We start from the raw sequence: 144179 nt of genomic DNA, 5'->3' as shown, positions 1-144179 counted from the left end.
CTGTACTTCAAAGGACACCTTCAGCCAACCTAAGCAAGCACAGCTATCGAATGAGACAGTCCTGCCCTTCTCTTTGATCATTTATTTCTTCCACACTCCCGCCCTGCACTAGCATAAGCTTTTCTGTGAATACACTGGGGTACTGAGCAGGTTGAAAAATAAACCTCCTTATATTTGTCTTGGCCAGCCTTCCTTTCTGTGGTAATCTAGGCAGAATTTTAAGGCCAGGTAGTCTACAAGAAGTCCTTTGACAGCAACGCTGTTTCTCCAGGTGAGGGCTGCAGTCCCACCTCCAAGCCCTGCGCCACGCTATGGCACAGTCATGCAATCATGTACATTCAGTCTTTGCAAAAGAAATGATCTGACAAAACAAAACGGTGAGAGTCATGGCTATATAACTAGCCTAAATGACAGTTTCTCCTCCCATTAAGATGAGATGGTTTTAAATGCACACATTTTCACAGAGTAGCCCCAATTGCTTTTTCCATAGGCCTGGTGTTTTTGCTCTGGAAGCTTTGCCTCTTATGAGCCGCTGTTCGGAGACAATGGAAAAAAGAAAGAGAAAACTGACTTTCTAGTCGCACCCCTGATCAGCTATTTTGTTCTGTCTTTGATACGTCTTTTCCATTCTTTGGTGTTTGAGCAGCAAGGGAGCAAAACCCAATTACTCTCATACTAAACCTGTGAAATGAAAAAAGCTGAGAAGGCAAAGCAGAGCACAGCAAGCCATCTAGGAAAGCACCTTCAGCTCTGCCTGAGGAACGAGTCCCCTGCCATCTGGCTGTTAGGCTTACGATCAAGACTGGGCAATTGAGCAGCCAAACCAGCTGAAAATGACAGGCTGTGGCTACCATTAAGAGCAGAAAGTGCCTTTCTGCGTGAAATCACTGTATCTTCTCCTGGAGGAGGTGGGCTGATCTGTGCATGGATGCTTCACTCACAGCCTGCGTGTCAGTAAAACCAAGAAATGGGAAGGACATTGATTAGAGGGGGACCCCAGCAGATGGTTTCAGATGGACAACCAGCTCCTATATGTTTCAGGGACCTGGCCTGTGTGGTGTCTTAATATAAATACAAGATGGTACTGCGTAGTACAAAATGTCCAATGAATAAATATAACTGCCATTAGTTGTAACGGTACGAGCTTAAAGTGAATTAAGGGGAAGCAATGTTGTTTTGCTGAGTCTAATGCTCAACTGTTTAAATAAATTAAAGTGCTGAATAAACGACATGCAGGAGTTTCAGGGGCTTTTTCTCCTTTACGATTGGCCTCAGCTACTAAACCTCTGTAATGTTTGGAGACAGATCTTGAGAAAAGTGCCATAGCACAAGACAAGCTGTGATGTGCTGGTGACCTTCACCTGGCTCCCTGGAGCCTCCCTGAGCCTGTGATCATCCATTCACTTAGCACATTCACTCTTCATCATGAGTGATCATCCCACTCACCTTTAGCTGTCAAGGTATCTTACAGAAGCTGTTTTTCTTGGCTTCTTTAATAGGGAGAAAAAAAACAGTCTCCAATTAGTTAGAAAAAACAAGATTGTAAACAGAAATACAGGACAGTGTAGTTGCGAATACTTAAAGCTCTATTTTTCAGCAGATGCTCTTTTGCAGTTTTTTGAAATGTAATACTCCAATAACTGATCAGTCAAACTGTGCATTTGTGTGTGGTATATATTGAATGTTTTCCAGCAAAGCTTTTAAGATTTGCACGTTATGGAATGAAATAGAATTTTGCTTTCTGTTACTTTTTATATTGACTATTGAGTTCACTAACTGCCAATAAAATAATGCAGAACTTTCAAAATTAAGCAGCACATGTACGAATTTTAGTACTACGTAGATTTCCTGAACAGCCGTGGCTCTGCCCTCACTGCTCCATCTATGATTATGTTTTATTTATATAACCAGATTTTGATTCTCCAATATGACTTGTTTGTGCCTTTAGGCAGTGAACAGATGCGTCTCTCTTTCAAGCCAAAATAAATAATATTCTTCACAGATGATGGTTTCTTCTTGGTTCATTCAAGTCTAGAATGAATCTCTTCCAAGAGTGTTCTTCCAAGCATTATGTCTCCAGCATACAGCTGTTTTCTGTTGGAGCCTTGTGCTTATGCAGCTCGTCCAAATGGGTTTCTTTTGTTCTGATTTCCCAAAGCTTGTATGAAACGCTGACTATTATTCTAAGTCGGTCAGCAGTGAGCACACGGAGCATTGCACTGATAGGTGTCCACACGAACTTCAGACGGGTTAAAAGAGATGATTTGCTAACATTACACTTCCAGGAAATCCTTCCAGCTAAATATCAGTAGTCAGATCTGAGTTCACCATATGTGAAGTTTTCTGGGACTCAGATCGATAATTTTTTTAAAATTAAGATTCACTAAGCTGTATTTTTAAAACATGGCGCTATTTGTTAATAAGACTCATCATGCTGACTTTCTAATTGGTGTAATTAATGTGCTTAAATTGAAGTGCAATTAACACGGGGAGCTTTCATAGTACTCTTTATCTTGATAAAACTCCTAGTGAATGCATAAATACATTTTATGCCTATAGTAACTCTTCAACCCTCACAGAGTTTCCCTTCTTTCTCAAAGATAAAAAGATACTTTTGACAAAAATAACCAGGTCACTCAGTTACTGTATTTGAGGTCTTAAGTTTCTTTTCCATTTAGCTGCAATCTCAAGGGTGTTTGCTGGTTTTAGTGGTTCATACAGACTTCCGAAAGCTTGACTCATTTCTTTATTTCACATGCTAATGTACTGGGCTATTTTTTTTTCTTTTTTCCTACTTCTGAACAAATAAAACCCATTCTTTCTGGTGGTCAAAATAACTCACCTATCCTTGTTAAAGACTGAGCATCTTGCAGTCAGATCTTCACAATTCACTTGAGCTCTGTCTCTCTCTGTTTGTGTAGTTTGCCATAATTTGTGATGCATGAGCAAAACTCTATAATTTTTTGTAGCTGACTTTATTTCTTATGTTGTTTTTTATACAGATGAAAAGATCACATAGATGAAAGTAAGGGAATTGTTTGTCCCAACATGAAGCACTGCATCACCAAGTTCTTAAGTGATGATTTGTTTATATATGTATGTCAGCTCACCAGCTCCACTTTTCCCTACATTTTAGGGGAAAACCAGCATTTGGTGACACAGAAGGAATATGGACGAGACCATCTTCAAAGCTGAAAAAAGGAGGAAAAGGATCCTAAGATGGCGAGGACAGGACAGCAAACAGCACCAGGTTTGAGGCCAAGACCATCACCCTCTAGGCCCAAGTTAGTACTTTTAATTATTCTTGGAAAGTTATCATCAGCATTTTAGTGCCATTTCTTAAGAGCTCTCACCTGCCTTGGCTGCAGCCATGGCAGAAGGGGGGACATGTGGGCATGGTTGTGCGGATGGAGACATGCTGGAATTTGTGAGAGGCTGGCTGTTAGCAGTGGCAACAGCGGAGGGGATGGTTTGTCCCTGTGGTGACAGATGGGCAGGCGTTGGTTTAAGAGCTGCTCGCCCTGGCAAGTCACCAGGTTGTGATGTGACATCAGCAAAACCAAGTGCTCCTGGCAGCTTCCTGCCCTGGGAGATGTTCTGCGGCTAAGCCCAGCATGGTGAGCAGTGCCCTTCTCTGAGCACGTTCGATGGTTAAATACTTGGTAATGTCATATATTCCCTTAATTAGCTCCTCCTCTCCCAACGAGCTGTATTCACTGGGTAAATCCATCAAGAGAACCATCATGAGGACTTGCAAATCCTGTTCAGAAAGGTACAAGATTTACTCCTGACACTTGCTCCTCGCTTTAGCTTCCCATCTATTTTCTAAAACATAACCAGACAAAATTGTTACTAAATACAGCAATTTTTCCCGCACGCAGCTTGTCTTAACATTTGCATTGACTATGTAGTTTCTTGGGCTAGTTGAGATGTCACAGCAAAAACACCCACATCTGAGACTTCCTTCAAATCAAAGCTGCTGTTATATTCAGTCGTCTTGAAGTGCCCTGCAACAGACAAAAATCTTCAGTGCTCTCAGGTGAGCTGCTTAGCTTGTGTCTGGGGCCACCTTTCCTCCACCATGAGGAGACTTCAGTGTGTGAATTTACAAAAGGATCAGTCACCTCAGATTGTATTCCCTAAGTATGGAAGGTCTAGCTCTGCAAGACCAATCGGCCCCTTTGAGAAAAAGATGCACGAATTAAAAAAAGATTAACACAGATTGCACCTGTATCTTCTGAGGATTCATTTCATTTTTTGGAGTCTGGCACTGAGCCTACTGTAGCTGTGTTACTAGTGTCCATCCTTTTTATCTACTTACTTCTCAACAACTGTATGCAATTCAGCTTGAACACTCAAGGCTGTGCCTCAGGAGGGAGGTGAGAACAGCTTTTTGTAATACTTAAAAGGAAATATTCTCTAAGTTAATTATGGGCCTTTTTTTTTTTCTTATTCTGTAAGGCAGCATGGCTCTGCAGTACTTTCATAGTAATAAGCTGCCTTCAAAACCACGTGACTGGTGAAATTTCAGCGTCTCAGAATGAAATGTTTTCATTACAGTCATCTCTGTTTTGCTGGACAGAGCTCTGCTTTACCACCAAACTGCAAAGTAAAATTCACAAAAGCTGCACAATTTCTAAAGCTACGCTGAAATGGCTTAATATGGAGCATAGCTCTTTGCAAACATTTTACTTACCATTAGTAAACAGTTGATTGAAAGGGCACGTGCAACTCTTCCTGACCTCTCCTGGCCTCTCAAGACCTGTAATGAGTGCCTTCTAATGGCAAAGAAGAAGAAAAGAAATGAAAAGGGATGAACTGCTCAAACAAAGCAAGTCAGAGAGAATTTCAGGGCCCTCTCAGACAAGGTAACAAGAAAAATGTAGGCAGGTTTATTTTGGCAGGAAGAAGCAGTGACTAATCTTGCACAAAGGAAGCCTCTACAAAGTGGGTGTTTGAGGTGTGGGTGGGGGGAGGAGTAAGAGGACGCCACCAGGAGAAAGAACATTAACATTAGCATGACAGAGAATTTATATTTTCGATACGTGTCTGGGATTCCCTTCATGACACCTCACTGTGTCAGCAGTACTCAATAAATCCAGAAGCTGCCACAATGGGATTTCAGGCAAACTTGTACCTACCTTGAAATCTTCCTGAGTTAGAAGAAGAATGAGCAGAGAGCACTACATTAGATGCTGAGAGTTTACATTCAACTGAAGAGGAGGAGGAGGAGGAGGAGGAGGAGGAGGAGGAGGGAAACAAGCCCATTATCTGCCAAATCTACAAACAGGGCTGTGTTCCCGATTACAGATCTACTTCAGAGTAAGCACAAGCTGTTCTCTAGATAAAAACCAAAGTAAGCAGCAAGAACCCAGGAGTATTCCTGAACTCCTCCTGAAGTCTATTCATGCCAGCATTTGGGGAACCAGCAGGGAAATCCAGTTCCTGGGCACTGACAATGCTGTTCTAGAATTATGATGAAAAAACAGACCACAGCAACCTTTTATGTCCTCAAGTTGTGGCCCTCTATGTAGGTCTTCAAATGAGTTAGCTTCTGATCTAGAAGTGGATTTCTATTTGCCTAATGCACTATGCTGTTATCGGCTATGCAGAGGAGGATGGCAATTCCTAAGTTTATTTTACCTTAAAGAAATGAGTTTCATATGCCTAAACAAAAGGAGTCACCCAAAAAGTTCAAACCTATCGATTAATTTTATTTTTTTTTTTATACCTGCATTGAACAAGCTGTCATTCTTTTAAGAGCAACTGGGGTTAAAACCAAAATGCAGTTATATATTAGCCTGGTGATACAGTGGTATCGAAGTGGCTGGCCTGATGCATGAGCAGCTGGAGGCAGTTTGTCTCTGGATCACCTGTGTAGACCACTATAGTAAGATGTTTCCAGGGCCTGGAAATCCCAGAGGAGGTGAAGAAGGCTTGTTCTGTGAGCCCCATCTGCACCTGATGAGCAGACATCTCATAACCCACTCTCAGTGAGGCCTGAGAACTTACCTCAAATTTTCAGCACTCCCTTGTCTGAAATGTAACAGAAATAGCTAAGCTAGGGCAGGCCTGAATGAAAAAAAGAAAAAAAAAAAAAAAAAAAAGAGAGAGAGAAAATAGAAATTCGCAAGTGGTAAATAACTTGGGAATTAGCTAGAAAAAAAATACTGTTTTTTTAAAAAAAATGAAGTGGACCTGACCTTTTAAGAACCGTCCGGAGGGATTTCAGCTCAAATCAGCAGCTTGAAAAGATAAATAATAAGCTAAAGTGTCCCAGGAGAGAGAAGAAAGTATTTAGTTTTTTCAGAGCAATTGAAAACCATTGACCAGGTAAGTGTTATAAAGATAAAACTAGATACTATGTGATCAGCAGCAGACACACTGAAATGACAGGCTGTATATAAGGAACAGAAAAGGGGTGAAGTCCCCTTCCGCTGTAGATTACTGCTTGGTTTCTTGGGGATGTCTATGCTGTGCTGATAGCTTAGATTTGGTTTTTCTGTACGCTGGGTGCTGAGCTGGGTACACCCCGCCTGCACCAGTACGGTGGTCAGAAGCATAAGCCAGGCTCATGGGGGAAGGTGCACACGGGTGAGTGCATGCATGTAAGCCAGGACTGGATATTCAAGCCCCTGCTTAGACTATGTCAGGCTTACCTGTTTTTCTGCTGGAAGAGTGTTGCCTCATCTGTGCCTGGAACCAAAATTAAAACTACCAGAAGATGAAAACAACAAATACATCCTGAACCTCTGCTATGAAGTAACTTGATTATATGAAAGATATTGATCCAGGTTAAATTAATCTGAAGCAGGCTTGTTAGCTGGCTTACTAACATTCTAGTGAGAAAGAAAAATACATACATTCAAGCATCATCTGAAGAACAGAATACCCAGCAGTGGAGTCAGTACACTGTGGAGTCAGTAAAATTCTTATCCTTAAGACTATGATTTTGCCTTGAAATTTCTGAAACTATATGAATGCCCCCAAAATTATTCAGAACTCAGTCCTATGGCATTTGCAGGACTCTTCTTGACATTAACAGAGATCTTACACTTTTTGTACCTCTTAAGTCTTAGTGTGTAGTGTAAACTCCACTTGGCTCTGTAGCCAAATCCTTAAAACAAATAAAAGGTAAGTTCAGAGACACATGTTTGTATCCTGAGGCTTACAGACATATTCCTCAGCTGTAAAAAAAATATATAGAGAAGCTGAAATGGCATATCTGCTCATATATTTATGATTTTCAATGGAAAATGTGAATGGGCTGGGTTATTTCTAAGAAAGAAAATCTGTGTAATTGTGTGGTTGTTACACTCTGTATTGTATGCATCTAAATTAAAGTAAGAAAGCCTGTAAGTCATAATCCAAGTCAACTATTAGTGTAATCAGTCTATCCTGCTCATTGTAAGTCAGTCATGAGTTGCTGGAAGGAATTCTCTAAGCTTGATGGAAGGGCCTGAAAAAGATCCCGTCACTCTGCACATCTGAGAATGTCACTAGGAAGAGAGGAATTAGATGTACAATGTCATTATAAAAAAAACATTTGGGTCACTCCCCTTTTTTTTTTTTTTTTAATCACCCTCTGCAATACACAAAGGTGAATAATTTGCAGTGGGAACCAGGGACCATGAGTAGTAACGTTTACCTCAGACACTTATATTTTTGAGTATTTTTGTCAGACACCTGCAGCCTAGGCATGGCAAAGGAAAGCCAAAATTAAATCATTCTTCAGAATTCCCTTTAAAATCAAAGTCAACCCTGCTAGGCATGAGTTGGAATTACCCAGAGGAGTGAGCACTACTGCACTGTGTTTGGAGGTAACTGGTTTGTTTTATAAATCTCATTGGAAATAAAAAGCTATGCCTGGTATATCTAAGACTGCATAAACGTTCCCATTTGTGGCATGCATATTCTCTTCTCATCAAAATATTTTAAAATGCTGTGTACAGGAAGCCTACAGCAAGTAATGCAGAACTGTAAGGCAGTCTGACATTGCACTCTTGTCCAGTTACTTACAGATTTTGAGTCTGAGTATTCTACTGGGTTCCTGGGTACTGAATTAACGAATTGAAGGTGCAGAACCTGTGCACACTCTGCTCCAGCCTCTAGAGCAATATCCTGCAAGAGCTGGACATGGGGCTTTTAGAAATGCCAGTGCTCCCAGGAGGCAGCTGGGACGGAGGTGCAGGAAGTTTTGGGCTGCTCTGAAGCAACTTGTACAGCGTGGATACCCAGGGGACAGACACCCTGGGAGCTCCCTCACTGCTCTGCAGACCTCATCGCTGGCAACAAGAATATTATTGTCCTCTGGAGTGGCTGCTGAGCGAGGGAAATACTTTGGTTCAAATATATTGCATTCAGGTGCTTCTGAAATAAAATTTTCTTTGATTTCTGGTTCACAGATTTCTGCTTGAAATTGAAGAAATCAAATTAAAATAATCAAATAATGTCTCATAAACAGTGGACCCTGCCTGTACAGCCATCTCATAGAATAAAAGCTGATTTGAGGATGTTTCCCATTGCTTTTCTGCTGCTGGATAAATCAATAACACGGATGCTTGGTATAGCTGTATTGCAGCTTGCTTTAGTTCCACAAAATAGCATGAGGTAACCACAGCCTTAACACCTGTGCAAGAAGCAGGCAGGCACAATTTTGCCAACATGAATCAATGCAAGAATCCTTAAAACAATGTGTGAATTGGGAGTAGAAAGCACTCTGGCTCTGATACGTCACAACTTTCAGTCGAATAATGTATTCATTTAAAAAACATCACCTGCAGCAATCTCTAGCAGAGCACAGGGGGGACAACAATGAATTTACGTTAAAGGCTGCTAAGTTTTCCCTTACGAAGAGGCCAATTTGGTAAACCTCAACAGGAATGCTACTTCCCATGCCTTTTTCTGACTCCTGTTGCATCCCTATAGAATTTCAGCTTCCTGCTCAGTTGCATCTCAATGAAACTTGGCAGCACAGGAGCAAAGGTGACTGGGGAATTACGTTCCTCGCCACCTTCCCCAAGCAGCGCGCTGCAAACCTGCTCCTGCAGCAGCCCAGCTTGTGGGCACCCTCTCTACCCAGATGATGTCTAAGATAGCTAAATATTATTTTGCTGTTTAAAGCACATTTTCTGTGAATGGGGTCAAGCAGGCGTATGGAGCAGAGTTCCTCCTTTTCCCACCATGCCTGGCACTTGCCAATCTCCTTTTGCTCTTTGGGCAGCTCAGTGCATTAGCCTTCATCCTCTAAACAGCAGCTGTGTCATGGAAATACTTTACCAAAGACTGGCAAAGTAGCCTCTGTTTCAGAGAGGAACCGGAGGCAGTGTGATTTTCTTTTGCTGCCCTCTCCAGCAGCTCAGCAAAACACCTCTTAGCAGCAGGCAGAATCCAGCTGGTCACACAACCGCAGCACCAGGGCTTCGAAAGAGCTGATGTGCTGAGCGGAGGGTACAAACCCACTCCCAGAGGTATGCCTAGACTTTTCCAGAGGTGTTTAAGATATGAGGTACCAGTAGGGCTCTTAGCCAAAGGCAAGCTTTGGTCAGTTCAGCGTGTAGAACAACAACAGATCAGGAAAGTCTCTGAAGGTCCTGGAAGTTGGATTCCGGCCACTTAATCAATTTCCTAGGATGGTGTCAGTCAGTGCAGTCAGCAGAGGCAATGCAATTATGCTCTGAGCCTAAGCAGAGGCCCAGTCTGCACTGCCTCTGAAATCACACAACCAAATTAGAGCCCAAACCAGTGACGTATGGAGAACGACAGCTCTGCTGCATCCAGCTGGATATGACGGTCCCACCTCTTCGTTCATTGAAAAACTGAAACAGTAAGAAAGTAACCCTGAAAACCTGCACCTCAAAGTCTCAAAGTTTAGGCGGACTTAGCAGGTGGTGAGAGTAGGACTGGGAACAGCCCCTACCCATGACATGGCTGAGACTGCACCAATAGACAGGATAGCACACTCTTCCACTAGCCAACAAGGTAAGAGGTTTCCACTGCCTGCACTCAGAAAACAACCCTCCTGGTGGGCACCCTGAGTGCTTGACTTAAGCGCCTAATGGCAGCTTGTTCTCTGAAGACTTTTTTTGACAGTGCAGTGCCCCCAAATGAATGCAAATCCAAGTAGCTAGAGAGGGTGTGCCTTGCAGCAGCCGCATGCATACACCAGTATTGCTCAGAGATACTGGAGTGAGCGAGCGCCGCTGGATGCAGCACCCTGGTGACCAGCAGGGACCTGGACCCCTAAGCAAGAGGTCCAGTGTGAACATCACCCCATTGCTTTCAGTGATTAATTCCTCCATATCTCCTTGGCAATTTGGAGATGTTTTTCTGAGTACTGATACAACAAAATACTAAATAAAAGAGTAATTTCTAATTGCTTTAGAAAATTAGTTCCATACGTGTCTTTTGGCATGATTTACTAGATCCATTAACACTCTAGTAAACATTTGTTAAATTATATGAGTTAGAGGTAAGGACAGAATTTCCAAATTTATTTTTGCTTAGCTTTGCCTCACTGTTGGCAGAGATGTCCATGGACTATGATTCATGAATACTGTTTTCAGGTCAGATTTACTTTTAAGCCCAGAAGTACACTTAAATTAAATGAACAGCTTTGTGATGCATTTACTCCAGATTTTCTAAGAAAAATTAATCCTGCCAGTTCAAGTTACCCTGGCTGTCAGACAGCCTGCAAAATGTTTTTCTCAAAAGCTGTTGCACAGCTTAGAGTGGTCTTTGGGCTTGTTTACTTCATTACAAAAGGCAGAGGGAAACTGGCAATATCACTCTCATATTAGAATATTTCCTAGAAACAGTTAATGTAATTTAAAGAAAATTAATCAAAGGAGACATTGCTTTCATATGTTAATCCTTAAGCAGTAGCTAATAGGCTGGAATTTACAGAACATAAGCATTCTGCATATGTATCAACTTGCTTGCTGAATCTTCTTTACTTACTAACATCATGGGATACAGAAGAGGGTTTAGGGTAGGGTGTTTTTTTTTCATTTCAGGAGAGTAAAAAAAAAATGGTTAAGCATTCTATTAATAGTTTAATTGAACATATGGCTCCAATAGAATTATAATTGTCTTTGCTAAGAAATTTACAATTTGTAACGTTTTGAGATGACTTACTGGTTAAATTCACTAGATAATGTGTGTACGTTATGCTGAAGATGAACCCTTCTCATATTTAATTGCTACATACTATTACAAACAAATTTTTAATAGTTTGGAAGATTAATTTTGGAAGGTATTCTTCAGAAAAGTTTGTTTCAGGCTTGCCCCAGTGTTCTGGACCCAAGCTTACTGCAGAAAAAAAAAAAAACCAACAGCATGGTTTCTGTCTAAGAAGGTCCTTCCTTCAGAAATTTTAACACTGATGACATGGAGAGTTGGCTGGAGGAATGAAACTCGCAGCTATGTTGTGAGCCTTTGCAGCATTCCTCATGCAGAATTCCACCCATGCCAACATCAGCTGAGATGAAACACTCTTTTCAAATGAATGGTTAAATAATTCCCATGTGAATGTACCTGGAAAAATAAAGTGCTGATGAACAGAGCTTTGAGCAACTGGAGATAAGCATTGCAGTTTTTCCTGTTTTACCTCAGGTACTTAGGTTGTATCTGTCAATAGATGGAAAATCACAGTCTTTAGGGCAATGTGTATCTTGCACAGCCCCTTGGAGACACTTCTGTCCAATGGAGATCCTGACGGCAGAAAATACAGTAGAAATGGCATCCCTACAAACTCACTTCAACGAGGCCAGAACTCCTCTACAGTTCTCTCTGTAACTGTACAAGTTACAGTGACTGCTGATCAACACCACCTCTGCCAAATTCATATTTTGGATCACAATTACATCTACAGGACTAGACCAGACGCACTTCAGCTCATGTTATCTTCAGCAAATCAAATTTCTAATCTGTTTTTTTTTTTTTTTTTGAGCTTCGTGGGCCTCTTCCTTTCATGCTCAGCAGCCGAACGCTTGCGTTCTCTCAGGCCCAGCAAACGTACTCTCTTGCCTTCCTGAAGTTGCTCAACAGCTGGGTGGAGAAGTTCACCCTGGCGGGAGGCCGTAGGACATTTGGTGGATGGTCCCCACACACCATCCAGATACGGACCTGCTGGGTCAGCACTGATACCAGGAGCAGTGCTGCTGTGGGCTTCACCGCTGTGGAAGCGGAGCCCTGAGCTCAAGGAGTAATGCAGGGTGAAGCTGACAAATTCTGCTTCTGTCCAGGTTTGTGTGCAGGGCAAAAGCATATTGTTTATTTTCCTGAATAGGCTTTAATTGGCAACCGCACACTAAATACTATCTGCAGTAATCCTTTGTAAGCAGTTCAGATAAAGTGTTCACATCCCTCACTGGAGATCTTTTCACCAAAGAGATCACCTGGCATATTCTTAAGCCCTTGTTACTCTTCAGAATCACAGTCCTACCGTCCATACTCATTTTGGTGCACATACTGTTTCAGAACTGATTTCCATTACATTGATATTCAGCAAAACTCAGGTGAAGTATGTCTTTGTGGAAAATATTGTAGCTACCAAATGAATTCACTAGAAAGTGTGCAGACTGACTTAACATTATGAGAGGGCTTTGAGACCACTGAAGACCTGTGCCTACACGGAGGCTCTAAGCTTGCAAGCAGTATCGGTGCTCTGTAGAGGTCCATCCTCTGTTCTGGGCTGGAAGGTGTTTCTAAAGAACATGCATAAAACGTGACCAGTTTTTAATCCAGTACATCTTGAAGTATAAACAAAGGTGAGAATAAAGCTGAACAGCACCTACCAAACTGTCCTGCTGTAGAATATGTCCTGTGGCCTCTGCTAGCAAAGTGAAACATACAGTATGTTTTTGTTGTTCAAGGGAGTTTATTATTTAACAGCTCATGAACACATTCTGTTTTGCACTTAATAAACTTGCTGCCTTTTATAATTGGTAAAAAGAGCTTGTCTTTCCACTTAAAAATTACTGCTAATCAGTGAGCTCAAATAGAAAGGACTGTATGGTGAACTGAGGCACTGGACTGAAGTCTACCTCAGAAAAAGGGAAGGGAAGGGAGGAATGAAAGAAAATAAATAAATGAAATAAAATAAAATAAAATAAAAGAAAAGAAAAGAAAAGAAAAGAAAAAATGAAAGAAAAAGAAAATAAAAAAAATGAAAGAAAAAGAAAAGAAAAAAGAAAAGGAAAAGAAAAGAAAAAAGAAAAGTAAAAAGAAAAGAGAAGAAAAAAAGAGAAAAGAAAAAAGAAGAGAAAAGAAAACAAAAAAGAAAAGAAAAGAAAAGAAAGAAAAGATAAAAAAGAAAGGAAAAGAAAAGAGAAGAAAAGAAAAAAGGAAAGGAAAAGAAAAAAGAAAAAGAAAAGAAAAGGCAAAAAAAGAAGAAAAGAAAAAAAGAGTAAAAGCAGTTTCAGTAGAACTCTTCTGACCAGTTCAAACTGAAACTGGCCTTTCATTACATTTGTTTTCCAGCGAGTGTATTGTATTATACTTTTGCCTGAGAAGAACCCAGCACTACCAGGAATGCTGGGCACGATACTGGTGCTGCTGGGCTGCAGCACAGTACCCCCTTGGACCTGCTCCTTGTTGCAATGGCTGAAGTGAAAAATGACCGGGGTATTGATAGGATGTCTAATGAAACGCTTAATCCATAAGGAAAAATAAGGAACCTTGGCAAATAGTGCAGCTAGAGAAAATTATGAACTTGAGAATGAAAGCTCTTGGTTGTGAAAAAAAAATTAAGAAATTCAGTTTTAAGGAGAATGAATAACACTGTAAATTGCAGCAGGTTTGTCACTATTCAAAAGTAGATGAGTGTGTTTAATTAAAAATGCTGCTTTTTCATGTAAGAACACACAGTCTGGGCTGTGTGTCAACATGCTGCCTGCCTAATTGGAGTGTAAAAAGAGCTGGTAGCAGTGAGATAAAGTGCAAGCCAAGGAAATGGTTTTTTTGGGGGTTTTTTTTGGTTGGTTTTTTTGTTGTTTTGTTTTGTTGGGGTTCTTTAACTGCCTCTCTACCCCATGGGTTTTTAAATTCTCGGGCGTTAAGTAGCCTCACATTCTTTCTCAGATTTGTAGTAAATTGGATCATTCATTTAGGAATTGTAAAACAACCGGAGATGAATCTAGATGACAGAGGGAGTTTCAGCGAAGACATTCCTATTGAATATTGAGATATGTCAGACCCAAGAAGTTTTGGCACACTGTTGGTCCAAAACCCCATAAACTTTTTCCAATTTATTGCAAACTGAGCCTTTGTAGAATAGAAAGGGGGGTGGGGAGGTGGGGAGCAAGGAGCATGAAAACTCAGTAAGGCTCTCACAGCAGTAGGTGCACTGAATGTTTTCCTGATCTGCAGAGGAATTGAATTTCTACATTGTACATCTGAGACTCTTAGCAACCTTTAAAACACTTTTGAGGGAAGAAGGACATCATCTGAAGGTCTTTTTCAAATGTTGGAATTGACTCTGATGGACTTTGGCTCAGAGTAAAAGCATCCTCACTGTACAGATTACATCCAAACACGGAATCAGTCAGACTAGGGTGAAAAAATAAGGGGAGGGATTAAATTCCAGAACCCAAACGCACACCTCCAGCATATTTTGACATATTTTTCCATCACCTGGGAATTGTCCAAGAAATCTGAAGAGCATAAAAATCAGTCAAGCTCTATTCATATAGTACCTTTTAAATTTCTCTAACTCGTACCTTTGTGTGCCAGTGACGCTGCTAATAGTTCCCAAGCTATAGTTACTGTTAAGAAATAAAGATTTAGATTGTTTGCAAATTACAGCATCCCTTTTTTATAAAAGACTATGCTTTTAGCGCCATGATCTAGGTTTTTTTCTGCATGTACCAGCTTGTTAGGAATAAAAAACTAAAATGAAAAATCATAATGATAAAAACACAAGCAACTTTATTCTCCAATGCAATTACAGCAGCTCAAAGCTGAAAAGCTGGAACAAAACAAATTAAAGGGTTTAATTACTAATACTTTTTCACCATTTATACACAAAAAGAAGAGTTGAGGGAAAAAAGTTTTGAAACCCCTGTTAAGTCTCTAGTGAACCACAGTCTGCTTAGCCCATATTTTTTATATTATACGACCTCAGGTCAGTAGCAGCCCCATGACAGCAGAGATCAGAGATTTCTAGTGACAACAGAATCAATAGGCAGTGCAAAGCTATGTATACATTCACATTATAGGTTCTTAAATATGGGGTTAAAAAAAATAATCTTTTTGGTGACAGAGGAAACTGCTAAAATACATATATTTTCACCTGCAATTCTGCAAAAATAGCTTTTATTTAAAGTGAACAGAATACTTTCTTTCCCCCCTGCAAATTAAGGCCAGCTATTGCTAACGCTACTGTGTCCCTCGTTATCTCCTGCCAATAGTTTCTTCCTGACAACTTCTGTCAAAGAATTACTGAAGAAAGCAGTATGGACATAAAGAAAGTGCCAGAACCAGGTGTTCAGTTGATGATGACTTTGATTTTCTTTTTGCTCCTGAACAGAATAGAGTGAACTTTCTCAAGCAGATGTAGAGTTAAACAAACAGACAAAATATTTATCATTTGATTATCAAGCAATATTGGTTATTTGCACCTGTTTTCAGGAGAAGTGAGAAATCATCTGCTGTCTGAAACACTCACCTGAGCAGCGTAACAAGTTAAACCTGTGGATACCACAGCACAGGACAGAAATTCAAAAGATGTGATATATATTAGTTTTGGCATGCACAGCTAGTGAATTTTCTTATCCCAAAAATCAAAAAGGAAGATGACCCAGAGAAATTAAGTCAACATCAGTCCCAAGTAAAATCACGAGGAAATGAGTATTAGATTCAACTGATAAACAGTGAAGGATGTAATTAACACCATCAACATGTTTTTATGGAAAACACCCTTGAAGATCTATGGTTTGTTTAATGGAGAAAACTGCAGATGTGTAGCATGGTGGACATAACCCTTGCTCAAGTGCTCAGTTTAGCTTTGCAGCATGTTCTGATAAAAACTGCCTCATATAAATGGATTTGACTTGACAGGCTGACAGATCACAAGAACACGATTTTATTAAAGAACTATAATTGAAATCACATTGTTTCTAGCGATTTTTTGCATGGAAGTATATTAGAACCGATACAACTCAATTGTTTTCACCAGTGATCCAGAAGTACTTTCAAAAACTTTGACGATCAAATTTTCAGGTGACAAAGATGGGTAGAATGAAAATACTGAGACAAACAAGGAGTCATACAGAACGACAGAGACAATCTGACACGCTGGGCCGGACAGTGAAAATTTCATTTTAATAGGTTTCAGTGCAAAGCACTGGATCTCAACACACAGAGTACACAACACACAGACTACACAATAGACATACTACACCTTAGAAGATGACAGCCTCCATCCTGGAGTAGCAGCTCAGGGAAGACTGCCACAATGTCCAGAAATCCCATCCTGAGGTCCCAGTGTCAAACTATAACAGAAAAGCAAGTAATGCAACAGAAAAAGGAGCATATCACAGTGACGCTGAGTGAAGTGTTACTAATTCCTTTGCAAAGATTTGAAAAAGTTTCCACAAAGACCTGAGATACAACGAATATACCTTGCACTTGAAAAGCTTAAAAAGGACTGTCTGTTTAGTGAGTATCGAATCAAAGACTGAAAGGTGATGTGCTGACAGTGTACAAGTACTTCCCCGGGTGTGGGGGGGAACACAAAAGTCCTGAAGTGTTATTTAATCTAGCAAGGAGAGCCATAACTTGGATCACCTGTTGGACGCCGAAGGCAGAGAAATGAAAACTGGGAGTAAAGTGCAACTTTTCATTATGAGAGTGTGATTAATCACTAAAGTACATCGTGAATGAAAGCAACCGAGTCACCATCCCTGGATGTCTTCATCAAGACTGGGTGCCCTTCAGGAGCATACATGAATGCCACAGACCATTAAGCTCAGTGGCTGATGTGGTGGCATAGCCTGAGCCATATCCAGGGCAGTACAAGAAAGGCTTTTGCCACTGTTAAGACTCGGAGAAGAGATCCAAGCTCAGCTCTGAGAGTAGGGACCACCCTTATGCCTGCTGGTGGTGGACTGGGAAACAGCTTTGATTTCCCCCTCTCACCTGGAACCTGCCCACAGTTCCCTGCCAGCAGCACTCACTCACAGAGTGCTTTGGAGAGAAGAGTCACGGTCCCACACAGGGCAGGGCTGTGCGTATTCCCCCTGCCTGTCAGGTTTTCCTCCTGGCACCTAAAAGGAGAAAAAAAATGGATGGCTGTTCATGTTACAAGTTCAGCACAGCTCCCCCTGGGACCATCCCTCCTACTCTGGTAGCTCAAGTCCAAGAGTACCTTAGAGCTGCCATTCAACTTCAGGGGTCTGAACACCTTATTATGGTTCCAGGGCTTCATAAACACAGAACAAAAGGCAGCGTCCCTGACACCCAGAAATCAAATAGCACAGGTGCAATAGATGCAAATTTGTTGGACAGTGGAAATAAAAATTCCCGTATTTCTGTAGTATTCACATGGATCTGCTACAGATACCAGTTAAAACAGCACAGCGGCTAACAAATTAAATGTCGGAAGTGTAAAGATAAACATTGCACAGGAGAAGAGGTAGGCATGACAGTGTAAACCCGACTGCATTTCTCAAGGTGAGCAAGAAAAGAGAAACGGTATGGACACAGAGGTCTCTGAAACAAAGCTCTGTGGTCTGAGCCAGCTGAGGCTCTGTGATTCATGGCATTAATGATCCTGGCTTCTGCGAAGGTCTGGCATCTTGTGTGAGAGTTGCAACACCCAGCGGGACAAGGATCAGCTCTTAACAGCAACTGCAGCTCATGCTACAGATGGAAATGATTAATGCTGAGAGGACGTTTGAGGATTAAATGCATTTATATTAACCTGCACCGCACTGTTTCAGGTTTCTGCCCCTCCGTACCTTTGGCTAATACCTCCCTGACAAGGTTTCCTTGCATTGCTCTCCAGGGAGGGTCCAGGGCCTCGATCGGATCCTGAATAGACGGTGTCTTAGCAAATGTATAGCAAGAGTCTCTGGGGTCAGTTTTCAGCCACAGTGGCTCTAATCCCAGCCCTGGCAGTAAGTCAGAGCAATCTAGGTTTGTTCTAACCTATGAAAACCAGTTAGAACTACTAAGGGATGAGTGACCAGCAGGGATTTGGCACCTGTACAGAACACTTCCCCATCCCACTCTTATTCATCCTTCCAACATGCCTTCTCCCTGGAGTCCTACACTGACAGGGGTATGCTGACAGTCATCCAAAGGCCCACCTCACTGAATGTAAAGGACAAACAGATCAGGCATGAATGCATTTTGCTTTTTCAGGAATTCCGCCTGAGGAGCAGAAGGCAGCAATGACCACTTTCCTTTTCCATAGACAGACTGCACTATGGAGATTTGACTGCAGCATAGCAAGAAATCGGGAAAGCTGCCATCTCTGAAACACCTAGCAGAGTTTTGCTTACACAAGTTCGATTTTTGGTCGGCAGTTCTTTGCTAATGCAACAATTCTTACTGTCATGCCATGCATACTAGTGGGAGTTCATAGCCTCTATGTATGAGCTGGAGAACAGGAAAAAGATGCTCTTGCCACCTTATTCTACTGAAAAAGCCACCAAAAGATAAGAGGCCAGCAAACTCTTCACCCTGGCAAGTAAGGATATTTTTAAATTCATGTTTAATACCTCTATTCTGTTTCACAAAGGCCCAAGTTGTTATCTACTTTGGACACAGAAGAAATTCTGCTGACTATGGAAGCAATTTCTACCCCAGCGTTGTCTTGGAGAAACTGGCTACTCATGCTTTGGGTGTACTCTATGCTGGGTAAAAAGCTGGCTGGATGGCCAAGCCCTGTGACTGGTGGTGAATGGAGTTACATCTGGCTGGTGACCGGTCACAAGTGGTGTTCCCCACGGCTCAGTGGTGGGGTTGGTCCTGTTTATAACTTTATTGATGATCTGGGTGAGGGGGTCAAGCACACGCTCAGTAAGCTTGCAGATGACACCAAGTTGCAGGGGAGTGTTAATCTGCTTGAGGACAGGCAGGCTCTGCAGAGGGGTCTGGATGGGTTGGATCAATGGGCTGAGGCCAGTTGCATGAGGTTCAACAAGGCTCAGTGCTGGGTCCTGCACTTGGATCACAACAACCCCACACAACGCTACAGGCTCAGGGAGAGTGGCTGGAAAGCTGCCTGGTGGGAAAGGCCCTGGGGGTGCTGGCTGGTGGCCAGATGAACATGAGCCAGCAGTGTGCCCAGGTGGCCCAGGTGGCCAAGAGCAGCCTGGCTTGTGTCAGAAACAGTGTGGCCAGCATGACAAGGGCAGCGATCATCCCCCTGTAGTCAGCACTGGTGAGGCTGCACCTCAAATCCTGTGTCCAGTTTTGGGTCCCTGACTGCAAGGAAGATGTTGAGGTGCTGGAGTGTGTCAAGAGAAGCGCAACAAAGCTGGTGAAGGGTCTGGAGCTCAAGTCTTAGGAGGAGCATTTGAAGGAACTGGGGCTGTTTAGCCTGGAGAAGAGCAGACTCAGAGGGGACCTTGTTGCTCTCTACAACTATCTGACAGGAGGTTGTAGGCAGGTGGGGGTAGGTCTGTTCTCCCAGATCACAAGTGACAGAACAAGAGGAAGCGGCCTCAAGTTGCACCAGGAGAGATTTAGATTGGATATTAGGAAAAATTTCTTCACTGAAAGGGTGGTCAAGCATTGGAACAGGCTGCCCAGGGTCAAAACAGGTCAAAACAGTGATCAGTGATACAGACACCAGTGACCTATATCTCATAATTTTTGAACTTCTAAGCAGATGACAGATGTAATTAGATTTGTACTGATGTCTGATTTTTTCCCATCCATTGGAATTACCCAGGTTCACCAATGCCGCTCCAAAACCCGATCCAGGCCTATGCCAGAACTGAAGTGTCAGCTGGATTTGAGGGCTTTCCATAAATGTCGTATCAACATATTTTTCACAATCTGAAGTATGAGGAACCTTAACCAGGCAGCACTTACCCAGAGTGCCAGTGCCTGCCGTAGGCAGAAAGCATCAGTGTTTACCAGCAGGTAGGTGACATGCTCTTCCAAGAAAGGCATCACCAAGCTCTTTAACACCTTGCTTTCCTCAGAGACATGCTGAACTCCTGAAGAAAGGCTCTGCGTCTGCGTTTACACATGACAATATATTATATAAAATCCATTGAGCTTCAATAAATGAAACCGCATGGTTCTGTTAAATCATGGATTTGTTAAATATTTTCCTTTACTGGGCACACGGATTGATACAACAGATTCCTTCCTTTTTCCCAGTGTTATGATACAACAGCATTTAGTAACACAGGTTTACCTTCAAGTACCGTGAGAAGTATGCGTCTGCCACTACCCGATTCCTGGTAATAGTGTAGCACCTGGCTCTTCAACAAATCTCTCTGAAATAAGCAAAAGCAATAAGTAAATACAGGCGTCCCTGAATAGTACAATACTGCACAGGAGCTATTAGAAAGCATTTGGGGCATGAAACATGCATTTATGACTGTACAGCACCTAGCACAAGAGAATTCTGATTCCCGATTAGGTTGAAAGTCATATGAACTGCCAGCCTCCGATTAATAACATTATTAACACTAAGAATTAAAACACAAGCTGATCACGTTCTGCTATGGATATTGCTCTGAGCTGCACAGACATGCAGAGACCACCGCTCCATCTCAGCACAGTGAGGCCCGGACCAGACCGCAAGATGCATAAGAAGTCCTTGGTCACCCCATCTCGATGCCAGTCAGCTAGAGACTGGCTTATGTTCTAAAGCCTGAGGTTTAACATCCTTCCCCACTCCTACTGTCACATCCACAGTCACCGCTGGGGTTTTGCCGACTGCTTTACAGGATGCATCACAGCGCAACTGCTTCCCACCTCCCCGGGGGCTCGGGAAAGGCGAGGCCATGCTGCATTTCAAAGCAGGTAATCCAGCAGAAAACATCAGCCCACCGTACCGAAAGGCAGGAGAGGAAACCTTCAAACCGGGTAAGCAGGCAGCACAGTCGGTGCCGAACGGCCCCCGAATTAGACGTGCTCCTTGGATTTTCCCACAGCCAGTTCCTACCTTCCCTGTGGAGCACCTGCATGGATGGGGGGGCTCCTTCATGCCTACAGCCCTGCTGGGCATAGCTGTCCTCAAGCCACGCACATATGTCCTCCTGACAGCAGCCAATAACTGGGAACGGCATAAAGGAAATCAGCCTAAAATTACAAAAATAAATAGGATTTCTTAAAAAATGGAAGGAAGAAAGCCTTGCTTGGTCAGGCATCAGGAAATATAGGCACATTAGTATTTGTGCTGATCCTTACCTCTACTAATAACATTTCCAATGGCATAACTATGAAAAGGATAGGAAGAAGAAAAATGAAGCAAACAGAAGGTGGGTAAATACAGTTATTAATAAAAAATATTTTAAAAGCACAAGCTTGCTGTCTTGAGAGGAACGATGTCCCTTCCATTTCTGGTTTGAAAATGAAAGCTGTAATATCAAGATAAACAATTTAAAGACCAAAAGGCAAAAAAAAAGTGCCGTTCTTAATTAAAATTTATATACAGCCAAGGCAGGGACACATCTGGAAGAGAAAGATGATCTATGGACTTCCTTTCATCACCACATTACCACCTGGTAAGTTCAAATCAGAGTGTGCAGCACCGTGCCCGAGTCTGCCCATGCATCACTGTTACATCTAAGGGAGGGTGGCAGCTTCCACCCGGTGACGAGGCTTTCCAAGCCCTGTGGCTGGCTCCAGCTTACTGAGACACTGGCGGACCCAACACCAGCCAAAGCCAAGGGGAATCCTACCCCTGGTTCCAATGGATTTTGGAGCAAAGCCTGAAATATTTCACAGCAAAGCAGTCTTAATCCTGAAGACTTTTTTTACTTTTTTTTTTTTTTTCTTTGGTGAAAGAATCCAGGCTAACTGAAATGACCACCTCTATTACTTTCAGAAGAAAGTCTCGAGGGACTTGCTTTGAGACACACACGTTATTTGTCGGGCAGTGTGAGAATCCCTTCAAATCACAGTGATTTTTTGTGTGCATTTAACACAAACTACACCATAGCAGCTGAGCGCTTTCAGACCTCAGTTAAGCTTGAGAAAATTAATGGTAGAATAAGGTTAAAGGGAAATACAGTTTTGTGCAGGACAGCACAAAACTCACAGCGGGATTTTGCCCTTGGATATCTGAAACAGAAGGCTGCATGTGAGAGCAAATGTCTTGCCATTATGTTTTCAAGGAATTCCTTAGAAGAAAATCTTGTTGTTTCAATAGGGTGAAAGAAAGCATGATTCATCTTCACAGCACATCATGTCTGAGATTTGGGCTTAGAAGCCCTTAAAGCTTTATTCTGCCTGTTCCCCCCACCTCACCGACAGCCTGGCAGAGAGGGGATCAGCTGAACCATGGCAGAGATGCCTGCAGTCCAGCACCCGGATGGCAGGCAGTCCTCTTCGCTTTTTGTGCCCTGTTTTCTTCTTAGGGCTACTTTTCTCAAGGTACTGTCAGAGCAGGATAAATACCGTACAGAGCTGTAAGGCAGGAGAAGGTGAAGGCTTTGTAGGGACAATCTTTCTGAATGAGATGGAGATCAGGCAGAAGCAAAGATCCCTATTTAATTTAAGCCTGAATTATGCAGTAATACAAAGGGGGCAAAGCAATGCCAAATATTTTCTCATTTTTGAGTATTTGAAATCTTTTTAGACATTTCAGTATATAGTCCTATGTGCTTTGTTAATGGGATTTCTAAATGTTGCTTGTCTCCATATAATTTTCCACCCCTCAGGAACTGCTAGCCATCACCTCCTCAGCAACTCCTGATATTTTAATGGGATTTCTTTATATATTCAACCTTTTGACTAACTGCAGAGTCTTTCGCCTATTGAGTTGACAAGAGTAACTGAAAGTAGCCATAGATCATCTGCCTCCGTGGATCAGAGAAGGAGCAAAATGAAACAATTTGTGGATAAACTTAACAGAATGGAGCTGGAGAGGCCCAGGGGATGACAGTGCTAGTTCAGGAATGCAATGAGCTGAAGGGGACAGAAATCCTTTTGCTTTCCCTCTCCACCAAGCAGTCCCATCTCGTGAGAGGAGGCTTGCTTTCATCTGCTGACAGAAAGCTGCATGGACAATTTTTTTGTGGGATCACCTTCCCTGCAGTCCTTCTGTGCCTGGACCTAAGAGATCTTTGCTGGTTTGTGTTTGTGCTGTTCTGTTCTCACAGCTACTGGAAATTTCCTTGTGCGTACCGGTAGTTATTCCCCAGCAGAGGTGATTGAGTTTTCATACAGAAACCATTCTGGTGTTTTTGAAGACATTTATTTTTGCCTTCAAATAATTTTTTTTTAAAGTAAATGTTTTTAAAATTTTTAAAATTAAAAATTTTATTATTTCTTTTTTTAAAAAAAGCCAACAGCAAAATGCATGTTTTTAAAAGAAAAGAAAGGAAAGGAATGATGCTACTATTCCACCCATTTCAATTGCCTATCTCTCTCATGGGAAACAACACTGGAGAAAAGCAGATCCAGAAAGAAAAAATACCAGCAACCAAGACAGAACACAACATCAGCTAAAGGGAGAAGTAGTATTTATTTTTGGTGCTCACGTGTTCTCGTGTTGATTTTCCCTCAAAATTATGGCTGAGAATATTATTCTGTCATTTTTCCATCCCAATACGTCAGGCCTTCCCACCAGTCACCGCTATGATATCTAAACCCCAGGCAGAACACTGCCTTTCGACATACTGCACCCATCACTGCCTGCAGACACACTTCTGAGGTGGAATCCCATTTCAGCAGGAAGAAGCACTGAAAATATTACTCCACCTTTAAACATGCGCATTTGGGCACAGGCACATACACAGACACACACATCCCCCCGCCCCCAAAGCAGGGGATTCAAACGCTCCACTCTCGTTTCTGGATTGCCCTTGTGAGCACTAGCTGATATAAAACACTTGCAGACTAAAGGTGCAGGCTGGTCATACGGGGATGTAAAGGTAGAGGGCAGGAAAATGACATCTCATCTCTGTAAAGAGCACCTGTACATTGACTCCCAGTCTTGCTCTGGGTAGAAGCCTATAGTCTGCACAGCCAAGAGCTGTGCTGGCCCCCAGGTGAGCAGCTTAATTTTAAAAACAGATGCCTGATGAATTACGTACATCTCCACTCGCATTCCAGTAATGGTTTGTACTTTTCTTTCCCTGTGGACAGTACACAGAAATACATTAATATTAATTTAAACGCTAGAGGTTATGGAAATTTTTCAGTAGACTAAAGCCCTAGTTGTATAGCATAAGAAACAGAGACTTTACAAATGGAAAACATTTCCACAGCAGATAGAGAAAAAAATGGATTATTAAAAGCAACAAGTCATTTTCCATTTAAAAACACCACCATCAATAAAATCAGTTCTTTGCCCTGGCTGCAAGCTCCCCTAGAGGCAGACTCCAGACTCCATCATTTCACGTTGGGCTTGGAGTTGCACCTAAGGTGCTAAAAGAAAACTGAAGAGTTACCTGGAGTAAAAAAAACAAATTACAGTACGAAGCCTGTCGGGTACCTAAATGCTGTAGGCTCCTTTGAAAAATCCCATGCTATGTTAGAAGAGCGGCAGGCAAGTCTGCTTGTCATTTTATTGCTCTGAATTGTCTAAGTATTTAAGGGTCGTTGACGAGGAGTATTTTCCACCCAGGACTTAACAATTAAGTACCCCTCGGTGGCAAATATTCATCACACAGTAAAATATCATTCCTGTTAATACACTGAATCATAAGTTAACAAGCAGTAACCATGAGTGTATTAAAACTAGTCCAAATTAATATGCATGTATTTGCAGATTGCGATATGCAGCTGTTTCTTAGCAGGAGAACTGCAGTGTATTGTATTGCAGCGACTGCTGCATTTTCTTTAAAGTCTGACTCCTAAGGCTATATAGATTTCCCATAGCTTCACATAGTAGTAGATTTGCAGCCTATGGATGCTTGACATTCTATACGTAATGTGTACATTTAAAAAAATAAAGTATTTCCTTAGACTTCTGTTCAATAGACATGGAAGTGTAATTGGTGTATACAGACAGGGAAGGCTGTAATTTAAACCCTCTTTAATTTATCAAATCAGTGTATGAGGACCCTGATATAACATAAAGAGATGCTTAACAATCATAACAGACCTGTTTCCCTAGAAGAACTCAGGCACTTCCAAAATAAATGAAGCTGAGCATTGTGAACAAACTGCTGATAAAGGATTGAATCTTGAAAAAAAATTTTTTTTTTTTTAAAAAGCCAACAGCAAAATGCATGTTTTTAAAAGAAAAGAAAGGAAAGGAATGATGCTACTATTCCACCCATTTCAATTGCCTAAGATCTCTCTCATGGGAAACAACACTGGAGAAAAGCAGATCCAGAAAGAAAAAATACCAGCAACCCAGACAGAAACACAACATCAGCTAAAGGGAGAAGCAGGAACATCATGCCAATGCTCTGAGCAGCGGGCTGCACTCCATAAAGGCTTTGCCTGGAAAACTGATTTACCATTTATATTTGATAGGCAGTGTTCCAGCAGTTGGGCTAATCACATCGTTCTTTGTTTCTAATAATTTTCAGGATGCCAAACAGGTTGGAAATGTAACACAGCAACCAGTAGCTTGTGAAAGGGCTTTAAGCCTGAGCTGAAAGGATAGAAGATGTTTGTTTCCATCTTTCCTAAACTGAATTCTAGCCAAGGTGCTGTTTGGAACTGGATGACAGTGAGAAATCTGTATTGTATTGACAAGCCAAGAGATGGAATCGAGTTCTTTTACTGACCTGGAACTCAGTTTGGACCTGAGACATCGAATGTCTTATCAGCAAATTTTTAATTGGGCTAGCATTAAAAGTCAAACTTTTATTGCAACTCTCCAGCCCTCTGCACCTGCTCCAGATAGAAATAAACTCATTAGTGGAAACTGGAAATAGTGATAAAAATGTTTACAGGGGGAGGAGAACAATAGTACACCCATAAACAGAATCTGTCTTCAGAAGGGAGACATAAAAAGCTGAGGAAGAAATAATGAATTTTATGGAGGCAATGAGAAAAAGATAATTAAAAACAAACCCCAAACTCTTTACCATCATGATGCCCATGCAATAGCTTCCCTACAGGAAAATAAAGAAACTATAATCTGAGTATCCATGTGCGGGGTAAGAAAGTTGTATTTCCTTTGGCACCAGAAGTAGGTGGTGAGTATTGTTTGTTTGGTTTTTTTAATCCAGATGAGCACCAAAATTAGATTTGACCTCAGCTCCTGTAACACTAGAAACAGTCTGGTACCATCAGTCTCCAGTCACTAAAGAAACATTATGGTGGAAATGCCACGTATGGTCCTTCGGCAGTTTTTTTCCCGATCATACTGAAAAGTATAAGGACTTCCAAATATTTTGAGTCTGTGCGAAGGGATTAGTTGCAGTTTTGCAGAAACTGTTTTTATTGAATGGGTCTTTCTTGTTACTTTTGCAGAATGAGTGATGCGTTTTAGAACACCAAGATCAGGTATAAGCATCTGGTCAGTTGAGAGGTGAACACCTTACACCCAGAGTAGGTAAAGGGATGGCAAAACAGCGAGCAGACCACTAAGCACCACAGAAGACCTCCCCGCTGCACGGTTCAAGCCCCTGAGCTCTTGGCAGGACACTTGGCAAGGGCAGGGTCACTTCGCTGCCCCAGCAGCTTCTCTCTGACTGTGCGCCCAATCTCTGAGTAAGATGGTATGCTGAGTAAGACGGTATGCTGATTTCTCTAGAGAGGGAAAGGTTTGCCTTGTCCCTCTGTTCAGCTAAGCCAGTAACTGTATCAATTCATTTCTGTTTTATTAACCCTTTTCTACAAGCGCTTTTAAGTGGAAAAATTGTCTGGCCCATGCAGCAGTTTTCTGCTCACACTGCACTTCTCCAGCTCTTCGACCACCCCAGCTTCAATACTCGCTTACCCACCTCCAGACTTCACTTCCAGTGATACAACTGTATGTAGTGCAGAGATCGAGCCACCTATGTTGAGAGCTAAAATGCAAATAACTACCAATAGCTACACCTTTCTTCCTGCCCATTAGGAATATTTTCCGATCTCCATGTCTCACATGTTTTTAGCTGCAGTTAAAACACTTTTCAGGAATGATACCACACCATAGCCAAACCGCTAGCAGGCTGAGTCCATCCTCTGGCCTTGTGGGCAGTGACAGACCAAGCCTTACCTGCTTCTCCATCTCTCCAGAAACCTTTCCAGCTGGAGGGATGCAGGCAACCTGACCCCAATGCCCTGCCACCCCCCAGTGAAAAACAGAAAGGCAGCTGAAAGCACAGGCTGGATGTAACTACTGCTGCAGGGGTGCAAAAGATCCCATTTCAAGGCTAATCTAAAAACCTCACTGTGCTGTGCACGGAAATCTGCTGGCGCTTTAAGAGCAGGAGGTTTCCCAAGAGGTGACTGAGCACAGAAGGGCAATTTCAGAGAGCATATAACCATGCATGCCAGCGTGTATTTAATGATTGCTTCCTTTTCTTTTATATTCTGTTACTGTTAATAATGCACCTAAGATTTCGACGCTGTGCATGTAAGGTCTCCGGTGGGAAGCAAAGCCTTTGCAGATAAAACAGCTTAAGCCAGCAGCCTCCTTTCCTGCAAGCCCTGTCTGAACCACCAGCTGTGCCTGCCAGAGCGAGCGCTGCCTTAAATCCCTCTCAAGAAAACATGGTGAGGCTGGCAACAAGACATCTTCTTGGAACCAGGTTTTTTTAAAAAAAAACACCAACAAACCCGACACAAGAGTCTATTAATAGCTCTGTGGAAGTGGTGAATCTCACATAGCCCCTTCTAATTAGCAGGCTGAGCACTTTTAGAAGGTGGAGCTTTCCAGCTAAGCCTTTCACCTCTGTCCTGTGTTGCCTATGACTTCATGCCAGAGCCCACCCCTGCCGCCACTTCTTCACCTCCCCGTCTTTGAGCTCAGTGGACACGTCCTGCAGAGCAGACGTCTGGAGCTGCCTCCCTTCCTTCCAGCCATCGATGCCCTTCAGTCACGTTCCTGCTGAAAGAGGTCTCGGAGCCTCTGTCATGCCCTTGGCCTTTTCTGTTGTGCTCATTTCTGTAACTGCTCGTATCACTGAAATGAAATGCCACAAACCTACTTTCTGTAGGATATTTTCCAGGCTTTGTCTTTGCCCCTTCCCTTGCTCTCTCCATGATATAACTGATAAGTAAGTCCCTGGAGGTCCCACTGCCCCTAGCACCAGCGCTACACTGTTCCCTTGATGGGGGAAAAAATATACTGCAGTTGTCCTCTGAGAAACATGACTTAGTACAATTCTCATGCACAGTTGGGAAGTACTTCATCCTATTTATTACTTTTTATTAAAGTCTGAAAGACATTAAGCTAATGTGTAAGTTTTTGGACGCTAACTAGAGCAGGCTGACATTTTTCAAGATTCACGTTCACATTTTGACCAAATAGTTGGCAAAGGAGTATAAAATTAAAAATAAAAACAACAAGCACACACAAGAATGGTCTTTCAGAATTCTTCAGACTCTTAAGCACTTTTTATGAATTCAGCAGTGCAGCTCAGGTAAGATACATACTCAGAACAACTTAAAGCTGGATACAACAAAAGCTGTTTCTCTCCGTTAAGGACTCCTATAAAAGAGTTTATCTGTTTGAGTCCCCTCAGCCTTTACGAAAAGTTTGTCTGATGGCATCAGAGGAGACAACAAGCCTACCTCCCCCAAACCACTGAAGCTAGCAGATGAACACCATATTTAAACAGAACCCACTCCTCCTCTCCTGGAATGATTTGATCAAGTTTCTCATTATTGTGTCTGCATCTACATGCACAGATTGGAATATATACCATTTTTCTTGTGCTGCTTTCCCTTTTCTTTAAGGAACATCCCAAGGCTAAGGAAGCATCAGAAACCAGAGTATTATTCAGTCCCCGTGTTTTGCCAGTTGGCAGGGTCAATGGAGACTACACAGATACCAATACAGAAAATAACCTTGATTTACTGTTTGTTTCAAATTAATACAGAAAATAAGGCCATATGCACATACAAAAGGATTAGCCTACGATACCCTGATTCAAGCAATAAAACAGATAAGCAAAGCAATGCACCTAATCAATACTACTCCAGGTTAGCAAGACTGGTTAAGAAAGATACGTCCCCAGTTGCCCTAATACGTTGCCATCACCCAGCTCTGCGTGAGGACCTCCGTGAGGTCCCCAAAGTCACTGAAAGAGGGTCCAGCTTTTATACCGTTGAATGAACACGCACACATAATTTCCAATGCGGAAACCTCTGGTTTCACCCTCCCTCAGGCCCCACCGAAGCCTGGCCAGGGCTCAGGGAGCAGCCGAGGGAGTTTCCTTTATCTGCTGGAGTTCAACCACCCGTTCGCAAACAAGGCCACACGGCCTTGGCCACCTGCCTCTGAGCAAGGAAGGTTGCACTATACCCTCCCTAATGATTAAGTTCTGTCTAAGCTACATCTCTCACTAATGATCACACATAGTTCACTAATAATCATGCATATTTCGCTAATGATCAGATACTAAATATATATATATATATATATAATGTTTGGCTTGCGGGTTCATCTAGAGGCCAGTTTTGGCTCAGGGCCTGTTGCTCAGGCCTCAGCACCTCATCCCGTCACTGTCAATATTCAAATATTATTTCACACTGTTTTCTCAGCAACTCCTGCTGAGATTCAGAAGCAGCCTGCACATAAGGATTACCAAGTATAAGTTCAGTCGCGTTCTTCTGCCTTTCCCCAGCCCACAACGTAACATATAGTCGCACTTTGAATTCAGACGACTGACTAATTGCGCAAGATACCTATTATTCATCAAGGGAGAAGGCAGCTAAGTAGCTGCAGTTCCTACAAGAGGATTCCTGCCTTTTGCCCTTTGTACAGCTCCGTTCTGTGGACAGGAAGATAAACAAGGCTTCTACCTCCTGCAGCCCCAAGTCACTCAGCCTTCCGCCCTAAGGGACGTACCAGCAGGTTTCTATAACCTACTCTTTAGGAGGACTGCTTACCATTCCTTAGGGGGTAAAGGATGCTTGACCTAGTATTTATAGTACACAGCTGGGAGTAAAAGTGCACCTCAAAGTGCTGCCTTAACCTAAGTTTTCATATCTTGGCACTGAGCAAATGCCCTTAAATCCAAAGAAACCAACGATGACACTGAATTCTTTTTGGAAAAAACTTTCTCTAGCATCAGTATCTTTTCACAGACCAGGTAGTTATCAACCTCCACGCTGTATTTTACAGCCCCAAAATACTTGCTGTTAACATTCATCCTTTACTAACGATATCAAAACATCATATGACAGAAGAAAAGCTCTGCTACATCTTTACACATTTCCTAATTATCAGGTTCAGGGTCTTTTTTTCAAAAGATTTTGTAGATAAGAACAGACAGAAAATTCCAAGCTAGGAAATATTTGTCTGTGCAGCCTTTAAGAAGAGGACATCTGGAACAGAGAGGGAGAAAAAACTCACAGAAAAGCAAAACTCTAAATAGATCTGCTGCATGTCAGAATCTGCCAGCAGTGTGGCTCATTCTGCGCTCATTTCTCCTGTAATAAATTACTGCTTTTCTAGGCTTGAATTTTCTCACTTGCTGTTTCATTACAGCGCTGCACGAAATAACCCAGTACTGAGCACCGCACCGCAGGCGTGTCACATGCAGTTAATCATTAGCAGTATAATTTTGGCAAAGGATGGAGAAGGGTGGTGCGATGTAGGAATAAAGAAATATCAAACACATAAACAACAAGCAGCAGCAGGTGCATTAGAAACAAATGGCACGGCATAACTGCAGTGTGCTATTTTACGCTGAGTCATCAGCTTGAGTCCAGCCTGGTTTTGTTATTTTTGCCATCAAGCAGCCACTCATTTTAATTTGTCTAAACATGGTAGTGGCCACAGCTTTTCTGAGATAGAAGGTCCAGATTTTCAGCTGCACAGAGAATGCCAACCAGCAGCTACGGGTAGAAAAAGCAGCAGAGTATCACTCTGTCTCTGTTTTTCTTCACAACAGACTTTTCTGCATTTTTGTTTCCCTTCTTCAGCTTCGCTACCATCCTCTCCGCACAACTCCTGTGTCCCAGCCTTTGGGAAGTTGGTGCAAAATCTAAGTCATTTCCTAGAAGCCACAGCTGGATGCTGCAAAGTAATTAGTGAATGCTGGAGTTTTGCCAAACCCCTGAGATTGCCTTGAGCTCCAGGGTGGGTATGGAGAGAAACTGGGAATGCATGAATAGGGATGAAAAAAGAAAGGAAGCTTCTGGTGTGAAAAGGACAGACTGGAAGACTTGCATTGCTGGGCATTTCTACAGTAGTTTTTCCTGAGACTGGAGTAGGAAGAACCGGCTTCCCCACCCCAATCCCTCCCCTCTTCCCTTGGGGACTTGATACCGGCTTTCTCCTTGTTGATAGAAGAAATTAAAAGCTTGGATTCAAAACCAAAATCAGCTCCCACCTCAAACCCCACACCCTGTGTCTCCTTTAAAATGGCCGTTAAGGTAGTCTAATGCAAGTGTGACATGGAAGAGGCTCACTGAAAGGTCAACAGCTGACGTAAAAAAAGATGAATTCACTAACGTGAAATGGGATATATTTGGTACAGAGTTAAATGGGTGTTTTTAGAGCTGCGTGAACAGAACATGCCTGTTTTCTTGCATTCTAGCAGACATTGTTTTCCATTCGAGTTACAGACTACAAGTGGCAAAAGGATCATGACCGTGACTTCTAATCAATAGCAATTAAAAAATCAGGAGCAATATCTGTGGTGTGACTGCCCCTAAGTACTGCGTAGGCTATGAGGACAAGAAACTCCTCCCAAATAAAAGGGCAAACCAAGAACATCTTCCTAGTCATCTCCATCACATTGGCTTATGCCCTGACATCTCTAAAGCTAAAAATTTATGAGGTCAGATTTTTACAAGTATGCACAAAGAGCTGCTATTTAAATACAGCAGGTGAAGTGTTCCAGGTGGCAGCACAGTAACCCTGCCTTCCTGGAAACATGCTGGGGCAAAAGGTTGTACCTGCCTGTAACCCTGATATTTGTGTTTCTGCGTGTCCACCAGCAAATGACCTAAAGCCTTTACCTGGAAACTCCCCAGGCTTCATCAAGCTCTTCAGCTGTACAAGGCACATCAGGCTGCATATGCACACGTGGCAAAGAAAGGAGAAAATGGAGAGCAGGAGAAGCAGCAGCAAAGCAGGGATGAGCAGGCACTGTGATTCAGGTGCACTGCCTTGCCTGCACTGAGACCCTGAATTGGAATTAGTTTTATACCATTTTGTCACTAGATTAACTGACACAGCACACTATCGTTTGGTGAACCTCTTTTTCAAAAAAACTCCTATCTAAACAGATTGTCTGCTCCTCAGTTCCTTGTCTGACGGCCTGAATGGCAAATCATGTTTAAGGAAAGAAAAAACAGATATATCGGTGCTACAAATCAGATGAGAGGGTTGTGGGTTTGTTTGTTTGTTTTTTAAAATCATTTTTAAGAAGAACTTATTCAAAAGCAGTACATAAATGGTAACATATGAATACCATTCCTAGTAGGGTTTTTAAAGTATATTCAGACATGATCCAGAAAGGTGATGCTAGTTTTCAAAATACCCCACAACAAAGTTACTCTCAGAACCTGGGGAGCCATTCACCTAAAATAACAGCTATGATAAATCTACAGACCACAATTTGCTGGAGGGGGAGGAAAGGCCTAAGGTATTTCTAACCAGACAATAACACAAGACAGTTTTAAGACAGTTTCTTATTGCAAGGTAGAGATACTGGAAAGATCTTACTAGAGTATATGGTGCTAGAATACGAAAAATGTTACAAATTTCCGTCTAAATTTAAATCCCTCATAGGACAGAGTGAATTTTGCCAAAATCTCATTTAGCAGAAAACCTCCTAAGTTGCAAAGCGGTTTTGGAAATACAAGTGTGGATTTTCTTCCTGGTTTGAAACCTTCCAGCTTCATAAACTTAAACTGTATTGTAAAATGCATATTTACCCAGCTCTTTAATTTTAAAGGGTTGATCTGTTGTTTATTCAGACCAGTATAGCCACACTAATTTCCAATAGTTTGCTCACGGAGAACTAATATTGATAGCCTGGTATTAGCACAGAGTTTTCTACCCTATTCTGAAGCCACTATAGAGAAAACTTCTAATTAACTATTCAAAGCAACAGGCAAATCTTTAAAGCTGGTCTGATTATCCAGGTAGTTTATAATTACACACAGCTGATCATGAGTTCAAGGTAAGGTGTGATCACACAGCTTAGGAGAGGGAACACTTGGCCCCGACCTTGCAATGACATCCTAGTGAAGCGAGGAGCATGCCGAGTGCTGGCTTCTCCTGCTGCTCGATGGTCAGTCGCCAGCAGTACTCTACTGTTTACCCGCTCTTTCACCAGAAAATGCAAGAACCTCAGATTGGAGGGTCAGTACTCAGTCCCCAGCAGGCCAGTCTACAATCTAGCTTTTTTGCCAATTGATTTGGAAAAACCATCTCTCTCAGCCTCAAGTGTCTGTAATTTGTGGCAAATGGGGGACTGATGGCATTTAAACCAAAAGTGTTTCAGTGGTTCCCTGCAATGTTGTTGTTTATTTGCATGGCACTGGGGATATGCCAGATGTTCTAAAAAATCACCAAAACCTCATCTCCCTTCCAGCTTTTAAATAGCAGCTAATCCATTTACACTCTTTGTCAGGTTTGTTTCTTCAACTTTATATTTTGAAGCTCCTGGCCCTCCATGTCTAGGTCCTGAGGATGCTCTCCTAATGCAGACAATAAATAGTAATGACTGAAGCACCTGGGATTTCATGGATATATAACTACTGTGAAAGTGAGTTCTGACACAGGCTGCAGACCTGTCCAGAGAATTCAGTCTCATCACAGAGATGACACTAGCGAGCTGGCTGATAAACTGTACATGACAGTCACAAATACTGATTTTCTTGCAAACAATACCATTAAAAACGGCACTGGAAGTACACCACTGTGTGAACCTGGGGTGAATGCCAATAGGATTTCATAGGTCCCCCTGTGCTTCAGCAAGCTTTTATCAACCGATAGGTAAAGCCTTGCACACCAACAAAAATTGTAGCAAGTTACTTTTGGAGAAAGTAAATCTGATATGCGTCAGAAAAGGGAGAGGCAGGAACCTGAAGCCCAGGTGGTCTTGGTGGCAGGAGAAGGAAATGGCTTCTTTTAGGATTTTTGAACAGCAAAGCACTGCGTGAAGTGGGATTCAAAAGCAACAGCGAGGTGACCTCAGTCTCCTATCTGGAGAAGGAAATCAGACTGACAAGCATGAAAATAAATTACTTGGATTGCAATGAGCAGATTAATTACATCTGGAGCCTGAAGTCTGCCTGACTTTTAATTGTCCCTACAGTTAAAAATGGATTTTGCTTCTGTGGTGCTTGTTCATACCCGGTTCTCACCTGGACCACTGACTCCAAGGTTCCCTCTTGGCTCTGCAAACCCAAACTCCCTACACTGTGACATGTCACCAGAAACACTGACACAGAAAGATAATTATGGAGAAGCTACTACAATGCTGGTTTCCATTCCCAACTCTGTTGCTTTATTTCCCTTCAGATGGCCAAGCTACCTCCTTATTATCTAGTAATGCACCCACAAAACTGAACATGTTCATAACCATTTAATTTGGAAACAACATAAATGGAAGAGAGGAAAAAAGCTGGGTGGTGGTGGCGTGTTCGTTGGGTTTTTTTTTTTAGACAGCACATCTCCAATTGTTCTGACCTTGCACTTTCTGTATGTCATGTCTCTAAAGATTCCACTGGGAATTCGTGATGTGCAAGGTTATGACCAAGTCAACACATCTTTGGCTTTGTAACTGAACACTATAAGATCAGCAGAAAGACAAGGACAAAAGTTAAAAGAGAAAAGAGACTATTCTTTGGCGAGAGTGTTTTGGCAACAGTTGTCAGAACCATTCTTGTTTGTGAGTGAAATTCTCTCCAGATCCTGGAGGTAAAAATATGGCTAGGAAGGATGCACCCAGATTCCTACCCCTTGGGCACAACAGTACCAGAGCTCCAACCAGAGTCTTGCTGCCCCAATGAACAAGCTCTGAGCTGACCAGACCATGTCACAGCTCTCCTCCAGCCCGGGCACTCCAGTAGGGACCTGGGTCTTGGGGTCAGCACGTGGCTGTGGCATGACCCCAGGCCAGGGGAGAGGGACACACGTTAATCTTCAGGTACCTCAGCTGCACACTGATGTGCAAATTACTGATATCCACGTGAACATCCATGTTTCAGTTTATTAAATGAGAAAACTAGATAATTTTTTTGCATTTTACATCTAACTGAACCCATTCTTTGATTTCAGTTTAAATTAAGAAGTTGGAGGAAAAGACCTGCTGTTGGTCTTTTCCACCAGTAGAACGATAAATGGGATATCACCCCCCCCCCTTTTAGTTATGTTTCCTTTTTTTAAAAGCCAGCCTTCTACAAACAGTATAGCTTGGACACTCTAGCAGTAGTATCTGCATGACACAAGAGAGCCTGCAATCTCTTTTATGCTTTCCAGTTCAGTTGTCTTGATCTTGTACTGCGTTTCTTAAAGTGAAGATAGCCATTCAGCCCTGGTAAAAGACATAAAAACACGTGACAGGAGAAGGCATGTCAAACTGTGGCAGCTAGCTACAAATTCATTTCCAGTTCTTTTTCTGCCACATTATGTCCATATTAGTCAAGGGCATCAGATTAGCTTCAGAATTAGCAGTAATAACACCTCCCGGATGTGTGAGCACTTTACAAGTACAGCTATTTCTGATTTACAGTTGGGGTCATAAATTCAGCTGGGGTGACTTTCCTGCCACACCACCATAAGCAATTAGCAAAATTTGAATTGAAGTCTGCCTCTGTACCTTACGTTACCAAAGGATGCCCTTGCTGTGCCACAGTGCTGTAGGATCTGCCCTTGCCCACTAATTTAATTTTCTAATGGCAACCCTTCATGCCCATCACAGACACAGGAGCAGAAGGCACAGCCCTACACGGGGTGCACTGCTTCTGCAGGTACTGAAGGAACAGCAAAGCAATACTTCCCGTTTACCTCTAGAAAGCATCTGTTTTTTGCAAAAGTGCGGCCACACACTCTTCTTCCCTTTCTTCCCAGCTTCCGTGCTGAAATAAAGTAAATCTCACTTTTAAGTCAGCATCTTCTCTGAAAATTACATCCTTGTCAGCCAGGTGGAGGTAGAGCTGAGCTGGTCCAGACACTCAGTGGTGGGAGCTGGGCAGGCACGGGTACATCATTGTAAACAATGCCAAAATTCTTCCCTGTTGAGTAAATTCAAACTTTATTTTCCCTGGCAGCACCTGCGTTTTGTGGTAATGAGAAGGCTGGCAGGAACTCAGGCAAGTGTTTATGATGACTTGAAGTACTTGCAGGGGCCGAGAGCTGAGCTCCGCTCCACCACCACCCATACCATTCTCCTGCGGATTTCAAAAGGGTCTCCGGAGGCAACGTGCTTGACTCATGAACCTCCAGTTTAACAGTATTATCCCCACACGTCACTTACGTTTCTGGGGTCCTGTTGTACGAGGGAGTGAACAGTCATGGAATAGCCAACAACCTTTTCCTTCAGCGACCTTGTAACATGTAAGACAAGACAAAGTGATTAAAGACAGAGAACAGATGGGCGATTTATCATCATGTTAAACGCTGTTTCTCCCCAAAGTGCACTCACTGGCAATGCTCTTCTTTCAGATCTACCCACCCTCCTGAGGCAGTGTGTGGTTTTGCTTTCATTTCCTCCAGCCTGACTTGCATTAGCCAGCTAGTGTGGGTCAGAGCTGCTCTGCTGACACTCACCTCCTGTTCAGGGGTATATTCAAGCTCAGGATAATTCCCTTAAGCAGCATAGCTTCCCCCTTCGTGAGAGAGAGACAGAGCACCCTGATTTATCATGATTGTTTACACGATGCTCTACAGTTCACTGTAGAGCAGTTGACACAAAGAGCTCGTTCATAGCAGCCAACATCCCACTGGCAGTCAGAGGTTCAGAAAAAGCATGCTGGTCCCAGGAGCAGGCGGCCAACCCCACAGAGTAAAAATGGACCGCCAAGCAATCTGTTGTGGAACTAGCCAGTGCCAGGGTTTCTGGGCAGTGTAAGAACTACCAACAGAACTCCTTTCTGGCACCTTCCCCGGTGGAGGTTTGCATGGGGTGTGTTTGGAACATTTCGTCTCCAGCCGAGTCCAAAATGTCTGCCCAAAGCTTTCTGGGCTTCTATCACTGTGCTCAGTCAAGTGGAACTGGCACCGTGACAGGAGCTTTAGCCCCTGAAAGAACACTAAACACAACGGGAGTGAGAATAAACGTGATTCTCGACTGATGCAGCTGTATCATCAAGAACACCTAGTTCAGGAGTGTAGTAGCAACAGTGCATCTTTATTAATGTAGCATATTTCACTGTAAGGGCCCAAACAGCGTTAGTAACGCTGCACTGTAGTTAAGCCACATCTGGATTTGTAGTTTTATGTGGTTACACCTGCAATACTCTGCTAATACAGATTTGGTCTGTTAATTGTGAGGCTAGAAATTGGAAACTTTCAGCTGTACTACCCAATACTTGTATTAAATGCCTTAAAAATGCATTCCTTGAATTTGGGATAATCCCCACCCCAACGGAGACGGTTATTACAATACAGCACTTGACCGTAATTAATGGTAAGGCCCATACATACTTGCCCATATGGGTGCACACACACAGAGAGCACCCATTAAAAAACACATATATATGCAAACTTTTATGTATCCAACGTGATCCAGGATGGTGTCCTCATAAAGATGTGTAAAATCATGTTTCATACATCTTATAAAATGTATGAAATTTAGGAAAAGAAAAAAAAAAAAAAAGAAAAAAAAAAGAAAGAAAAAAAGAAAAAGAGAGGATAGCTCCTTTCCTTTCTTCGAGCTATATTTCCAAATAGCAGGTCTCTTATCAGGTGCAGTCAAGAGTAAACCTAGATTATAAACACTCAGGCACTGAATAACTCCCAGCGGCAGTAAACACTCACCTGTCCGTGAAATGCATTAATACAGGAGACCTGTCCCTTTAGTGCACTGCAACTGCCTTTTGCACATGCTGTAACAGACTGGAATTCTCATCACATTTGAATTTGTTGAGCTTTCATAAAACTGAGAATGCAAAAGAAAATTGAAGGCTCTGAATTCACTTTCATTTATTTCACACCAAAGAACATCCAATTATTCAAATGAAATCTATCACTTTTGCTGAAAATCTGGGCCAGGAGGGAACTCTATTTTGGAGTGAGGGGGCTGAATAAATAGGAGTTCTGTTTCAAGTGTTTCGTGGGAGCTGCCATCACCTTTCTCTGCCAATGTAAGTTGCCACTTACTTAGTGGACTGAGGTAACAGATTTAATTTCTTTTTGGCCTTATTATGTAGCTTTTGTAAATTATTGCCCTTTACATTTTCACTATTAATGTGTTTGTCTACATTTACTCAACAGCACTGTCTTGTCTTCTTGCTACGGCTGCTTCTTGTAAGATTTTCCTGGTTTTGGGAGATGGGCAACGTTACCAATTCAGCAAGGTTGCTATCTTACCAAATGCTAAATGAAATGACGATCTTTATTATATTTGCGAGGCTTCATGGAATTTTACAAATGAAATATCACATGAATAAAACTCCTGATCAAACGACAGAGGATATAGCCCTAAGGGCATTGTGCAATTCCCTTTACAATGCAGCAGACTGATAAAATCAGCTTTCATACTTTGTTTTATATTTTTTAATCTAGAACCTTCCTTGGTCAATGGCTTTGCTTCTCTTGGTAGAGGACTTCAGGTGGCAGAAAAATACAAAAGGGAATTCAACATAAAAAGCCAGGCCTCCTCACACAGCACAGGAATTCCGCTGCAACAGAGCGCAAAGCAGCTCCATTCTGAATTTACCCAGCTCCTTGCGGTGCTGGGCCCTGGCAGCATTGTAAAACCACAGGCTATTTTCTCTCATTAGCCTCTGACACCAGAAGCACGGCCCAGGGGAGGGAGGCAGGATGAGGCAGCCAATTCTCAGCAGCACTCTCATGCCTGTTTTGCTTCTCCAACCTCCTCCTCTGCCTTCCTCCAACAGCCACCGTGTCTCTCTGCCCCAGCACTTCTGGGCAGCACCTCTGCCTTTCCCTGCCTTTGGATACAGCAGTGATGGGAGCATCTTGAGGAGAAGATGAGCTGTGGTCCTTCCTCTTCTTAGAGGGAGGGTCAAAGACTAAACCCTAGCTCTCCGGGCACACTTACAGCCTCATCACAATGTACTAGACACAAAGGCTGGAATAAGATTTTGCAATAAACCAGACACCTGACAAGGGAGACAGGATAAGACTTCACCCTCTGAAAATTTAGCAGATTAGTGGAGAGAAAGAAACAAACAGGAGAGAGGTGAGTGGAGCGAAAAAGAAGCTGAGGTATCCCAGCTGCTGGCTTTTCCTAACAACATTCTGCTTGTTAAATCCCAGGTTAATAGTCAGAAACACATGGGTGCTCTGGCCTCTTGTAAAGAGATCTTCCATGCTGCGGCTGAAAAAAGCACACCTGTAAATCTCAGACATTCACCTTTCCCATAGAAATATGCCCCATAAATGTATCAGATGCTGATAGACTCTGATAGCTGAAGATGTGAATATTAACAGAAAATGCTGAAAAACCACTTTTATGCCTTCACTGGAGAAGCATTTTCAAAGCATTTCTTCCAATGTGGAAGAAATCTCATCTGACCCAGTTTCCTACCCTGTTTGTTACCTCCTGGCTGTCTCATCTGAGGTTCCACCTGCTGTTTCTCCATCTGCCAGCTTTTTTTTTAGATCGGAGGAACCTTCTGAGTTACACGTTAAATGTCAGGCAAGCTTCAGAAAAAGTTGTTTATGTCTGCATTTAAACAGATGATATTTTCCATTAAAAATGCAGCATGGAGTCACTAAAGGCTAAGATCTCATTTGCTTTTAGTTATCATAACTCAAGAGCAAGCCTGCTTTTGTTAAAACTTGATGCTAATACTTCAGACCTGCATATATCCAAATAGAATGATGATACCTTGTGAAGACCATTATTAGTGTCTTTTCCAGTAATACCGAAGGCCTCAAGCTGGGGGGCCAAGAAGCATCAGATAATTTAGTCGAAGTCACTGGAAGACTCGTGTGGACTGAAATCAAATCCAAAACCAGTATCACGGAACCATCCATCTTCTCCTACTTACCTTGTAAGATACTCTAGAGCAGAACACAAAGTTTTCATCTGCATTAATACGTCATTAAATGTTAACCACCTGAAGGAGTAATTACCTCTAAGGCTGCAATACCTAAAGGCCAACTACTCCATTCAGACCCAACATCTGGGGTATGCTGTGCCATGCAGTATTTACATTACAGTATTTTGCCAACATATAAGACCACAGCACTGCTGAAAAAGCCTGGTGAGGACTTAGCTGTGGGATTTTATGGTAATCTTTGTTTTAGTGCTACTTTTACATATTCTGCTGAGGGACCTTGATCATCATCTGATCTCTGACCTCTCTGCAGACTTAAGGGAGGCACTGGGAATCATCCGTGCCCACGTAAGTCAACAAAAAGATTCCCTTTATTTCCAGTGAGTTAGGGATCAGAGGCCTGGAGCATCATCTCCACTGTGCACATCTACCTGACAGAAAAACCCCAAGCATGTAGCCAGTGCTTTAGGCAACTTCAGAAGCAAAGGTTTTGGCAGTTATTTTCTCCCTACAAAGCATACAGAAAAGAACTGGAAACTCGTTACATCAGTACAGACCGCCACATGTAATTTGTATGGGAAGATCAAATGTATACTGGAGCTACTCACATCCTAAAATGCCCATGTGAAGCCAGCAGGAATCTTTCCACCTATTTCAGTGAACTTTGAATCACATCTTAGAGATGATTACATAGCTCTACTTGGTGTTTTAAAGATTTTATGAATATCTGTAGGCAGCCATTCTGTACCTGCTGTCCGTTGTGCTGCTGGAATAATTTCAGCCATTAAATGGTCAGCCCTGAATCTTCCCAGCTCTTGGAGGCAGAGGGCTCTATTCAGAGTCTGCTGCAGCTGATTGACTCACTGTGTCAGATGCTTCCAGAGGAGAATCCCTGAGCCTAGACTGCCCACTATGAAAGCCAGGACGAGCATAATCCATGCTTCCTGAAGCAATGCAGGCGTGTTGCTTTTTCTCAAGTTTAGGACATTGGAATTTACCTTAACTTGCCTACAACTGCCTTGAGGGAACAAGGAAAGTCCCAGTGGGAGAAGGAGAGCATTTCTTGCCTTATCCCTCAGACAAATACAATGACTTGAAAGTCATTATACAAAAGACATGTAACACAAGTATTAACACCATGATTTACAGTAGTAAAACCATTATTACAACGTGTCTAATTAGGAACCATTATAAGACCAATTAAAGCTGTCAGAACAGAAAAGCAACATGTGTTTTTTCCCTGGAGGACTGGGATATGGTAAGACTCACACTATTAACTTGTAACTTGTAATTGGAGGACCGAAGGTTGCTTTCCCTTTGAGATGAAATCTAGGCTTTTAACGAAAAGAGGGCTCTGAGGTATATTCCTCTCTGGCAGGCATTGCTTAAGCAAATGTTATCACAACAGTAGAAGCAGTTTTTAATACCCAGGGCAGACACTTTAAAAAAAATATCTGAATACAGCAGTATCTATTTAGTTCAGTTTTAGCATCCAACACAATTCGGACATTTGCAATCCGCATGTCAGTATTCGTCTCAGTGCAGGAAATAAAGAGAAAATGGCATTTAGTTTACCTGGAAAGGATGGTCAGATAGCCCTTAAGGAATCTAATTAAAATGCAGGTTGCTACCAGAGCTGTGCATCACACTGTGCTGCCATAGTAACCAGGGGTCCCATGGACTTTTGAGGCCATCTGAGGGCATGTTTGCAAGAGGCACAAGAACTGAACCGATTGCCTATGGTACATTTTACGTGACCTGAAAACTCTGAATGATTTGCTGATGTTAACCTACAAAAGAAAATAATTAACTCCTACATGCTTGGGTAACGGGCCAGTCTCAGGAGCTACTGTTTTTTATGACATACTGCTCCCCACAGCTTAACGAAGCGGTGCGCAACTTATCTGCAACATGTGAGCAACCAAACAGTTTAACTTGATTCCCTTATAGAGAAACAATACAGCAATCAAGACCTGTGGGCTGTGGAAGAGAAGATGAACAAAAGAAATATTTATTCTACTTAGGCTGCTATTTCCAGTGCTGTTGCCTGAAGGATCGGGCATCTGACTACTCCAAGTTGTTGCTTCTAGCGGATGAGCCCCTGCTAGCACACTGCAGGGTGGAGGAATAAAAGTATAAACCCCGCAACTACAGCACTGGGCTTTTTTTCCCCGACTCCTATTACTGGCACAGAAAGATCCTTAAGCAACATTGATAAGATACTACTTTTATAATTACATTGTGCCTTGTCCTGATACTGATTTTTTTTATGGACACAATCAATAGATTTGCCACTGAAGCACTAAGATGAATTGCAACAATAGAGGTGACCAGGTCAAGAGATTCTTTTGATACAGTGCCTGTGAAAGAGACTGCAAATAGTTAGTGGGCTGTTCCAGTTTATCATGAAAAATTTCTGCAAAAGAGCACAGGAGCTTAGACTCCGCTACGCAATTTAACTATTGAAGAAAATATCCACAAGTTTTTTGAATGATCAAGGGGATTTTCAATTGCTTTGAAAAAAGCTTGACAGCGATTCTTCTAAAATAAATGAAATTCCTTAGAAATATGGTGCTGGGACTGGGCGACGACAACAGGAAAGTGAAGCACTAGTTTTCTAAGCATCATAAACCCACTATGTTCATGTGGTTCTGACTAACAGTACTACCACCAGTTCCCACTGTACACAGCTGGGAGGGGTACATACCTGGAAAGATCTAGTGCACATTGGGCGTGCTAATACCCAGCAAGGCTGCAGAAAGCCAGAAAGGAGCTCAGCTCAAGAACAAGTTGGGAGTTCAGCCTCCGGGGCTTTCAGTCTCTTTTTGTACATACCAGTGACGTGCAGTATGTGGTTGTGCCTAAGTTTCCCCATTGACAAAAAGAGACGATGGTATTTACCTGCTTTAAGATCCATGCCCCAGAACACTGGAAAGACTAGCTGTAAGGGAAGCTCAAAATCCTACTCAGGATTAGAGAACCTTAAAGAAAAAGCCCTGTATCATTCAGGTTGGAGGCAACATTTGACCCAAATTGACAGATAATAAAATATGAGAGCAGTAAAAACGTCTCACATTGAAATCTTTTTACCATATGGAAAAGTATCCAGGCAACATAATAACTAAAATTACCGTGTCTAACAACAGATAGTAGACTGTACTGTTGATAAATGGGATTTTATACAAGACAAACTGATTGCAACTAATCCATCACCCTTCTGTATAGTTCAGCGCTTTAACAGCCTTGAAACAGTACTTCTCCCAAGGCCTGATAATCTGCTGCAGCCCATTATTAATGGCTTCACGCACTCTCAGGTTCTCCTTACAACAGAAACTTTATTAGCACTACAAATGAATCTATTTTGTCAACAATTTACTCCAGCCCAGCTACCGGCCCCGATACTCTCGTTCTGCATCCTTTTTTTTTTTTTTTTTTTTTTTTTTTTTGCATAGACTGGGCTTCTGTTTGCTGGTTTTGTTCCCCCAGTTCCTTCACGGGAAGCAACACAGCCCGAACGCTTTAATAGGGGCTTTTGGAGAGGAAAGGTGTTATAAATCATCACTAATTTAGAAATTCATTTTTAATGGGTTACATTTTATTCGCTTCAGTTAAACACCATTATTTACAGACACAAGTTAATAAAACACATCACAAAACAGTAAAATTTCAACAGCTAGTATTTATAGGTGCATAGATCATGCTCACTTTTTTTATATGTATGATACATATACATATATATAAAGCTCTCACAATAAGTCATCTCTGCACAGAAAGAATAGTCATAGGAAACAAATAAAAACCGTATCATAAACAATATCAAATTACTGACAGCCTATCAACAAAACATGTACAGAGTTAGAAATAAGCAGTAGACACTTAGGTGTTTTTATTTAATGTTTTCTTTTTAACTTTTAAACTTGAAGCCACAATATCCACAGCACAACAATGACCCTGCCAACCAGCTTTCATTTCAGCAGGAGGGAGATGCTGAAACAAGGTGGATGCAGTCACAGATACTCCAATCATTGCTGATGGAAGACTTCAAAATACACCGTAAAAACTGTAAAAAAATTTTACGACTGGGCACATTGGAACTCAGCACTTGTACAGGATGGGACATCTTTAGTAGTTAGTAGATTTCAGGAGATATAAAGGAAGAAAAGGACTCTCATGCTTCTGGTTCATAGTCTTGATACTCTTCCTAATGAGGAGAGCAGAAGTCAGCGCTACTAGTATTTTAGATAAATACATCCTACTTTCACTGCTTGTTGTAGTCCTAGTGGATTCAATGCCAAAATAGTATGGATAATCATCATGTGATCAGGATCTTGCAGTTTATTGTTACTTTGTCACACCTGCCAGATAGTGTACCTTACAAGCTGTGGTATTTACAGGAGAATTAGGCTTTTACAGCGATTAATACGTCGTTCAGCTGATCGTTACCAGAAGCTCATGAAACCACCCATGGCAATTCACTTGGAGAGGGAGCAGAACTACCTCTGGGCTGAATAGCACACCACATATTGCAGATACTGGTTCAAGTCAGTAAATAATTTAAATGTGTGTTTAACTACAGGTATGCGAGCAGCCCCCATACTTTCAGTGATATTCAGGCTGTTAGCAATTAAGCGTGCCTATAAATCTTTTATGGATCATGGCCTAAATATTTTATACCTCTCATTTTCAGTCTAATTATCTGTGCTACTGTAAAACTGACACTCCATCTACCAATGCATCACGCCAGACACTGTAGTAATAGTTCAGATAGTAGGTTCATAAAAACAACAAAATAATTTACTCCCATAATTGCATTAACAGTATAATAATGAATTATCATGCTTTACAAAGCATGATGCTTTGACAAGTGGCCAAGCTATCAATCTATGAAGATGCAGTTTTGCCCATACTCCTTATCAAACATAAGAAAAAAAAAATAGTTTACTGTAGATTACTTAGAAAGCCCAGCACAACTGTTTTGAAACACACACAATATTTTTCCTATTAAACTTCCTTATTATTGAGAAAGAAACAGATTTTCTGATTCCCAGCACTATATCTCTGGGAGATCTTGGCCAAAGAGACCACATTTCTGCTGTGCCCTCCCAGCATCAGCCTGTGCCAGGCTAACACAACTCGAGCGTGCAGTCCCCTCCTGTGCCCTTCTCCTACATGCATTCACAGCAAACACTACAACAGGTTTACCTCTGGAGGCATTTCATAAGCCTCATTCTCAGGATCCACAGGAACATCTGTATTATTCACCATTCCCTCCTGCAGGAAACCTTCTTCATTCTGCATTCAAAAATGGAAAGAAAAGCAACAGACTGTAACTGCTTGCCTCCTCATTTACACCAAAGCATGTCTTTCCTCCCCATCTGTGATTGACTTCTTGGCCTGTCCTTTGGTTGTGGGATGTTGCCAGTGATTGAAGAGCTGGAGGACATCAGCTCCAGAGAGATCTGCTCCATGTTCCACAGGGGCATCCACGCGGGGAATGACTACTATCATCTTTCCGAATAGCTGAAGTGCTGATACTCCATTTCTCTCTTGCCACGGACAGACAAAGAAGTCAACCTGAACAAAAGAACAGTACCACCTCCAACCTGCTGAATATCTTTGGGAAATATTTTGTTCCCACAGAAAATGCTTTGGCCAAGTCACGAAACAAACCAAAACAAGATTTCTTGCTTCCTAAGAAACTGATCTGGGAAACACAATCCCACACAAATTGTTTAAGTAGGTTATCACATTAATTTCTGTTTAACTTCTCGGGGGAATACAGTTGCAGATATGCAAAAGTAGTTGTAAAAGCAGGCCAAAAAAATGGTTAGTATCAAGACGCACAAATGAAAAAGCAATTCAATTATCTATTTTTAATGTTGTAGACATCAATCCTCTCACGAATCATTTATTTTACAGTTTTAGCCTTTTCACAGTACATTTCAAAGTAGCAAGAAAAGGAAGAATTATAACTCCAGACTACTGCATGCTGGCTTTTTCTTTCAGTTTTAGAACTTAATTGTATTGGGAAAAGCTTTTTTCCTTTAATAGATAACACCTCTATATGTCTTATGCCAACCAGCACACTACTCTGTGCAGTGTTAGTATATGATACATGGCACTACCTGATACCCATCTTCTTACACTTTTTACTGGGCATCTGCTATTGACCATTATAGCAGCGCTTCTATGTTATATAGCAATTTTGCTAAGAACTTCTTGGAATTCATGGGTTTGCAATGATGCAGGGAATAACTTGCTCAGTAAGATTACTTAAATTTTGTCCTAGAACTATAGATGCTATTTACCATCTGAAACAAACACAAATTATAAAGGAAAACAAACATTCCAACTGGGCCAATTCCCATAGTAGTTGTTACTACAGAAGTTCACAGAGAAGAAACTTTAATTTTGCCAGAACAAAGACTGCTGGAGTTCGTCCTGAACTGTAAAAAAAATTGATTTGAAAACAGGCAGAGTAGTTCAGTGGAACTATCATGACTATGCTGATTTATACCAGCTGCCAATCTAGACAGAAACGCACTAAAAAACAATTACAGACACTCAGGAAGAAATTAACTTAAAAAAACCCAAACAACACTGCAGGCTGGTATCACAGACAGAAATACAAAATTAAATGTCACAAACCTGACTAATGAGCTAATTCTTCAAAGCCTGCAAATTATAGGACAGTGATGCTAAATTAAGTTTAGGACACAGATGAAATGAGAGTAAGAGAAGCTCAACCTGAAACTCACCTCAGAGTTTAACACAAAATAAAAAACAATATGCAAAACAGGTGACCCTAAACCCTCTTTACCTTCACACCGTATTTATCATGCTTCTGCTGTTCACCATTTGCCACACACCAGCTCCTTTCTGTGGTTTAACCAGGTGACCTTAGTCATAACACTGTTCCTTACTTGCTGCAACTCTCCATGCACAAATTGTGACTTTATCTGCTAGATACAAATTCTTTTCTTCCTTGGTTCGGCCACCTTTTCTGGCACTGATGCAAGCGCATAAACACACGTTTTTCACACTCATCATCAAAATCCACGATGTGCAGAATTTATTTCCATTATGTGGGTTCTTCTCTCTAGCTCTTACTTCAGACTTCAGAAGGTCCAGTATGAAGATACCTGGTCTCATTGCTTCTCAGTGGGGCCAGATATGCTTTTTCCTTTAGAGGTAAACAGTATAATCTGTGTGGAATCAACGCCTACTCTTCTGCCAAGTTCCCTCCATGCATGTGCCTGCTACCAGTTAACAGTCTGCCCTGCTCTACGGCATAGATACAAAGGACATATTCCAAAAGTCAAGGGACACTGAAGAATAAGGTTGTTAATATCTTCATTTAGGCCCGTGTCTTCCAGAAAAATTAATAATTTTGGGTGTTCAACATGACAGGTAACTTTTTAAGCATGAAGTTATCAGAAAAACTGGGCCCAATTACATTTCTGCCCTGGCTTATTGTAACACTCGAGCTCCTAAGGTTATTTGATGTGCAATATTTAATTACCCTAGCTTCTAAGTCAATTTTTAGGAGTACTTACGCCTGCTTACTTTTATAAGAAGTAGCATCAATCCATATCAACTTTGACTGCAATAGCTAAATAGTGTGTGCACGATGCAAATTTTAAAGCTGTTACTGTGCACTTGATCTAATGTATCAGCTCTAAGGACCTACAGCTCCAGCCTACTACTCTCCTGCTTAATGCAAAATATAATTTAATTTCTGTTTCCCTCTATCATTAAGGAACAGCTTCGGCTAACAAGCAGTAGATCAAGTAACACTGTGCCCAAAATCAGTCTTGAGGTTGCACAAGGAAGAAAGCATGCAGCTTCATGATATCTGTAGCAGGAAAACAGATGGCGAGTGAAACTGCCAGGACCATTAGGAACGACGAAGACAAAGATTTGCCAACTGAATTTCAAAGAAGAGCTTCAAAGCTTGTACACTGTTTTTTAGGAATGTCTGCCACGGGTCTGGACTGTCCATCAGGATGACAGAGACACAATGCCTAAAAGGCCAAATTAATCATCTTCCCAAGTTCCTTCAGTGAGTTCAGGATGGAGATTCCTCTACAACTTCAAATAAAACAATCAGCAGCACTAGTGAAATACAACATCAATCACACCACCAATATTTTTTCAAATCAAGGAAATCATAAGCCACACCAAGCCATTAAGGGAGCTCTTTGCCTGGGACAGGCTTATCACCTTTGTCCAGCTGCAGAGAGTATACAAACACCACCTTTCATGTTGATGTCACTGCAGTTCAGACAAGAATGACATTACTCAAGGTCACATTTGTTACATTTAAATGTACAGTATAAGTGACCACATAATTTTTAGTGGAGGCTCTCTCTGCTTCTGATATACAATCCCTCCAAAGCTAGGATATCACAAAAGTAAACAACCACCCCCAGTAACACAGAACCATCTAAGGTACACCTTGTATCATTATTGACCTCCTTTAAAACAAAGAATGCAATTTTATGTTCTCATGATCAATAATTCCATATCCCAATTCAGTTATGGAGAGGAAAAACATCCAACAGACCAACTCTTGTCTTAGTATGAAAGACAAGTTTTTCTCTTGAGGCCACCACCTCTGCTCTTAAACCATATAGAAGGGCATTTCCAGAGGAAAGATTTTTATTAGAAGGTCTGAAAAGCTAAACAAAAGCTTCTCGGAGATGAAGTCAGTTTTTAACTGGGGAGCGTGAGCTCTTTTGCAGGGAAAACCGTTTAAAAAGGAAAAATTACAGCTCATGCAAAAAGCAAGGTATTAAAAGAACGGCAAAGGGAGGATGTCTGCCTGTCCCCTGAGGATACCCTTAAGAAAAAACAAATGTCCAAATCCATCTTGGTTTTAAGCACAGCCACTGGGTAAAACTTGTATTTCTACATCAGAGTCTGGTACCCTTAGACCCCGTATTATGGAAAGGAAGCTTTTGCAGCTAGCCAGAGCCCAGCACCCCACACTGCTGTTCAGGTACCAACAGCGGTGTCAGTCTGGGCTACCAGCACTCCTGCCTGACTTGACAAAATGTTGTGACTACCAGACCTGCACGGCCCAGAACTTGCACCCTCCCTGGGAAGGAACAGCTGCAGTGTATGCCCTGCTGCCCACAGCGTGCCATGCTCTCTCCTTTGGAGGAGCAACTGGTGTCATCGTATAAACAAACTGGCTTCCCTTGACAGTGTCCCATCCCTGTGAAGTGGTACATTTGCATGACCCTAGACACCAGTTCTGACTCAAGGAACAGGTACAAACCCACTGGTATACAAGAGTGGCAAAAATAAGAGGTGAAGTGGAACTTACATGCTGCAGTGGATACAAAACATTGATGGCAACGCCTTTACTATGGGAATGAAACCTGCTAAGCTGTGTGGTTAACAATGTGAAATGACCCACTTTTGAAATAAAATAGTAGTCCAATTAAGAAGTCTTCCCAACTAAAATGTCTTCCTGAAGTCCTGGCCCTGTGTCAGTTATAGCGTATTTGCCAAAACTTCAGGCCTATTCCTTTTACCAGGAAAACATCACCAAATGGGTTTGTCTTATTTCAGTGTTTTTGGTGAAAATTACACCCCATTCTTTCTCTTCACCCTCCTTCCCACCTCATAATGCTCTTGGTGGAAGGGGAGACACTGTTTAAGATCCCCTACACATGGAAAACAGACGACATAGTCTGCTCATGGTACCACATCTATGCCACACCAATCTGGCAAAATGGTCACATTCAGAGAGCATGACTTGGTCCTCTTGGTGACATGTCTTTGAATGCCATGTTGTTACCAACAGAAATACATTATTTTTATCTGAAGTCATGGATAAAAGCAACTTCAAAAAGAAGCACTGTAGTTGTAACTTAGCAGCTGATCTAAGCATTGTAATTTACTATCTCTCTGGCTGGTAACATGGTTTTTTTTCTTTCCATTAAAAATGCTGAAGGAGTCTTACAGTCACATAGATTCTCATGATTACTGGAGACTAATTCATTCTGGAATGATTCCATATTCCTACATACATAAACCAGGCCACTGAAGCGTCAGCTCTTACAATGTTTATACTGGCAAGAGGAGACCACCCTGGAAGTCACTTCCACTCACCACAGAGGTCAGAAGGCACCTCCAGAGATCATCTAGTCCAACCTCCCAGCTCAGAGCAGGGTCACCTAGAGCAGCTTGCTCACAGCTGTGCCTGTTTGGGTTTTGACCATCCCCACAGGTGGAGACTCCACAATCTCGCTGGATAACCTGGTCCAGTGTTTGACTACTTGCACACTGAAAATGCGTTTTTCCCCTTACATTTGAATAGAGTTTCCTGCATTTCAGTTAGTGCCCGCTGCCTCCTGCCATTTCACTGGGAACTGCTGAAGAGTCTGGTTCAATCTCCTTTACCACCACGCCAATCAGGTATTTATACACGTTGATAGCCTCCCCCCATAAACTTTCACGTTTGTGTTGTTTCACACTTGCTGATTTTCTGTCAGTTCTTGAGACCTCTACGTGTTTTCCCATGCAGATATTGTGGGAGGATTTTCTCTTCAGTAGAAAGCTCTACCAGCCAAATTCAATCATATACATTAAAACAAGGTGAGGCTTGCCTCAAACACCTAACAAATTAATGTTATTTGAGAAGTCATAGTTAATTTCAGAAAAATAGATTATTATAAACTCAATGAGCACTGGTCACACTACATCACTTGCCAGTCTGTTATTGAGTGTTTTTGTAATTACTGACTCGCTGTGAATCAAGAGAAGAGGTGCAATGGAAAAAGCAGCAAACTAGGATATGGAAAAAATCTGGTTTACAAGAAAATTTTGGCACACCTCTTCTGTAAAGACCTTTAAAGTCCCTTTTGGAAAGTCCTTTGAGACGTGCAATGATATGTCCCATACAAAGCATTTTTAATGCAGTCCAGTTTGTTGTACATACACACCGGCTGGTACCTCGGGGAGCTTGAAATAAAAATAGGAATATAAAAAATATATTAAAAAAATCACATCCAAAAGCATTGGATGCAAAATTACCAAGTACCGATAGGTCAGAGTAAGAGTAGTATTGCCTTATACTGTATTTTGAACCCTGTGCACACCAAGGACAGAACTGGCAGGACATGGGATGTGATGCTCGGTGGCAGGACAGGGGATGTGATGCCTGATGAACAAGCCCAACCAGTGCTTTCACAACTGCAACAGAGTGGGAGTTTCACAACAACAGAGAGGACTGTCCCATGAGGGAATGTGACATTCCTCAAGCTCACCAACCGGTCCGAGTAGCTCAGCCGGAGAAGCCGCCGAGCCTGGTTCCTGCCTGCCTGACAGCTGTGGTCACATACAACTCTGTGAGCCTGGATATTAAGTCTATCCCAGTACTAGTGAATTATTGAATTTGTTGCTGTTACAGTCTGGATAGTTGTACTACTAATCTGTCTTTATTACCACACCATCATTTAGAGATAAACTGTTTATCCCTAAAGCTGTTGGCCTTGTGCCTGTTACCATGTCCCAGAGCGTTTGTAACTCAGCAGGGTTGCCTTAAGCCCTTACAACTGGTAACTGAATATCCCTCCAGCCTGACTAAACCCAATTCATTTTGGTATTATGCACCCTGAAAGGAATTTCTTCAGGAACTGTCAGTCATTACATGGTGGAGTTTAAAGAAAAATGTTGGGTTTCCTTATGTATATCCTCAGTGCAGCTGTCACACACACTGCCCAAACTCACCTTTTGCTACAATCTGAACAGAAATTCACTGTGCCAACGGGCTTACAATTCCCCTTTGAAAAGAAAATAATTTGTATCCTTTCTTCTCCACCAAATATCAGGATACTTAGGGGCTGGATATTGAACCTAAGTGAACTGATTTTTCACAGGTATTTTGACCATAAAGCTCAACTTATCCAAAGGGAGAAAAACCCTTGAACAAAACATCAAATTCCCAACAACATAAAAAAAAAAAAAAGGCTAAGATGGCCTCAATTTATTTACTTTCCTTGTCCTAAGGTATTAGATATACCGAGCTGACTGGTTATAACTGAGTTGCCAGGTCAGCTTAGGATGCTCTAAAGCTCCTGCTCGCTCACTGCCTTTAAGCTCAACTGTGAATGATAAAGCATCAGCAGCAGTCTAGAGGTTTTACCCTGGAGATACAGAGAGGAAACATACCTGTGCACTAGCCAGAAAAAAATGGACTGTTTTAATTATCCCTAAGCTAAACACCTAAGTGAAGGAAATGACGAGAAAGCAGTATGTGTGAAGGAAACTACCTGTTCCAGTGCACAACTCATTTAGAGTACCAATAACGGGGTGAGACTACTGCCCTCCTCCTTAAACAGAGTGGAAGTGAACTAGGGACATTTAATTAAACAAATAAACATCAGTGCAGTAGCACACTTTCAATGAAAGGCCAACATAGTGACTGCAAGTGCTACAGGCTGCATTTTGGTTCATGTTTTTATGCCCTTCAGTTGGCAATGACAAAAGTGAAAAGGGTAAAAACTGAGGCCAATGGAGAGAGGAACGAAAGTGAAGATTGTCTAAGTGTCTGTGGTTACAGGTCCGTCTTGGTGTCCATAAATAGCTGGAAATGCTGTTTACAGCAATTTATGAACTGTTGTAAATTTTTAGAAAACCAAATTTAAATACAACATAGATTGTGTAAATTTTTGTTTCCTTCCTTTTTAAATTCCCCAGTTGGTATTACTTGTAAAGATGAGACTCAATTCAGTTCAGAGCACAACAGGAACATTTCTGTGAGCTATCAACTTTCCTCAGACTCAGATTCATGTTTTGCATTAACTAGGGTGGTAAAATACCTAATTAGAGCTGCTGGTGTGTCCCTATTTGCTGATAAACAGATGCAGATTACATGGACAACCCACCTGTTGCCCAGGTCAGACCAGCAGCTCATATGAGTCCTAAAGTGATGGACACATGCATTAATGACAGGTGACTTAAAATAACAGGTTGCCTAGGGGCTGAGTCAATGTGCCACCAGCAACACCATGTAAATGCATCCACAACACACAGCCCTTTCAGCTTCATCCTTTTCAGCTTCCCAAATCTACGGTGACAGTGAAAACCCCACAGGTAGGGGAGGCAGGGGGGAACGCTAGAGCTTTCCATTTAGAAAGACGGTAATTTCTAATTGCAAAATAGTGGGAATGATACATGCTAACTGAACATCACACCGGGGATGCAGTCACAGCTGTGCCTTGCTTGACGTTCTCATGAACAAGGTAAAGAAGCATAGGTCAATAAAAATGTTTTAGGGTAATTGATCTGCTCAAACAATATCCACTATCAGCATCGTGATTTACACTCTCAGAAATGAAGTTTCAGAGTGCAGTTTCACAGAAACCTTGAGTTCAGTAATATCAAAATCTTCAATAAAGATTTGGAAGAAGGACCAAGGACTGCACTTTTACCGTATGCTCAGTCTTACACATTAAGAAGGCACAAGAAACAGCCTGAATTTATTTTTAATTAATTGTACTACAATAATTTAAAGATACTCTGACAAAACCAAGTGATTGAAATAAATAAGATGCAGCTCAATTGGAAAAGGTGTTAATACGCTGCACTTTGGCACTCACCAAATCAAAGAGGAAGGGCAGAAAAGAATCACCAAGTCAAAGAGTAACATAAGCCAGCCATGTCATGTTATACAAAAAATACAAGCCATTCCCTCATGTATTACCAAGGCGAGTGAGGTAATCCACTTGGTCTAATCTAGCCCAAGGGTGCTTTCTCCCGAGTACAGAATTCAGTCTACACAATGCACTTTGGGGATGCCAGGAGATCCCAAAGGACAGCAGGAACGACCACATCCGAGAGCAGAGAGGAAAGATGAAGGAAATTGTCAGGAAAGCATAAGTGATCTAGGTTTATATAATCCTAAAGGAATAATTTAATTAGAAGTCTTTAAGACCAGCCTACATCTGTCAGGGGCTCCATGGGATTAGCTAAACCCACACATCCTCCTGCAGCAATGGAGGATTCTGCAATCTGTATGAACCCATCACCAAGAGAGACCACTGAGGATGATAACCTGAGCTTTGCCTTCATTAAACAGAACTGGAACATAACAATACATGATCTTGACTGATCATGTTAACTAAACCAGTGGTACACATCAGCTTTGCAGTTAGCATAAAAATGAGCAACCCTGTTCAGATTTGGCTCCAGTAAGTCGGTAAATACGATTTTAAGCAGCTTGGTCCCAGTCAAAGCTGCAAAGTGTTTTTACCGTACTTCGTTGAAAAGTGTTTGGATATCATAACCGTATTCCAACATTACGTAACTTTTAATGTAGCTAAACTCCAGAAGTTACTGTATAGACTCCATGAGTATATACTTTCTTACCTAAAAGACAAAATTAAGGGAGGAAAACAAGTTCCCTCTAAAAGAATTCTCCAGTCACACAAACAGTACATTCAATGCTGTATTACCTAAAAGAGCAACCTCTAAACCATAGTTATTTCTCCTTGTCTTAGAAAAAGTCCCCTATAGAGAACTGCAGGACCAGTCACCCTTTAGCATCATAAAGAGCACAAGTACCCGCTCCGTTACGCACAGCCCCAGTGACAGCACACGGCGGTTCTGTGCCCCACCTTGTCTGAGTGTACTCACAAAGCAATGAAGTAACTCCACTAATTTCCAATGAAGTTTTTAAAGAAAGAGATCTCTACAAGTAGTGGAAAGCAGGTAGGGTTTTCTCGCTTTTGCTTTTCTCTACAGTGTGAGTGGATAAGCTAATGCAATCAGCATTGACTCATTTGCTTTTACTCTCCAGCACATTGAGCTGTGGGCTGACAGAAGAGCTAGTGGCAGCACAGTCACCTTCAAAGGCTGTAATTGATTGACAGGACATGCTGATCATGCAGTTGTTACCCTTCAGTTATTACCAGCTAGCATCTCTCTAAAGCATTCCTTCAATTACAACCTATTACAGCACTTCACCTAGCTGGGGAATTCTAAAATATGTTTCTTCTAAGCAAGAAACCAGCACTTGCTCTGACAAACACCTGCAACAATTTTTTTAACTATAAATGTTTTGGGAGTATTTCCTGCAATTGATTCAGCAGCAGATCAAAACACTACAAAAGAAGAGTCAGCCTGCATTTTAAAATTTATATTCTTGAAATATCACCCTCCATCTCGAAGCAAGCATACAACTGTTCAGAGCTTTCACTTGCATCGGGGAAGACTACTTCACAGTCCAGTGGCATGAAACACAAACATCTCTTCAGCTTATTCTTGCGTAGAAGAAAAAAATATTTTCAACTAAGTGGAAAGAATTATTTAATAGAGTTTACTTAGTAAGGTGTAGAAGGTGTGGAGGCTTTTAAAGGACTAGTCCTTAAATATACAATACTTGAGTGTGTTTTCTTTCCCTCCTCCTGCGACACTGTTATCTTTGCTTTTCATTTCTGCCTTAGAAGAAGGAAAGCGTCAGACCAAACTCTGCTAACCTCTGCACTGCGTGAGTCAGCTCAAAGTAAAACAGTCTTTCCCAGGTCAAATTCTGCTCTTACCTATGTCAGTATAAGCCTGGTGTAACTCTTCACCTCACAGTAAGCCATTTTTGAACTCATACCTGTACTGAGAGCAGCCTGTTTTTATGATCCTCTTTACAGACATTTGCTGCTGTTCCAAAAGGGACATACCATAAAAATATTCACTACTTCTTCATATATAGAAAATTGTAAGAGTGCAAGTTTGAATGGCCTTGTGGAGTCACCTGAGTCACAGGTTCAGCTTTCCCCAAAATCATTCCCAACAGACGCCTGGGAAAAGCCCCATTAAAAGCCTCCAGTGACAAAAATTCTGCAGCATCTCTAGATAACCTAATCCTTCATTTAATTACTGCTACCATTAGCATCTTTCCTGCTGTCTAATTTTGATCTCCCTCACTACCATTTAGCTCCAGTATTCCTAGTCTATTCCCATTGGACACAGCCCCCTTTCTCTCTGTAGCAAGGTTTTGATACTGGAAAAACTGTTACCCTGACTCATTTCAGCTTCTCTGGACTAAGCCAGCTTGCTCTGTCCACACGATACGGTTAGGGAAAACCCACTGAGCATCCACTACCCTTCGTGCCTGGTGCTCGCCGGTGAGAACTGCACACAGGGTAAGTCTTGCTAGAGCCTGGATGTGGCTGCTTGGTGTAGGGCAGAGACGCTGCCCATCGGGCAGACAGACGAGAAGGAGGGCAAGCCCCAGCTCGCTCTAACATCAGAAAACTACCTCATCTAGTGTGGGCTGATGATCTCCTCCTCAGCCATAGATGAAGCTTCAAAGGGGAATTGTTACTGTGCTGCTTTTACCAGAAAGAGCCTTCTATTAATAAACTCCATCAAACCACTTGAAATTAAAACGCAGAGCGGTTTCTAAAGGATCAAAGAAGCACAGAACATTAGTTGTCAGAACTGTTCAAATGACACTTTCCCTCTGGTCCTTTCTTGTTAATCACAGTAGCTCCTCAAACTTCACGAGCTAAGCCGGGGTCTGCCCTCTGCACCCAGGAATGCACTGGATTCACAGCAAAGTAATCACCGTAAACTGCTACTAATCACACTCCAGCCACCGCCCCATTCATATTTAAGCATACAAGAGGAAAAATTGATGCATATGCACCGTAAATGTAGCACACAAAAAAGCAGTTGAGGTAAAGCATTCATTCTGTTTGCTACATCCAGAACAGCAGGGTAAAACTACCTTTCTGTCAAGAAGTTTTGAGCGAAATACTGCTTTGCAGTTGTATTCATTACACCCTCTACTTAGGGAATAAATACAAAACTAAGACCAAACCACTTTTCTTCAAATTCATGGTGTAACAGTCAGATGCATGTGATTTATGGAAGTTCAGATGAATTCTGAAGTTGTGGAAGAATAATTTCATGCAAGTCATGCCAATGAGAATGAGTATCAAAGCTTATTCTATAGTGATGAGGGTGCTCAGTTAAAACAGTAGAGGAACTGAGGGAACACACGTAGCAAATCCGTTACAGTCAGTACAGTTCTTTCTTCTACAAGCCACATTGCAGTTCCTGCAATGAACACCGACATGCTGCCCAGAGCCACACAGTATCTTCACCATTTAGGTTCTCACTATGGTGGAGTTTTTTCCTATTTTAAGTACTGAGGATGATGCAAAGACTGACAGGATAAGTCCATGCTCCAGAAAAAAAGATGTGCATTTATTATATGACTCCCTGTAGTTTGAAAACAACACAAAAACCTGTCAGCTACCAGTCATAAAGACGTTTCTATACATGTGCTGCTCAGTGAACATTTAGATAAGAATGACAGCCAGATCTTAAGAATCACCCATGCAGACCTGAACACAAACAACACACTTGCATGATTGCCACAGCCAGATGCCCAAATGTTTGCAAATGCTTAGGAAATATCAGTTAGACACCCAGCTGGTGTATTTATGTGCAAATGCTGTTCTAGAAGGGAGCCATACTAGAAAATACTTGTGTGGAATACAAGGCTAAAAGTAAATGTAGTTTGCCACGAACAAACAAACGAAATTAAATTCAGCAGTATGCTATATCGTCATCTTTTAGTCACGATTTCCAAATAATTTTGTTTCTCTTATCCTTTAGTTTATATGGTAAGTATTTGCGCATTCCCATCATAGGAGTATTTCAATGGTTGTCATTAAAAGCATGATAATTTTTGCAGTGGTTTAGCATAAAGCCCGTTGACGTGTTTACTATTTCATAACAAGCACTGTTCAACAAGCACATTCGATGAGAAACCACGCTACTGAAAATAGCAGTGACTTCTGTTATACATCTGCATCCTTTCTGTAAGGTCAAGCAACAAACCAACGGGTCCTTATTCTCCAGTTTAGCTGCCCATCTGCCGAGAATTATCAAAGACAGGCAGTGGCGTTAGAAATTGCAACAGTGACTGCTCTAACATTATTAGTCCCTTTCCTATACTTGCAACATTCCAAACGTATCTATGTGTAAAGTGTGGATCCTTAGTGGGCTACATTTATCTCAAGAGAGACACTTCTGTCAGGATGTGCCTTGGATCATCTAGCATCCTCAAAAAGTTATTTACAGAATAATAACTAGTATCACAACTATTCAGAAGCATTTTCATGAATGGATTCATGCAGAAAAGGAATTCAACACATTCTTTGCAACAACAACAAAAGTATACTGTATGTAAGCAATCTGACAAGAGAAACTTAAAACAACATTACTAATGAAAGTTTAAAAGTTGATCTACTTGAACTCATTTTTATACATTCAAATTCATATAACCCATATTCAGAAAAGATTTTCAAGCATACACTTAACCAAGTAGTTAGTTCCATGGAAGTCAATGCTGTTACATAGGTTTAATACTAAAATAACACTGCAGTAAATCAAGAACTACCTTCAGAAATCTGAAGTGTTTCAAGTGTCAAAACCAAACTACTTAATATGATAAAGAACGGCATCTCTGAAGTCTGATGCAAACCATTTTTATCCAGCGAGATGGACAGATTCAGCATTTACCCATCTGTAATTTCCCACATTAAGTCAGTGACAAGAAAGCTCTGCTACCATCCCCTCAACACAATGGGAACATTAAGATTCACATATAAAAGGACAGCACTCACGCAAAGTGTGTTCCTAATACACGTTTCAATAGCCCTGTGGAAACAAAGATTTACGTAAGGCAAAGCAAACTTGGGAGACAATATCCTGTAGTGAACAGTTGCTGGAGGAAGCAGAATCCCTTCAGCGCTGAACTTGGTTTTTTATACTGCTGCTAATTCCCTGTGCAAAAGAAAAATGCTGCAGTGCTTTGTGTTGTGTGGGTGATGCTCCCGTTTCCCAGCTGAGTTAGGCTCAACGTTTATAGCAGGGGTGAAGGATTCTAAATTGGCTTGTACCGTGACTCAGTGATCACTGCACAAGTGGGAGGACTTCAAGCATTTGACATTGCTTATATTCTTGCTGTCACAAATGCAAATGTTAGAAAATTTAAACTCAATTTTTATCTTGTCATTTTAAAATCCTAGAAGGGACCTTTGACCATTCAGCAGCTTGTTAAATATTTACCAGTCAGGAAGAAAGGACATTTTTTTTTCTTCCATGATTGTTTAACTGGTTTGAAATCTAACACATATTCCTTCATGTGAATACAATGTATCACTATTTGCCCATTTCTCCAGGGGAGGAAAAAAAATCCTCAAATTAAAAATTGATCTGTCTCCTAAATAATGAAAAAAGAAAACAGAATTAATATAAGCAGACAGAAGATGGGGTTGTGAACCCCACAGCTACACAATCTATATGCACAGAACCTATGCACATCTTGCGGGCTTCTGTGAAATAGATTTTAATGGCTGTGTCCCCTTTCAAAGCTAAGTGCCTTGCGAATAGTGGCTGGAGACACGCTCATCTCACAGAACACAGAATTACTAACCACTTCAGAGGTGTAGGATGCCCAGTCCTGTGGGCACCAATGCCCTAAAGCACTTGAACACGTTAATCCCACTGAAGTGTGTGTGATTGCTTTTCATCATTGTACTAATCACACACTATGAAAATGTGTGTCTCTAACCGAGGAGCTGAAGTTAAAACACCTGGGAGCACTGCTGCTCAGTCTCCCTGCTCTGTCAGCAACCTAAGCAACCTAAAGGAGAGGTGGCTCCTCCACCCTCCCACACAAACCCTCTCCCATGCTCATTAGCGTGTCTATTATATTAGTGACTCATCTACATTGTAAAGCACCAGTTCAGACTTTCCATTAATCACCTTAAGCATGCTGGCTTCTGCAGTTTGCTCGGAATCCCTGCTCTAGGAATAATTCTGGCCTTGCACTGGAGCAATGACTTCGTAACTTCACAGAAAATACCTTATGGTCAGAATCCTTTTTTTATTCAGCCCAGTGCTGGCTGTCTCCTGGATATTTGCTACCAGCCAAAATATTGCCTTCTAAATGTGGCTGTTAAATTGCATGGGTGCCCACTGGTGCATTCCCAGTGATGGACTTGTACAGAGAATTAGTCCTATACAGAGAAATAGCCTACCGTGCCAGCAGAGAAAGCTCCAACTAGAGCTTGTTTGACAGTAAGAAAAATCTGGAGTAAATAATGAATGCACTGTACTGCAAACTGATATATCCTTCATGGGAAGAAAAAAAATCTCCTTCAAAATATTCTGCAAAAGGGCTCTATAAGGATGAGGAAGCCACTGAGAAGAGCTGCAGGTTTTGAGGAGCAGCACTGACTTTTGATGGACTATTGCCATTTTCTCCCACATTCCCAGTCACCACTAGATTAGATTCACAGCTCCTTCTTTACATCCCTTTCAGTTTCAGTGGTTTCTTAATTTTTTCTGTAACAACTTCATTTTATCCCATTTGACAAGTGACCTTTTCTAATTAATGCTAACTACAATGTAACTTGGCCTCATATTGCAGATTAAAACAGGTTTTGCACAAATATACACCATGGCAAAGCGCACTGTAAGCAAAAACTAACGTGTGACTGACGTAAATTTAATGTCCACCCATCAGTTAGCCCATCAATTTGTTCTCTTATAAAACTTCAGAACCGCTGTCAATCATGCAGACAGCTCAAGAGGCTTTATCACAGCGACTAACAGAATAACCCTCCCTCCTAACTTCCTACACTGAAACGTGTACCATTTTATAGAGATTAGAGCTCAGACACAGGGGCACAAGAAACTTGATAGATACGTGATGTATCAAGGCTGTACTACTCCTTGACATACTACTGTCTTAAAATCTGTAATTTCTAGGTATCTAGAACCCTATACTCAGCAGGTGTATATCAGAGCACTTGCGCTGACTTTAGACACCATGATCAATCACTTATCCACCAAGACTGTAATTTACCCCAAATCATTGCAACTCTAAAAGCAAAATTCATTAAGGCTACAAATCTTCTTGGAGAGGCTTTTGTACAGTTCTAACTGAACACTCAGATCTAAGATTTAATTAACTGGCATATAAAACACTGATGCAGTTTCAGAGGAAGACTAGTCAATCATAGAGTTACAGTGTCATTTGAATTCTCCCAGTACATACACATTAAAGAGCTGAGATACTCTTGATTTGGCATAAACTGTTTACGCTGTGTGAAGGCAGATAATTTTGGTAGGGACTCAGTTCTGAGTGATCTCACTTGTTCTTCCGAAAGACAGAAGCTTTCAGATTCCATAGCAGCTGATGGAGTTTTGGTTGTACACAAAGCAAAACTAGATTTATTACCTAGTTTATACAGTGAACGTACCAATGGAAAGAGATGCAAAACCCCAAGAACACTATTAACATAAAACCCAAACCTCACATTAATGAATACACAGAGTTCCATGAAAAAAAAAAAAAAGGTAAATATTTTCTTAATACTATAAAGCTGATGAAAGTCTCCAACATTGAAGGAAAAGTAACTTCGAGTAACAGAAGTTTAATGATGAGAGTGATCCTAGGAGAGGAAACGCTTGTTTTGTCCATCTGTGAGGGCTCATACTGCAGCTGTTCATCACTTCCTGGGTTTTACTCTGTGAAAAATAATAATCATATGGAAATCTAGTCTCTCCCTTCTCAGTAACCACAGCTGAAACAGTTATTTGGGTATTAGGTTTTGGGCTTGTGTGGCCTAGTGACAATTCCTTATTTTTATCTTCTTTTGTCAAATCCATCATAACTGCTTTTCAGTGAGACAGTTTTAAATGGTTGTATTTTATTTTGTTTTAAGTCTGGTGAGCAATTCCCACCTCCAGATTATAAAACGCAGCATTTAAAGTGCTAATGCTTGTCTGAGAAATTTCAAACATTAAATTCAGAGAAGAAAATACTATAGCAATATACATCTGTTTGGGAGTGATGCAGATTTTGTAACAATGGGCCAGGAAAAAATAGGTGTCATCGAGCACCTGGTCCAAAAAGCTTGCAGAAAAACATTCTTGAACCACAAAGGTTTTCTGAAATATTTCTGACTTCCATTAATACTCACTCATTTTGCTTCCTTTGTACAGTCAAGGCAGAACATTCGCAACTTTATCTGAAAGCTTTACAGCACCAACTGATGTGACAACTCAGCTGTCACTCTGCAATGAGCAACTACTAATGTTTAATTTGAGGAATATTTCCCTGTGGTATGATAAACAAGAAAACTGGAAATAAATGACCTTCTGAATAAACAAAATAAATCAACACAGTAACCCAGGCATCAGCTGAAAAAGCATTTTTGTATCTTTTGAGGCACCAAATGCCAGAGAGTTGGTTAACTCCAGCTCAAGTGGTCTGCTTCAGCCAAGCCAAAGGCACAGATAGACCTTCATGTATGGCGCTCTCCACAAAGGAAGAGGAAAGCTTCATTGGGGACTGTGGCTGCCAGATTGAACCCACAAAAGCCTGTAACACCACCAAGACTAGGCGTACCATGCTAAGTGGGTAATTCCCTAGCACTTGTGTCTTGGAAAACCACTCAATTTGCTTCCACAGGACACGTGGCTGCAGCTAGCCCAAAGCGTTCATTCCTCCTCTTGCCTGCCTAAAAACAAATACCTTTCTGGCACAGATGTGGCTGAGCACAGAGAACAACCTGCTTTTATACATGCTACATGAGTGACACATCTTGCTGTCAGATGACATCCTGAGACTTGAACTCATCACAGCAAGGGGCAGGCCACAGCTGACAGATCTCCCAGCCACAATCACTTCATGTCTCAGGTGGCTTTGCTCTTCTGCTTGAAATACAATTTCCTTTTCAGCTTTTGGGATTTTTTTTTTTTTCACTTCAGGATCACAAGCCACAAACCCAGCAGCCATGTGTTGCCTGCCCCTCAATGTCAGAGCTCCTCTAGCAGACGGTCCCCTCAGCAAGGACCTCACCATCCCCGTCTCACTGTACTTCTCACCTCGGATAAGAGCAGTCCTCTGAGGCCAGTCAGCACTGACCTGCTGCAGTGAACAGTCCCCTCCCGTTACACAGGAAGATGTCCTGTCCCAAAGAGTGATGAAGCTTCTCTCTTCCGCATCCCCAAAGGACCACCTACCCTGCGCTCCGAGCCTTACAGTCACTGCTGGATGGCTGTCAGTGCAACACCTCCAGCACTGGTCCCGTGGCTGAAGACTACCGAAATGCAATACTGACCGGACCTGCAATATCACTCAACACGGTATTTCCAGTTTGGGGAACATCTTTGCTGTTGCTCTACCACTTTAATTCCACATTTTAATTCACCCTGAGACTTGAAATCTCAGTAAACTACTAGTAGGTGTTTAAGCATCCCAGCACTGTAAGAGTATTTACCAAAATACTAAAGGAGCTTTCCAGTTCAAATAAAACAATGTTTTACCCCCCCTCCCACAATACTTTGCTTTAGTCGCAACAATCTGACACTGCTCAACAGCTCATATTTCACCAATTGCAAATTAAAAGATGTCTTTCTACATGGGAGTTTAACAAAGTAATTAACTCTAGCTGCTGAGCTTGCCAAAATGCTGAGTGAACTCACCCTACAGAAATCACAGACTGAGTTTCCACTGGAAAGTTTTGCTGGATTAATTGCACATCCTGGGATCATGAAACCAGTCCATCTTTATTGATACATCCATACCAGCAGCAACTCTCAATGTAGTTCTGCTGCCAGTATAGCATACTCTGATAAGCTTCCTTAAATTAAAACTTCTCCCGCCTGCTAAAAGCTAGGTTGACATTTGGGATGAAGTTGCTCAAAGAGCTATACCAGTATGTCTGTCTTCTAAATATAATCTTTCCTCAGACATCTATCACAACCTCTCATGGTACACACGGAATCTGTTCAAGCTTTCCATACATACAGTGACAAATCTAACTCTGTGTTTGCCAGGCTGGGGACAGTATAGGTCTGCTGGCACCTAAACATTTCTTTCCTCTCCCATTGATTAGATTGCATAGTTAGTGGTTTTTTCACAGTGCCACATGACTGCCGAGAAAGCCTTTTTCGAAGTCTGTAAAGTTCACAGGCAAAAACTGCCCTTTGATGCCTGCTCTTTACAACCTGCACAGCAAGAACAGTCCCTCCCCTAGCCAGCCTCTGTTTCCCAGGCTCTTTCTTGAGGTTCACTTGACACGTGGAGTGATGAGCTTTGCACTGCTAAAAAGCCAAATAATCCCAGAGGCTCGCCATAGTTACGAAGTCAAGGGTATGCCTTGTTCACTTACAATTTCTGTTTTCCTCAGGAAACAGAAGAAGGGAAGAGCTGAAAATAAAATGCTCATTGCTGATATAAAGCAGTACCTTCTAAGTGCAAACAAATCTTTGTATGCATGCAGAGACACTTCAGGTACCATGCTGTGACACTACCAGATGTGACTATTACACAGTCTCTGCTTTGAAAAAATTATGATTATTCCCACTTTATTTTTTTGTTTTCAAGAGAAGGAAAAGGTTAAAATTCAGGTAATGTTCTTCCAAGGGCTACGTTAAAGATACCAGAATAAGCAAAGCACTCAAAAAAATAATCATGAAACGCCATCTGCTCTCCTTTATCTTCTAATGTCTGTCAGCATTGCCAGTGTTGCCAACATTAGTCACCCTCCTCATGATATTGGGTGTTTTTCTTATGCTCTCAGCTGCCATAACCAAAATTACACAACTGCATTTTATTTAAAATGTATTATAAAAAGTCCAATTCACCTGATGCCTGAGAAAACTAGTGCAAGCCAGAAGCTCAGAAAAGCGAGTTAAAACCTACTTAAGACAGATTTGGGCTGGTAAAATTTATTAAGTATACTCCAGGGACTACTTTTCAGAGCAGCTCAGCTTCCACAGGGGTACCAAAGGGATCACCAGACTTAAGATCCAGGGTAGTGTACTGCATCAAAAATCTGGTTTTAACTCTGACTGCAGAATATTTGGAAAGTCCCGTTGCAAACCCCATTTTAACATCGGCATAGCCCTTGACAGAGAAGTTACTTGAAATCTCCCCCTTTTGAAGCCAGGCGATGCTCAAACACTGAACTGCACATCAATCACAAGTCTCACTCCCTCCTCATCCAAGCACAGCCTGCGTTAGCGTCTAGGAGAAAGCGGTGAAAGCTCTGCCTCTCCTGCCAACTTTACGCTATCAAGATTACATGCTACTCAGCTGCTTCCCATGGTTTTTATTTTTATGTAGAGTGAGGAAGGTTTTTGCTATTCTGAAAAAGAACGTATGTCACAGCCACTGCCTGCTGACACCAGGGTGCAGCTCACAACAGGCACCATAGGCACTGGAGAGGTACCAACACACCCTGGGCTGGCACATGGAGACCGGCAGCCCAAGCAGCGCTGCCCACAGGTGCTTTTCCCCTGACTCAGCACAGCTGAGCTGCAACCTGAGTGATTTGAGTGCCTTTAGGGACAGGCAGCACCTGGGAAATGCACAGAATGCCCCCTGCTTTCTCCCCACTGCATTCCTGGCACAGGTGCCAACCGAAACCTCAGCCCCAGCTTTGGCCTTTAATAAAGATCCAAAGTCTTTAACTCCATCTCCCTGCTTGTTTGTTCGAACTGGGAAGTATGGGCTGCAGTACATAAATCCGCTCTGTTCTCTGCATGCTAGGTTACAGGCTGCATCTTTGCAGACTGCTCCGTGACTACTGTCTGACTCATGTAAAGCCTGTATCACCAACAGCATCCATCACAGCATGCTTGCCCTCAGGTTAGAAGCTATTTTAATGCCATACGTGTTAAGGAAGAAATATACACAAGCCTAATAGCTGCTGCAAGCAGGCTTGAAAGAATGTGATGTCACTCTGATCCCCACGACCCTCGCTCAGCCCAAGCACTGGGGTTTCCACGAGAAACTTTAAACAATATCCACCAGCTCAATTTATTTTAACAGCAGCACCCCAATGTCCTAATCCCACTCAGGATTTTTGCACACACATGCTTGAGTTCACATACTCGCACAGAACCACCAACCCGAGCACACACATAGTTCTTTACAGGAACAGAGTCCTGGTGTTTCTTGCAGTGTGATCTGTGGGAGGCAATTTTCAGAGCTGCATATCTTTTGCTTTCTGTATTTTCCAATATGAAATAGTGAAGCTAGTAAGTTCCTTACAACTGTTACAGTTTTTTTTCCCCACAACTGAGCCAGGAGAAAACCAGGATTTCAGAACATTTGAATATTTCTAATAAAGCCACCTCCCTCTCTCCTTTGCTGCCAAGACTCTAACCTCAATAAAACAGACATTCCACCCCAACATTTAAAACCTCTGAGCTCATTAACTACTTAATGAATTTTGTGCTTTCCTGCTGCACAAGCTGCAAGCCTCAGCCTGTCTTCCAAGTATCAACTTTTTTTTGTTATCATTTTTACTACCCAGATTTCTGCACAGAGGTTTCCTGGGTGCCATGTGGACAGTAGGAAATGAAGAAATTTATAGAACAGCAGTATTAAAATTAATATTAAAATATTGATTTGATATGTCAAATAAAACTTAGAGCACCAAACCCAGAAGTCCCTAATTATACTACACAAGATTAAGAAAACAGATCAAAAATGTATAATGTACTGGAAATGGAACATTTGAAATGTTACTAGGTATAAATTGTATTGTTAAACACAATGTAAGTGTATAGTAAGGCAGAACTGCCTAAACATTAGACAATTATATCATAATTTATCCACTACGATACCACACTCTGGTAGAGAAGACAAGAATTTGTAAGTGGCCTGGATAGAATTCTTTTGGATGAATTATCAGAGGGTGGTTGGATATTTGAAACGAGACAGCTTTTAGAAACATTTTTCTCAAAGAATATCCTTTAGTTAGTTCTTCCTGAAAATCAGGCCAGATTTTTATTTATATATCTGTCAGTGCAGATCACCTAAATCAATCATTTAAACTGCGTTTACTTTTAAGAACGAGAAGAAAGAGGAGAGACCACAAAATTACCTGCTTGGTTGATGTCTGGTTGCTACTGCCAGTACAGCTGTTAGGGGAAGAGCAGACATATCTGACATATGCAGGAATCCATCTTTTTAAGTTACTAAAAAATCAGATTAAATGACCACCCGGGCAGCATTCAACAGCTGCTATTAACAGTGGTCACCAACACACTTTCAGAAGGCATCTTTGAACTAATTACTGAGCTCTCGCACTGCAATAGTTTTTTAAGAAGAAAAGCAGCATCTATTATATTGGCACTTTCTCAAGTTCATATTTTACCTGACCAAAACCTGGTAAGGCTAACATGCTTGATGTTAAGCAAAAGGCCCAGATCCAGTGTCAGTAGCATTGTTTCCAAAAGCGCAGTCGGTTTTGGATTGAGCTTTGTAGTTGCAAGTTTTTCAGGACTAGAGCTGTCATTTGTCTCTTAGGCTTATACTCTCAGATGCTTAGAAATGATAATAAAAAGCAAAATATCACATCTTGTCTACATCATGTGGACTACCCTAGCGTTACCAAAATTCTTCACCTGCATGACCACAAAAGGTGCAGGTGAAAGTAGTTAGGAAACAGCAGTGATATTGAAAAGCATCGCTTCAGGAAACCGTTCTACAGCAACTGCAGCCAGAGCCAGTGGCAGCATCTTTCTCCAAAGCCTTCAACTACCCTGTGGTAATCTGGGGAAATCTCATCCTCGATTCTAGGAGGGAGAGGAGAGGTGGGTGAATAGTGAGGATGCTCACAGGAAATGGTTTTTAAGAGTAACCATGTAAGCAGAGTCCACAGACCACTAGCAAATAGCTACAGAAGAACTGCAAGAAAAAACGAGAATGAGTCACTACTACAGGCAAAAACTGATGATCGGGTCTCTTTGTAGTGACTTTTCCTGAGGCCAAAAGCCAAGCCAGGTGTCCTGTTCTTGCCTGCAAAGCGGGAATAATCAGGGATCCTACACAGCCATTTCCCATCAACACCTGTATGAAGAGGAAGAGTTTCCTTCTTTTCTTCTAACCTACCAACCTCAAAAAAACCCATATTTTTTTTAGAAATTTATCCTGACATTCACACATCTACAGTGTTGTTCAAATTAATAGTGTAGATTTATTTTTCTTTTTCTTCTTTAAAATACTTAAATATGGAAAATAATTCTATTTATGTCATTTGGCATCTAAGAATTTGGTATAAAAACAAAGAACAGAACACAAATAAACCAAATGCATAGATAGCAAGGGAAGTACTCTCTTAAGACCTTACTGTGTAAAATCAATACAAAAAAGGAATAAACTAGCAAAAGCTATCATTACTAATCCAACTTCCATGACGTGATGAAAGAAAATGTCTCATGGAGGCTTTCATGAAACTGTTAAGTCCTTGGTTTTATTGCTCTGTTTCTCTAGAGATTCTGATGGGAAAGGAACTAAGCAAGGAAACAGATCTCTCAACTACTCAAAACCAATAAGGAAATAGAGAAAAAAACCCCAAAGCTAGTAAACCAGCTTCAGACACCTTCTTACATTCAAACCCTCTTCCAATCACTTCCATGTAATGCTTCAGGGTTTTTTTCTTCTTTTTTTTTTATTATTATTTTTCTCTGGTGTTACCATTATGGTAACAGCCATTTTACCTATGAGCCCCAGTTACTGGAGGACTCCATCTTTACTTAATCACCTGCTGGCAACTAGATCATCCAGCACAAAATATCCAGTGTTCACCTGTTTTGAACAGGAATGACTTTTGGGAAGAGTGGTGCTCAAGGTCTGCTATGGCAAAGTAAGATCAAACACAATCTATACACCTCTGTCAACCACATCTGTGAATTTTTATGTTCTGAATGGTTTACTAATGTAAATGTACTGTGCTAATGTTCACCTCTGTGGAAGTCTTTGACTTGCTTATAACAAGAGCATGCCAAGCTCTTACATTTTACATAGACAAGGCAGAAACATACTACAAGTTCCACAGGTAGGGAAACAGGCCTTACAAGCTTTTTAGTAATTCAGTGCAAAGCCATGGGAAATTTATGGTAGAGCAGAACCGTTCCTCCTATTTCTCCAGCAGCCTCTGTCCATGGATCCAAAATTCAAAGCAGCTCAAAACACATCCCAGGCATTTTAAGCTCAAGAGCTAAAAACTATTAAAAAATAATTTTGCATAGCAATGCACCCTTAAGTTATCTTACTTTCATGGAAGTTGTTTCGGTGATCCTTTTCATTATAGAAAAAGCTTGGGTTCAGCGTCAGCCATTTCATTTACAACTGGTACTGGGACAGCCTGGAAAAAGCTTCACTTGATCCATTCAACCTTGAATTTTCTTCCCTGCTTCCTACACCAATCCTTAACAACATCATTTCCACCAGAACAACAATAATGCAAATCACTTATTTTTTACAGTACAATACAATATATTAATTTCTGATTTTCTCTGACACCTTGAGAGGATGCACAGACCTCATTGCAGAGTCACCAGCTACAAAAGTCACTTCCCATATTTCTGTGGGGCTTCTTGCCTAAGTGCTTGTCTGTCATCAGGCAAGTTATCATGCATTATTGTCAGTCTCTCTGACTGCTTGTTTCCAAAGGCAAAACATCAAAATGTTAATGATTACTTCCCCAAAATTCACCCAGCTCCATAACAAAGCTTCAATTCACTTAAAGATGCCTTGACAAAACCTTCCTGTGTTCCATCTTCCCCAGTTTCATCCTATGAATAACTGCCTTCTAACTCCTTTATCTTCTACGAAGAAAACCCACCTGTGTGTGCTTCACATCCAGAGCACCCTTCCCAGTCCTCAGTAGGAAAAGGGACATGGATCTTACATAGAGAAAAAAAGTTTTCCTCATTTAAACAGGTTTTCAGTGGGAGCCATATAACAGTTTGTATATCACCCAAATAAAGCTGTTCAGGATGAATATTCCTTTTTCCTTTTTTTGCCAAAACATCAGTTGCTGCTGGGAAAAAGGAAGCCTTGAACAGGTTTTTAGCCACATTCTCCACACTGGATATCTTGCTGGGTTCTTTGCTGATCACTTTATATGCTGCCACTGCTTTTATCTTTTTGCCTGTTGAATTAATGCTTTTATTTATTTTCACATGTTGTCCTTTGGAATAACACAGATTGCCTCCCCAGTGTATGCTGCTCCTATCATTACTTTACCACAGGTTGTGTACAGCTATTTCAGCTGCATCCCCTCGTTATTTAATGTAGATTAGAAACTTCTGATATTCATTCAGCCCCCACACTGATCTTTCAAACACAGAAACGTTGCCCACCAACTACTTATCTTCAGCCTCTCATTGTAGGAAGTATACTCCCTGTCATTCTTTCAGTAACCCCTGGCAACCCTGTTCATTGCCTTTAAAAAAAATAAAGGGGCATGCAACGGTACTGGCTTCTCTTCTGCTCAAATGAATAAGTGGGTTTATCTTCTTTTCCTGCAGGAAAATCTGAAACTGAGTCCCTGAAGTGTTGCTAAGCCTGTCACCTGCCATTTGTGAGCTCCTCCTTGGGATATTTGGTAGGCATGCCACCAAAGCAAAGCTCTAGGGCAAGGCTTCACCAGGTAGCTGATGCCAAGTTCAAGTTGTTCACAGTGGGATTATGCTGTCAGAACGTGTAATCCCAGATTTTAGCGGTGCAGTGATTTCTTCATCAGTTTCCAGGAGTGTAGCTCACTAGAATGTTCACTGAGAAGTTTTCTGCCACAGTGTAGCCAAGTCTAATTTCCCTGCTAGCCCCGTTCTGACTCCTTTTGTCTTCTGATTGTTTTTTAGCCAGAACCCTTAGTGCTTTTTGTGTTGTTCAAAGAAATCACTCAGAACCATCATAAAACCACTTCCTTGCAGAATTATGTATTAAAATATATTTTAATGGGGAACAAGTTAATTGAAACATAAAAAGGTGCTGAACTCTGAGCCAAGAAACAGAGAAATTAAGCCCAAATAGTGAACAACACATCTCCTGAACTTCCCAAATAGAGATCATTCCTTTTGCTTTAGCAACTATATCCTTTAGAAAAAATCTTATGTTTTTAAATAATCTCTGCTTTCTCTCAGTCACTGTATGTTGGTAAAATTATTAGTATTTGAGATCTGAGGGGTCTGGCTAAGAAGTTTATTTCACCTAAAAGAACATTCCTTTTTGACTAAAAGCTAACAGCCTGTGATGGTTTCCAACACGCCACTTCCGAGCTAGGGTAACACCGGCTGGGCCACTCCTACAGGCTCCACCAAGGGCTACGTCCCCACCTTGTCATGTTATTTACTGTCGCCTTCTAAGAACTGTGGTGGTTAGCAAGTTGCTTGAGTCGTCCATCCCTCCCAGGGATGGGTACCTGGCTTTGTTAACACTGAAATGACTGGGTTTCCTCACCTTTCTCTTTTTTTTCTGAAACAATCTAGAGGTTGGGTCTCTGCAAACACTTGGCAGAGCAAAGGGGTGCAGGGGGAGAGACACCGTCCCAATGTTCCCTCGCTGTGATCATAGTGAATAAAGCTTCTATCTGACCTGGCTTACACCGTACTTGCGTGGTTGCACACTTGGAGTCCCCAGATTCTCCGACAACTCTGTACCCCATTTGTTTTGAACACAACAGAATTGTATCTTTCTCAAAGTAATGAAGCCAACAAACTTAGGTTATTTTCCTCCTCCCCAAAAGAGCAGTAATTTCAGTGCTGCATTGGTAGTTGCTGGAACAATGTCTTAAAAATTAAACAGTGAGAAATAGCATTCCCAACAATGCACTGTGTAATGCAAGGCACTGAGATTTACTATGTTATTCACGAGTCTTAACATACTGTACTCATCTATTCACATAGTACTGAATCTTGCTTTTTATAAGCGGCTCCTACACGCACCATGCTAACAAAGATGACATTTACAAGTTTTACCACAAGCCTTTTTTCTCCTCAACTAATTTTTTCATGGTAGGAGTATGTCACTTATTTATGGCACGCATTTGGGTGGAGTGTGGGGTTTTAATCACCAGTTTGAGGAATTTTTGTTGTTGGACTTTTTGGCCAAGTCTGTGTTCATTTGAGAGTGGTTCAGAATTAGTAACACTGAGCAGCCCAGTTGGAGGCACTTTAGAAATATCTATTTTAGGGCACGTCTAAATCCAGGGTGTCTAATTTGAGAGTAATTAGAATCCTAATTATGGGTCACTTACCAATTGCCTTGGACAGTGTCCTGATTTCTAACGCTAAAATGACATCACTTTATTGCTGCTGAGAAGGAAACAAAGTAATTAGTTGGTACTCTTTAAACACAGCAGGACAACCAGCAATTTAAGTTTTCTTCACCTGGAAACAGTCAAAATTGTATAGTTACCTGCAAATAAAGCCTCGCTGAACTGCCTTCTCCACTGCCAAGGATAGGCTCCCATTGCACAGGGAGTAGAAGTTGGTGGGAGAGAACTGCATCATTAAAAAGCTAGAATGGGTATGTTATTTCACTTTCTCAAGCAAACACTGCTGGTCCTCTTTCATAGCCTTAGAGTAAGATCATCACATTTATAGGCAACCTTCCCCCCAGTTACTTCAGAGGAGAGAAGAAAATAACCAGGACAAGCCTACATAAACTAAAAAAAACCCAACAAAACAAACCAAAATAATAATTAAAAAAACACCTAGAAGTAAAATACCATGGTTTTTTTTAAAGTCTGGTTACCATCCTACTGAATTTTCTGTCAAATACTTGACCAGATCTTCAGATGGTCCAAAACAAGCATCACTGAACATCAGCCGACCACCACAGACAGTCACATGGTACTCTGGCACTTCATGAACAAAAAATTAAGACATCTAGGGTGGGGATTTGAGAACCAAATCACACAGGCCCTAAAGCTGCTCTCACAGAAGAGATCAGTAAGCCTCCTACTGATTGCCCTGGTAAGAGATGTAAGCCAACATTACATCCAGCTAGAAATCCTGGGCCTGGAGGGAAACAGAATCACAAGCAATAAAACACAAGAGCAAATCTTGTCTGACAAGATTGCTCCATTTGCACAGAATTGCAAAATTAGTGGATTAGAGGGGGCACAGGGAATTAATATAGTTAGATTTTAATGAAGCAGCTAGTGTTGTACCTCAAAATCTTAATTACAGAATTAATGCAAATTGATTTGAATAAAAACAAGGCCTTGTGAATTAAAACTGAAAGGCTGAAAAGAAAGAATACAGATAAATGACAGCATTTGAGTCTGAAGGAAGATGCCTCATCAGTTACTCAAGGGATTTTTTTTCAAACATCTTCCTTAAAGATCTGCGACAGAAAAGACAGCATACTAGTCACAGATTTAGAAGTGGTAACGAAGTGGAAGGAATTCTGAATACTGGCAGCAGAACAGGAACACAAAAATCTAGAAACAGAATCTCAAGCACAGAACATCCAGCATTTATCCCAGAAGTTGTATCTGTTTCGTGCACGAGCCTGAAGTTTCACTTTAAAAAAAACAACACACACCCCAAAACTATTTTAACAAGAAATCTTGAAAACATGAGCCAAGTGTAACTGTTACATACATGTGTGCTCAGAACCACAGAAAGACCCACACAACAGCTCAGAGATGCCACCTCTCCCCTTCACTTCTGGCTGTGAAGTCTGAAACCTTACAACAACAGTGTAAGGGTCAACACAATTATCTCAGTAAGTCTCGCCACAAGAGAAGCATCCGGCTAACTAACGCCCATATGTACCCACAACGGCAGACTCCCTTTCTCACCAGTTTCCAACACCAGCTGTGATGATGCTCTCCACAGAGACACACCATTTAGTCCTAGTTTGTTAGGTTTTTTTCCAGATAAGTAGATGTCCAAATTATTGAACCAAAGTATTCCTGAGACAGTAGCAGTTGCATGCGATTTATCTTGGACAAAGCGGGACTTTCGCTTATAGGATTATTTTTTTTAAATAAAGTATGAAATAATTTCAGGCTTATCATGCAGAAATAGCTAATATGAGTTTCTCTCTCAATGGTACCTAGGAAACAAATTTGAAGACAGTGTCTTTAGAATGCCTATTTTAAAAAGCATCCAGGAGAAGCTGCAGTAACACTAATCCATCACAAAATATTCCAGAACACTTGTACAAACACAATTCTTATAACCATTTCAATTGCATTCACCATTCCTTTTATTTACATTCTATTATCATACATATGAAAAGCTACTTCAAATATGCATGCAGTAATGCATTTGCCAGAGTATTTGCACAGTCCCTTCAGAAAGGCTTTGTGAGCTTGGAAAACTTTCTGTCCAAGAGCAGGAACATTACACACAATCAGTGACCAAACGCAGAGTACAAATAACAAGTTGCAAATAACAGACAGCAATCAATAGGCTGGAACAGCCAAATAATTTTGAACAATGGGCAAATTCATGGAAATAGAAATCCTTTCACACACCATTTGTGGACACAACAGCTGAAATGTCTTTCCTGCATAACAAAGTTCCGAAATAAGCATGAGAAAATGTACTATAGGGAAGAGATGGCTACTATGACCAAGATGGATAGATTATTCTTCTCCCCTCCCCCCCCCACCCCCACCCCCCAGTTTCTTATAGTCATTCAGTCTATGACACAAAACACAGCTCTAATGAATAAGTTACATAAAAATGTAGTATTTCCTCTTCTCTCTCATTTTAGTACAATAAATATTTTCCAGGTAAAACCAGAAACCCAATTAACATCAAAAAATACCAGGATGAACAACAACTGAAAGAGCTCAGATTTGGTATTTTTTTTGATCATCAACTTGACCTTTACCTGCTAAGCAGCACAGAGATGACCAGGAATGATAGACCAGCTGTCTCCACAGATGAACACTAAAGGACATTAAATAAAGTCACCAGTGCCATGATCAAGACCTTACTTAGGTAAGGTTACTGTAGGACATTGCGGCTGCAGCGGGTTACATGCATTCACATAACCACTAGACAAGTCGAAGGTACAGAGAAACACAGCACCTTTCATACAGCCTACTGGCACCTTTAAGTTAGAAAGTCCCTCAGCTGCAAATCCCTGCTGGCAAGGGGAGAATATTGTGGAGCAAGACCATGGCACGCACATCCTGCATCTTTTGAGATAAGATTCCCATGCCATACCAACATTTATAGCTCTTCTTAGGTTCTTACATCTGATGCATTTATAACCAAAGGGACTAAAACATCTAATGCTAATTTCCAAGGTGGGGGGAGGTGGATAGTTGTTGTAGTAACTACTCATGCCTCCAGGAAATCAGTGTGACTCCTTAAAGATGGAAGTTTTCTCTCAGTCAGTAGGCACCAGGAAGGGGAAAAAAACCACCAGAAAGTGGCCAGGGACAGCTCCCTTGTACAACGCAACGTGTTCGAAATAGCTTACATGTCTGGAAGGGAAAGTACAAGAACTCAGAATGTGTCAAAGGCCATTTCTGTCTGTGAATATGAAAAATTATATTAACAGCCTTATGGCTTTTACAATTATCTTCACCATATGATTGATTCCAGTTTATTGGAAGGAAGTTTTCAAAAAGGCAGGGACTGCTTCAGCTGTTATTTTTCCTGATACCTACCATATCTCCTTGAGGGTGAATGGCCCTGTAAATATTTGTCCTATTCATTCTCTTGAGAGTGAACAATCCTGTAAATAAATGTCCTTAAGTGCTTTTCTAATTTTTTTACTGCAAGATCAATGTCTACTCAAGCTAATGGCAACAGAAATCACAAACAGCACCACCATCAAGTAAGAAAAATATCCTTGCTGGGGGCAGAGAAGTTACAGGACATCCGTCCCTCTTGATTGTTTTTGTTTCAGAATTCTCCCCTTTTCCCTCTGAGAAAGAAAATTATTTCTGTCCTTAATGCTGAACACTGTCACTGCTGTCATTCCCAGGAATTACTTGGGTGTTCATAAACAGGAGTTAAATCATTTGCTTTTCTACAGCAACAGGATGGTGTTGTCTGCTGAGTATGAAACATGCCTCATGTTATAAAAATCATTCTAGAAGAGGGATTTCTCAGCCTGCTGTAACACCTCAGATTGGATATACATCCACTCTGACCTGGTTCATGCCAGGGAAAAAGAAAAAAATACCAACAGCAGCTACACAGAATAGTTTCCAGACAAGCCACAGCTGGTATCCTTATGCATTCAGTTTTACACATTGTGGACCCAAGAAACAAAGGAGGATATGGCAACACGTGTTAATTGAAGTTCTAGCCATGTGAGCCTGGTTTGACTTAAACAGAACTTAACAAATATTTCCTTTTAATTCAGCAGACTAGGCGGCCAAACCCCATTTTCTTCCTTCCCACATCCACAAAAATATTACAACTATAAGAAACTTCAAACATTTCAGTAATGGCTATAATTTTAAGAAGCACAATGAACAATTGAAATCTACTCTGCAAATCTCGCCCAGCGCTCAACACTCCGAAGCAGCAATACCAAAAGATGCAGTTCTGAGTCTGAACAGCATAATGTCACCGTCAAATTTCATGCCGCTCTGTGAGATTCCCCCTTGCTTTTATATTAGGAGCTTTTGAATAGAAACATTGTTCAAGAGATTGCTACCCAGCTTTGCTTTCCTGTTACTGCAAGAAACTTAATCTTTAAAAAGCTGAAGACAAACAGTCATCACCCAAATAAAATTTTAATTGGTTTAAATTTAAGAGGACAAGCAATTCATCAGGGTTGGGCTGTGCCTGACGAGACAGATGGCATCAAGCTTTCTTTCAATATTCAGAAACTGTTGACAGCACGGTTTCTAAAATGGCTTAGGAGTGCTGGTGAATTTTATCCAGTGTAAATAGTTGCTGGTAAAGCCCCAGGGGATGTTCCAATAAGCCATCTAAACACTACCTGTAGGTGCTAATTCACTACTGAGGCAGTGAATCTATACTTACATACATGTCTACATTTGGCAGACAATTGGTCAATTTAGGTTCCCACCTCTGACATCAATATTACTAATTGGATTGATTAGTGTAGCTTATCTTCTTCTCCGTCCCAAACAGCAAGAGAAATCCAAGCTTCTTGTTCTCACATTTCCAATAGACTAGAAGCATCTGTTCTGAAGATGAAATGTGACATTTGGCTTTTAAGTTCTTTTGAAATAATCCGCATGCTCTTCAGAGTATAAGGACTAACGAATTTTTTTAAATGTTTGAGGATCCTATTCCAGTAAGCCACATTTCTGTTACTTTTTTTTTTCTTGCATAAAACACAAGAAACTCCCAAAGCAAAAAAGCAGTGTACCTACAATGCCTGGAGAACCGTATCCCTCTATCCATCCAAACTACACTCTTCAGGATACAGTGCACTTCAGACAACAGCACAGGATTCTTCACCCAAAGATTACTAAAACCCATGTCATGTTCTACTTCCAAGCTTTTATTTCAGTTCATACTGGGTTTGAGGGTAGCACTGTGGGTGCTTAGAAGACAGTCCCTTGGGATTGGGGAATGTGGTGGGTCTGGTCCAGGATGAGAGGTGGAGAAAGATAAGTATTAACATGTCAGGTTCAGGACAACACTGGCCTGTGCACATCTCCCCTCAGTGTGACCCATCAAGGCACAAGGCATCCTCCTCCCCAGCTGTGCGAGAGGTAAAGTGAAAGTGAGCCATTCTCCACAAGGACTGGTCTCAAAAGCCAACGCAGTCAATGCTGAGAGACTGACTAGGACTCAACAGTGCTCACTGTCTTTAAAATGGAGTAAGACCAAGCAAATCCAGTTGTTTCTGCAGCATCTACATCTGTCGTGTCTGGGCTGAGCAAAACAAAACACGTATGAGCTCGGTGTTGCCAGTTCAGGCTGTCTGATCATGCATTTTTTAACTGTATCTTTAAATACTAACTGGCACTGAACACAATTCAGTTTCCCATCCTCTTCTCAAACAGAAATAGACATTTATATGTAGCACTTGAGCCAATCCTGACTAAATAATGTGACATAGAAGACAGACATTGTCAAGAAAAACACAAATAGAATGGTGCTGCTATCATATCTTGTGCTACTGAATATATGTTCTGGTAGGAAACACTTCAAATGCAGCCCAAGTACTAAGATAAAACTTAAATCACAAGGATGAGAGAATTAGTATGCACTACAAGGTATGGCAAAAATAAGCAAGGCACAAGTCTTACTCTGAAATTAAAAATGTAATTACTTTGGTGCAAAATTTTACACACATGTCACCAATATTTTAATAGCTGCAGGTCTATTTCTCTGAAACGCCACCCTGTTGCAAACGTGTCTCCATCCTTGATCGCTACCAGTAATAAGACTGAAGAATTTTCAAAGAATCCAAACTCCACAGGAACTAAAACCTTTCCTCTGTTCTACTTCTGCCTAAACCCCTTTCCTTCCAGTGATGGACATGAAGGACAAAGACTGGAATACAGGGTGTTCTACCATTCTGTCCTCATAAAGTAACTGCTCGAGACCCCAGAGGTCACCAGCCCTGCGATTGCCCTACCTAGTATCAGATCAAAAACTCCCATCCCCTTACAATAATTGTCTACTTCTTTGTCAGGCTGAAGATGACTCTAATAGCTTATTGTACTCCAGAGAATATGGCAGTGAAGATCCAAATTGCTTGGGTGGGGAACAGAGGAACGGAAAGCAGGGGGAATTAAAAAAAAAAAAAAAGACAGGATAGTTCTAAATTATTATTACTTACTACAGAGTTAAGAAGTCTGCATACAGAATAGGAAATAAACTGATCTTTCATAAGGGAAAGCAATTTCAAAGACAGTATATGCCATCAATGACCACAGCACATACAGTAGACTAAATACATATTGATGCTATAACACTTCAGGAAAACAAATGCATGACAGTCTAAATAATCCATCCAATAGCACAACTCACATTTCTGCTTTTTTGTTTGTGTTTTTTTTTTTTTTATTGTGAAGCACTTCAATGCTTGACCAAACATTATTTTGTATATTCACAGCTGAAGAACCAAAGACTTTCTTCCCTCTGACAAGAACATCCTACTCCCTGGCTTTCGTACTTCTTCATCTTTTTACTAATATCACAATTATAGTAGTATTGATGATCAAGAAGTGGAATAGAGTATTCAGTAAGAAATCTGGCCATGAACCAAATTATCTCAGATGTCCAGTCTCCACACAGTCTCAAAACCCAAAACTGTTTATATGGCATAATTAAGTACTCAAAGACCAGAATAATCTTGAATAGAAAGCAAACACTAAATAAATGGAACGCAAGTTTTTTCTGTTGAGTAGGTTTGACTGACATCATCATCCATTCCTGTCTTGCCCCATCTTTCCTTCACCCTCAAAGAGTGTCAGTCTACGAGGAGGTGGCTGAGAAAAGAGTGAGATAAAAACTTACTGTCAAAAGACCTAAGAAAACTAAACTGCCACCTTTGCCCAGCTGCCACCATATCAGCCTCACCCTCTTGTCTGTATCTGGAAGACGTATTAGGTTCATCAAAGAAACAGCGATACAAGATAGAATGGAAAGTTAACAGGCTCAAAACAGCCGTTCCCCATGCAGCCAAAGACACACATCAAATGGGATCAAGGGATGAATTTAACAGACCACAACACTGTTCTTGCATGGTAAGAATATGTTGTTATTTGCTGCTCTGTACTATTTGGATGTTATCCACCTATTGCTTGATGTCTCTGGAAGAGCACCTGCTGAGATGACTAATGCTGACTCCCACATTCAAGACGCTATGCAAGAACAATAAAAACAACAAAGAAGAAAAAAATATTTTCATGTCACATTTTAAAGCAAGAAAAATGACACATCCCATTTACTTTCACCCTCTAGAGGCTCCCTTCTAATTATTATTCTATAATGACTGGTGGCAAAACTCTCAGGTTTTTTGTTTGTCAAGCACAATTACTATATTTGTCATATATAACTTTACCAGGTGATGGTTGAGATTATTAAAAAAAATCTGAACACTGCAGCATGCATTGCTCCAACAGTAAACACTAAGCATAAATGAGTCACAATTGTTCTGAACACGGAGTCCAGAAAAAATGGTAAAAAATCTGTACGGAAATATCCCAAGGGCTGACTGCTTAATGAAACTATACGCTCCTTGTAGCCAGCCTGCTTTGAGACATGGCTGAGAAAGCATACTAGTAAGCAGAACAACTATGAAACAATGTACTATCATGCTAAATACTCTCGTTTCACTTCATCAGTTACATATGTACCTCTGTGTGTAATTTAGATTATTCCCTATTATCAATATGCCCATTCACTTCTGCTTGCTTTTCCTGCAGTCATCTATTGAATGCTGAAACTCTTCCTTTCGTCTTGAGCAGCTCCAGTGACTGCGGTTCAGTTTACATGCTCACCAGAGCACTACTGAGGGGCTAAAGAATAGAAGAGTCTTACCCTTGATGCACTTCCAGTTTTCACATTAATTTATTAAAGCAATTAAACCTGTCTAGCACTCCTGGACAAAGACAATCACAAGAAGCATGTACTCAAGCATGAGCATGTTTTTTCAGTGAACGATTCTCTCTCACGCACACCCCACCGGCAAATGGGTGTCCCAAGTCTTCCCAGTGCTAGTCCACAGAGCATGGAAGTGTTGGAGTCTGGTCTCCTGCCCTTTGATTTTGGGTCTGAAGTAGGCTGTGCTTCCTGGGAGCCAAAGTTTAATTTATTAGCCAAAAGAGGAGCTGCTTGGTCAGGCTCCCTCACTCCTGAGCTTGCATAGCTTGGATCCTACTCGCAGACCTTCTGAACGTCTGTTAATTACTCCAAAACAAGTGAGGAATTGCAAGGAAGATAGGACCTCTGATGCAAAGATAAACTGGTATTTCTGCACTTCTTTGCCCCCACCTCTCCAATCAGTCTCAAACCGTGGCACATGCAGAGCAAAATTTTGTCAAAGCACAGTGTGCTCTTCTAACAAAGAGAGCCAACGATCAGATAATTGGGTGTTTCGACAGACAGGTCACAATGTCTAGGGATGAGCCAGCCAAACTCCTTCTTCCCCTCCAGAAGACATTTAAAAAACCCAGAACAATCCAATGCATCTCAGATATCACAGTCTGAAATTACATGACAGTCTTACAATAAGGGACATAACAGATAAGAAATTGTAACACAGAAGCTCTTTGAAATGATTTTTGCAAGCAGCGGACAGTTCATGTCAAAACAAAAATTATAATTATTTCAAGTTTTCTTCCTTTTAAAGAATCTTTAGTAAATGCTATGACAGGTGTGTTTTCCCCCCTGAATGCCAGATATGCTCAGCTAAATGTAAAGAAAAGCCCAGAAGTTGACCTGAGATCTTATTTCTCTTGGACCATCACTATATTTTAATAAACACATTTCTAGCCAAACCAAATCTGCAGTATCTCCTGGATAAAAAAAATATGTACCTGTTTACACTTGGGTAAGCAAGGTAGCCTTGAATGGATTTAAATAAGTGAAACTGAGCATTAAGGTAATATAAAGCCTCGCTCAACCTGTATGCTGACAAGTTTTAAGAAAAGCAGGAAAGCATCGATCCGGTTCTGATTCCCTACCAGTCCACCTGAGGCGCAAGGGGCAGAAAGGGTTACAGCTGTGGTATATACACAACAAACACTCCTGTAACAGTAAAAATGGGTAAGAGAGACAACATTTAGAAGGAAATTCTTTACAGATTGTTGAAATTCTTGGCATTTCCTTTGAGTGCCAGCACTGTGCCCAATAATGGACAGTCACTCCCCTTGCCATCCTGGTGAAGGGCGGGTTAGTGTCCACCAGTAGAAGGTGGTCATCTCCACTTCCTCAGGATGGCTACAGAGATCACAGCAACGGAGCAGAGAAGATAATGGCACAATATGATGTTGCACGAGACTGATGAAATAGCTGGTAAAACACTATGCACCCCATGCAAACCAAAGGATAGCTCTCCACAGGACACAAGAGTGCAAGAAAAACTGACCTAAGGCCCAGTATGAACAGATTTCAACTCACTGGAAATTTTAGAAGCTATTCATATTTTATTTTAATTTGGATAATTAATAAACACTTGCAAGGCACATAGCTGTAGATTTTTCTTAAACTCATTAATCTTTGCAAATTACTTTTCTCCTCCTTTCATGCATACAAACCCACTGAAATACCAGATCCTCAGAATTTGACTTAGTTGAACCTAAGATATCACCTTCTTTCTCCTTGGTGTAAGGGATACCAATTGGGTGAGCTAGTGACATGTCAGCAACACAGCATCTAGCAACCCTTGGGCCGATGTGATGGTCTACGCACAGCTCAAAATATGCTTCAGGCATTGAAGGACAGGAAAGCAGTAAAAGACGACATGACAAGACGGACCCGGTACAAGTCCTTTTAGGTAAGCTGAAATGTTAGCGGAATCTGTGTCCCTGAAAAACAATCACTTGAAGGCCCTGCTTTTCTAAACTAGGTCAAAACAAGCTAAAACTCCAGTCTTAAGCATTAGGTTGTGGTGTTCAAAAGCAGTCAGCACTGATCAAGTTCTGATCCAAGTAAGTCTCCTGGTGATTATCAGTGGGACCCACATTAGGACTAATGCAGAGCAGCTATAAAAAAAGAATCAGAAATTTAATCTCTTCCTCCCATAGGATTAATGTTCATGGCTGATGTTCATCAAAAAGGCAAAACATCAATTTGAAATATTCAAGTTCCAGGGCAGCTAGACTTCAGAGCCACTACTCTGCAGGCAAAAAATGAGCACCTGAGTGTTTAAGGTACATTGCACATCCCATATCACAGGCTGAGCCTTTTCTTCCCTATGCCCAGCAGCCCAGGAGCAGAAATTTCTGGAAGGAGAGTTCTGTGCCAACGTCCCATACCTCAAGGAAACAGGATTAAGAGGTTGCCTCATGGTGCTTGAATGTCAGGGAAATAGAAGAGCTACCGTCTCTCATGCATGGCTATTCTTTTCCCACCTCCCTCTCACTCCCTGACCATCAGACCTCCTCTACCCAGTCTTCCCATCTTTCCCAAACCCAACTCATCCCCACCATCTGCTTTTTCTCCACAAAACAGACTTTTGTTAACTAGAGGACTCGGAGAAAATCCTCAGAGCATTTCAGAGGAGATATCAATACCAGGTGGGAGAGAAACGTGTTGCTGCATGCCCTACAACAGTAACACATGCTTCTAGATTTAAAGCTACTTGCCTTCTGTCCCTTCCCGCAAAGGATAGTTTGGGCAGCAACTCTTCCCTTACCGCAGGCTAAAATAGGTAAGGGGTGGCAGAGGTACAAAGAAACATATGACAGTGAATGCCAAGCCCTGCCTAGAGAGTTACTTTAAACACCATTGAGCAGGCTTGCTCATATTCACCTAAACAATTCACGTACTTTCAAGAGAAAGGAAGAGCTTTCTCTCTCTGTGTCTCTCTCTCTCTCAGAAACTTAAAAGAAATAAATCAATGTTTAAAAACCTAAAAACCTGAAACATTACCATTCCAGAGACAACTCTGACCAGGTCCTAATCCTCCGTGCATCCTCAACCTGAAATCAAGACAGCCTTTGATAGATCATCCACAGCTATGACCAGTCTTTGGCTAAATCTGCATACAATTTTTAAAACAGGAACAGATCCTGACATGGAATTAACATTACAGCCTGCAAACTTTACACATAACACTTGACATAAGGGTAATTCTCTGATTTCTCCCTGTAAAGCATAAAAAGCATTGTGGAACAGATAGAGGTGTTTAATAGTGGTAGCACAAATTTCAGAGTTTCAGGGAGAAGCAGTGACAGGGTTAAAAGAGAAAGTGCAACAACCAACTAACTTCGTAATCCACCTGAAATAACAGTTACATGCTTGATTTTGTAACAATTAGCACAAAGAACATACCACCAGGCTAACAAGACTTACCACCAGAAACAAAATGTGTCAGCAGCCTTCAACAGCATTTTGTCAATGGACGTTGCTCGGTTGGGTTTAGCACTGCCAGTCCTGGTCAAAACAGTTACCTTTTTCTCAGGCAAACTTTAAATCAGGATGCACAGACAAAACTTGAAGTAACTATATGTCCTTAACAGTCTGTAGGACATGGTAACATGGAGATGACAACTTGACCAGCTACACTCATTCGTCATATTTCAAGTATGACCGATAGTTCTCCATGTTCTCACAGCCTGCACACCAAGATGAATTGCCAAGTGTGATTCTCCTTCAGGAGGCCAGAAAAGGCTTCTCTTTCATTGCTTCCCTTCCCATTACGTACCACACAAAATCTAGAGGCATAAAACTAAGCCAAGGAACAAAGCTGCCAGGAAAAGATGAATGAACAATTCCACTACCCTCATCTTAGCTATCATCGAGGCATTTATACCACTCCACGTAGATTCCAAAGCAAGGCCTAAGCTTTGCTTTTAAAACTGGTTTCACTACTTCTCCCACCCTCCTCTGTTTCTCAGTTTGGACAACAGCAGGTGTTTACAGCAGTCCAACCAGCCACATTACACAGCGTACATCTGAAATGAAGCTCAGGAAAAAAAAACCTGCAAAGAGAACCAAGACTTAAAAGCCCCATCTCATAGATGCATAGATGGTGTGTAGGAGGTGGAAAGAAGCGTTGCTAAATCTGTTACCTTTCCTGTGAATGATGAGCACACCACCCCTTCCAAAAATAGACTATGAAGGAAACATGCTGATGACTGTGAAAAGCAAGTTCACTACCCTGGTTTAGACAGCAGGTCAGGTGTATGTGAACACACACCCTCCTTCAAAGCTACTAGAATAGCTATTACCTTTTTTTTTTTTTTTTTTTTTTTAAGAAGTAAACAGGTGAAATTTACTGGAAGTAATGACGCTTGAAAAAATTAATCCTCATTTCAAGGAGCTGTTCTATAAATTCCAAGCTAACAAAAGGAAACATCTGACATAAAGCTTCTAGAAGAAGTTTCTGTCTTCCACCTGTTGGTCTGACAACCCTGTGCTACACTCTTATCACAACAGCCATCACTAATCCCTCCTGCCCTCGCCCTTTAATGTTCTGCTACACAAATAAATACCTGTTTATAACAGGGCAGTACAGGGCCTGTCTCTGTGCTGTGGGTAGTGAAGACTGTTTAGCTGCTAAACGCATTGACCCAGCACTAAACACAGTAAATGCTCCTCAGACAAATTTCTAAGACCATGGTAGGATGAGGAGGGGGGAAATCATTCTTCCACCTGAGGATCCATTCAAAACACATTTGTATTTACATCACTTTTCCAGTCATGCTTCTCCTGACCTCTCAGAATAATTTTCTCCAGCGAGGGAAATTAATTCAGCCTCCAACTCTCTTTGATCTCTGATCTTCCTCTACAAAATAATTTACATACAGTGTGTCTACCTGAACTCTGTCAGTTATATCTTGAAGTATTTGTAAGATGAAATATCACATATACAAAATTAAAAGTGACCCAACGATTAAGTGATGCTACTAGGGATCTGAAAAGAGACATTTGTTCAGATCAACTTCACAAAGCATTAGCTAAGGCAGACAGGGGTTAAACAAGCATCTTACAGTGCAATTCTTACATGGCTAAGATATGCTGGGTGTCAACTAATGAACCAAAGCGTTTGATACCACAGCGTAATGTTATTTTTAATTGCCATAAGTATATTAATTAGACAAAGCATAACTGTTTCATGTGCACATTATAAACTGAAATAAATTATACCAAATTGGCCAGTGACTGCATACACACTCAGAATTAAACCACATTATTTCAACACCTTTAAAGTATTCACTGATCATCAATTATTAGCTTAATTACAAGTACTTCACATTAGAAGCCATCAGAAGCTCATAGTCAGTTCTCAATACTATATCTGCTAACAGGTTTTATGGCTTCCAGCTCCCTCCTAAACACCTTCACAAAATTAACAGAAGCTCCAAGTCTTCAAAGTGTTCTCCACCAGCTCAGTTGCCTTTGTCATTTTCTTCCCCAAGCATATTTTGCACTTCTAACTCTAAAAATAATTTTATCTGGACATGATAAGTTGGTTTCAACCACCAGAATCTTCCCTTCTTCAGCTTGAATAGACACTGCCTGTTAGAAATACTGTTTTTATGGATAAGAAAACATTTCTCATGAATGACACTCACCCTGACAGCCTAATAGAATTTTTCACACCACTCCAGGGCAATGCATGTCTGTCTAGACCAGAGTGCACCCTTTGGGCCCTAAAACCATCACAGGGAATTAGTTAGAAAAAAAAAATATAAAAAATCTGCCTGTCTTCTTTACATAAAATAGCACATGAAGAAAGGATTACATTTCACAATGAAGAGGTATACCAAAGGTCAGCCAAAAGAGCCTAGAGCCTTTGTTTTGTCCCACAGCCCCAGAGAAGAAACACGTGTGGCTGATATAATGCTGGCAGGGTATCAGCTGCTTTCAGTGATGCCCCTTCCATACAAGATGGAGTGGGAGGTGGGACAGAGGGATTAAGCAGCTTCAAAGGCACAAATCCTGGTTTATGGGCTTCTGAAGGAAACGCAGTTACAGACTGCTCCTCTTTCTGTTTGCAGCTAACCTACCAAGCAGGGCAAAAGAAGTTATTTATTGGCTGTGTCTCCTCATCTTGACTCTTCTGACCCAAGCCTGGCAAACCTCCACAGCATGTGCTAACAAAGCACCAGCAAACAGCTCAGAAAGCTAACACCAAAAGCTTGGAGGGCAATCAATGTCTAATGTATTTCAGAATCAGGTCTCTGCCTGCTTCACTCTTCCAAAAGTGTATTTTTTTAGAGGACAACTTTAGCAGCTTACACCTCCAGTTTCCTCACAGGGAATATTTCACATTAGACAAGGCACTGGCAAAAAAAAGGTCTGCAATCTAAATTTTCAGATGTATTTCTGAGACATTCAATGTAGCTTTCTCCAGTAACAAATTCCAGTCTCCAGATATATCACAGAAGCTTTTGAAATACTTTGAGACAAGTACTTAAAAACTGAAAAATTATTGCCAATAATCCTTACACAGGCTACTTAAGTTTCTCTAAGGGAGAGATTTAACACGGCTGAAAGCAGTTGGGAGCCAGACAGTTTAATGACAGCTTATTGTAGAAAAGATGGATCATCTCTTTCATTATGTACTAGCAGCTTTGAAAAAATCCCAGACACCCACAGGTTGTGCGTACATGACCTTGCAGGTTATGTAAAAGCTTGTAAGCTTTTATCTATTAACCCACAGATTCTTTAGGAAGTTCTATCAGTGGTCAAAATAGCCACCAAAATTATGTATATCATATGCTACTGGTATTTGCTAATTATCACTAGTTTTCATATAAACTTCCTTTCTACTAATAGTAGTAACAACACGGCCAGTAATTAGGTGATCCTAGTAAAGGCATCCTGCCTTTTTTCTTCTTCCCTCTCAACCTATAGGTGGGGTTTATACTTTTTGGATTGGTTTTTTTTGTTGTTGTTGGAGGGGCGGTGGTTGGGTTGGGGTTTTTTGGGGAGATGACATAGGATTGATATTCTGAAAATACAGATGAATTTACTTCTCCACAAAGAGGTATTATCTCCACACTTCACTCCTGTATTCTTTTGAAGTATATACAACCCTCATCACCAAATCAATCCAGGACCTCAGTTTGCCACTCGCACCTATTAAGCATCCCATTGCAGTGCTTTGCTGAATACAGGCAGACATAAATACACATAAATACACAGTGCTTTGCCAAAATGTCACTCCAGCACCATAAACTTTCATTGCTAGCTTAAAAAACCTTGCCAGCTGCAGTGTTTGGCTTCTACAATATCGGCAAATGGCAATAGCTATCAACCCAGATCCTCGAGATAATTACTTCCAGATAGGCACTAAATAAATCACATATAAGCTCCTTACCTTCCAAGGCTTACACACTTCATCTTGGCCAGCGAGGAAAGGAACACTGAAACATGGCAGAAGATGCTAAGGACACAATTACTGTAACCCAGTAATGTCTGCAAGCTTATAAAACCTGTACCTTGAGTTGCACAAAAATGCCACTATTAAGTTTGCCCAACTATCATGGGTTACATAAAACTATTTCCCATCTGAAACAGCCAAATCTTTTGCGCAACAGTGGGCAAGAACAGGAATAGTTGGCATGAATATGAATCACCCCCAAACTTAAAACATACTCCTCTTAGCAAGCAGCACTTTCCTGAATATTTAACATGGGATTGGCAACTATTTAGAGCAGGGGGAAAAAAATTACATTTCTGTGAGTAGTGCATGAAACCCCACAGATGGATGCATAGGAAAGACTGGGACACTGAACCAGAACTGGTCCCACGCTAGCCTGGGAGACTTGCATAATGCAATAACCGTACAATCCACTGGGGAGACAAACACAGCAGCCTGGAATATGCTATGGGGGCATACTGGGTTAGTTAAAGAAATTGGAGATGTAGGATATGGGATGTGGAAGAGAGACTGGAGTAAAGAACACAAGATGGAAGAAAGAGCATAGACTGCAGAGAAGCAAACCCTTATAATAATAAACACAAAAGTCAGTCTCCTGGTAAAAGGATGGGAAGCGTCTTTTGCTTCTCCCTCACCAGTTAAAGAAATGAAAAAAAAAATAAATGTGTTCTGCTCTTTGTAAATGTTACAAACATTATCTCATTATCACAACATATGAACAACTCCCAGTGAACACTGTATTCACCCTTCTATCAGTTAGCAAACAATTCTTGTTCTTGGAGACCAAGGGAGACAGACACGTTCAGTTTAAGGATGGAGGTACTTTATTTCTCCAGGGTCAAAACTAAATCTGTGGTTGAGAAATTGCTAGAAAACAAAGAGCAATATGATGCCACTCAAAAAGCTCCTCAACTTAATTCCTTCACAGGTAATTAGGAATACATTATGGCCAGAAATAGTGAAGAAGAAGAAGAAGCAGCAGAAGCAGGAAGTAGACTCAGAACATCAATCTGCACTAAAATGTTATCTCACAGCATGAAAGCCATTAGGAAACCAGGAAAACTCACAAGACCTTTACATTAAAATCATATTTGTTCCTGAATTAATGAAGAGCAATAACGTCCAGGATATTTAGATACTATCACACACATTTTCTTCCCTTGTGACTCAAGTCAAGTCCTGCTTAAGTCAGAGATGTCAAAGCACAGAAATGCTCTGACACAGAAAACATGGTCTTCCTTTATATATTGCTATTTTGCCCTCTGAGAAAAAAAAAACACTGACGACATGCCCCACAGCAGGCATTTTCTCTGCTAACCAGGGAGGCCAAGCACAGGTTGCAATTCAAAAATGCTCTCAGCACTTCAACACAGAAACTCCACCTGTTCCCCCCCCCCCCCAGGGATTGTTATTTTCTGTGCATATACATCTCTATCTTGCCTAGCCTAATTTTAAATATTTCAAATAGCGGTGTTCAGAGTGAAATAAAATTAGGCTACTCATGTCCAGAAGTGCTACATGAACATGCACATACTTGCTGAGAAGGAAGTGACAGTTGAGATCTTATCATAAAGCAGAACAAAAGCAGAAATGAAGCATGGGATTTCCTTGCTGGCTTTGTGATTTCTGTGGCCTTCCTATTTATCAACCTGTTTTCTGTGGGCATCATTAGCACATTTCACCAAATAAAATCACTTGTCAACATTGAGTCTGCTTCAAGCACTTTGTACTGTTCTTCACAGAGCTGTTACACAGTATCAACATGTACTAAGCTATACATGTAGGATCTGCCCATGTGGAAACACCAAATGAAAACAGAACACTGTTAATGAAACTGCATTAAATCGCTTCAACCGTAACTGTTGAATTTATTTTGGCAACAAGTCACGAATCATTGACTCAAAGCCACTTGCATTCCAACACAGAGCATTCATACAGGATCATAATGCAATTTCACAAGTCTACTGACATTTGTGCCTCTGTACAACCTAAGACTATTCCTGAGCTTTCCCATCCAAAAAACCATGTGCACTGTCACCAGGGGGAGATTTGACTGCCTACATAAAGCAGATTCAAAACCTTGGTATCACCTGCCTATGGGCACCTTATGATTTATAATGAATCAGAGGTTCCTGTTTCAAGAACATGGATTAGATTTACAGAACTGATTTGTTACAGATGTTTTAATACAATACACCATCATTAATTCCGAGACCAGTAAGAAAGGCCCTACCAAAATAAATCAGTTCAGCTACACCACAATCAAAGAGATATGTCAGTGACAGTCCCAATTCTGTCACAAATTCAAAGAAACAGCTAACAACTGCCTTCTCTTAAGAGAGGTCTTCTGTGATTTAGCTCCTGAGATACATGGGTTCCCTAACAGGGAATCTCTCTCCTCATTCATTCACTCCCAATCCATCTACATACATGAAAAAAGGAAACCGCTAATTGCTGCTAAATATCCTTTATGTTTTGGAGCATCTCTGACACATTATGCATAGTTCAAGAAATAAAACAGTAAGGGGAAAAGTAAAACCTATCTCAGACTATGGGTTCTTCATATGTTACGATTTAAACAGAAATCTGAAAACAAGTATTGTCTGACTGATGTCCAGTTGTGACTACCTGAGCAGGCCTTCTCCCACAAATCATCAAAACACTTTGGCTTCCTTGAGGAAGATTTATTGTCTACTAGTTCCCCTACCAGAAACCACAGTATGCAAGCTTTCCAAACCACTGCTGTAATTGCTCCTACAGATCTAGTATCACATCACAACCATGGTCAGGCTCACCCTGAACCACCAAAAATCCCACCCCTCTGCATTGCACTGCAAGGCAGAACTGGCACTGCTTGGCTCAAGTGTAGAGGGCTAGACCTCTGGCTGCTCAGCAGGCTTGCTAGACATCTAGATTACATATATTTAATCATAAACTTACCCATTCTCTACTGTGACCTTCTATTAAAGCCATAAACTTCAACAAGTAGCTGAGGAGGGCAACTAGATATTGCTGCACCCCTGCAGCCTGCTTGCTCTACAGTGTCTACTGAAAAGCATCAACTCCAGAATGTTACTAAAGTTTCTTCACTTAATTCAAGCTTTGACTTTTTCCTCGTAATAAACTCTAGGGGAGATGAACACACCTGCTTATTCCAAGAAAAGAAAAACAGTTTAAGTCTCATGCAACTCACAGTGATTGTCCTGCCTTTTGCTGGGGACTATTAGCCTTTTGAGACTTCAGCTGGCTAATAGCATAAAGTGTAATGGCAAGGTGGAAAAACTCCCTAATTCCCTTTCTGAAGAAGGAAATTGGCTCTCTCTCCTCCATAGTTTTTCCTTTGTGTTTTTGAGCTAAGCTTTTCAAGATCGACTCACCTAGACTGGAAAGAAGATGGGGAACAGTGATCCTTGAATGAGCCGAGTGTCCTGTACAGTATACTGATGGTCAGAAAACTAGGAGATATTCATATTCTATCCAAATGCATGGTTCCACCTAAACCCAAATTTTGCCATTATTGGAGCTATTTCCAGAACCTTATTTACAAAAAAAAAATACACTGAAAAAAAGCATCTTAAAAGTTTCAAGAATTTTCCATGTGTGTCCTGGTTTTGGGGGCTGCCGTTCTGGGGTGTGGGCAGGTGGCCATCAGTGAAGTGGCTGCATGGTACTTAGTTGCCAGTCAGGGTTAAACCACAATGTGGCACGTCAGTATTATGGCACCACAGGAAACAAAAATATGCAAAATATATCTCAAAAAGATAAACAGAGACAAAATGAGAAATTGCTTTTTCAAGTACTAAGCAAGGCATTGATATTGTATGCAGGTAGCAAGGGGACTACTGAAACAGTGAAGGGAACTTAAATGTCAGGCATTTAAACTTTGGGGACTGCTACCCAAGATAACTTCAGTAAAAATGAAATGTCAATCCTAAGTTTCTACTTATTTCTATGTAAGATTTCTACAGAAGGATTTCTAAACTGATCTCTGCATTTTTTTTTTAAATCAAACTGTAAAGTGCAAAACCTAAAGATTTCATATTCTGCTTTTTAGAAAAAAAAAGTACAAGTGGTAGGTAATTAAAACTTTCAAACACTGAGCAATCTTAATTTGCAACAAGACAAAACAGAAATCTTGGAAAGATTCTTGCATTTCAAAACCAGGTGTTTAACAAAGCAGAAAAGAATCCTCCATTCTGCCACTGAAAGAGACACAAATTTTCAGAGGCACTTACAGGGCTGGCATCCCTTCTCCCAGTAAGATTGCCCAAATGAACAAGTAATAGCTGGCTGGAGTACATTGTGATACTTGATGTCTTAATCAAAACTGAGTTGCTCTCATCGAAATTAAAAGGTGTTTCATCATGTCTTTATTCTCAGCAGCGCATACTGTAAAAAGGATGAAAAAGGCTCCTACACATTGGTATATTATAGTGAATCCCCAAAGTGGATTCACCCTGGCTCTAAGCGATGTATAATGCTCCATGGACAAATTCAGCTGCTCATAAAACTAGCTATTCTGGACAAGAAAAGCAGTAAGACAAGAAATGCTCTACACCTGTGGGGTCCACTGCACCGCATGTTCATGATAGAACAGTGTTTGAATTCTAAGAAGTCTCAGGAAATACAGGCGGGGCAGGGGAGATATAGTAAAGTTGCTTTCTGTATCACTTCCATTAGTCTATATTAATTTTCATATTAAATGCAATGAGCAAGGCATTTAAGTTAAATAATACTGTCTATGGAAAACAATGCCTGACGCCTAAATTGACAGTCTTCCCACTCATGGCTGTCTTTTCCTCTGAAAGCTTGGTAATTAAACCAATGAGCTATATTACGTGCTCTGTAAGGATATGATCTACCTGCGTGTTATCTACTGCTGTAATTTTATGTTTGTATTTACACTACTATTTACCGTAACCTTGTTAAATTAAGAGACGCTATAGAAAGAAAAAGGATTTAGGACATATAGATACCAAACACAAACCATATAGATCCCAGACTTGGCAAGGGCAAGACCTGCTACTCTATTTACTTTAGTAAGATCTTTGCATGGTACTCAAAGTACTTCGAGGTTTCAGCCTACTGGGGATTTTGGTGCTAGAATAGTATGAAGTTACTCATCATGGAAATCATAGAACTTACCAACTGATTTATTCTTGAGAGGCTAGAGAACCAAATGACATTAATTTAGTGAGGTTAAGAACTTCAACGAGTGAATTACCTAGCTCAAAATAATAAACTTTGTAATCCGTATTTTCTTCTCAGGCAGTGCTATATACTAGACAGTCACTAGCTAGTATGCCTCCATATGAACATGTATATGTTCATGCTGAGCTGAAGGTATAATATTCAAATGATTTCACAGCTTTCTTAACTCAGGAAGAAACCATGCTCATTCCTACAGCAAATGCAATCATCATTAATATATATTTTTTAAACTCCATTAATTTAGAAGCACACTCACGCTGTACACAGAAATAAAACATACACAGGGACAGAATAAATTCAAAAGAAATGTTTCATCTGTATAACCCACTACCTCAGCTTATCACCTTCTCTTAACAGAGAGGAGAAAGCATGAAGGAGAGAAGCAATGTATTTTCTGCTTCCAGAAAGAGTCCCAGTGTTTAAAATAACAGTATTATTATGAGCCAGTTTTTAAAATTAGGCTCAAATTTACAACTAGTTTATGAAGAGTTAGCCCATTTTTAATCGGCTGTATGCTAAATGCTAGTATGCATTAGAAATAATTTGTGAGTACATGCATGCTGGCAACATACGAAAGAAGTTCTGGAATCTAAATAATCCTCAGAGTTGTTTTGCATTTATTAAAATGCTGCTTGCAGTATGTGAACCCTTTTATTATTAATTCAAGCCTGCTAACTGCCACTACCCTTGCTGTGTTAAGCAGTGAGTTTCTGCCAAAGCATAAATCCCCTGGCGAGTCCTCACATGGGCACTATCAAGTCAGCCTTCTCATTCACCCGTCTCAGCTGTCACTCTGCACTGCCTGCTTACACCGGCTGTGGGGTGGGGAGGTGACAGCGTGGTGTGACAGCAGCCCTCCAGCCTGGCCTCAGCTGCATGGTTAAACCTGTGCTTCATGGTTCAAAGCACATCAGTATTAAAGGCTGCACTAGGCAATCTTAGACAAACTTCTTGAGAAGGCATTTTACCAAAAATCTGCTTAGTAATTTCCTTTGCCTAAATATCGTTGTATCCACAGATAAAGAAACATGAGTGCTTTCAGCTAGCTGAAAGTCATAACCAGATATCCATCACGGCACAAGAAAAATGCCAGTTACCATGCAAGACTGCAGGCTGTCACACAGGTGAGCAGATCATTAGTAACAGATCCCAGATAGGCTTCCAGACACATTTGGAAGCAGCTGATCCCAGCAAGGTGCAGGGACTTGGACTTGATGATCCTTATGGGTCCCTTCGCGCTTGAGACATTGTATGATTCTGTATTTATTTCACAGTCCCTGACCCTGTAATTGATGGCAAATAAGTGAACTCCTCCAGCAGTGTGGAGGTTGAGTTTATAGCAGTTCAGAGGAATAACTCAGGTTGGGAGGGGCCTCAGGAGGTCACTTTGCTACATTCAGTTGGAGGATTTGGACTTGATTACGCAGGTCCATGTGAACTGGAAGAAATAATTTGCCACAAATTTAGAAGCCAACTAAAACAACAGATTATTTGCTATTGCCTGTCAGCTGTCTGTATCTGTAATCATGCTTCTATCCACTTTCAATGGATAAGCTTCATTTGCAATTCCCTATCAAATCCCATGACTTGCTTACACTATGAAAGCAAGTTAAGTGTTTATCTTGCACGTGGGATATACAGACATTTGCTTTAGGACGACTCCAAATAGATGCCCACAGGAAGAATAACCTGCCAAAGGCATTGGCTAGTCATGCTGAAGCTCAAGGAATAAATTTGCTCATCGTGGTCTCTTATTCCCAGTTTAGAGTAGACTAAAGATATCACAGCCTTCAAAGATGTAACCTTACAGAGATAAAATACACAAAGTTACATTGTTATTTCAATCATATGCCTGGTTGGCACCTTTTCTTATTTCAGCAAGGCTCACCCTGTTTCCCCACTGGTATTCTGAATGCCCACACCTGGACCCCACCCAACCGCCAGTTTACCTGGAAAATCCATGAAAAACATCTCATGTGCCTCTGAACTGCACAGGAATGCAAAAAATACTAGGTTTTAGGATACCTTTACGTGATTCAATTTTGATGTTAACATTTTTGAAATGGCTACTCATCACTTGCAAAACCAGTAAGAGACAGGGTGCAGAGCAGTCTGTGAGCCACAGATACTAATCAGGTAGATGGCCATACTGCATAGATGACCAAGTATCCCAGTCCAAAAAAGGCCAGTACCAAGAATCAAATGAATGATTTTGTGTGTCTAAAGAACAAAGCACCAGTTCCAAATAATGATGCTATTTATAGGACTGTGGAATCATATGCATGTACATTATGGACGTTCTTTCATTTCACAGATGTGATTTTATTCTGTTACAGCCATCATGACTCATATTTAAGCTTTACAATATACAGAACATAATTAAAGTCAGCAGAAAGTCAGAGATTTGCTTCATACTTTATAATTATAAGGATCTATACATATATATTAATATTAAGATAACAAATATTAGATATGGTCAATACTGAAGTAGGTAATTGCATAATACAGCAATGATTATCCTCATGACGCTGTGTTTGAAAAGCTATGAAAAGAATATTCTCAGCACAAAACTATGAAAGAGCTTTAGCAGGGTATGGACTACTCTGGCCATGCCATACTCATGTATTCCCCTGGCAGTGCATTTAAACTTCATTTTGTAAATCCACAGTATAGCTTATACAAAGGATCATGGCCATATCAAAAGCAACATTTTACTTATAGCTGAACAAAATAGGACTAAAAACCCTCCCAGGAAAACTGCTTTGAAAAAGAACAAAACTGCTTGTGAGATGTTTTCAAGATCAATTCACCACAGTTGACTGAATGCCTACCACAACCTAACAACCCTTTTTTCCTTCCAAACTAAAGCACCAATAGGATTTGTCAGACAGACAGGAATATACCTCAATAACAGATAAGGACAAGGAAGACTTCTTAAGGATTCAATTTTACCAGCTCCTCTGGACTGGAAATAAGATAAACCATAGAACTTCTTCATGCTAAATCCATTGCACCCACATTTTTGTGCAAATACTAATATTCTTCATAATCCTACTGTTTTATAATACTTAAATGTTCACACACAAAACAGCACAAAAGGAAGCGCTTGTCTCTTCTAGGTTACTTTTGCCTCTGAACAACACTATACACATTTTGGAAAGCATCATTCCCACCAGCTATCTGTAGTCACTGTTCACCAAGTGCAAGTGGAAGACTGTAACTGCAGCGTATCAGCAACAAAACTGTAGTAACTCTTGATATTGTGCAAATACTTCATGTTCACTTCAGTGCTGGAATAAAAACATCTACAGAGTGCTTTATGGCATGAGCTAGAGCAAAGTTAATCTGAAGAGTTCAGAACAGTTTGGAGGCATTTTTGAGTTAGTGTCACTGTATTAATAGAAAAAACTCTCCTGCTAAATCTTGACTTTAGATGCAATGTATCTAACCAGTTAGTGGACTGGTGCACACACCCTTCTGGCTCGTTCATCTGCAGAGGATACAAATCGTAAACCTGAGATTTGCTGTTTGACCTTTCAGATTAAGCAGGTTGCTTTTCAATGCTGAGTTATTTGTAAAAATAGTTATCTTTCCATGAAACTGTACAGCCATCCTACAGCTGCTGGCCCTCACTAGAGGCTGCTGAGTTCAGAATCGCCACTAGATCACACTTTAAACCATGACCCAAATTTGCGAAGACTTTTCAGAATAGCAAAGTTCCATGCCCAATCCTACTCAAGTTCCCAAATCCTGCAAGTCACTCAAAATACAAGCCATAAACAGTAGACATTTTCTTTGCTGTTCATTTGTTTAACGTAACACAAATCATCCTGCATTCAATACCACTGACACTGCATCTGACCCCCAGTTCAGGGAGACCACTCATAGTTCATTTTTTCTTCTGGAAAAGGCTGTAAATAAACAAACCTGTTTGGCCAACTGATCCTTCTTCACCAAGCCAGTGGCTGCAGCAATGTTCCCTGCTCCTTCCACCGTCTTCTGGGCCACCGCTGTCACTCCTGTCACCACAGCTCCCCCAACATTAGACACTTGCTCTTTGGTCTTCTCAGCCACTGAGGAAAAGCAGAAGATGGAAAAACACTTTAGGGCTCCGGGACCTGTAAGTTTTTCAGAAAATCTATCACTGAGAGCCCAACATCATGAAGAGCAGTAAGGCCATTATCCTTTATGCACCCCAAGCGGATCTTAAAGAAATGAGACTATCCATCTGGTAACACTGCAGCAGCAGAAGCAAAAATAAACCTTATCTGCAGCTCAATTTCTTTCATGTGAAAGATGTTTGACATTTTCATTCATGTCTAGCTGTACTTTAGGGAAGAACAGTCATTACCTAAGGGCCATTATTACACCCAACTTACTGTGTAATGTATAACAATTGCACTCAATATATCCCAGTTTGGAAATGCATTCCAATTAATCCACCAAACACCTGCTGCACATTACAGGGCATGGAAGACAAGATTTGTTTACATTAGACTCAAAAGCCACTGATTATTCCTTTATTTTTACTTTTTTAAATATACTTGATTAAAAAGCAGAGCTACTGTGGCTCAGCCAGATAATCTCAAATACAACCTTTTATCTGATTGAGATTTTTGCCCCACTGCTGATGCATCCATCTATAACATACTAATCTAAAAAAAAACGGTGAATGCCAAAGCAAACTGGATTAACAGCTAACTTCCAAGCTCCAGGGAAAAAACAACTCATTTAGCCCACATATATATCAGCAGTTGCCATTCTGCCTTTCAGAATATCACTGGGTTCTTTCTGCTCATCCATCCCCAAGGGCTCTTTCTGACAGCAGCTTGCACTGTAGTGCAACCACTCTACGAAAAGAGATGGGAGGGATGACTTCATCCCTAAAAGTTACACAGCCAGATTTTCAGAAAAAAAACCCCACCTTTACTCAACTAAACAAGGGACTCCTCTTCAAAACCATCCAGATCATATTTTGTAATTCTAACTAATGCTACGCTGTCCTCCAGCCCAAATGCAGTCAGATCCATCAAATGTATTCATAAGCTCTGCACCCTTTACGAGCATGGGATGGATTCTGCTTGGCAGATAGGCCACCCTTTCAGAGACACAAAGAGAGGACTTTCTATGGATAAATTAAATTTCTTTAATTCCTTACATAAAGAGTATCAGCTGTCCATATCACAGGGCACACCGCATACATTGTTATGATTGACATTAAATAACAACAATTAGGAAAAAGCTAGAAAGGTAAACAATGTGCCTAGTACATGATTTTTATTAAAAACCCAAATAATAAACACCTGCTGACTGAAAATGGAGGCAGATCATTTAACACTCATTCTAACTAACTTAAGGTGAAAAGTTAGCAACCAGCTGAGTATTACCTTTGTTATGACCAAACCCAGGAGCTTTCACTATAGAGCAGGACAAAGGACTACCATTATCTGAAACTAGAAACAATAAAGTCTGTTCCAAATATCTTCCAACCTACACATGCTCATAAGACACAAATTCACAAGAAATTTCATTGTATCCATCCAGTACTCTATTGCCATACTTTTTCGAGAAAAAAAAAAAAAAAAAAAAGTGGGTTTTGCTGAAAAGCAAATGTTGCCATCAGGGAAGGTTTGACATAATGCTAGCAAGTGCAGAAAGACATCTAGTAAGATGCCCCACTTGATTATTACCAGCTAAAGACTACAAAAAGCTCTGGGTTCTACAGATAAAATTTATATACTAAGTTTTTCATTAGTGCTTACAAACACATAACTTAAAGTGTGCATCCTAGTAACATGTTATATCTTCCAAATAATGTTAAGATCTGATTGTGCATGCAGTCCTTCAGAAACAGAGTAATACTATGAGACAGAAACTTGTTAACACTTTCATATTATTCAGAATGGCAAGAAGAAATCTCAAGCAGAACTATGTAAAAAGATTATCATCTTCCAAAAATACATTTTAAGATGATATTCTCTAAGAAATTAAAAGAATTGAAGAAAAACAGATAAGTCTTTCCCGTAAGTTTCAGTATTGCTTTTTTATTTTTCTTCTGTCTTATTCCTGTTCTGGGAGAGTAGGAAAAAAGAAAACAAAACCAAGATAAAATATATCTATATATATATAAATCAGTGTTCTTTTCATACATATTTTCTTCTGGTTTGTTTTTTTTTTTTGTATGGAAGTGACATAAACTGTTTTGAAAACTCCCTTTTCCAAAACACATTGAACAGCAGAACATTTAAAAGAGACAAATTCAGCAGGCTTAATGCTGGAAAAGGATCACATGCTCAGCTGCTCTTCAGCAGAGTCCCCCCTTCTGATAAAAGGATAAAGCATGGCTGCACTATGTTCATTGTTAATAGTCATAATTAGTTTCATTATCTCAAGTTCTTAACAAGCTGCATGTCAAAAGAAAAATATCAAGACATAAAAGTAAAATTGAGTGCACTGTGGATGCTGCAATATAAACCCTCTAATTCCCAATACCATTATTAAACCTACATTTCTCAGACTACGTTGTCATGGCAAGTATGACCACCTACCAAGAGCGACTAGCCAGTGGCTGCTGTTCCCACAATTAAAGTGTTTTGGGAAGGTTCTGTCTGAAGTCTGTTTTCTCCTCCCACAAACACATTAATCTAGGAAAGGCATGCAAACAAAACAAAAGAAGCAATGAATCAGGCCACTAACCTGTCTAGTAGCACAACAACAAGATACCTGATAAATATACTGCTTTTGTTACTACTTTTAAGATTGCTGCTTGGTTTGGTCATGGTTTAACCCCAACCAGCAACTAAGCACCACTCTGCCATGCACTCACTCCCCCTCTCAGCAGGGTGGGGGGGAAGAGAACTGGAAGGGTGAAAGTGAGAAAAGTTGTGGTTTGAGTTAAGAACAGTTTAATAATTGAAATAGTAACAATCACAAATTATCATGGAAAGGAAAATAACAAAGAAAGATTAAAAAAACCCAGAAAAGACAAGTGATGCAAAAAGAGTTGGTCACCACCAACCAACTGATGCCCAGGCAGTCTCTGAGCAGCAGCCCCACCAGCCAACCTCCTGCCTAGTTTTATTTCTGAATAATAGGACAGCATCATATGGTCAGGGACATCCCTTTGGTCACTTGGGGTCAGCTGTCCCAGCTGTGTCCCCTCCTGAATTCTTGTGCCCCCCCAGCCTGCTCGCTGGTGGGGTGGCTGAGTGGCAGAAAAGACCTTGGCTCTGTGCAGGTGCTGCTCAGCAATGACTGAAACATCCTCGTGTTATCAACACTGTTTCCAGCACAAATCCAAAACACAGCACCATCCTAGCTACCGCAAAGAAAATTAACTCTGCCCCAGCCAAAACCAGCACACGACATAGCATAAGCAAGCTGATGCAGGAGGTACCATGAAAGCTCTCTCATACACTGCTTCAGAAATCAGAGCCATGAAAATAAATCCAGAAAAGTCTACACAGCACAGATTCCCAAAAGCACTCATATTAGCAAGAGAAAGACAGTCTTCTTTCATGTCTCTTAAGGAATACCTAAATACCAAAGTCCCCATTACCAGAGTGACTGTGTAAATAAACTCCAGCCTAGTGACCCTTCAGCTCTGAAACCCCAGGGAGAGGAGAATTAAAAACAAAACAGGTTTCCAGTCTCATGTATTTTATCACTTACACTAAGCAGGGAAACAAAACCAGTTAAAAATGCAGGGAGTTGATACAGACCAGTCAAATCAATCTGAATACCAGGCTGTTTAATGATCTTAAGCCATTAAGTCTTTGTAAAGTTGATGCCTACTTTGCATAATGGTGCTGAGAAACAGAGTAAACAAGCCTCTGCACGGTTCTGCTGTGCTGTGGCCAGATTACATCTATCCATCCGTGCAGAGACTGTCCACTCCAGTAAATGGTCCTGGGATGGTGTACAATGACCCTGCCAAGGCTAACTTTGAAGTTCGAACACTGATGACAGCACTGTGCAAAAATTACTATCATTAAAGCTTTCTTTTCCCTACTTATTATAGGCAACTGGGTAACAGGATATCAATGTGAAACCTCTGGAGCAATTCATAATGAGAACTAGTTACTTTCAATTTCAAAAAACAATAGATGAAAACGGCAGGATTTCTCTGAATTAATAAAATTACTCTTACTGCGCTAAATATACCTTTGAACATGAATTTCAGACAATAAGGCTGTCTTCGGTACTTAAAAATTAATTTACAAAGAAGCCATAAATACATTGGGGTTTCCTTAATTCATACAATTTACCGTAAGATACCTAACAGAGTTAAAACAAACACAACAGGAATACCAATTACTAAGAACATTAAGAACAAGAATGATCAGATAAAAGAATTAAGCAAAACACTTGACTGTCTCATAACTGTGGACATTGTGTCTTGACTCAGCTTCAGGAAATGGACACATAGCTGATGTATCAAGGGCTTTTTGGCCCTCATCTTTTGTACAAACCAGTGCTTTACTTTGATTTTCAGGACATGGAGTGTAAATATTTCATTTCTGATACTGGACATTTCTGGACACTTATCCCTAGGAGATAAGCAAGATGGATGAATTATGCATTTACAGTCAAAGGCCAGTAGACATGTTAATTAGGGAGGCAAGTCAGATATGCAGCTAACACCCCATCAAATCAATAAGCAGAACTGCTTCATCTTCAGAAGTTCTGAGAAAGGGTGATCTGACAAGTAACAGGCTCACCGTATTCCTGTGAATCACAACCGGGTATCCTCATTTTACAGTGTCTCAGTGTTACTAAACTTGGTACAATCAGGTCACATTTTATTTAAAGCAAGAAATATCCCAGTCTAGTATTCCTCTGTTTGAAAACAAACTGACCAAAAAGCCTATTTAGTTGTTCAGCACTTGAGCGTGTGTCAGCTCCCAGTCCCTTCACCAGCAAAGGGTTTTGAACAACAAACTACTCAAAAACAGCAAAGCTAGCAAGACCTTGGAGCTCAGACAGGAAAGAAAGGACTGACTGCACTACTGTGAACACACACTCACTTTGATCTGTGACTCTAGCTTGCATTTGACTGCCTCCAACCTCTTGAATAATTTTTATTCACATAAAGTGTACTATTTCACCTGAGGTTTCACATGACATTAACTCCCTGGCGCATCGTAAGATCACCAGAACTGGTGAACTCCTAGTCCTGTGGAAAGAGACAAGTAGGTCTTTACAAGTGCCCTGAAAGGCAGTCTTCTCACATCAACTTTAAAAGCATTGATTTAAATGGATTGGATTTCTAAGACAACTTCACTAGCATTTCTCAGTGTCTTCATATTATGTCTTACAGCATCACTAGAGTGCACCCACATCTGGCTTTACCTGCCTTCTCTGCTTGCCAGAACCACTCTTCACAGAGTAAATTTTTTTAAAGTTTTTTATTTGTAAAATATATGCCCAAGCAATTCCTCTGTCTTACACTACCAAACCCATGATGTTTCATTTTAGAAACCATGCTCTCTGGATTTTGTATTGTCTTCTCTTGTCACTGCCACATTTCAACATGTATGTCCTCTATTCATTTTTCCATTTTCATTCAACAGTCAAATGCCTCTCAAACAGTTTACTAGAGCAGAAGGAAGCAAACTGTGGCACAGAACCCATTATTCCCAAGCTTTGGGTGTTCCACTTTCTGTCACCCACTTCCTAAAGTAGGTGAGCAGTCACCACTGTTTTGCCTAAAATTTGCAGTAACATGTCTGCATTTTCTATTCACAGGCCCAGCACGTAACGTGCTCTCCTTATGTTCGGCTTTACAGCCTGTTTTGCATCTTCCAGAACAAAATTTATCATCTTTCCAAACCTGTCAAAAATTATTTTCATCTACTTAAATTTCCTGTCTTCACTACACATAGTGCAATCAGATAAAGATGGATACTTGCAGCATTCAAGGTCAGTTGTTTCTCAGGACAACAAAAAGAAGTTCCCCACTAAGATAGCCTCCTACAGAGTCCCAGTGCTTCAGCAAGTTTCACATGTGCGAACGCCATTGACTTTTATTCTATCACAGCTCAGCTTGGTGAACATCACCTCTATTAACTTGCTTGCTAGTGCTGTCAGTTGCCATTCCCACCTCTGTATGATCTGTATTATCCCATGTGTGACGTTATTAGATAAATGTGCCTCAAACCTCATTCTACTGCAATCCTCTACTGGTTACAGTAATGATCCCTCCGAATATTTCTCTTAATTGAGGTCTAACAAGCTGGGATTTCAAACCTCCTAACAACAGCCTGCACTTTCAGCCTGAGGCTAAACTCTGAGGGACTATCATAGATGTTCCGTTCAGTTTTGTTACTAAAAATACTCTTGACTGACTCCTCCACCATTTATTTGGGTTGCGATATTACGTACTGCCATTTGGTGTACCTACACTTGTTTATCCTTTGCATTGGCTTACATGAACACAGGTGAATGATACAAAAGCTATACACAGAACAGAAAGAAGAAATCCTTTTCTACTCCCATACTTGTTTGTTTTCTAATTTCTTAGGGGAAAAACCACCTTAAATTTCTTCACCAGACATTTTCTTCGCATCCCTAGAAATCCCATATTCTGCAGCAGAAAATTACGTGTTCTGTTCAATACACTATGGTCCACTGAGGCTTTCCTGCACTCTGTGGAGACCAAAAAGACCTCCATTCATTTTGCCATTTACTACAAATTACTGGCTACTGGTTTCAGTTCATACCTAAAGATGATCCCTGAAAATCTATTTAAAAATGCAAATTTACACTTTTTCAGTGTAGAAATGCTAATGTGAATATACATACCCAGCCAGCATTAACTTCAAAGTCTGAAAGTGCTGTTGCTACTGAAAGATTAGGCAGTTACAAAAAACATTTCAAAACTCTCACAACTGCAACAAATTCAAATCAGTTTATCGAAACTGAGATCATCTGCTTTCCTACAAGCCATTTCCCTTCTATCCTCCCACCCAAGCAACTCCAGTGGGACACGCTGATGAGTCACAAGAGTCCTTCAGGAACGGTGGTGGCGATGGGGCACACCCACACCACACTAGCAGCATGAGTCCGGGCACAGCAAGCACACCTTACCCGAAAACCACACTGTGTGTTGTTGGAAACAAGGCTGGAATCAAGACCCACTAAGAGCACAGGTGGTGCTTGGATATTAAGTTCAGGTGGAATTCCCTGCAGCCACAGATGTACCGGTTTAAAGTCCTCTCCATCAGTGCTGTCAGCTTATGAGCAAAGACTCATTTTCCTCATCAGGACAGGTGGATGCCATCAGGCCCTGGAGTATCTTGTGTTTCAAGGACTCCTCCACGATTATAAAAACCAAGGTTCTGGCAGAGGCACTGGCCCTGGAGCCAGAGATTGATGTCTGGGGCATGCCTGTTTCTTCCAAACCCTCTCCCCATCACTGGGAAGATTGAGGAAGACACTACCTGTGCTCCCGGGCCTTTCAGCGGGCCTCCCAGGGCCATGAAATTGCTTTCTTCTACCTTGGGCTTCTGGTTGCAACATCATCTGTGCCTGTAGGAAAGGTTGGGGGTAGGTGGGTAACAGCTTGAAGACTGTCCTACGGGCACCAGCTGCCCGGTGCCATCCCCGATGGGCCCCAGAGGCAGCCAGCTCCCTGAAGAGTGGAGGCACAGATGGTGCCTCTCTCCTGCTTGGGAGGGGTCACCAGCTGCAACTCGCCAGCTGTTGCTTCTCAGCACCGGTCTTAACGTGGGCCTTGCTGAGTGCTTGGCTGCCGTGCCCTTGCCGAGGGCCTTACACAGGTCCCTCCTCTTCTGTCTAACCCTGCGTTCTGCCCTACCCAGGCCCTCATACCAGGTGGCTGAGAGGGTTCCAGAAGGTTCCTCGTGCAGCCCCCTGCGGCGGCCTGCTGCCACAGCACACACCCTGGGCCTGCCGGGCTGGCGTGTGCGCACCGCCCCGGGACCCACCGGCGGAGGCCGGGCGCCGCGCACCGCCCCGGGAGCCGAGCCCCCTTCAGGCTCCGCGGTGCCCCCGCCTGCCCCCTCACAGGGCCGCTCCGCCCGCAGCTGCGAATCTCCCGCGCGGCCGGGGGCGGGCTCCGCCCCTTGCCGGCTCGTCCAATCAGCGGGCGCCGACCCAGCCGCGCGGGGAGCGCCCCCTGCCGAGCCGCTTCCCCCCCCCCCCCCCCCGCCCCCGGCGCGGCACCCGCAGCAGGCCGGCCCGCACCGCCGTGGCGCCGCCGCCAGCCCCGCCGCAGCCAGCCCGCAACCGGGGCAGCGACCGCACGGCTGGGCTGCGGCACCCACGGCGGGGGCGGGACCCGCTGCGCACCCCCCCGCTCCGCCGCCGGGACGCGCTGCTGGCCTCGCCCTTCCAACCCGCAAAGGCCTGGCTGCGGTTCCCCCTTGCAGGCGACTCCCGCAGCCCCCGCCGCACGGGGAAGGCTCCTCCTGCAGCGCTTCCCCTTCCCCCGTTCCCTGCAGCCATTTCTGCCACTGCACCGGGCCGCTCCGGCTGCCAGCCCGGCGCCGGCAGACGAAGCCCCCCGACAGGTGCCCAACCCCCGCCTCACTTCGCCTGCCGCATCCCTCTTCTCCAGATCCCGCTTTTCTGCCTGCTCAGATCGCAAGGAGACAAACCCGGGCACCCAAGCCAGGCTTGCAGTTTCTGTAAGTCGAAGTTATTCACAGCAAAGAAAAAAAGAAAAAAAAGGAGGAAAAAAGGGGAAAACGGAGGAAAAAAAGGAGGAAAAAGGAAGAAAAAGAAAAAAGGAAAAAAAGAAAACAGAAAAAAGTAAAAAAAGAAAACAGAAAAAAAGGGGAAAAAAGAAAACAAAAAAGAAAAGGGGGAAAAAGTAAAAAGAAAAAGGGAAAAAGAAAAAAAAAAGGACAGACCTAATTTTTTTTTACGCCAATTAGTTTATAACTTTCCAGCACATAATATTTCACCTTTGGAAATGAACAAACAAGAGAAAGACCCCTGATTTATCTACTTCTACAAAAGCAAGTTATTTCTTTCTGGTTAGGGCATTAGTCTCTTGCCTCATACTAGTACTGCTTGACTTTGATTCACAACATCCCTCAAAAACCCCTTCTCCCACGGAAACAACTGTATTAAATTTACATCTTTGATTGTAGAACAGTGTATCATTTTGACAAAACGCACACTGCTTTCTGCCTCTTGATTGTTCTGTGTTTTTCTTTCATAAATTGGAGAGCTCTCAAAAAAACACACAGAATTTTTAACAGCTAAATGGTTGGTTCATCAAACAAAGGCAAGGAGTTGAAATTAAGAGACAATTGTCTTACCCGTTGTGACACCATGAACAACGCCTTCCTTGGTCCTGGAACCTAAACAAAGAACAATATCAGGTTGAAAAATACATCTTCTTAAGTACTGGTAAAGACTAGATAGATGATGAAGAGGGATGAACACATAGATTACACAGTTGCATACAGAATTTTCTAAGACTATTAAAATTAAAGAGAAATTCAATCTAAGGGAATAGGCAGAATTATCAATAAAGAGCAACTGCATGAGTGTATACTGACTGTGGAAAGGTGACTAATACTGGGAATGCTTCTGCAGTTTATTGTTTGCATGTACTGACTTCCATGCCATTTTCTTAATAGCAGTGTTAATTAAGCCTCCCACTTTGCAAACTCACATGGATAACTCTGCACAGAAACCACGTTAATGTTAACATCCTATGGAGGCTCACACATGCATTTGCAGAACATCAGAGCCAAAAATTCCAGAAGATCCTTAAAATTTCATCTTACAACTCTCCTCCAGATCTCAGTTTGCAGGGGTTAACAACCGTTACTGAACCACAGAAAGGCCCAGAGGTTAAAATCATGGGGAGCTGGTAGTGCTAGCTAGATATAGACAAAAATTAATCTGAATGGGAAACATTAAACAGTGGATAGGTGTCAAATGTGAAAATGCCACCAGCGTCAAACCCAAGGTCTGCTGCATCCAGTGTCCTCCTTGTCACTGGCATGTATGACAGCTAATGATTCTGCAGACAGCAACCTAAACCCAGTACTAGACTGATATGTAACGCAAGACCTGTACAAGCAGTGTGACTGCCACCCTGAAGACCAGACTGGTTTCTGGCACACCTCTGTAAGGATACCATGACTTTTTACCACACTGCATGAAAGGGAACAACCTCTCACGTCTTCAATGGGAAGAGAAACAAATTAGCACATAGTGCTATTGAAAACGTAACTCCATGTCATTGTCCCTACCAGAGCTCTGCTTGTCCTTGTCAGGTTTAATAATTTGGCTGCATTCCAGGGATTAGTATCCATTTGTGGACTATGATGCTGAACAATGTGCAATTAAGCATTACAGAGACAGAGTTTATGGCTCCTAGTTTATCATCTTACCCTGGTCTGCTACAGATAGGATGACTTTGTTACCTACATAGAAGTTATCTTATTTCTAATGCAATTTTTTGTCTGTATGTCATTCAGTACTCGAGACATTATCATTTATACTTCTCATTTTACAGTGTCAAGCTAAAATTATATAGATATTGTAAGAGTAAAGTCATATACAAACTGATATAAGCAGAAATATATTAGAAGAAAGCAACTTTGATCACAACTGTTTACAATAATACAATTAAATACTGAAATGCAATGCAAGTTCATTGATCAATATGCCTGACTTGCTACTAGTGCCCATTTATGGAATTTAAGCCATGTATTTATGGCACTATCAGATGGATTACAACATTGAACTGTTATCCATGAGCAAGACCAGCATAATAATCCATGACAAATAAGAAAAAAAAAAAAGCCACATAAAGTAAAACATGTTCTTTTAACTAGCTAATGAAGAGGTTAAACAGCTGAGAAGTTGTCTTCCCCCTCTATTCTGATTTTCACTTTTAAAAAAGCTTGTTTTCTCTCACTGAAGATATTTACCATTGAAAGAATTGTCCATTTTATTAAATCCAAGATGTTCATGTCTAAGGACTTGTTTCAGGACTTCGGTTCTCAATCTTGCGGCACCATGTGAGCTGAAGCCGCAAAGCACTTTGACCACATACTGGAATCCAAGCAGATGATGGTTCTACTGACTTCTAGAAAAAGACTAAACACCACTTCAGGCTTACAGCATGTCCATCAGAATACTTACTGTTAAGCATACACTTTAAAATGCATTGTTAGGCCTGGCCAACATCTCATTCATCTTGTTGAAGTTATTGCCTGCAAGACAAGCTATTAAACACATGGAAACCTGTGAAAAGCAAATACTCAGTTCCCTAGGGCTGGCAAGAGATGAATGATACAGGAGAACTCCCTGAGGACTTCTGCAACCGTATATCCTGAGGGACATAAGCAACTTGATTCTTACTTCACTTACCCTGAAGCAACACTGCTATAGCCACAACTAATACAGAAATGCTAGTCTCTGCTAGTGGAAGACAGGCTTTTCTGTAACGAAATCTCAGCTCGCAGACCTGTGCGGAACAGAGATATGCATAGCCAAATCCATTACCTGGCAAACAACCAGCTAAGCCATGGTCCAGACCTTACAGCATACGTTAGAGCTCAATACTATTTGCCCCATCACTGCACACTCACATGGCAGTAGCTGCTTTTGCAGTCACAGCTACAATGCAACCTAGAAGTATTTTAGGATCTGCCAGAAGCAGGACTATAAATAACAACAGTTGAATGCAGTAGGATGGCTTCTGGCTGGCAGCGAAGGAAAGCTGGTTGTCCACATTGTTTCTAATAGAAACTCGCTGCCTTTCATTCTCATGGTCCCAAAACATCAATACTCTTGCTCATTTGTACCCTGCGTAACAAAGGGAACAGTGGAATCAGAGTAGGGATAATATAAAGACCGAGAAACCTAACACTGACCGACACTACTTAGGTGATGCAGAAGCAATAGTAGTACACGGTAACACTACTCTTCCTGGTTAAAGACAGGGAGACATAAACCCAAATTAGGGGAAGGGGAAATCATTGTCTAAGGAAAACACTTGCTCCCAGGCACTGAACCCCATTATTCCATCAGAGGGACCTTGAGTCCCTTGACTACTCCACTGGCTTTTCTACTACCAAAGGAAAATAAGAAACCTTATGAAAAGAGAGTGCAGCAGAGGAAATTTGGATGGTCTTGCCAAATAGGTCATGATTGCACTCTTCTACTCCAAGGCCATGTGCCAGCTAAGCACAGGGAGTAGTAAACAACTCATCCCTAGCCATCCTGCTCCTAATAAACTATTCCTATGCTCTGCTACGGTGCAACACGTCAGAAATTATCAGACCGGAAACTTCTGTTCCTGAGCACTGAACATGCACTCAAGAGGCAATTGAGCAAAAACTTCAGCTCCCTGGCAGCACACAAAAAGCTCAGAGGAGCTCCTGAGCACTAATAAGAGCATGCAAGACCATCCTTCTTACTCTTGGTTCCTGGTTTCAAAGCGACGGGGGGCACGTATGGCCACTCATTTCCTCACTGCTTCACACCAACAGCTCTTGAAGGATACATAAAGACCTAGTCTTAAATTTACAGCATGCACAATGCAGCCCAGGGCTGCTAAGCCTCAGTCCTCCCTTCTAATGAATGATCAGACCTTTGTTGGACATCAAGAAAGGTCCTGATGCTCTGCTTGTATGAGTCAAGACTGAGCCACTGATTTCAGCTGGCCAATGCTGAAATACATCAGCAGAGTAATTTAGGTGGACACCCCCCCCCCCCCCCCCCCAAAGTATACACACTATAGACTGTACTGAACAGTATCTTGGGTATTAAAAAGCAGGACAAAGACAGTGGACTGAGGGAAGAAAGGACAGTTAGTTAATCCTCCAATATGTCACTGTCCCTCAGAACCCTTTCAGTTTCCCCCATGCCAAAGGGAACTGAGAGAGAGAGGAACAAACAAGATGTTATAACAACCACATTTCATCCCAAGCAGCAGCTTTTGTTAATAGAATTTTTACCAGATAGAATTATGTTACAACCTTCCACATAATAGCTAAGAGCAGCCTGGACAGAAAGGTCTGGATGTTTTCTATATTTACTTAATTCCACTGATTTCAGTGGGAGACCATATCATCTAGGAGATTTGGACCAAAAACTTTGCATCTTATTAATTCTGCAGCAGCAGTGGAAGGCTGAATGTTATGGAGCTGACTGCTGAAACTGAAAACGATTAACACATCCTTCTCAGCCCAGTGTTGTGAGGTTCTTTTTTCCAGGATGTCAGGCAGCTTTCACAGCTTAATCTGGCCGTGAAACTTGGATCTGAAAACTCAGCTAGAAAGATAGGAAGGAAGAAACCTTCAGGATCGCTAAGGCAGTGTGCTGCTCCTCTTTTGCATTGCAACCGTTACCAGCCTGCAGAACGGAGAGATATCACACCAGCCTTTGCTAACACTGCCCAGAAGAGCCACCCCTGCTGCAGGCTTGGGAAGCAGACAGAGAAATACCCAGCTCCCCGTTTCCCCCTTACCCAACCTGATCCTGTTGAAACTTCAGCTGGGGAAACTGTGGCTCCCTACAAGCAGGTACCGGCAGGGACACGGGAGCTGCCAGAGGTCCTGGAGACAGCTTCCAACCAAAGGCTTTTTCACCTGCACAACTGAAACTACGCATACAGCTCTTCCCTCCTGAAAAGCAGGCATCTGCTGTGGGAAGGATCCTTCACCATTACTACAGTCACGCATGGGTCCCCAGCATGGCTCAGGGCTCCACCATCCTTACTATTTTATTCTTGAATTAAATAGCAAGCCTGCCCTCCAAAGTTCAACCTCAGCAAAAGTGTCTTCAGTCTGAAGACAATAGGAAATAGTTGCCTTTGGGAGCAGAACAAGGTTCAAATATTATTACGGTCTGGAGAACAGGTCAGACACAAAGGTTAATTTGACACACAATGCAGGTTTCTAATACAAAGAAATCAATGGCCTCAGAAGTATGGTCAGGAACTACAAGAAAGTAAAATTAAAAAAAAAAAAAAAAAGGTCCTACCCCTTAAAAATAATTCCAATATCAAGCACAATGTACAGTGAAAGAACATCTATTTTGCTATACTGAAAATGAGCAGACACTCATTTAAAAATAGATTTCTCTCACAATTAGTTTTCAAAATAACTGCCATCTCTGTTGGCAAGAGCACCGAGCTTTGCTATGGCTTAGCAGGAGAACAGCGTATTCCAAGTAAGTGGTCTAAACTATATGGAGCAGAAATAATTTGTTACAGACAGGCACTAGCCTGCAACGGCAGAGGGAATCCTGAAAAGATACTGGAATTGCACAGACCTCGGTGCTCCCATTTTAAAGAAATGCCTCGGGGTTTCAACTCTGTTTATGATACCTGTGCGCATCGTCCTAGGTACACACAGCATCCATTACAGAACTGACCTGCTACAAAATCAGCAACAACAAAAGGACCTGTAGGTCCTTTTCCCCTCCATTCATTTATAGACTAACTTTATCAGATGAGTAAAAGAAATAGATACGTTTTTGTTTTTTTTTTTTAAAACGACCACTTCTTCATGTGGCTTGGCAGATTATTTTGCATTGAATTTTTCACGGCAGCATTTGCAAGATAGCCCATTAAAACCCAATACTTGCTAAGCAAATATGATGATCACGCAGTCAAGTACTGATCTGGGATTTGAAAATAATTTTATCCCTGGCTCCACACAAGACTCTTGTATGGCCTAGATAAGTCACTTAACACCTGCTTTGCTATCTTGGGGTCTACCTGCCCTACCTCATTAACTGTAGTGGCTCTTCCTTGAGAACTCATGGAAAATATCTGCTATGGATATGCAATAGCAAGTACAGAACATGAAGTTAATTTCAAAAGATGAGGAGATGACACTGCCATACAAAACGGTACTGTCGATGTGCCAAGCCATTAGCACAGCCTATGCTCGGTTCCTGAACTGATCTCTCAAGTTTCTTCTCTTAAAATCCCACCTAAACCCCACATGTTCTAAGGCATGCTGTAAAGCTATCTTCCACTTCAGCTTCTATATATTGTTTTTTACTGTATTTTTACTGTTCCATCTACCCCTTCAGACTTTAACCCAGCAAACTTCTTGAATAGAGTGCCAGTTAGTGACCTGCACTCTAAGGCACCTCCTATGACACGGTCTAGTTCTGTATGGTGTGACAAATGTGGCTCCACAGAGCAGTAACACATGGCCAGCACAACACAGTAACATAAGAGCCAACATCTGGTTTCAAAGAACCGAAGCTCAGGAGAGCACAACTCTCCTCTTGTTTGTTTTGCAAGGGTCTCCTGTGAGTCATGACATTTGGGTTTTCCTGCTGAAGAACAGGTCTGCTGAGGATCCAGCTGTGAATGTCAGGGTACAGTGACCCACAGCATGATCTCTGCTGCCCACCTACCCACATAGAGGACACCCTCTTTCGTCTTCCCTGCTGCCTCTGCCACACCCTGCTTGGTTTTTTCTGCTGCTGCTACGACTCCCTCCTTTGCCTTGGAGAGTCCTTTCATGAACACATCCATGGCTGAAGAATTTCTTCACACAGCTCTAGAGGAAAAAAAAGAGACAGGACACTTTCAGTAAGTAGGGGTTTTTTTCAGCTTTTTTTTCCAGAAAGGGAAGAAAATTTTATTCAAATCAAATGGGATCAAAATTACTTTAAAATTATATTATTTATACCCCCATATTATGTAGCATCTCTACTAGCAATATGTAATCACCCCTCTGTATGTGAGGTTGCACTCCATATTTCAGACAGAAAAAACAGTTAAATAACTAGAAAAAAAAGGTGTACAATTCCGTGACTCGCCTTTACAGTTTCTCACATGCTGCCATACATAGTAAGTTAAACACCACTGCCAGAGCAGTTCCCTTGATCCAAGCCAAACATGGGGACCCCATTCCCACAGGATCTGGCAGAGGCTTCTGGTCACGTAGGTCTGGTTGGAAGAGTCATTGATAAAAGTCCCTTCCTTGCCTCCCAAGGCATCATTTCCTTCAAAGGGCAGCTCCATTCGTGAGCTGATGGCAGGATTTAGTCCTGTGATTTGATACTCCACCTCTCATCCAGAAGAAAAAGCCGACTTAAAGAAACACTAACAACTACTAAAAAAAAAAAACCAAAACCAACAAAAAAATACAAATCCCCAAACCCTCCTAAATCACAACTGCTCACTTGTTATAAGAAACTGCCATTACAACCCAGAGGGACAGGAGCAAACAGAAAGCACTGCTTTTCCAGTAGTCAAGCATTTTGCGCACAGTCCACATCACTTCTGGAAACTGAGTTTTCCCGAATGGGTTCTTTGCATTTATCAGCACTGAGAAAAGATTTTACTAAAAAGCAAAAGCAATAATGCAGGCTTGTAAAAGCAACACGCTAAAGCTACCGGGTGAGTTCTGTGGCAGCTACACAACCCAGCGCTACCCTGAAACTACTAAAATAGTAATTAAACCCAAGAAGTCAGCGTCACTTCAGTAAACCCGTTATCGATAGCCCTTTCTCTTCACCCACACAGAGCTGCTGCCTGTGATTTTCTTTGCGCTGCCGGAGGCTGGGTAGGAGGGATGGCTGTCTAGGAAGGCATCTGGGCTGCTGCTTTCTACTGACACTGAATTATTTTCATGGCAGCATTTGCAAGACAGTCCACTAAAGCCCAATACTTGCAGCACCCGTGCCCCTGCCCCACTGCCCACCGCCCCAGCCCCACTGCCCACCGCCCCTCACCGCCGGGCTGCGGCGGGGGCGCCTTACACACACGGGGGCGGAGGGTGGCAGCCCCCTGCCCGCGGCACCCCCCCGGCTCCTCCACCGAGGGGGTCCCCATCCCTGGGTGGGGGGCAGCGCCGCTGGGGGTACCTGGGGACCGCAGGCGGGGGGGCTATATATCGGATGTATATCAAATAGCATACAGGCACCTGCAGAGGGAGGGAGAGCGCAGGGCGTCGTGGCCATATATATATATATATGTATATATATATATTTATATATACATCCATTGGGAGAGAGAGGCACCTACCGAGGAGGGCTGGGCGACGCCACCGTAGGGGCACCCCCGGGCGCCGGCGGACCCGCCGTCGCGGCGCCCGGCTTCCCCTTCCCTCCCTCCCCGTGCCCACAACAGGTCGTTCAACGGGATATACATACATATAAATGTATATATATAAATATTTCAGGTATTCTATATCTATATATATAAATCTACGTGCATATATACAGACATACTCACAGCCGCTGCGGCTCCACAGGCACGGAGAGCCCAGCCCTCGGCAGCGCGGACGCGGAGCGGAGCCGCCCCCCCCGCCGCGCCGCCACCGCCCCCTCCCCGAGCCCGGAGCGCCCCGGGGGCCCCGCCGCCGCCCCCTCCCCGAGCCCGGAGCGCCCCGCGGGGCCCCGCCGCCGCCCCGCAGCGGAGCGAGCGGCCCCCGCGGCCGCGCCACTTACCGCCGGGCTCCTCCGCCACCGGCGACCGACCCGCTCCGAGCAGGCGTGGGGCGGGGGGACACGGGCGGACGGAGGGGGACGCGCGGAGGGGCCGAGGGGAGCTGCCCCTTCTCAGCACATCCCCGAGGCGGGGGGGAGCGGCCGGGTCCGCTGGCACCACCCCCGACGGCAGCCCCGCAGGCGGCGAGTGTGCGGGAGGGGCGCGGGGCGGGGGGGAGCGAGGCTGCGCCGCGAGGGGGGGAGGGGCGGGGGGGAGCGGGAAGGGTCCCCGCCCCCCGCTGGGCGCTGCGCCCCCCGCCCGGGCTCCTGCGCCCCCCACCCCTGCGGCGGGGCCGGGGTGGGCTGGGAGCGCTGGTGCCACCGACGCGGACCGAGGGGACCGGGCGGCTCGGCGCCCCCGCGACCCCCCGCGCCCACCGCTCCCTCAACAGGCTGGGGCACCGCAGCTCCGGAGGGCGGGGAAGCTGCTGTTGGTGGCTGCAGAACACCCCTGTTTTCGCTTCACCAAAGCCTTACAAAATCTCCCCGAGCATCTCATCGCTTTTTTTTTTTTTTTTTTCTTTTTTCCCCACCTCCAAATTTTCAGCCCTAAGTGGCTGGAGTTCAGCGTGGCTGTTCTCACAAGATTCACGATGCCAGCTCGGTTTTAAGCACGGGAGGTGATGCTCTGGCGGCTCAGTCTTAAGCCTACTGTACACACACACATTTTCAGCCCAAACCAGAAAGACTATGAGAAGCCCTGCCTTGCTCCTGCCAAGTTTGCCCGAACCTGACACCTCTACTAGCATCCTCCACTGTACACTCCATGGCCACTGCTACCCAAGTCTTCATCATAGGAGTCACTTTTTCCCCAGAAAGGGAAAGCTATCCAACTTCTCTATTTTGGTTGCAGAATTTAGGCACGGAAAGCCAAGACCAGTAGGAGACAAGGCATTAGAACAGATGGACTTTCAGCTTCAGTACATCAGTTCATGTGCTATATAAAATCCTGCAAGACCTACAGAAACCGTTTGGTTTTTAAGGCACTCCAAAAGGAGAAACAGAATATAGTGTAGATGAGATACAAGGCTCTGAGCTGCAACGGGCATCTTTCATCCGTCATCCTGCGCAGACAGCTCATGCATCCCTCATTTTGTTTGCATTCTGAACACGTAGTGCAAAGTCTTCCTCTTGTCAGGTTTCCTCATAAGCCTTAATATTTCTATACTGTTTGGTAAACTTTCTTCTGGTTCATTCCACTACTAGTTTTAATCAACCAAGTATTATACAATGTATTTTCTTTCTGAGAGAATGTGTGGACTGGGAATACAAATCATTTCCTCACAATCCTGCTCTCAAGAAAAGCCTTAATAAAAAAGAGATAAATAAAAAAGAAAAAATAAAAAAGGGATGGGGGCCCTGGGAATTAAATTACGTTAAGGTACCTCATCTCATTCATCCTGTGCAGCACGTTCATACCCAATAAAGCAAGAACTAAATGTGGCGTTTCTATTTCCTCCCAATTTGAGGGAGGAGGAAAATAGATACAGTTTCAGACAACAAGGTAAAGTGAATCAAAATCATATACTTTCTACGTATTGTTGACTGGCCCAGCAATGTATATACCATAGTATATAAACCGGGTCCTTGAAAGCCACTCCCTCAGTCATTCTCTACCACCCAGGCCAGTAAAGCTAGACCCCAAATTAGAATGAAAGTAAATATTGTACTCCTTATATAAGTATTATTTTCTGGATTTAAAGAAGCCTTTTGTTTCTGTAGCATGCAAGCAACCGTGAGCATGAAATGTTGCTTTGTATCATGTTGATATAAGTCTGGATAGACTCATTTAATTACGTTAGCAATAACAGAGAACCTAGTGTGATGAATACCCTTGTATATTTACGACTCGGTTTCTGAAACTACAAAGAAAAGCTCCAATATCTGCAACTCCTAGCTTTTGCAAGGGTTCTCTTTTTTGCCTTGTGTTTGTCAAAGGCAGGCATTATGTTCTGCTGTTAAACAAAGTAACAGCTTGTCAGTTAATAAAATCATGCTGCTAGAAATAGAGGGGTAAAGGCAAGAGGCATCAGTTACCACAGCAGAAATAAAGCTTAAGATTTCAGCTGTAGTATTTAAAATAGGCAGCTTTTAAATTCTAAATCAGGGGGTAAAGAGGCACAGAAGGAAAAAAAATAGAGTATGAACGTTGACGCAAGAAATTCTTCATTCTGAAGATGGAAGAGACTCAAGTAGAAAACAATTAAATATGGTGGGGAATTAGTACTGCATCTCCAAGGTGATTCCCATTTAAACCACACTGTGTACAACAGCTGGGTGGATTTTTTTAGATTGTCTCCTCAGTACTTTTAGTATCACAGTAAGTTCTCCCCTGAAGCCTTTCCTGTCTGAAGAAAGGATAGTAGCAAGCAGATTGCCCACTGATTGCATTTAAAACAAATCTTTATTTAACGACACTGTTTACTTTGCATGTGCATCTACAGCAAAAATCAATCAAGTAGTAATAAAAAGTCCTTCAATCTATCTTGCATTGCAGACTAACTTACTGGTTTAGTTGCTAGTGATCAAGTAAACCTACTTTATTGCTGTGAAAAGAACAATTATTGACAATTGAACAGTACTGCAGAGTAAAACTGATCAGAATTTACTGTCTTCAGGTTACAAAATTCAAATGTGAAACTTTTCATGTGGAAACACTGGAGAGGTGTTCTCCTAAATTGAAAGCTTTCCCCTGTTTCTTCAAAAAGTGACTCAGACTGGCTCCCTCCGTTAGCACAGAACTGACACGTGATGTTACCCAGAAGAAAGGTACCTTCGAAAACTTGAAAAGCCACAGTATGAAAAGAAGCTGTCTTAGGGCAGGCTGTTCATAGGTAACATGGATTATTCCACTGCAGGATCTTTCACCGATTGCAGATAATCTGAAAATAGTCTTAATTTGCTAAGTCCATTAACTGTGTCAAACAGTGCAATTTTTGTGCAAATATTTGTCAGTCTTCGGATGTCTTACAGAACAGATTATGATGTGCGTTGCTTTGGAGGCAACGGGGAGTTCAGACCATTTTTGTAGACTCTTGCATCACGTTTGCATTTCTATTCCCACTCGGGTCCCTCTGTGGGTCATTGCTGTCATCACTGGCCATGCTCTAACTACCTGTGTGCATAAGCAATTTCTAAGAACTCAAAAGCATGCTTAATTTCAAAAAAAGGTGAGTGTGACCTCTCATTTGCTTACAAGTAAGTCTGAGGTTTAGCATGTTGTTATCTTAACACTTAGCATGCTTCCAAGTTGTAATGTACCTGTTGTAATGTAACACTTACAGAGCATGTATATGCCTCACTTGCATGGTGTTTCTAGTGATGTGTACTCAACTGAAAATTAAACACGTACTAAAGCCTTCATACAATCAAGTTGCAAGTTATCATTTCAGAGTTTGTTTTCCAGTGGCAGCTATTAATTTAAAATTCATATCCATTATTATGCAGCAGTTGCCATTTCCAATTCATTCTTATTGCAAAGATTTCTGCTCGTGAGCTGTTTTGATAGATACAACTGGGTGCTGACTAGGGCCTGGGTCACTGGATGTCCACTGTTGTGCCACACAACCATTGATAGGAGACACAAATAGACCTGAAGGAGTTTTTTTTGAAATTCAGAACAACATTGCTGGTGTCTTTGTGCACAGAGTCCTTTATCTCAGACCAAAACCAGAGCACGGACAGAATGCTTCACCGAGATAGACCCCCACGACCAGGCCTAGCTCCAGCCTTTATTCTTGTTGCTTCTCCTTTGCTTCTGATCTACCTGCTCCTCTCTGGCACCACGTTCTTTCTCAGAAATCTCATTTCTCTGCAGTCCCAGGCCTCGTGTTTGACACAGATGGATCAGACAACCGGTCTAGTCCTTCCTGCTCTTGGCTCAGGTGCACACAGCACGGCACGTACCATTTCATGTCTGCAAACTACAGGCCAAGCTATGTTAAGCTTCAGGCCAGAACACATCCAGTGCAGGTGGATGCATCAGAGATCTAACCAAGAAAAAGGTGCATGGCTGGAGACCAATGAAAAAAGAGGACTTCTTCCCGAAGTCTTAGCATTTGAACAAATTAGGCTGGAACTGGAAGTATATCTGAAAGAAATCCACATGTATATCTCAAGTGAGGTTGCTAAACCTCAAATTCCTTCTTCCAAATATGAACAATGTAAACATTTTCAAAAGAAAACTTAACCAGAATCTTTCAGCATAGGTAAAAATGTGTGTATATATATGTGTGTGTTTATGTGGAAAAGAGTATTTAGAATATATACACGTGTGAAAAATGTTCTAATTGAGACAGACATATGTGCCAAAATACCAGATTGGAGGTATGTACACACGCACACGCACGCGTGCGCGCACACACATGCACACACACACGCGTATGTATACATGTATTTGAAGAAGGTGATGTCTGTCTTTGACCTGGCAAATATCAGCCCAACTACACTAACCTTGACGTAACTCTGAACAACAGAAAGAAGGGTCTCACAGCTTTGTACCATCTCTGTTGCAGGCAAAACCTGCCAGACCTTCACCTCCTTTACTTGCAGGCGAAGCTGAAGTTACAGAGGCATCACATCTTCCACAGGCAATGGTAACATTTTATAAATTAATTAATCTGTCTGGGCTAGAAAGTGCTGAAGGGCAAAGCAGCTCTGTCTGTTGCACCTGGGACCTTAAGTGAAGCTGTACGCTGAAAGCAACAGCTTAAGTGCTAAGGAGGCCATCTGGCAGTAAGTTTCTACTCAGAGACACCCAGAACATCAGATGAGGCTGACCTAAGGGTGCCTGGCAAAATCAGGGTTGATTGTTCTTTAAGATGATTCCCGTTACATAGCACCAATGGGTTGATTGTAATGGAAAGAAAGAATTATCTTCCTCATGATGTGATGCAGCATGTTAGCAGTATCTCATATAACCGAAAATGCTAATGCTAGGGGAGTGGGAACCGTCATGCAGCGTGAGGTCTGATGGCTGTCTTGTCCCAAATCCTGTTGGAGTGAAAGGCCAGCACCAGATGTCTCCAAGGTCAATGATAAGGCTGCAAGCTCTAAAGCAGCCTGCTGCAAATCCAGGTATCTGAGCCAGTGCAGGCACAGCACATTAATTACCTGGATGGCAGCATTTCTCAAGAGATACACCAGGAAGGCAGAAGCTTTAATTAGATGCTGAAGTTAGTCACAAACAAACTGTTTAAACAAGTGCAAAACCCAGACAGGAGCATACTTCATTCTATCAAACTGTCTTCTTTCTACAATTTCTAAGGAAAGTAGGCATCACACAAAAGAAAAGTGGCAGTTTTCATTCAGATCACACTTTTTCCATCAGAGGTGTTAATAATCCAGAGGTGATAAGCATATGAGCAATCCAAACACATGAATGCATCTTCACACAGAAACTTTTGTTTCTCATGTTGCTTGTGAGTAAGTTTGCTTTATTGCTGAAGTCTGTTATCCGACACATTAAATAAACAGAAGTTCTATGTATCTGAAGTTCATCAACATTTGCTACACAAGAAGGGGATTCCCTTTTTGAACATTCAGTGCATGCAAAAATAAACCAAACAACACATATATATATATATATAAATGATATGTAGAACAAGTGCATAAAGACTATATTGTTTTATTATGTCTTGCCATATTGACCTCCAGGGAAAACCTACTGTCTCCTCTGGAAAAGGCAACACATCATCCTCTTCTCATTTCTCTGATTCCAACACACGAACATCCCAGCCAAGCAGGTCCCTTAGATACCGATTGATGGTGCCACTCCAATTACCAAAACCTCATGACATGGTCATCAATTGCCAGTGCTTTTTTTGGTAACATCAAACACAGGTCCAATTCAACACCCATTCATGTTGACATTAACCCAGAGATTGACATGGGGGAACCAAGAAGAACAAAGGAAATATCTGTATAAGAACTCCATTATTTGTTCCTGTTTCTTTGGCTCCATTATTTATTACATGGAATCACTTACTGGAATTCTATCTTAGCACAATCTCCAACCCACAGGACCATACCTTCTTGTCTATGTTTCTATTGCCACAAAACATTTAGGCACTTGTCTTGATCTAAAATTCTTAATTTTAACGGCAACACTTGGACTATTAAGATTTATTTATATGCAGCATTAAGCAGGGTACAGAGTGACTGCGGGGAGCCGTCTTGGATTTTTTCACAAGGGGATGTATGCTCAGGCTTGGCAATGTAGACAATCAACAGGAAAAAAAAAAGATTATTTTTCCTCATACTCATGCACAAAATACATGTACCTGTAAATTTCATTTCTTTTAAATTACCACTCCAGTTACAGCCTCAAGCTCAAATCTCGAAAAAAACCTACCTTAGAAACATTTAATTTCTGTTAGGCTCCCCAGTTTGTTTCAATTCACAAGCAGTCTGAAGCATTCACATTTGCAGCGATACCCAAGAGGCAGGAGAAAAAGTCTCGGAAGAAATAAGTTAGTTAAATAAGGGACAAAGGGAGGACGAAGCAGCACACATGGTGGCAGTGGTCACAAGGAAAGGCCACAGACAAAATCAAGCCACATGGGCATAGGCCTCTCAGTGAGGAGTTTATCCCAAAAGGAATGGCGAGTTGTCAGCGGGCTAAGTAGAGATTTGTGGGGAATGACTTTTTATGCATGAAGGTTGGGGGGGGGGGGGGAGGGCACGAAACCTTTTCAAACAGTCATTAACGGTCAGGTGGCACAGGCACATGGTAGGACGGAGGCAAGAACCGGCACGTGGGCAGCAGGTTAGGTACAGGCAGGCCACAGGGAGCCTTGATGTGTGCGTTCAGGAAAAAGAAGGGACAGTGAGGACATGTCAAAAAAAAAGGTGACATGGTGGAAGCAATGTGCTAGGAAAATTCTTTCTCAAGCAGTTTATTGAGGGCATACTGGAAGAAGATTGCATTTGTCAAAGTCGATTTGCCAAAGCCTGTGAGCTGTCAGACCATCAGACCATTCCAAATGCCTCAAGCCAGCAAGGTCCGTTACAGCGATCACATCCTACCTCTGCGAGGATAAAAGTCTGTAAGTCCCAGCTGCAGGGCTGCTTTCTTCCCAGGCTGCTCATACCACCGGTGACCCTAAGGTGACTCACTGTCAGACCGAGAGATACTCAGATGTTAATGCTCGGGTGAGTGAAGTCAGTCACCCAAAGCAGCTGAGCAAGTAGCCAGATTTTCAGCGTTGTTGCCTGTACCCCAAAATTGGTTGCCCCTAAAACCAGGGCTGCTGATTTAGTTCATCTAAAGAGGCTTTCTCATTTGGGCAGTCACAGCTTTGCACTGTCCTGAGGGTGCGTTTGATACTCAGCGTTGTGGCTCAGGTCCCTCAGTAGTCACTCCCCTGCCATGTGCTCTGTGTACATGGTGGGGTGGCCTTGGCTGGACACCACACACCCACCGAAGCCGCCCTGTCACCCCCCCTCCTCAGCTGAGCCAGGAGAGATGAGATAAACAAAAGACTCATGGGTCAAGATAAGGGCAGGGAGAGATCACTCAACAATTACCATCATGGGCAAACCAGACTTGGCTTAGGGAAATTAATTTATTACCATTCAATAAGAGTAGGATAATGAGAGCTAAACCCAAAACTGGAAACCACCTTTCCCCCACCTCTCCCTTCCTCCTGGGCTCAACTTCACTCCCAAATTCTCTGCCTCCTCCCCATGACCGGCAGAGGGGACGGGGGAATGGGGGTTACACTCAGTTAACCACAGGTTGTCCCTGCAGCTCTTTCCTCCTCACACTCTTTCCATGCTCCAGCGTGGGTCCCTCCCACGGGGTGCAGTCCTTCAGGAGCAGCCTGCTCCCGTGTGGGTCCCCTGTGGGGTCACAAGTCCTGCCAGCAAACCTGCTTCAGCGCGGGCTTTTCTGTCTCCATGGGGCCACAGGTCCTGCCAGGACCCTGCTTCATCACAGCCTTCCCATGGGATCACGGACTCCTTCGGGCATCCACCTGCTTCGGCATGGGGTCCTCCACAGGCTGCAGGTGGGGATCTGCTCCACTGTGGACCTCCATGGGCTGCAGGGGCACAGCCTGCCTCACCATGGTTTTCACCATGGGCTGCAGGGGAATGTCTGCTCCAGCACCTGGAGCACCTCCTGTCCCTTCTTCCTCACTGACCTGGGTGCCTGCAGGGCTGTTGCTCTCACATATTCTCACTCCTCCTTTCCACTGAAATTTGTTGTGCAGATTTTTCCCCCCCTCGTCTTAAACATGTTATCCCAGAGGTGCTACCACCATCACTGATGGGCTCAGCCTTGGCCATCAGCAGGGACCTCATGGAGCTGGCTGGCGTTGGCTCCATTGGATATAGGGGAAGATTCTAGCAGCTTCCCACAGAAGCCACAGCTGTAGCCTTGTCCCCCCTTCCCTTGTCACGCAAACCCAATACTGTAAAAAATCCAAATGATCTAGCCTGAAACAGCTGAATCTCCTTTTGTAAAACAACTAGTCAGTTCCTTGTATCTCCAGAAAAAAAGATCCTAAAAGACATGGTCTGCTTTCATACCGGGCATCTGCATTTTCCCCTGGGCCAAAATACAGATTTCCTTTTGTGTTTTGAAACACAGATGCAGAACTTGTGCAGAATTAGCGTCTCAGTTTATCTGCTTTTCATGGTCCTAATCTACAGGAGATATTCAAAACCTTATCAAAGTTAAAATTGTTTTCCCTTTCAATATATTTTGAATTCATTCTTATTAGCACTCATAACTGCTGATGAATGCCCCATTGTGCTTGATGTTTTACAGCCAGGATCAGACAATATTCTTTGCTCAAAAGGGCTTATTATCTTGGTTTCATGAGAAGATACAAACAGGGAAATAAAGCACAGATGAAGGATATGAGAAGGAGTAGTGACAATGAAACAGGTGAACCATTCACAATAACCAGTCGTCACAGATCACTGCCTTCCTAGGTACCAACTGCCCTGTGAAATGACAGTTTAGCATCCTTGTAGCTTTTTAGCAGTGAACTTAGAATACAGAGTGGATTGTTTCTCTTCAGCATTCACTGTAATCTTCTCTGCTGTTTGCAGCCAAGGTCCACACGTGTTCAACCTGTGGCTAGCACACCACAAGATGCTGCCTTTGTTGCTGCAACTTCAGGCTTCTTTGAAAGAGACTGATCTGATTCGCTGTACAATTTAAAGATTTCTGGTTATGTGGTTGCTCAAAAACATCTTTGTCAAGATGCATTGAACTTGATGCATCCTTTTGTACACCACACACAAACCCATTCAGTGTCTTCTTCCTTTCCATGCCATTAGGCACAGTGTTGTTCTGGTTAGAAGCAGCAGAAGCTAATTGCTATTGTCCCTAATCAGGGCCCTCTCACAGGTAACTGTGTGTTTTGGGTACAATCTACATGAAGCTTTTGTATATAAACTGTTTATAAAGGCTAATGTGTTTTCAATGTTTCAATCAGTTGTTAATAATTATTATTTACTTCTAATGTCCAACCAAGCAGTAAATTCTTTGCACCTGTGGCATATAGTCATCAGTGCTATCTTCTGCCAACATCTTCATAACTATGTTACTAGGTATTATGAAACTCTCTCCAAATATGAAACTCTTTCAGAAATACTTGAAATGGGCAAAAATCAGAATTGTAAAGAATTTCCTTTTGCTGTTTATGAGCCAAATGCAGCTTTCATTATTCTATGACTAGCTCAAATGCTCTGCTGAAGGAAGGTATTCCCCATCATCAGCAAGTTGTCATTCAGTTTGAAATGTGTCTGATGACAAGCTTTTAAAATGAGCATTCAGCTTCCTAAATGAACTTTAATGTTCTTCACTTAAAATCAGTGTGCGAACACCTTAAAGAAACAGTGGGTATTATATTTCCATTTAGTGATTTTAGAACAATGTGTTTCAGTCACTGCTACTTTGTCTAGTGTGAATAATACAGAATTCACTGTGTGTGGGTCACCTGCGCAATGAAGTACTAACAGCATCGATGAAAAAATGAGACCTTGACACTTCATTAAGTGACCTCAGTCTGAGAACAGCATTACCAGTGTCTTTTATATTTTCCACAAGTCAGCTATATTGCTCCCATCCAGCACTTTCTCAACACTATGTTATAATTTTGCAGTTGTGACACATCTAGCGTGTAGTTACCAAAAACCATCCTTGCCTGCTTTTGACTTCAGTGATCTCCATTTGATTTTGCCTGTCTGACTGGGGCTACCACTCAGTCCAGCTCTGTGGAAGACTGAACCTCACAGGGACCACAGAACTAACTTCACGCAGCCTGGTACGAGATGCTGAGTCAGCCAAAGTTTTGAGGTGGATCTGTCTTATCCCTTTCCCTAAAGAAGACCAAATTAAAAAAAACAGGTATGAACTGAGTAAAATCTAGGCAAATAAACCCAATTTACTAGTGAAGCCAAATTAGACTAGCCCAACCAATTAGCCCAGCAGAAAATAAAAATAGCTTACAACCAACTTTCTCCTTGATCTGGAAGCTCTTGCTTCCAGATTAACTCATCGTCTTTCTGAATTGCAGCAAGCAAGCAAGCCCTCCACATTCCCTTTTGGTCCCTGGGGAGTTGTCCAGGCCCACCGGAGGCCAGCTGGCTGCTCTCTGCCCTTCAGTGCACTGCCACAGGCTGGCTGACCTGGGGGGACCTGCTCTCCCTTAACACGCAGTAGCTCCACAGAAGAGATTGCAATCTCTTTCTACCTTCCAGAAGGTCTTCTTCATTCAGTCTTCTTGGGCCCTGTCTACACTTAAAAGCAGTATGGTACTGTAGGGAAAGATCTGTAGAATAGATTGGTGCTAGGACACAGCATCAAGTATTTGGAACAAAGATGTTTTAGAGTGGAACATCTAGAGAATCCAGAATACTTTTGGAACAGTGTTCAAGATGCTCTAATTTGGTTCCATGCATAGACTATCCACAAGTGGAATGAGCACAGCTTTCAATTTATTTTCCTCCAAAAGGAAAAGTTTGCATGCTCTGAGACTGGACTGTGATGGAAACTGGTAAGTCAGAGTGGAAGGTCTGCTTCAAAAGAGCTCTCCTGATCTGATCTGAAGCAGTAACGTAGATGTACTGAGGTGAATCTCCTCCTAATACAATCATGAATAAAGGAAAAATAGATTGCAATATGGCCTAAACCGATTTTGAACATTGTTGTCCAGCAATGAAGCAAAGGACTCATCATAGACAACTACAGAATGAGCAAAGGCTTGTTCTATATCAGTAGAAAATGTTCCTTTGAGGTCTATTTTGTTACTAAAAATGTGATTTGGATTGTAGAAGATAATATTCTTACATTGTATGATAAATTCAGTACACCTTTAATGACGAATTTCCAATATCGTAAAAAACCACAACTTTTGTATTGCAATTCTGCAACAATCCTGCTTCTTCTTCTATGTCTAAGCCAAGTTCACCACCCTGAAGAGAGGAGATAGGGGTTATTTTTAAAGATGATCGGTATTGCTTGCTTCAAACATTGTGTAGAACACTTCCCAATTAATCTAAAATCAGTAAGCTGAGATTCTCCATGGTGATACAGGAATTCTACTACTCCTAGTGTTGCATCAGTCGTTGTATTCAGCAAAATGAGAGGAGGTTGAGGATTTTTATTTTTATTTTTTGTTAACCTGTTTTCTTATTGCAAGATGCTCAGAAACATTTTAAAAGTTCTGCTTAATAAGCAGCAAGGGGTACAAGTGCATACAATCATCAAGAACATTGCCTGGCACAAATTTAATCCCATTATATATTTATGGAAATGATACTGAAGACAAAAATCTGGATATATTGTCTCGCAGGTACAGACCTGAAGAAACTGCTAAGAGGAGTAAGAGGAAAAGAAGTTGAGGTAGAAATGCGCTGGAAGCAGAGGTCATAAATGATTATAGATATTGCTTTATTTCTCTATTTTGTCTCATCTGGTGTGATGACTGAGGTGAATGTGATCAGCTCAGGAGATGAAACTAGAAACTCTGGCCCATAAGCAAATCTAAGACTGCAAGAACTGCAAGTGCGGTCACCTGTTTCACAGGAGGCATTACAAATTTAGCCAAGGGTTTTCTAGCAGCGCCTAGCTCTCATTAAGTACTTGCCAAGTAAAAATTCCTTGGAATTTGAAGGAGAGTAATTTATCCTGCTGAAAAAAATAAAATTAAATAGTGGCCATTTCAAAAGAAACTTGGTAGAACATGTTTTGGTTTTGGGGCTTTTTTAGTTTGGTTCCCCACCACCACCACTTCAAACCTTGCTGACACATTTCAAATAGATTACTAATCCATTATTTTATGACTTGATAGAGTGTGTTTAAACATATACTTCAGGAAGGGTTAAATCCTTTCCTTGATTGAGGCCTTGACATGCTTGAAACATAACTTTTAAAAGTATAATCATTGCAAGACATTTTAATGTGATGACTTTGGGCTTTTGATTTGTCAGAAAATGTTTATTACCACTGGAAATCTGCACACCCTACTAAAGGATGAAAATCTCACAAGCTCAATATGAATTAGTTGTATCCTCAAAGTGTATTCATGTTAGGGTTTAAAGTAAACATAGTATTCTAAACAGTTTAAAAGTCTTAGAGACAGCCATCTATAGAAAATGTATAGAATATGGTCAGTAATGTCAGCTTGTCAATAAGCTGAGCATTAATCATATATGAAGTCTGGATTGCTCCTGTGCTTACTTTAAATTTAAGAACATCCTGATGCGCACTGTTGAATTGAGGAGTCTGAACCAGTAGTGTGCCCATACAGAAATTATTTCATACAGGTAGATTACCAGACAAAACTTACTGGAATGTAACAATTTTGAAACGGTACCATATTGAATGATATTGTGGATTACATGATAGCATATAGGTGGTGGCACTTTTACACATCTAATCATTGGAAATGTTATCATTTTAACTGAATTTTGAAGAGTTTGGGTTTTTTTAAAATCTAAAAAGTCTACACTCCTCCACTGAAAACTACCATTCCTGAGGATGTTAATGTAGAAGACAGCAGAACTTTTTTTCTTAGGGAGAAATTGGGGATCAGTTATTAATTCTGCTTTGGTTACTGGTTGCTTCTCAAGGAAATTATTTTTGGAACACACCTGCCTATCCTTATCCAAAACTTATTGGAGAAAATGGGGAACCTCCCATTGATATTCATTTTTTAATCTTGTCTTTGGTGTTGAATAGATTGAACAAAGTTTTCCCTTTTTGATGGAGGAAGATTCAAGAAAACAATTTGGCAGGAGGGCAGCTTGGTATCTGACATTTTGAATTACTATGGGAAAAGAAGCACGTACAAATTTTGTGTAATATTTGATTTCCAGTATCATTCTTCAGTGAATATTCAAAATGGAAATGTACATAGAGGAGGCAAAAATGTTACTTGTGAGGTATACATACTGGTTGTTAAGGTAACAGAGGAAGGAACCAGCAGAAATTTGTGTCTAAGCCTAATTCTTACTGAACTCAACGCATTTTGGTTGACTAGAGAGTTCAGTATCTAAAAACTGGAAAGAACATAGCAAAAGGTCAAATACAGAGACATGTTAATCTTGGAGAAAACAGTTGATGAATCTGCTCAAGTTACTGAACCACTTCTTCAACCATAACATAATGACATACTCCTAATGTTCCTCTATGTGAGTCTTGTACATTAAAGAGAGAGAGAGGAGGTTGTAACTCACAAGTATAACAGGGGATAGGAGAGGCAGTGACACAGCAGAGCATCTCAGAGCTCAGAGCCTGCTAAACAGATGTAGCGTTGAGCTTCTAATGCGAACAGCAGTTCACATGTTTGGAAGGAAGCCTAAAAGGTTGCAAACCAGACTGAAAGAGAATTCAATCATAGTGAAGTGTACTGGTTTATCTGGGACAGAGTTAAATTTCTTCACAGTAGCTTGTGTGGTGCTGTGTTTTGGATTTGTGACCAAAACAGTGTTGATAACGCAGGGATGTTTTAGTTGCTGCTGAGTAGTGCTTGCACAGTGTCAAGGCCTTTTCTGCTCCTCAGACTGCCCCACCAGCGAGCAGGCTGGGGGGGCAGAAGATGTTGCAGGGGGACACAGCTGGGACAGCTGACCCCAACTGACCGAAGGGATGTCCCTGGCCGTGTGATGTCCTGCCGAGCAATCAAATCTGGAAGAAAGAAGGAGGAAGGGGGAACGTTCTCAGTTATGGCATTTGTCTTCCTGAGTAACTGTTACGCGTGGCGGAGCCCTGCTTTCCTGGGGATGGCTGAACACCTGCCTGTGATGGGAACTGGTGAATGAACCCCTTATTGTGCTTTGCTTGCGTGTGCAGCTTTTGCTTTACCTATCAAACTGTCTTTATCTGAACCCATGACTTTTTGCAGTTTTACACTTCCAATTCCCCCATCTCACCAGGGGAGCAGTGAGCGAGCGGCTGCGTGGTGATGAGCTGCCCACTGAGGTTAAACCATGACACTATGGCAAAGCCTGGCAAGACTAAAATGCTTTTTTCATATTTTTTTTCTGAGCTGAAATCTTGATCTACTCTGTAAATGAGACTCACCAACAGTTTTATACAGGCTGCAGCAACATAGACAAGCCAACAGTTTCCCTAGCTAAGCCTGCAATACCCTTGGCTAGAGAGGGCCCTTGTGTTTCCATGCATGCTTGCTTAGATCTGGAGCCCCTTAGCAGGGCTGAATTTTACCGTACAGCCTCCCAGACTGATCTCACTCTCCAGCAGACTGAGGTCTCTCTACACCTGCCTATGCAGACATGTTGTTGAGAAAAACACATTTGATCTTCACCAGATTCTCAGCTAGAAGGAATAAGCCTGTCTTTGTGGACTTATACAGATAGGGGTTTATTGCAAGAAATATCTTTCACTGTACAATTACAAAAGAATACTGCAACAGGATCCTGGTGTTCTATTGCTTAACACTAATCCGCTGTTTCTACCATGAATGTTTAATGCATTGCTCTCTCAGGAAGCCCTGTTCTCTCAAGTAGCTCTGGCTTTCCCAATTTTCTCCCTCTGTCATGTATAGGCTGCCTGTCCAAAATCTGTAATCACAATAGCAGATGGAAAAGGTCTCAAACCCTGCATTAAAGTTTAGACAGACTGCGTCATTAGAGCTTGGGTCAATGCTGTGTGCTAAAACATGTCATTTTCTTTGTGCTCGCTCAGATCGTCACCATCTTCAGTGTGAGGTTTCAGTTCAACACCTGAGCTTTGTAATATCTCCAGATGTACAAGGGTGCACGTGAAACAGCTGCCTCTCTGCAACAAAGCTCTTTCTGAACAGGGTGTGATATTAAATGAACAAACATTTTGGGTCTCAGGGTAGCACAAAGCGGCTGCACAAATGTTTGCATGGCTAACGAGAACAGCATCACGGCTCTAAGGGCACCAATAGCTTTAAGTGCTCTGAGTAACCTTGCTTGGGGTCCCCACCCCATGCCCTCTCTGCAAGGGCCTGGGAGTCCTATTTAAGCCCCAAAGCCTTGCCTGAGCTCACCATGAGGGAAGAGCAGGGATGGGGGCTGCTCCATGTGGCAGGGATGGGACAGGGTGCAGGATGACTCCGTCACGGACAGGGACCTTGCTGACCGGCAGGATAGGGCTGGTGGCAGCAATGGGCTCCTGCCAGCCCAGGGGCAACCAGAACAATGCAAGGGGACAAGGGTGGCCTGGGTCACTCCATCAGGGGGCTGGCGTTAGGGCCAGGCACGGGTGCTCAGTGGGGTCAGGTGAGGCTGTCAGGGCAGATAAGGCCATTTCACACCCTCAGGACCCTGAGAAACAGGTAGGCCCAGCTGCGTGTTGTTTGTTTTCTCTGCAAATGATTTCTGCAACTAAATACTTTTATTGTCTAAAAGTCACCTATGGGATGTGTTCATAACTTCATGATCTTCTTAACGAGTATTGTCCCATCAGAAATGACTGCTCCCCATGGAGTCTAATGATTGCAATACAGAGAAAAGGGAATAAGAGCTGCTGACCAACTTAAGTAATTGCAAGAAACATGTTAGTAAAGTCTGATCTTTATCATCTCCCTTTTATACGTGTCTGAAACCATATCCTATCTCACAACCAACCTTGATGCCACCAAAGTCAGCTGAAATTCAAAGGAGGAGGTATGGACCTTAAAGTTAAGACATCATAATATAATGATACAATGTATAGACTTGATAATTTTATGGGGAAAAAAAGGTGAAAGTCTCTGTGAAAGTATTAAAGTAGTTTTCCTTCTGTAGGATAAAAGCAAAAGAAGAAATTACATATTGAGAGGGAGTAAATTTTTCTTTATGCTGAATTTATAATTTGAGCCGGGGCAATCTGAAGGCATATTATCACACTAACATTATTGCTGCTTAAACCAAGTGTCCTACATGTAGGAGGCTGACCACAGCCCAGGTTAAGCAGACTAGGGTTAGAGGAGAGGGAGCTGCCATGATCTGGATGTTTTAGAAACACAAGCAGTTTTGAATAGAGCAATTCTACCTGATGAAATTAAATGATTAATGAAAATAATGGTAACACGAGCCTGCCACCAGTCATTGTAATTTATTTTATATAAAAATATATTTAATGAATGCTTCCCTCACATCCATGTCTACAATACCCCTATTCTTCATCCAGTCATGCAAGAACAACCACGCTTTAATTTTCAATAGCTTTCCATATGTTATGAAGGGTAAGAGTTCAAAAATCCCTTGGAAACATTCTACTGGACTGGAGTGGCTTCTACTTGTGATGCTCCTCCTCTTTCTTCTCTTTGACTGAAGAGATGATGCTTCATTCCTCTTTTACCAACATGAAGTTCACCATAAAAAATGGGGAAAAAATACTGAATCTGGTCAAATTAGGGGTCCCCAGCCACCTCTCCACCAGTTTTCCAGTGGCCCTAAGAAGGAGATCCAGCACTCAGGCTAGGGGAGCCGTCACACTCTGCCACCCCACACCTGATTCTGGACACCAGTGAGGCTGAATGCTGGGGCACACTAAAGGGTGTGTACACAGATTCTGTGTATTAACTAAGTTTATTACATGCCTGCCACTGTGGGTTACCCAACATCATGATGCACCTTCACTCAGGTGTTCCTGTATTCTTTTATATGCCTTACGATGCCTACCTGAGTGGCTTTAGGAAGGCTGTAGCCTGCTGCTTTAGATATGTGTATGTTGTTGCACAGCAACAGCTACCATCCCAAAGTACAGCTATCTTTTCCATCCCTCTGTCTCACAAATTCATCAGTTAGAACTGACTGAAACCCAGCAAATGTAGCTAGCAGTGGCAAACCAACACGGAACATGTAGAAATTCAAAAGGGGCTCACTGCAGAGGGTAAGTATAGCACACACACGATCGTAAGCAAGCATCTTAGCCCTCAACATGCCACGTGACAGTAAAATGTGCTGTTCAGTTCAAGCAGTTTGAAAAGCCAGGAATAAGTCATCATCATTTCATTTCACTGTGCCTTGTAAATTTGTCAAGCCTCTATCTCCCAGCAGACCACACAACCCATTTTATAGAACCATGGAGCTTCCCAGGAAGCCTCTGCCTTTTCTTTGGATTTTCACCAGCAATGCACATCAGTGATAGTGAGTCCTTTTGCAAGAAATTATTTCACTGAACGCCCCCTCCAGCAGTTGGAAACACTCCTGGTTAACGGCCCTGGTTACTGGCCAGGCTTGTGCTGGACTGCAACACACACTGATATTCCCCACCCCCACCCCTACCCCCCGCTACCTCCAGTCTGCTACTCACAGTACAGACTCTGCTCTGCACTGTTACCAGTTTGTTGCATCCATATTAAAGACTACATTGCCTGAATTCTTTGTCATTATACTCCAAATCCATGAGCAAAAAGGGGGACACAACTGATATGCAAAACCAATAACTTATTTTTAGTTTAAACTCTGAGCCATTTAATGAAATATTTGTAGTCCAATTGCAATGATACTCACACATTTAAAATGAAATACAGTTAAAAATTATATATACACAAACTTCCTAGAACCTATCCCTTTCTCTGGTATTGTGCTCACCATGGCACTGCCCCTCTGGGTGTGCAGTTTGGCAGCTTCAGGCTGTGGGCAGGGAGTGACAGCACAGTCAGCATCTCCTCTCTGGGAGGAGTGGGATGTTGATTCTTTCTTCTTAACCCAGGACTTGTGGTTCAGGTAATTTTTATGTTTGGTAATAGCATCTACACTCTGCTCTTTCTTCCTGGGTCTATGATACCATGTTACAGTCACATTTGTGTGTTTAGCGTATGTTCTATACTCATTCTCTGCTCCCTTACCACTAGAACTGGTTTTACCCAGCTGCCAAGGTTGCTTTCCTTTGATAACCTATTTATAACCTATTTGTAGTAATTGCCAGTACTGAGCTTTTCATAGCCGTGGGTCTGCTGCTATCCTTTGCCTGTGCTTTAACACTCCTGCTTTGATCCCGTGCCTGTGGTCCTCCACGCCGCATTTTATTTGAGGGTCATAGATAATCCATTCTGCACACAGTAACTGCTCGCCATTGCTATGTGTTAAGTACATATAACAGTAAGTGTTATGTTACACAATTGTACAAAGCTAAGAAAACACTAAAACAAGTCCAGTAATATTTGCCTGGTCATTAGCTAATTGAGTTATGTTACAAAGTTACAAGTTACCATTGTTACAATGTTATAATGTTACAAGTTAACTTGTTACAATGAAACAAGTCAAAACAAAGCTTCAAGGAAACCAAAACAAATCCAGACCTTCCAGAAATGCTTTTTGGTACTAACAGAGAAAGGAAGAGAAGCATTTAGCTCACCCCACTTTCCCTGAATGGAAAAAACAGAGCTAGTGGAGATAATCAGTCCCTAAAGGGCTCAGAGCTCCGGCATTCCCCAGAGCACTTGCACATGCAGTAGGATGTGGAAAGAGCAGGGCAGAATTTTTCTCTCTATTGAAATTAGATTGGAAGAGCTTAAAATCATGCAGAAAAGTTACAGGGCCTGGTATATTCACTGCGATACAATAGTTGAAGTCCAGGCCAGCCGACCACCCCCCACCCCCCTCCCCCCAGGCCCAGAAGCAGCTGGGTACATGGGTGGCTGCCCTTGTTTCTAGTTCTCTGAGAGATCCTGGTGCTCGTGGCCCACCAACGTGACTTCCAAAGAAACCCCAGGGCTTTCCATAATAGATGTTTCCTGTTCCCTTTAGAAAGGGAAATGGTAGATGAAGGTTTAATCTTGAAGGGAAGGTCGGGCCTGGCTCGCTCCAAATTCTTCCAGTGATCCAGCCCCAAAGGGGTTCACGTTGGGCGCTCCAAGAGGTTGTGTTCCCAGGGCCGCTTTGCGGCTCCCGCACCAAGTTAGAACAGTGCCGATGTTTGATGCTCGGAAAATGTTTTTCCCTGTTCTTTTTTGGTGCCTGAATATTACATAGAAGGCTTGAGCAAATCTCAGTGCCTTCCTGGCAAGGCTCAGGGGGGCTGCCTGATCTTTCCATAAGCATTTAAAGGCACTCAGAAAATAGATTAGACAGGCCCATATAGTTGTAGCTCCTGTAGGAGCAATGGGCTAGGTGTCACGCTGTGTTCTTACATTCCTCAGTTTCTAAAAAGGTGGGTAGTGGGCCCCACCTTTCAGCTACACATGTTAAAACGTATCAAGTTCAATGCATCGCCATTCTAGCCCTGTAGCAGAGCTGACAGAAGAGAGGGAAAGGGTTTCACAGAAATCTTTGACATTTAAAATCCTTAGCTTACAAAGTGGAACAATTTTACATTATTATTTGTTTTGTTCTGTGAGGGATTTTTATTTTGAAAGCTTTTTCTTAGTTATTCAATTTGTTTCCCTTCCCTTTATTTCCCTTTCATCTTTTCACCACTGGTGACTGGTGTGGCAAAGAAAAACACTTTATTAATTTGGGGACTTTCTAAGTACAACAAACCCATGAACATTTTGGTGAGATGAGGCTTTATTATTATTTTTTTTAAATGAATAAACCTCTTCTGTAGATTTACTGAAATGCTCCTGGGGATTCAATCTGAAATGTGAACAAAACAAAGAAGCCAGGGTGAGAAGAAATCATGCTTGTACACTTGGTACAAGGTTTTCCAGCTCTTCCATTTGAAATCAGTTGCTGGTAGCCATTAATACCTGCTACTACCTCCTCTGACCCTCTCTTGACTTCAGTTTTCCTCTTACTGATACATCTAAGAAAGTGAGACCTTTCAAATCCAAGCACTTATGTGGCACTCACTGTGTCATGGCTACTATACGTGAGCATACATACATATATTTAGATTTAGTACTCACTCCCAAAGCTCATTATTTTCTAAATTAGGCTCCTTCAGGCTCCAGTCCAACTCTAAACTCCCAGCTGTGGCAACTATTGCATAGCCCATTAGTCAACCCTCCTTTGTTTTTTGATTCCAAGGGAAAAATTAGTCACTACAAAAAATCTGCAATTGCTCAAATTGGAGATTACACACAGAGTTCCTGGTGCATTCCTTTTGTTTTTCTCCCAGTGCATGTCAAGACTGCTAACCAATTTTCTAGGAATAGAACTGATCACACGGGCCGAAGAAAAGTCTCTCAAATATATTTTCGATATGATGGGGAAAGCTTCTCTGTAAATAGCAGAGGGCTCACTCCTAGAGCTTGGAACAACATCTATCTGTTGCAATATCAGAGGACTTTTAGAACCCTTCAGTTTAGACAAGTTTCACGTATTATCAAGGCTTCCAGGAAAACAAAGCATGGGCCCATATAGTAGCAATCCACACAGCAGCAGAATGTGAGGTTTGAAGTTTGGGTGGAAAGAATATTTTTGAAACTTTTCTGTCAAAGGCTACAATGAAGAGTAAATGTCAACTGGTTTGGAATATTTTTGCTGGCAATTCCATGGCTTTCCCCATGGCCACACACCATTTTCTGACTGGAAAATTAAAACACAATGTCATTGGACACATCTGGAAGTAATTTGCCCTACCTTCAAATGCTGAATCTTAAGGAACATAGATCCCCAAGTATCTTTATAATTACAGGAAAAGGGAGAACAACATGATAAAGAAAACTCTATAATAGAAACTGAGCAGATTAAATCAAAGCCAGTGTTCTAAAACTGTTCCAGCCAGTCATTGCAAATCAGATTTATCTCTTGTATAGGCATCCTGCATCCTCAGCTCTTCTACCAAGACTATTCATGCAAAAACCTGCTTACAGGTGCTTACAGATCCAGCTGGACAGAACACCTCTCTGCCACAGAACTGCCCCACTCCGGAGAAAGCTACTTTTACAGATCCCCTTGCAAGGAGCAGCTAAATGGTTCAGGTCTGGGACTCAACTTAGCCTGAGTCACATCTGAATGAAATCAAGACACTACCGTATCCTGACCCAATACACTTCAAGCCACAGAGATGCCAGCTGGGAAACACCAGGCAAATCAAGTTTCTTCCCCTACTGAACTAGAACATCATTATCAAACCAAAGATCCCTACAAACCCTAGAGACTGACACATCTATTCCTGTGCAATTCATACGCCCACCCTATGAACAGCAACAAGCTCTACTCATGTAGCTAATAAATCTGGACAAATTCCAAGCACAGCAGCAAAAATTAGGAGATGGAATTATTGGTAAACATACTAAAAATTCTACAGCTGTATTATTATCTTCCCTGTTAGGTTTCTGTCCCACTAAGCCTTTTCAAATACCCCAGGCAGAGTTTGGCACCAGACCGTAACTGATGCGTAATGGAAGAACTTCATAGCTATCTGCACACCACCAGTTGCAACACCGAGGCCTCAGTACTGGAAAATGGAACCAGCAATTCTGTGCAGAAAATTATGAAAATGAAATCAACGCATGGATGCTTCAGATGAGCAAAATGCAGAAAAACAAAGCAACATGAGCAGAACTCCTGTGGCCTTAGGAAATCACGTGCAAACTTTTTATAGCGGATTTTTATCTTGATTGTATCCATTAAGACTTGCTCTTTGTGTATCTCGCACAATGTTCCTTCTGCTTAAAAAAAAAAGCAAATGGCTTCTCACTGTCCCTTAAAGAAGCTGTGACACTCACTCCAGACTGAACCACTCAGGGTGGGAAAGAAATCTATTTTCCCATGAAATACATTTCTAGAAGAAAAGTTATAAAAGAGCGTAGTTGTAGGAAGCCAAGTCTGTATATTTGCCATGGAAACAGCAGTTACCAGAAACACAGTGATGAGAAGAATATCAACTATCACTTCAGTCTGATTTTTCCAGCATTCAGACATAGCAAACTGTAGGCTAGTCCTTAAGCAGCTTGATAGACCCACCAGTTTTATTAGTGTGATAATTATGGGTCATTTCTGGCTGCTACTTTTGAAACGTCCTAGGTATAATTTACTGTATTCAGGAAATATAAGGAATGAAATGGAAAAGAGAAAGCAAGTGTAGAAAGGGCTCTCACCTCACTCTGGACTCTCACCTCATTTTTGTGAGGCCAGCAGTAGCCCTGATGTGTATTTTGATTGCCTGTTTTGTTTTCCAGTTTCTTTACATCCTGGCACAGGCACACGGTATGAGGAAGGAGAGGGACTTTTTTTGGAGAGCTCCTGGAGATGAAGCCGTGCAGACCTTATTCCGGTGTTCTACTTTTGGAAGTTTTTTGTTTCACCCATATTAGGAAAAGCTTGACATTAAAAGCACCTCCAAGCTCTAAGAAAGCTTAACTGAAGTTGCAAATCCAAATTTTAGCACAGGGTTTTCTTTCTAGAACTGTCACTGCTTCTGTATTTGTCATCTCTCTGTTCTTTGTCTCTTATCAGTTTCCTTTCCTTTTGACACCCTGTTCCTCTTCACTTGCCTCTCCTTCCCTTCATTGTTCTCTTCTTTTTGCTACCAACACTGTAGTGGAAGCATCCCAATCTCCCTTCTTCCTACTGATGTGAACAAAACCCCAGCCAAACCAAGCAACCATTTTTGCCAAAGGGAAGAGACACACATGCTGAATGCAGCCTGTCAGCACTGGGCTTGGCAAAAAAGGGATGATTCAGACTCCAGGGGAATTAGCAGCACTTGATGACCTGCCCATGAGAAGAATGCCAAGGGTTTGACTGCTTCCAGAGTTCAGGTGAATGCTGCCCTTCCAGTCACCTGCAGCACTGCTGTTCAGGAGGGTTGATCACTCCTTGCGGAGCCACCTTCAGCTGTGAGAAAGCAGCCCAGCGCAAACAGGAAGGTGTGCTACCAACAGAGGGAATTTTTACTGTTCTGGTCTTTTGCCACAGACCTGGCTTCCCTCTAGTTTCCACAGAATACTATTGATCCCCATATGAGTGAGCATGGGGGCTTTACAGTGCTTATCTCTAGCAGCACCGGTTTGTTTTTCACAGGGTGTTGCTAACGAAGCTTTGTCAGTAGCAGATATGCGTGGGAATTTCACACTATCAGATGGATGAAAAGTGCATCCAGGAAGTTTCTGTCCTTCAGAAATGATTACTTAGCCCCCAGCTTGCCACATTCTCCTGAAGGTAAAACCTTGACTGTCCAAGCTTTTCTCAGTGTGGGGTTTAAAGGCGATATAAGTAACTGTTGCTTCTCTATGTCTTTTGCCGATTTCTTGGCGCTGGGGAAGGGGTTGGCCTCCAGAATAGCGGGAGCATTCCCTAAGCTAAACTGTCTTTTAGCACTATCTCCTAGAGGCTGCTAAAAGAGGCTACAATGCTCACCAAAGATCAGTGCCTTCATTACACTTGGGAGGCAGTACAGGGAAGGAAATGGCCAAGGTTAGAGCTGCGCACCAATGAGTTATTTCTTTTGTTCGAGGAAAATCCTAGTCTTCTTTGGTATATTTGCATATATCAATCATTTCTAGAAAGGAAATGGTAGGAACAGCTCACAGGTGTGGCTTTTTTTTTAAAAGTAACCCAGACCATTGCCAATTCCCGCTTACCTGGTGTCAACTTTGCCCTTAAGATAGGCTGAAATGAGAGCAAAGCATAGACCAATTTCTTTCATTGGCTCCCACATAACAGATGGTTTTGATACATAAATGTCTCCGAAGGCTAAAAACTTGTCCACAGACAAAGGAAAAGAACATACTGGAGTACACTTCAAAAGTGCAACTATTACCCGATACTTCAGCAAAGTTACTCAAATACTGCAGGGTATTTTGTTTGCTTAGTTCTATCAAGTGTGATGCTGCTGATGCAATACAACTTTCTGCCTTAGCTGGATCCAGATTCCAGTTGAGTCATCAAAACCACTAAGAATTCATACCGTAACCATGCAAACTTCACATACTGATCTTTAATCAGAAAACCCCTCTGCTATGTCCTTTCTACACAATTATTTGTGTTACTACTGTTACAAGCAAAGTAAGATTCAAAGGAGTTATTTTTTGAGAAGGACACAGTGGTCTGTATTATGTAATCAAAACAAACCTAAAGAAATCTTATTGATTCATTGAATCTTATTTTAGATGTAAAACTTGGACTTCCTGGATTAACTTTTATGAGAAATATTCTTGTGTAAGTACACAAGAATTATAGCCAAGAAAAATGTAGCCGCTTTGAGCATGATGGCATCTCTTATATTGTGTGCTTTTAATTCATGCTAACCAGCCATATACATTGGATATGAGCTGTTAACTTAAAAAAAATAAATATGGGAATTCAGAATTCCTCAGAAGCCTTCAATATGATTTTGGAGCTTACAGGAAAAACATTATGACAAGAACAAGACACTTTTTCTTCTGATATAGAGGGACATTAGAACTCATCATATGATTCGATGAGAATTTTCTGCATCATTGCAGACTGACTGTAGAAGTGATTTCTTCTTCCTGATCCTGATGTGCCTATTTTCATGTCTTCAGCGCTGCCCTATCCCATTTGTATATGAGAGAAGAAAGCAAAGTGGCTTTTTCACTGGACCAGCTCAGCTGGCACCAAGAGGCACTGCAAACAATGTGAGAAATTATCTCAAATACAAATGTGCTGTATCTGGGGCAAGCGAAAGCCAAATTCACTCAGCAGTAGGCATGCCAGTGGAATGAAACATTATTCAGTAACAACTTTCTTACACAGAAACTCTAATTTTTTACCATATCACTTGTGGCACTACGTGCTAAGAAGGCATATAGCCCATGGTCTGAGCTGCAGTTTACAGCTGTTGTCCCAGCTGCCAGCATAGGTAGAAAAGATGATCTAGCTGTGCAGTCTTTGGCCTGGATAGCTCTGGGTGCCTAACCCCTGTGGATTTGGACTACTCCTACTAAGACTGGGGATAGTGTTACTACTGATAAACCTTGAAAAGCGTGGATGATAGAGAGCTGTGAGACAGACCATGGCTGTGTAGCCAAGGTGATCTTATAGAAATTATTGAATAATCTGGAGAATCAACAGGAGCTCTGCCAAAGTGGGTTGTGCAGTCAACTGCAGAAGAGAGCAAACCTGATACTCCCCTTACAGTGCCCTGGGGAGAGTTGAAAGCCCCTGAAGATGGTTCAAGTTATTCAGTGAGAAGAGCAGGGATTTGTCTGAAGTCACAGTGTTGAGTGTGTGCCATTAGCAGATGTTAAATATAAAAGTGTTTCTAAAATCCCAGCCTTTGGTCGGCTTGCCCAGACTTCGGTAAAGTACTTGCCTTATCTGGAGAGCCACAGCTGTGACCCTGAAAATAAATACTGTTCTTTCTTCCACAGTACCAAACAGGGATAACTCTTACGTGAGCAGAAGGGTACAGCTCTTTTATGTAACGTCGCCTGGTGATTTAAATGCCCTCCAGGAGTGCAGTTGCATCTTCAAACACCATTTTTACCTCCCAGGAAACTGCTTTTACCATCCTGTTCTCTCATGGGAGATGAGAAGCTCTCCATCCCCCCTGCTGAATGTGCTAATATATATAAAAGGTAAGACTCACTGTACTCATGTACAACAGGAGGCACGAGTCTAGACTCCAGGATGGGCACTTAATATAGACTGGGCACTTGAGATTCAGCCTCTGCTCCAAGGTCAGCTTTTAGATTTTACAACAAAAGCCCATGAGGGCAGCCCAACATGCAGGGGTTTCAGTAACAGAGTGTGGGAAAATTGCTTTGGGGGGTGGGGTGGGGAATTAGAGAAAACTGGAATCTAATAGAAGCATAGTATTACAGAAAGCTTTTCAGGGTAAAATACAGCCACCATTTTTGGGGTGGTTGGCATGCACGGAATCTCCTTTACCACAGCCCCCTAAGCAGCACACCCTGCCAGCTCAGCACCTGTGGGTAGGAGTAACGCCAGTGCAGACCCCGCAGCCAGGCTCCGACGTGCTCCTTGGTGGCACCACACAGCTGATAAGCTGCACAGCCATTGTCACATGAAGGATCTATGAGAAGATGTCCCCTGCTGAGCCAGTCACTGTGGCAAAATTACTTTCCCTAGAGGAAATAATCTCATTGTAATAGCAATGCACACCTCCCTCCCAAAGTTACCTGCCTCCAAGGTGCTATGACACCTCACTGGGCACGTGAAGCCCATCAGTAACAACAACATGTGTGACTGGAATCACTCAACCTCCACCTCAAAGTAAAGAAAATGGACTCGTCCTCTACTGAAATAAGTCCAGGAGGAGGGGATTTGTTGTCTAAACTCCCAAACTAACAAACTCCAATTTAGTGTTTCTCTAAAGCTGTTACAAATGAAGGGACTTCTAACCAAGGGAGTCAGCCTTGGGAAGGATGGGAAACAAAGAATGGACGGTGAAAAGAACACCGGTATCTTAAGTTATGCAGAAAGCAGCCTCCCAGTAAGGAAGTTCTGGCAGGAGGAGAGGATGTGGTAAAGTGCTGCAATCCACAGAAAGCTGCTTGAAAGTAGGTCAAAGGCAATTGTGGTAGTGGGAGTTCGTGACTTCCACCTCAAATAGCCCCCCCAAAAGAGGGCAAAACCCCACCTGAGGACCATGTGTAATTAGTGAAAGACTGCAGTGGTGCTATCTGAGGATGCGTACTAATTTACGCCAGAAGTGAGAAACTTGTAACCGATCCTGCATATGATAAATGGATATGCAATGTACTATGAAGTATAAACAGCGGACAAATGAGGGGAGAAGTTAGGGAAGTCTCCACCACAGCTTCTGTGATCAGTTGACAGGCTAAACCTGTCTTCTCCCCCATAGGGATGCCTGTTGGGTAAGAACTTTAATCTATGACTAACTCGGGTTAGCTGGTTTTAAGCTTGTTTTGCAGTCAATGTATTATCACCGGCAATCCCCGAACCTCACTCTGTCACAAACTTGTATTTTCTATAATAAAAATCTTCAGCTGAAGTTCATTTTGTGCATCTTAGGAGATTCAAGTAGTTGTTATAAGGGATTTGACTCAGTGATGCTGTCAGCAGGGGTTCCTGAGTAGATTAGTCAAATCACCCTCGGATACAGTGGGCTGTCAAATGCAGGTAGCAGACGGGTTGGTTGGACAGAAGGGGCTCGTCTTGGGAAACCGACAGGCTGATCAAATATAAAGGGTCTGAGGAAACACCCCTTCTTAATATGACACACTGATACACAACTAATACAAAAAATGTGGCACCTATGGATTTATGCATAAGGGAGTAAGCAGCATGTTCAGTGGGAGTTTTCAGGATGATTTTGAACTTATTTCTACCTAAGTTTCACCAAGCGCATCCAAGTGCTTATTGTTTCCTAGGTTCAATTTGCACTGAGACAAGAAGCACTTGGATGTGAATTAATGCTGAAATAAGATCTATAATGAGCTTGGAATTCAGATCCAGCATGCAGCAATCTGAAAATGGATATCCTGAGTTTCTTACAGTCCCAAGATTGTTTTGCTAAATAAAAACAGCTTCAAACAATTTTTTCTTTTAATCAACAGCCCAGACATGTACTAATAAAATCATATTAACAATAAATTTTCATATTGGAGTGTTCAGACAGGGAAATAAACACTGTTTTAATGAAATCTACTCACCACCAAAAGCCAGACTCTTTTACACCGCTGTTCTTTTCACTGGTGGAAATCTGCAGTTGCTTCCCTGACTTTAGAGGCAGAATTAATACTTGCAGTGGAGTAACTCAAAGCAGAATACAAGCGTTGTTTGTTAGTAGGGACTCCGACTGTATAAATAAATGCAGTATGCAGCTGCTGTGATTTTTCTTTTTTAAAGCCAACTCACATTTAATTTGCAAATACAGTCAAGGCTAATTTACCCCTCATTTTGTCTTGGGATTTCTAAAATTATGGGGTAACAAATGCTAATTCAGGTAATGGTATTAATTCAAAATCTAAAATTTAGAGCTCGAGAAGCACTGATATGAAATAACTTCTGTTAGCCTTGAAATGAGATTGCTCATCATACTGACTCCTGCACCCTACATTCAAAGGGCATTTACAGATTTTCACTGAATAAGAAAAAGAGAGGGGAAATAAAATCTCCAAAATGCATAACTGCATTTCTTTTCTAACATGTTGTATCACAAAATTGCATCTGTTTTACTTGCAGAGTAGAAGCCTACATTTTACCGAGACAATAAAACAGAAAAATAAAATCATAGCAAATGGAAACCCCAAACCTTTAGCACACCTAAAAGGCCAGATTATCACCTGGAAAATGAAAACAAGGCACTGGTAACCAAATCTTTCAAAGCAGGATCAGCCTTCACAGAGGTTTACTTGACTGCAATTAGAGCTAGTGGTTTACCCTCCATGTTTGGTTGTGGGTTTTTTTTGCAAGTATCTTCTGGAAAGAAATGCAAGTCATTTACCAGCTTTTCCATTGTGTCCCTGTTAATCATCAAACTTCCATGGAATGGGGATTTTGATTCTGTTTTTGAGGAAAGGTGATCCTCAAAGAATATGAACCATGCCCAGAAGATGCTGTTCTGTTCCAGCGGTGTAAGGCTGCTTTCATAGATGTATTGTCCATAGTCCTTGGTACAGCACTTGTGTCAATGGCTACACGCTTTTTGAACAGGTTGACAATACCCTTTCAGATCTGTTCCTGACAGGTCTATTCAGTTACTGCTTTGTGTCAGCTTTAAAATTTCATGTTACATTTCTGCATGCAATTTCTTCAGCAATTACCTTTTCCCTTTCTTTTCCTTCAACAAGAAACTAACTCTTCTTAGTCTCAGAGAGCTGGAAAATGGCAGCAGAGGAGGAAAGGTATCTTCTCTCCCCTGACTGCAATATTAAACCTTGTGGCTACTAAGCTAATTTCATAGATTAATATAGATTGGAAAGGACATCCAAAGGTCATCTGGTCCAAAACCCAACTCAAAGCAGGGCTTAGATCATGTTTCTCAGGGTCTTGTCTAGTTGAGTTTTGAATATCTCCAGGC

At 41.8% G+C, this 144179-nt stretch overlaps 1 protein-coding gene across 3 annotated transcripts; it reads right to left on the bottom strand.

Moving 5' to 3' along the window:
* Window positions 1-43974: 43974 nt before the first annotated feature.
* SNCA (synuclein alpha) lies at window positions 43975-115034 on the bottom strand. Of its 3 annotated transcripts, none has more exons than XM_055797909.1 (6): window positions 114839-115034; window positions 112796-112941; window positions 106714-106755; window positions 97352-97497; window positions 45604-45693; window positions 43975-44602 (listed from the first exon to the last, which is right to left on the bottom strand). In XM_055797909.1, the coding sequence occupies exons 2-6, from the start codon at window positions 112914-112916 to the stop codon at window positions 44570-44572; spliced, it is 432 nt and encodes a 143-aa protein (XP_055653884.1). In that variant the 5' UTR covers window positions 112917-112941; window positions 114839-115034; the 3' UTR covers window positions 43975-44569. The 3 variants fall into 3 exon arrangements, with proteins under 3 accessions (XP_055653884.1, XP_055653885.1, XP_055653886.1); XM_055797910.1 differs by lacking the exon at window positions 114839-115034 and adding an exon at window positions 114624-114738; XM_055797911.1 differs by lacking the exon at window positions 114839-115034 and adding an exon at window positions 114620-114642.
* Window positions 115035-144179: the final 29145 nt, after the last annotated feature.

This window comes from Falco peregrinus, chromosome 2, assembly GCF_023634155.1.
Source record: "Falco peregrinus isolate bFalPer1 chromosome 2, bFalPer1.pri, whole genome shotgun sequence".
Taxonomy (NCBI): domain Eukaryota; kingdom Metazoa; phylum Chordata; class Aves; order Falconiformes; family Falconidae; genus Falco; species Falco peregrinus.
This window is presented reverse-complemented; position numbering and strand designations above follow the sequence as displayed.

Excerpts from the sequence above, each read along its gene's own strand:
- SNCA (XM_055797909.1), bottom strand. The coding sequence starts at position 112,916 with ATGGATGTGTTCATGAAAGGACTCTCCAAGGCAAAGGAGGGAGTCGTA. Across the intron at positions 97,498-106,713 it reads TGTTCATGGTGTCACAACGG|TGGCTGAGAAGACCAAAGAG; the intron begins GTAAGACAATTG and ends GCTTTTCCTCAG. Across the intron at positions 44,603-45,603 it reads CTTATGAAATGCCTCCAGAG|GAAGAGTATCAAGACTATGA; the intron begins GTAAACCTGTTG and ends TCTCCTCATTAG.